Source organism: Carya illinoinensis, chromosome 16 (genome assembly GCF_018687715.1).
Source record: "Carya illinoinensis cultivar Pawnee chromosome 16, C.illinoinensisPawnee_v1, whole genome shotgun sequence".
NCBI classification, from domain to species: Eukaryota; Viridiplantae; Streptophyta; class Magnoliopsida; order Fagales; family Juglandaceae; genus Carya; species Carya illinoinensis.
In genome coordinates, this window is record NC_056767.1 from 24,804,960 (window position 1) to 24,949,138 (window position 144,179).

A 144,179-nucleotide genomic window follows, 5' to 3' on the forward strand; every position below is an offset into this window, starting at 1 on the left:
GGTGCTAAGTTAAAAAAAATTGTTAGTTTCATATGTAAAAAGGTTTTGAGTTGAGATAAGTTAAGTAATTTGAGAGTTATGTGTTTAAATATTAGATTAGGTTTAAAATTAGATTGAAATTTGAATTGAGTCCAAATTTCGAACATTGGCTAATTGTTGGAGTGAAGTGAACGATGACAAGCAGCCGCCTGTTCAATGCACAAATTGTGGAGTTTGTACTGGGCGTCTAGTCCATCCGGCTTTTGTTTAGCACTCTAAGGGCTAGTTTAGAAATCTATGAAAAAAGTGATTTGTGAATAAAAGTTAATAGTCTCAAATATTGTTAGACTTTAACTTTTTAATATTATCTTTATTTTAAAATTTAAAAAGTTTGAATTGTTTTTATATTTTATTTGAAATTATAAAGTGTTTGTGGTTAAATGATATTTAGATATTGAGATGAAACGTGGTGAGCTTTTTTCATCTCATCAAGGCCTAAACCGTTTTGCTTGCCTGGAAAAAGAAAGAATCTGAAATTGTAAAGAATCTGAAATTGTGCTGATAGTTTGTCAAATTGTAAGACATTTTCATTTGTTTGCACCTGTGGTAGTATTCTTTCTGGAAAAATTTTATTTATCATCTTCGCATAATAAATTATATATGATTTTTTAATTTTTTTTTCTTATCAAATACGTGGTATTGAATAATTAGTAGAAGAATTTAATTAGTTTAAGAAAAATAAAATAAAAAAATTAGTGAAATTAGAAAAAAAAAAATTCATCTTTTCGAGTCTGAAGTTGATTTATCTTTATCACAAGGGAAGTCGTCAAAACCAAAGTCGTCTATTCACATAAAAAGGGTAATATCGATTTGATATAAAATATGTGATTATTTTTATCATTTCACATTTCTTATAAAGAAATTATAATTTTTTTACATGCAACGGCGGATATTTTTATGGGGTTATTTTCTCCGTTCGTCAGACAGTAAGATCCTCAAGAATTTCTTAAAAGCAAAAATATAAAACCAGTCTTTTCTTATGATTGGTCTCGACTGCAGGAGGCAACACCTCTTTGGTTTTTTTCTTTTTCAATCTAACTTTTTGGCTATCTCTCTGCCAATTCAACTTTCTTTCTACCGTTGGAGGCCTCTCTCTTTTAATTGATAAATGTTTAGTTCTTTCAAAAATTATATGCAGTTACTTTTATGAATTTTTTTGTACACTCCAATGATGTGATTAGTTGTGTATTAAAAAAAATTAATCCAACCAATCATATCAGTGGAGTGCACGAAAAATACGTAAAAATAACTGTACGTAGCATTACTTGTAGAGAGATAAATAAATTTTACTTTATGACCGAAGAATACCATAATTACAGCACCCCACCTTTGTGGGTACCACAAAACATCCAAGAGCAATGTGCAAAAAAGTCCTCTTACCACACTAAAGACCATGGTAAATGTACAAAAATGATTTACATCTCAAAAATCTGCAATCTGGTTGGACTCACTCACTAAAAACGTGCCTAATCTGAACATTGACATGTAATCTGTTTCCTAACTTCCCCAAAACGTCAAAGAATTACCATGAAAAAAGGTTAACCTGTAAGATTATCAACTCCATCTGCATCCTACTCTATAGAAAAAAACACGTGTAAAGAAAAATAAATAAATAAATGGGGATAAAGACAGGCACCTGATCATCTCACGCGTCACATTTTTTTTAGAGCCCTACGTTTGAAAGGATTCAATGCATACCACTGAAGTTGGGAGTAAGAATATGTTACATTTCAAGAAAAAATGTAAGTACTACTTATTCTAAGGGAACTCGCAAGATGTTATCACGGCAATTCAAAATGCGCCCTTAACATTAATAGATGGGAAAATTGTTCTAATTTTTAAGAATATTCTCTAAACTCTTTGCAATTCTAAAGGTATAGGAAGTTGAGAAAATTCAAGAAGTGTGAATTTTGTTGCGCACATCGCCAAATGGGCAGCCTCCAATAGAATTACCGAAGCATTCTCATCTTCTTCATCTCCGATCATTGTAATTTCTTTTTTTTTTTAAAAAAGAAGAAAATATGAAAATGATTATGAATCAATTTATTTCACTATGGTCTTATACTAATGGGGGTTGTTACAAAATAGCCATTTGATAAAGAATATACTTAAAAAAAATATTTATTTATAATTTATATTAAACAAAATATTGATGTGAAAGTCTGCCGCATCAACTACCATAAAAAATATTTATGTTTAATTTTATTTTTCTTATAATTGTATGGATCCCGCATTAAGCGATGTATATTTACATATCGATGTAATTACATACCTTAAGATTGAAAAACTACATGAGATGATGGAGCTATTTCATGTAAAGGAAAATGCTAGTATGTCTCGTGAGTTTGTTTTCTTATTTTGACCGCTCATGTATTTAATTTTTTTTATCTTTTTTATTTAATAATTAAATAATTGACTTTTAATATATTGGTTTTTTTTTTTAATTTTTTTAAATATTTAAATATGTAAAAAAAATATGAAAAGAAAAAAAAAACAAGCACCTTTGTGCCCCAAAAGTCATTGTGGGCGGCAGCTTAGCACTACTCTTCATTCAAAATGCTAACCCAAAAAACTCATAAGCATATGAATGCCAATGAGATTATTCTCACAAAGATGATCATATCATCTTGATACCTGCAATAAGACACTGCAAAATAATTAAGTTTATCACCAACAACAAAATTAGAAGGTCCTAATTAGGGTCGATCCGGCATTGGTAACAAAGGAAATTAGAGTTTCGCCACACATAAATCGGTCAACTAACATGATAGGGATAAGCAACATTCATGTCGGTTGCAAAAATAATAACCTTTTTAAGGATGCAACATCGTATGCACAATAAATAGTTAATTAGCAATTAATTTCTTGATTAGTCGCTAATAGTGGTTTAATTTATAATTAAGGTAACAATTTAACATATGAGGAATCCTACACATCATCTTATACCACACACTTTATATATTAAAATATTTTTTTTATTTTTTATTTTTTATTTTATTTTATTCTTATTAAAATAATTGAATTATTTTATTTATCATCCACACACTATATATTTATTATAGAAAAAATAAAAAAAATTAAAATAAATATAATGTGTAAAGTATGAGAATGACAAGAAAAGTTTTCCTTTAACATATAAATACCTACGCATCGGATGCAATTGACATTCGATGATCATCCCAATCATAATCCAAGTTTCATTGAATTAAAAATACAATCTTGATGTTTGAAGGAAAGGCAAAGATTCAAATTTTATTGCTGGTCATACTACGTACGTTACATCACACGACTTTCGATGCTAACATGTAATATTTAAGTAATTAATAAATTATATAGTTGAGATAGAATATTATGTTCTTTGGTATAGCTATCATTGACTTCCTGAATTTTGGTTTTGAATATTAAATGTGATTAATTTTCTTTTATATATATATAAGATATATATCTTCTTCTTCCTTTGTTTTTTCATGTTTAATATAATATCTAATTGAGTAATGCTTAATGGAAAATGTTACTTAGCCGGTAGCCCAAGTTATTGCTAGAGTATTTTAATTTTTTTATTTAATTATTAAGAAAGTAATTATTAATGAAATTATATATATTTTTAATTTTTTAATAATTTAAAAGATTAAAAAAATACTTAAAAAAATAATAAAAATATCAATAAATTTATACTAGCGGTATGCGATAAAAGTTAGGCAGCCCGCTAGCACTACACATGTTGAATACAAGTTTTAGGTATGTAAATTTCGTATAATTTTTCCATAAAAGGATGGATCCCACAAAAAACGTGATTTTTTTTTAAGTTTTTATAATGGGCCATTTACAAAAATTCTATGCACGACTTGTATATTTGGTATTTGTATAAATTATTATTTTTTTAATAGAGTATCTTAATAATTGAGGAACTAATATAGAGAGAGAGAGAGAGAGAGAGAGAGAGAGAGAGAGAGAGAGAGAGAGAGAGCACAAAAGTACTGGCTATTTCAGATACAAGGTGTTTGATGCCAAATTTTGGACCTGACAGTCACCAATTCTTGATGATCTGAATACAGTGACAACGAAGGAGACTATCAGTGGTGAAAATGATTCTATAAAGAAAAGTGATAGAAAATAAATGAAACGTACGGGTCTATATAGTTCAAAATATAAAAACAAACGTGCAATAAATGCAAGTAAATAACAAAATGAAAAATTCTATACACTACACTATTATCTATTTTTATTTTAATACAATGAGGTGACATAGTCTATCGATTTTTAGATTTTTCTTTTGAAAAAAATATATAATCTAAAAATTATATAACCGTTATATTTTACATAGTGGGATAACAATGTGATATGTAATAGGAGTTTTATTACGTATAAGTAAAGTTACATGCTAATCTGTGTACTAATACTTATTCCTTACGTTCAAAATTTAAATTAATACTATGTTCAATAAAATCTACTTTTTGACCAATTATATTATATTAGTGCACATATTAATGTTCAGTTATGCTTGCAACTAGATTTTTTCTATGTGATTTTACTCCACCAAAAATAAATACATGTGCTTCTAAAATCAACACAAGATCCAAGTGATAAGCATAGTTTACCTTCGATAGAACGTCTCAAGTCTCAACTCTCAATTCACATCAAGAGGCATGCCAAAGATTTTGTTATCAACTTGCTTTCATAATTCATGGGATTTGTTTTGTACTACACGTGAATACATATAACTCCCCACTTGTAGAGACACAATATACATGAATGAGAATCGCTCCTCTCCATTTCTTGTCTTTTCTTTTAGTTAGGAGGATAAATTCTCTTTAAATGTTCAAATTACAAGCTCTTATGCTCATTCGGAGACTTGGATTATTTCATAATTACGCGAATAATAATAAAATTATTTGAATTTGGATATTTTATTAGATTTTGAGAAATGAGAGAGAAAAAATTAAACAAAATATTACAAAATTAAAAAAATTTTGAATATAATTTCGTGTTTGAGCTATGTTTAAGAAGAAAATACATGAAAATAGTTGTGAACATGACTTGTGTTCCCAAACATCCCCGTAATCTTCGTGTTTCTCTTCGATACAATGCAAGTAAAGATGAAGAAAACTAAGTCCAATCTCCAACTAGCCCTCTAAAGACGCATGTTTATATTAGAAGCTCTACTGATCAAATCACTTCTTTTTTCTTTGTACTAATCTCCAAACTTTGTCAGCATATATAGGGCAGGGGCAAGCTTGTGTTGGGGTGTCTCTGCTACCAGAAGCAATTACCTTAAAGTGGGATCCCCAGCAAATATTCCCCACACAAACTACAAAGTATATTTTCTCAAAAGAAAAAATATGCCTTTGCCACTACTAGGTACAATTAAGCACAAGTACCATAGCTTAGATTAATACAAACTGCATTAGCCATTAAACAAAATCCTCATTAAAATTTTACCAAAGAGTATTGTGGCCAAATATTTATCCATTTGTTCACGACACTGCATGTTTTATAAATAAATAACTTTACAATCTAACATATAACATCAAGACATGTCAGTTTATAAGTTTTATCTCTTTATAATTAAAACATTTCTCTATTTTCTGTAAACGTATCAAACCGAAAAGAAAAATTCTTTATACTACACTACCATCATACTTTCATCCCATTATATAAAATGTGACATATTTATTACCATTAGAAGATTATTTATTAGATATGATAAATATGTCACATCTTACATAATAGAATGAAAATAATATAAAAATGTAGTGTATAGCATTACTCAACTGAAAAAAGTTTACATCCGGGATGATGAAATTGTGATTTAAGCTGTTTTCCAACTTTCATATTTCGTGAACTTAACTCGAGTTTAAGAAACTTGTCCTGATCTCCGCCAGTTAGGTTGCAATCTTTCCTCCACTTTGATTGGTTGGATAGATACACCTTCCATGTATCCCACTTCATGTGTTTCCCTTTTTCTTTTCTAACCACTTCGTCTCTTGTTTCAATAAAGGAAAATGAAAAGTTCTCTTCTTATCTTTTTAAGTTTTCAGTTCTCCTTTTCCCTTTCTATTCATCCCATTCCTAGCATGTCACAAGCAAAGTCACACGTTGCTTATTCTTTCTAATTAAGTTCTTTTCTATCATACTTGGCTATTCTTTGAGTTTATTTCCTTTTAAGTAGTGTTACTCATTATTTTAATTCTCATCATTTTATTATATGATATTAAATGATTAGAGACTATTTATTATATTTCACTTATGAACTTATCATCTAATGTTATATCATGAGATGATGAGAGGACAATGAAAAAATAAATGATGAATAAGTTTTTTCTTTTCTTTTATCACATTTATTGGCTTACCATTTTTATATTTTCAATAGGGATTGAGATTATGCTATATTTATTGGTTCACTATGATTATATTTTCGATATGTTGTAAGTCTCATATTTAGTATCTCAATAGGAGTAAGGTTTACCTCTATTTCCTTTTGGAACTATAGTTTCATCTCACTATAGTTTCAATTTTGCACAACTATTTACCATTTTAGTACCATATATATATATATATATATATATATATTTATTTTAACATGGACAAAAGTTAGATTCAATTCTTGTGAAATAATTAGATCCGGGAGATGAAAGACACATATTTCATCTAAGAGTTATTCTATTCTCAATTCACATAACTTAAATGATAATATTTGATTTGTAATATTCAAATTTTAAAATTTATCTTATAAATTAAATTATGTTACGTAAACAGTATGTGGTGAAACCATAGAATAGCGTAATATTTTATCTAATGGGTCTAATTCATCATTTTTATAGGATTTTTTTTCTCTTTGTAAGAATAGAAAAGTAAGACCCGATTTGGTTGGCCAGTATAGATGTTTTCATCTGATCTGGAGTTGTATGTACAATAGTTTTGTCTATTTAAACGTAATATTTCATCTCTTAAGTTTTGAAAACGTTAACTTAAATAAACAGTAAAAAATAGTAAAAAAATGTGAGTGGACAGTACATAAATAGTGAATAGTATAAATATCATGGGACCTACACATTTTTTAAATTCTAAAAAGTAAAAATTATCTCATCTTATCTCATTATCTAAACATATATTTTTTTATAAATTATTTTATCTCATCTTAACTAAAAATTTTTATTATTATTAAAAATATCTCATCTCATCTAATTCAAATTGCGTAATTAAAGTTTGAAACGAGGCCTTAAGAGAAGATTATTGAAGTTGAATTTTTTATTTTTTCAAAAAAATACTATAAATTCAAAGACTTTTAAAAAAGAAAAACATTCAAGAGGAGAAACAATAGTGTGGGCCATTGGTTCACTTGGCCACGCGCTTCCTCACGGTCCAATGAAAATCTGAGGAATTCCACTTGTACGCCCATTTTGGTTGGATAAAGGATCACGTTGGTGCCCCAAGACCTAACCCAAAAAGTTACTAACTGCAGATACACGCGCCTTGGCCACGCTCCAATCACGTACTCGTGACATTTAATGAGGAGTCCCTGATTGGAGGATACGAAGCGCGTGGGGGGATGACATTAATTCCCCAACCAAACTGTTGAAAAAGGAAAGAAGTGAGTAGCCACGCTTTTCGAGCAATAAAACATTTTACTTTTTGCCATAAAAGCTTGAGGACAAAGCAAAGCCGCCCTTGCAGTATCACCACTCGGACTCCAACTAACTTCCTACCTTGTCGTTTTCCCTTTACATTTTTTTAAATATTTTTTTATTAATTTACTTTCTATTTTATACACAAATATTTATTATATAATTTAAGAATAGATTTTATAAAAATAAATTTATAAAATATGTGATTTTTTATAATATATTATAAGTAAATTTATATTATGAGATTTTTTTATAGTATAAAATAATTTATTTATAAATTTATAAAAAATATTCATAAATAATGTTACGTACAGTCTTAAAATATGTAAGCGTCGTGTAATTATTTTGAAAAAATTTGTAATCTATTATTAAAAAAATTAGTTTTTGTATTATGTGGATTTCGTATTTATTTATTTTTTTCAAAGAGATTACGTGGTGTTTGTGCATTCCACGATAGCAAATATTAATTTTTTTTTATCTTTTTTTGTAAACCTAAAATTTCTTTTCTAGTTATTAAACATATAAAAATACAAAATAAATCTATTTTGAAGTTTCTGAAAAAGAAACTAAATTGAAAAGGGAGATATGAAATTTCATTTTCGGTCTAGTCTACCTGTTTGTGCTCTGATTTTGAAATCCTTATGTTGTTGGTAATTTAAAGAGCAGCACTCATGCCATTAGTGTTGGTGGCATTTGTCACATTTGAAAGGCCATTCAATTTGACTTCGAGCTCCATTGTTCATCTATATATGTTTTCATTGAAGTTCTTCTAGCTTTTGCCTTGTGTTTATCGCCCTTTAATTTTGGTATGACAATTCAAGAAGTTTTAAATGATGGTTGGTGAAGATTTTCATGAGGAAAAAATTTACTAATGGTAACGATCTTATCTCGTTATAATGAAGTGCCATTGCTCTCGATCTTTAAATTTATTCTTTGAAAAATAAAAGGTATATGATGCATCAGTGATAGATTTTACATCGTGGGATACGAATATGATTCATAAATTTCGATCTTACGAGTACTAGAATGATTCATAAATTTATTTTTTTAATTTTTTCATTGAATTAAAGAGTTATGATACATATAGTCACTTTTGTGTACTTTTTATACACTCCGTTGATGTGATTGATCAAAACAAATATTTTATAATATTGAAAAAAGTGATCGATATAGCCAATCAGATTAATGGAGTGCACAAAAAACACGTAAAAGTGACTGTATATAAAATTTTTATTATTTGAATTATTGATAAAATGGTTGGCATAATATATATATATAGTATATTTATGACATTTATTTCACCTTTTTTTTTTTAATTTCTGCGTGATTATAGAATATGTACGTAACTTCGCGTCTGCATGTGCCATTTTTTTTCTATTGTACGTACTTTATTCATCGATCGCCATATGGAGAATGGGTGCTTTATCCTTCAATAATGTGATGCAAGGTTGACTTTTTTGTTTTGCTTGAGAACTTATCCAAAATCAATGCTTTTGTATTTATTTATTTGATTTACTACATAACCAAGCTTGAAATTAATACTCTCATCTCGTTTTCTTCTAGGTCAAAACAAGCTAAAATAAGTAATTTTCATGTCTAGGGATGATGGTTGGAGATTTATCAAGAAAATCAGAATGATGGAGTCGGAGTTGTCAACTCTGTCGGCCGACGAGAGTGGCCTACTTATATATATTTCTCTCCTTTGATTCTTAAGAAATTTGCTAAAATGGCATTTCATGCACAAGGAACTCCACAATTTAGGCCAAGATTGAAGAAAGAAAAGATGATCATCACATCCAATCTATTGGTAATAATAAAGAAATTGGCCAGGGTTTGGTGCGATTGAATATATAGTTAAATATCAAATATTGTGGTTGGCAAGATCATCAAACATAGTCAATGATTGATTACTAATCAATCAATTTCTTATTCGTTGAAATTTCTCGGATGTTAAAGAATCAACCAATGATGTTAAAGAAACGTTAACATCATCTTAGAATAAGCTTATAATTTCTCGGAATTATTATTAATTAATCAAGCCACAAAAGAAAAAAGAAACACAAAAGAAGAAGAAAGGCACATGCCCTATGATGTCAATAATGTTGGTAGGAGAGATAAATTAAGGAAGAGAGAAACGTCATATAATATATCTTTACACACCACACTTATTTTAATCTTATTTTAATTTTTTTTTTGTTTTATTTTTCCTCAACTAATGGAATTTTCTACGTATCATCTATATACCACACATTTAATAAGAGAAAAAATAAAAAATAAAAAAATTATGTGTAGTGTGTGGTTTGAGGATAATGACTCAATGAGTAGAATTTATATATGAGTAATGCTACATACAGTCGTGGAAAGTACATACGCCGCGCAATCGCTTTGAAAAAGAGTGGGGTCCACGATTAAAAAGTTAGTTTTTTTTTTCATGTAGATCTTGTATTAATTCACTTTTTTTAAAGAGACTTTACACCGCTTGCACAATCACGACTGCAAATATCATTTTTCTTTATATATATATGTGTGTGTGTGTGTGTAATTTTAGTGGAGCCCATCGATCAGTAGGTTGCACATCCATGGGATCTAAGGGCTAGTTTGGGTATTAGAGTATTTTGAGAATACTCTATTACTATTTATTATTTTATTATTACTTTTTACGTACTTTTCATTAATTTTTACTAATATTCACTACTATTCAATATTTAATCATTACTTTTTCATTATTCTTTCACTATTATTCACAGAATATTTAAGATCACCTCATTACTCAAACGCAACCAAGACTCTCCCTTTAATTTCTATTTTTTGCAAGTTCCCAAAAGCATGCTTGCATGCATATAATTACTGTTTTGCTTACAAATATATATATATATATTTATATATATATATAAGTGTAGATGCTTGCTTCCCTTTTGATGTGAATATTGAAAGCAAACTAATTAATTAGGGTTAGTAGGAATGTAAGAAGAATAATTATATATATTTGTAAGTCAGTGTGAAAGCACAGTTTACCTGCCAATACTCTTATAGTACCCTTGAAAGAAAGCTACATTTTGTGGTGTGTAATTAACTAACATAAATCAACTCATTATTCAGCTTGTTTCCAAATAATTTGAGTGACTAATAAACTAAATTGACTTTGAAGTGAGAAAAATGATAAAAACTTTCAATGATGAGAAAAAAAAAAAAAAAAAAAAACTTGAAAGAAAGAAGAAAGTGATAGATAGTGAAGCATCAACAAGGCAAAATTAATTGATAGTTGTTAATTTCAAAATATTCACACAAATAAACTGATAGACATCAGATAGAAACCTATTTTGAATAAGATTTGGTTTGGTTATACAAAAATAAACTATTTTATTTTATTTAATCGTTATAATTTTTTCAAATTTTCACATAAAATGTAATAAACAATTCAGCTTTTTCAAATTCAAAAATAAAATAATATTAAAATAACTTTCAACAAAATATCTCATATTATCTCATATGAACTGTGTAACCAAACGAGGCAAGGGGTCAAATCAAACCCTTCCTACCAATTAAAAAAGAAATTAAATAAATCTAATGGCACAGAAGAAAAAAGAAAAGAAACAGAAAAAAAGAAAAAGAAAAAATGGGTGGTAGAAAATATGAGACATGTTTATTTTTCTTGTTAGTGATTAAAGAAGCACACAAATATAGAATAAAAAATAAAAAAAAATTATATTTTTCCAAAATATTATTGGAAATTGATCAATAGTCCACATAACATCCATATGTGACGTCTATTAATAAATGAAAAAATAATTAATAAGCTACGTTATATAATCTTGACGATCAAATCTTAAATACCGAAAAATAAAAAATAAAATAAAATTTTTTGAGGTATACAAATTTTCTACCATCACTTTCAATTTGGAAAGCACAAAAGTATTGTGATTATAAAACGAAGTAGCTTCGAGAGGTAGGCCGGAAAGCTCCTTGTGACCCCAATTAATTAGGGCAACATCATAATATATATATATATATATATATATATATATATATATATATATATATAGGACCAAAGAAAAAAATATGTTTTCCTTTTATTATCCTAATTTGGATAAACATTAGACATCCACCTAATTAACCTATTTAAAATGGTTTTAAGGATTCAATAATGGATGAAAATATACTCAAAGTAATCATTTTAAGTTGAATTAAAACAAGTAAGGCTTTGAAAAAGTGTATCTTGTGTCATTTTCAGTTTGATGAAAAGGGCTTAAAAAAAAGAAATGTCCTTGTCATTCATTTGGAAGGATTCATGTTTCCTGATAGAAACTTGCTTCGTGCAATAAATCCACCCAATTGCCAACAATAAAATAGCATTAATTATAACTTGTTTTTATCTAATCATAATTCTTCACAAATTTATTATATATTTCTTCCCAACGATATTCTATTAAAATAAATATATAAATTAACGTGGTTTGATGTACTACGTTAGATTATAAAACTAGTATTATATGAAGCTATGACAGCTTATGAATTTATATTTATGAGATCTCATTTTAGTTGTAGCACTTCTTGTATATACTTTTTTTTTTTTGTTTTTTAAAATTCGTGGATGTTCGGGCCAACTTGCGCACACCTCGACTAATCTCACGAAACTCTGAAGTTAATGTTCAGGTAAATCTCTAATGATCCTGAAGGGATTTGAACTGGTAACTATTGGGGAGCAAATCCAAAACATGATTAACTGAACTACCCCTCAGGATTAGCACTTCTTGTATATACATAATAAGTAGACCTTACTTCTTTAAATTATAGAAAGCATAATACTTAAAATTTGACCTATAACTTGGATTCCTACTACATACGGCTCAATATCGATGAAAGAATGTAAAGTTCAAGAGTATATATGCACCTTGGCCTTGCTATTTGCAAAGATTCTATTGGGTTCTTACTTCTTATTAAACTCAGCATTTCAAACTTGGTCATAGTATTTGAATTCTCTGAACTTTTTCCTATGACATATATACTCTATGCTTTTTTATGGAATTAAGAAAATCGTAGTTCTTTGAACTCCTTTGAAAACCAAGTTCCATCTTTTGGTGTAAGAGACATTTTAATTGTGAAATTGAATATTTGCTTTCTTTTTTAAGTGAAATGATTATAAACAAAAAGGAAAGAGGAAACTTCATTTTATACTCATGTCTCGTTTTGATGTTGAGATTAGATGAGATGAGAAATTTGTGAATAATAATAAAATAATTTGTGAATAGTTGTAAAATAGTTTAAGTTAAAATTTTTATGGGATTTTGAAAAAGGAAAAAGAAAAAATTAAATAAAAATATTATAAAGTTAAAATATTATTAGACTATAACTTTTTAATATCATTTCTTTTTATTTTATTTTATATTTTATCCGAAAATTTGAAAAAGTTGTAATACTAGATAATAATTAGATAAAAAAGTTAATATTTGAAATTGAAAAGTATGTGTTAAGTGATATTTCATCTCAACATCTAAAAGGGACCTCACTTACCACCATTTATTAAATTTTCCATTAAATTATCAAATTTTATAAGTGACTTTTAAAATTTTGATAATCTTAACACAGATAATGCCAGATACAGTTTTGGAATGTACAATTCTCGCTTATCTTTTTTTTTTTAAAAAAAAGTAAAATCTATTATAAAAATGGGGTTTTTTTTTTATACAATTAAGACTGATCTAATTTTTTTTTAAAAAAAAAATATGTGAGATTTATACACTTAAAATTATATTGATCAATTCACTTTTCACCCTTGATTAAAAGAACCACTAAGATTGTGAAAAAATAAAAGCAATTGGTAGTAATTTGAGAAATTAGCAATAATTTCTCTGAAAACAAGAGAGGTTTTGCCGTGTAGATGTTTGGACAAAGTCAGCTAAGACAGATTTTCATCTCCTAAAAAATATATTTTATTTAACAATTTATATTAGTTTACGTCATTTTAAATTAACACAATTTTACATTAACAAGAGGAGGGTGCATGCTACGGGGACATTTTGTTCATTTCTCTTTGTTTATTTTATTTTTTATTTTTTTTAAATAATAAAAAAGAAAATGGAGAGAAATGCACATCGGTATATTTTATCGGGTCCTTACATTCGGTTTGATTAACATTTTCTTGGACAAAAACCTCTCACAAAAGTTCACTTTTACTTTACAAACTCCATCCACAACCTATCTAAACATTTTTTTTTTCTTTTTAAATCTAAAAGTTTTTGTTAGGAAGTCACCATCCTCACGAGATCTCACAAAAACATATATCTAAAGATTTTCCTAAAGATTTAGAAAATTTTGTGACATTTACCCTATATGACAAAATCCAAGGTTTGCTACTTTGCTCGAAATAGCAAAAGTTGATTTGCAAAGAATGATAATGCCCAAGCTGCTCTTTAGTCTTTAGTATTCCAATTTTGTGCAGATCACCCACCAAAGTTTCCAACTCTTGTCACCCACACTTTGGAGTTAGAGACAGAGAGTGCGAGGGAGAGAGAGAGAGAGAGCCAGTTGGTTGTGTTTGCCACCAATTTACCTTTTCATGGGACCGTGAAATCCATCGGCCTCGAAGCTCAAGTGGGTCATTCTTTTATACGAGGTCCTAGTCTCTCCCACTTGCTGGTCTTTGCTGTCTCAGCCTGTGTTACCTTACCTGCCCCCTTTTCAAACTTCTCCAAGGGACGCTTCTCTCTTTTCTATGTGCGCTTCTTTTCTATATCCGAGTAAGATGTAGTTTTCTCAATCTGGGTATTCTCCTTTTCTTATTGTTCCTGCTTCTCGCGGGTCATGATACATCAAAGTTCTGATTTTGGTGTAGGTCGTGTCCTCTTCGTTCTTTGCTTTATACTTGTTTATTCTCTGTCTTTAAGACGCGTTCTCTCCCGTTCTTCGAGAAGGAGGGTGTTAGCTTTCAATTCAAGCATCTGGGATTGTGCAAGCTTTTCTGGATATTGCCTATGATCTTTGTTTCGGATTTTGGATTTGAGAGTTTGGTTTGGGGTCACTTGTGGAGTGTAGGGGATGTCGGACAAAAGAGGCCTTTTGGATTAGTTTGAACTCTACTTTTGCGGTAGAATAGTGACTATCATTTCATGCTTTCCCCAAGACAATGGAGAGGTTTATGGCCAGATTTCACTTCTTTAGCAAATAAAATCTTAGCTTTGTGAAATAATATGAAGAATCTTCTTAAGAAGCTTCATATCGTGTCCAATCAATCGGAAGATGCAGAAGGGTCTACTTCATCGAAGGTGAATACGTCTAATGAAGGGTCGTCCCCTGATAGGATTGTGCACTCTCGGTTCCATCATAATTCTGAGAATAGACCCATTTTGGGGCTCTCGGGTTGGTTGAATTCAGTTGCTAATAGAGGTAGCCCCAGTCATCCGTCTTCTTCGAATGTGACTGGGGAAGAAAAAACGGAACCCTCTGATTTGGCGGGTATTGGTAATTTAGATGGTATGGATGCAGCTAGGCGTGATTCAGTTTCTAGCAACTCGAGGGATCCTGATATAGAGGAGGAGTATCAGATACAACTGGCTTTGGAGTTGAGTGCCAGGGAGGATCCCGAGGCAGTTCAGATCGAGGCTGTAAAGCAGATCAGTTTGGGCTCTTGTGCTCTTGATAATACTCCGGCTGAAGTTGTTGCCTATCGATACTGGGTAAGTTTCGCCCTTTCTTTTGCTTCCTGATTTCAGTTTCGTTGACTTGCTACTGTTAGTTATATTTTTTACGATCACAATCGTTATAAGAACTCGTAGTCCGCTTGTAGTGTATAAACTGGTATGTTACCAAAACTATTTATGGCTAAAGCAAGTTTAATTCTGCTCCTGTTCATATATGCAGATGATGCTTCTATTAAGTTGAAAAATGCTTTTTGATGAACTGGATGGTTTAAGCATGCGATTTAAAGAGCTGTGTAGGGAAATAGGGAAAAAATTTGGGAAAGCGTCATTGTCACTCTCGTAGCTCCTGTGATCCTTGTCCTTTAATCCTATTAATGTAATGAAAGCGACACTTCAACTGGATTAATGTTAGTCGCATTCCCATATGTAAGCAATGTTGTTGAGAGTCACCGTCAAAGCTGCTTTGCAGTGATAGTGTGTTAGCGAAGGCACTTCAAGGCAGGACCAGCAGAACTAGTTATCTCCAATTTTGAGTAGTTCTACTAATTATTTAGCTGTATGTATAGGATGTTCTTGTCCTTCTCGGTAAAGTTTTAAGAATTTAAGACCTAATATCTGTGGCATAGTCTTGTTTACAAGTTTATCTTCTTTTCTAGTTCACTTTTTTTTTTTTTTTTTCAGTTCTTTTGTTTTGTAATTCTAGCTTCACATTTTTGTTCCAAGGTTTCTCTCATGCCAATGCAATGCATATGACAACAAATTAATCAGGAAATCTATGTCACACTCCTATTTCTTTAATAAATGATCCATTGTTACTGGAGATCAACAAGATAGTAGTCCTGCATCTTGCTTTTGTTGTAAAGTTGAAAAAAAAAAAAGATTGTTTTGTTGAGGGTTTACCAATTTGTGTTGGTCATATCTCAGCATAAAAGGGGAAGTAAATCTCTTGAAATCTATTTTTATTTGATTTGATAAGTTACTATTATATTTCCTGAGTGCTTGATTTATCTATTTGTGGATAAACTGGAAACTAAATAACTATACAGGATTATTCTTTTCTTATATCTGTAAAAACCTTCATTTTCTCATATCTGAACGTGTATATTCTTTTCTAACCTATCTCATATCGTAGATTTATTCATGCTTCACAGAATTACAATTCTCTTAGCTATGATGACAAGATCTCAGATGGCTTCTATGACCTGTATGGAGTTATGACTGAGTCAACTTCAGAAAGAATGCCTTCCCTTGTTGATCTACAGGGAACACCAGTGTCAGACAGAGTCACCTGGGAAGCAGTTTTGGTCAATAGGGCTGCTGACGCTAATTTGTTGAAACTTGAGCAGAAAGCTCTAGAGCTAGCTGTTAAATCAAGGTCCAATTCTCTCGTTTTCGTAGGTAGTAATTTGGTGCGAACGCTTGCTATTTTAGTTGCTGACTATATGGGTGGACCAGTTGGGGATCCTGACAACATGTTGAGGGCATGGCGAAGTCTCAGTTACAGTTTGAAAGCAACCCTTGGTAGCATGGTTTTGCCACTGGGTTCTTTGACAATTGGATTGGCTCGTCACCGTGCATTGTTGTTTAAGGTGCCTGCCTGGCTTTTTTTAACCCTAATGTTCATTCAGCATAATTCTAAGATCTTGACAACTATATGTGCTTGCTTCTTAGAATTATTTTATTTTTCTGAGATTATTTTAAGCTATTTGAATATGCATTCAGCATACTATGGGATATGTCTTGCTTTTCTAAAATTTGATGCTTGTGTACTCAGGCTATGCCTCTTCATTAATAAAATTTACTTTTACCTATCAAAAAAAAATTATACCACCTTAATACAACTTAAGGAATATCTTATCTGAGTTATTGATGCATTTAATAGCTCACTCTTCTGCCTCCTGTTCTTATAACAAGTTATTAGCTATCCTGGACTATGATTAACTTCTTGCTCCATGTTGTAAACACTCTTCTTGAGCTAGCTTCTGCAGCAGACTTAAGAGAACTTTGAATGACTATATTAACGGGTCGACAAGTTTGGGGGCTGCTTTTGCGAAGTCAACTTATGTTGACAAATGTAGATCAGATCAAACTTGTTGCCCAGATGACTAACACAAGAGGGGGGGTGAATTGAGTTGTATTAAAAAAAATAACAATTATAAATCAAATATATAATATAAAATATAAACAAAATATGAAATAACAATAAATATAAAGAGTAAGGGTAAGAGAGAAGCAAACTCAGTATGTTAACGAGGTTCGGCCCCACTGCCTACGTCCTCGCCTCAAGCTACCCCTTGAGGATTCCCAAATTCACTATTCAACCTCCTTCAGGTGGAGATAGAAACCTATTACACCTTTGAACAACACCGCTACAAAGGATCCGTGTAGAACACCCTCTACACTTGCAATCACCTTACACGTGGTGATTCAACTATTCCCTGTGTAGAATACTTTCTACACACACAAGGGTTATACACACCCTTTTTCTGATACAAAAGCTGATAGTGGGTAGGTTATCAGAAAACACTCCTCAACGAGTGAAATAAGAACAATACAGCGCAAGCTATATCTCTCAAAATGAACAAGGATTAAGGCTCAATGTTTAGAGAAGAGAGAATGAAAGCTTTGAATGAATGTTGTATGCTCTTGGTGTTGTGAATGTGAAGCTCTCAAATGATCTATTTATAGGCATATGAGACTTCATATTCAAATTTAAAAAGATTCACATGTCAAAGACAACATCATTCACTTTTTCAAAAAATTCAAATAAAAGGTTCTTCTTTTTCAATTGTCAAAGACAACATCATTCACTTTTTCAAAGAATTCAAATAAAAGGTTCTTCTTTCTCAATTGTCAAAGACAACATCATTCACTTTTTCAAAAAAATCAAACCTAATCTTTTACTTTTGGCATATGACAAAATGAGCACACTTTCATTTTCAAAAAATTCAAACCTAATCTTTTACTTTTTGTATAAGTCTAAAAAAGCATCAATCACTTTTGAAAATATTCAAATAAAACATGCACATGTGAAAGATGACAATCAATCATCTTTAATATTTTCAAAGTTCAACCCTTTAATCAAGGCATGCACATGCAAAAGATGACAATCAATCATCTTTCAAAATTTTCAAATTTAATTTTCAAAAATATTCATGCACATGTGGAAAATGTATTTTAATGCTTTATGATAAAATATTAATTTTGAGCATTAATCCTAATTTCGAATTTTGAAGAGATTTACAACATTACTCTATAATTTTAATGTGAACTTGTTCCCTTCTTGCTCATGCTTGTTTCCTTGATGTGCTTGACTCCATTGTGTAGACAACTTGAGCTTGAGACTTCTTTATTCTTTGAATTCATTTGTTATCATCAAAATCCATGTGTAGATTTATAATCACATGAAACTTGAAATCTTGAGTTCAACAATCTCCCCCTTTTTGATGATGACAAATATTTGATAGAACTTGAAACCTATATTAATACTTAAGCTCCCCCTGAAAATATGCGTTAGTTTTTCAAGCAAAAGTATAAATATAATTCCAAGCATATATAACAAGTTTAGCAATTTAAACAATGTTAATGTTCTAGTCTAACACTTCTCCCCCTTTTGGCATCATTAAAAAGGATCCGCAACAAGAAAATGGACTGAAGAAAACGATGCGTTTAATAGTCACTGTAGATAGTTGAAAAATGGAGCCGTCCGTGACCCGACAAGTGCTGCAAAGCCTCGAGGCCTAACTCTATGAATTTAATACGGCTGAAGATTTAAACAATCGCCTGATGTTGTTGACAAACGGGATTGAAGGCTCCGAGTTTCTATAAAAAAATGATCATTTTCATCTATCGGATGCCAAAAAAATAATCACTTCTTGACCTGAGTTCTGTTTTTCCACAACGATAGAATGGCTGAGTAATTCTCTTCCACTAATGTTCCAGACTTGAATCAGGAACCCTTGACGCATCAATCATCAATCTTCTCTCCTGAGGCCGTCAATACCATGATAGGAGCAGTGAACCGTTTTTCTAGTAAGGCTGATTCTGAGATTATTGCAGAATCAAGAATGCTCAGTAATCAATATGCCGCCTCTGTTACGATCATGTCTCGAAGGTTAATGGCGAGGGTGAGTGAGATTGATCATCTTAACATGCAAATATCTGAGTTACGACAGAAGCTTGCTAATAAGGATAGTGAGAATAAAAGGCTAAAGCAAGAAAACCAAGAGTTGAAAAAATTTGCAGATTGGTATGCTCATGATCTGCAACCACGAATAGAAGAGCTGTAACGAGAAAGGGTTCAGATACAAGGTCAATATCGGCAGATAACAGCAGAGGTTCATCGTTTACTAGAAAAATAGGGACAATCTACTGTTAATCTCGCTGGCTTAGTAAGAAAACTTTTGACAATGTGTGTCCAGCATATCTTGTATTTCTTTTGACTAAATAAGATTTGAAGAGAAAATAGTTTGTCTTATTCTTTATGCTATCTCTATAAAATCAGTCCTGAAGTTCATCTAATCCGCATCAAGTTTTCATCTCATCTCTATAACTCATTTGCATTCCTTCAGCATTCTCGTTTTAAGCCTTCTATTCTTTTCTCAATGGCTCATTCTTCTAACATTTCTCTAGATCCATCCATGAGGCATTCTGCATCTCAACCTCCTGTTCTTTCTGCAGCTACCATTGGTGCCATGTTGCAGCAAGAAAATAATAATCTGACTAATAAGTCAGATTCTGATGCTATTTATGACTTGGTGAGTCTTGGGACTCGCTACTCTTCCTCTATTGTGGCTTTTTCTCAGCGGCTACAAGCCAAAAATCACGAAGTTGAAAAGCTCAAAGAACAAATTGTTGTACTTCAACAAATTGTTCAAGAGTCTCACACAAGGGAAGGAATCATTCGGCAGAAGAATAAACAGTTGAAATCTTTATTAGATTCTTCATTCCGCTTGCCGGTTCCCATGAATAAGAATGACATGATATTGTATGAAGAGAATGAGCGTCTCAAACATGAGGCTAAGAATCTCAAATTTATGTAAAAGTATTAAAAAAAATCTATCTCTATTTTTATTGACTCTGGTCTATCTTTTAAGAGATATTCATAGCATGCATCATACCTATTTCTCTTCTGATCATACATAATCTATCTTCTGGTAAAGGTTTTGTGAAAATATCTGCTAACTGATCGTGTGTGTTTGTGAACTCTAACATTATATCACCTTTTTGCACATGATCTCGAAGAAAATGATACCTTATTTCAATATGCTTAGTTCTAGAATGTTGTATTGGGTTCTTTGAAAGATTTATAGCACTTGTATTATCACATTTGATTGGAATGTGATTATACATGAGTTTAAAATCTTCAAGTTGTTGCTTCATGTAGAGAACTTGAGCACAACAACTACCCGCAGCAACATATTCTGCCTCAGCAGTAGATAGTGCAACAGAATTTTGTTTTTTACTAAACCAGGAAACTAATGCATGACCTAAGAAATGGCATGCTCCACTAGTGCTTTTTCGATCTATTTTACAGCCAGCATAATCTGCATCTGTGTAGCTGATTAGATCGAAAGATGTGTGCTTAGGGTACCATAACCCTAGGTTAATTGTACCACTAAGATATCTAAGAATGCGCTTAACTGCAATTAAATGTGATTCTTTTGGAGATGATTGAAAACGTGCACATAAGCACACACTAAACATAATATCTGGTCTACTGGCTGTTAAATATAATAAGCTACCAATCATACCTCGATATATCTTCGAGTCAACTGGCTTACCGGATTCATCTTTATCAAGTTTAGTTGATGGGCTCATTGGTGTTCCAATTTCCTTAGCATTTTCCATCCCAAACTTCTTCAGTAATTCCTTAATATATTTTGATTGATTGATGAATGTCCCACTTTTTGCTTGCTTAATTTGCAATCCGAGAAAGAATGTAAGTTCACCCATCATGCTCATCTCAAATTCTTCCTGCATAGTCTTAGCAAAAACTTGACACATATTTTCATTAGTAGCACCGAATATTATATCATCAACATAAATCTGAATCAAAAGAATATCATCATTTTCATATTTAATGAAAAGAGTTGTGTCGATTTTTCCTCTTGAAAAACCTTTTTCAATCAAGAAACCACTGAGTCTCTCGTACCAAGCTCTAGGAGCTTGTTTAAGTCCATATAGTGCTTTTGTGAGTTTGAAAACATGATTTGGGAAAATATGATTTTCAAAACCTGGAGGTTGCTCAACATATATCTCTTCATTTATAAAACCATTTAAGAAAGCACTTTTAACATCCATTTGAAAAAGTTTGAAATCTTTATAACAAGCATATGCAAGTAGCATTCGAATAGCTTCTAATCTTGCGACAGGTGCATATGTCTCATCATAATCGATTCCTTCTTCTTGATTAAAACCTTGGGCTACAAGTCGAGCCTTATTTCTAGTAATGACTCCAGACTCATCTTTCTTGTTTCTAAAAACCCATTTTGTTCCAATAATAGTATAATTTTTGGGTCTAGGAACAAGTGTCCAAACATCATTTCTTTCAAATTGATTCAACTCTTCTTGCATAGCTAGAATCCAAGATTCATCAAGAAGTGCGTCATCAATATTTTTGGGTTCAATTTGAGATAGAAAAGCAGTATGATTACAAATATTTCTAAGAGATGATCGAGTACTTACACCTTGTGAAGGTTCTCCCAAAATTTGTTCCACTGGATGATCTTTCACAAATTTCCACTGTTTGGTTGCATCTTGTATTAAATTTTGATGATCTTTCCTGATGGCTCCATGTTGAACTTCCTCTATTGCTTTCTCTTTGTTGAGATTGAGACTTTCTGTGTTATTTATACCTTCTATTTCTTCATCAATAGATTTCTTGGAGAGTGGAGAATTAGATTCATCAAATACTACATGCATAGATTCTTGTACAGTTAAAGTCTTTTTGTTGAATACTCTATAAGCTTTACTATTAGTAGAATACCCGAGAAAAATACCTTCATCAGATTTTGCATCAAACTTGCCTAAATTATCTCTGTCATTCAAAATAAAACATTTGCATCCAAATACATGAAAGTAACCAATGTTGGGCTTTTTCTCATTCCAAAGCTCATAGGGGGTTTTATCTAATTTAGACCTTAACATAACTCTATTTATAACATAACATGCAGTACTTACCGCTTCGGCCCAAAAATAACTAGGCAAGTTGTTCTCATTGAGCATTGTTCTTGCCATCTCTTGAAGAGATCTATTTTTCCTCTCTACTACCCCATTTTGTTGAGGAGTTCGAGGAGCAGAAAAATTATGAATAAAACCGTTTTCATCACAAAATGTTTCAATATTTTTATTAACAAATTCTTTTCCCCTATCACTTCGGATACTTGAAATAGTATAGCCCTTTTCATTTTGAATTCTCTTGCATAACTTGGTAAAGGCATTATGTGCCTCATCTTTATGAGCAAGAAAGATGACCCAAGTATATCTAGAGAAATCATCAACAATAACAAATGCATAATATTTTCCTCCTAGACTTGCAACTCTATTTGGTCCAAAAAGATCCATGTGTATCAGTTGCAATGGTCTAGTAGTGGAAATATGTTTCTTAGTTTTAAAAGAAGTTTTTGTTTGTTTACCAAATTGACATGCATCACAAATTTTGTCTTTAAGAAAATATGTTTTTGGTAAACCTCTCACAAGATCATTTTTTGAAAGTTTGGAAATAAGTTCCATGTTGGCATGACCTAATCTTCTATGCCATAACCAACTAGTTTCATTTTGAGCTGACAAGCAAATAGCATCTTGTGAGGTAATTTCTTCAAAATCAATTGTATAAACATTATTGTTTCTAAAAGCAATAAAACAAATATTACAATCATGATCATTCAAAATAATGCATTTATCCATTTTAAAAGTAACTGTAAATCCTTTATCACATAATTGACTTATGCTCAAAAGATTATGTTTTAAACCTTCAACAAGTAGAACATCTTCAATTATGAGAGAAGATTCATTACCAATTTTACCTATTCCCACGATCTTCCCTTTCGAGTTGTCTCCAAATGTCACGTGTCCTTCTTCTTTAGATCTAAGATCAAAGAACTTAGTCTTGTCTCCCGTCATGTGTCTTGAACATCCACTATCTAAAAACCACTTATTTTTGCTTGTGGATGACTTCATGCATACCTATAAAAACAATTAAAATGATTTTTCTTGGTACCCAAGTTCTTTGGGTCCTTTATTTATTAGTATTAGAAGAAACAAGATTTTTAGGTACCCATATGGCCCTAATAGTCATTGTATGATTTCTTCTAATAGGACAAGTATGATAATTATGACCATTTCTATTACAAAAATTACAAATAGCATGTGACATATATGAAAAACTTGAATGATTATAATAATATCCTTTTTTGACAAAATTATTTTTATGAAAAGAATTTTGAATATTAGTCTTTGAGGTAGAATGATTATCAAAGAAATTTTTATAAGGTTTGTATTTTTGTTTTGGCATATATCCCAAACCTGCCTTGTCAAAAACACATCTTTGACTACCAAGAAGTTTTTCAAAATTTCTTTTTCCATTCGTAAAGTTTTCAACAATATTTTCTAAATCGGTTTTCTTCTTATTCAATTCAAGATTTTCATCTTTCAAAATGATACTTTCTTTTCTTAAAATTTCAATTTCGTTTGTTAAAGAAGAATTTTTCTTTTTCAAAGCAGTATACTTTATACCCAATTTTTCAAATTCCTCATAAATCTCTTCTAAAACATTTTGCAATTCTTCATATGAAGGATTTTCAATATTATCAAGATTTGTTACCTCAATGTCATCTTTAGCCATAAGACAAAGATTTGCTGATTCTTCATTGCTTGCTTCACTATCTGAGCTACTTGAATCATCATCCCATGTAGCTTTCATTGCTTTCTTGCCCTTGTTTCGATCTTTCTTTAGCAGAGGACAATCTGGCTTGATATGACCAGGTTTATTGCATTTATAACAAATTAAAGTGTCGTTTTTACCTGAATCTTTCTTGGAAAACTTTTTGAAAGATTTCCTCGGAGGAGTTCTATTTTTCTTCAAGAACCTCTGAATTCTTCTTGTTATCATCGCAACTTCTTCATCTTTATCGTCATTTTCCTCATCTTCATCACTTTCACTTTCATGAGGAACAGCTTTAAGTGCTAAGCTCTTCTTTGGCTTTCCTTCTTCTTCTCCTCTTTTCAATGTGTACTCATGGGTGATAAGTGACCCGATGAGTTCATTGACTTCGAGCTTCTTGAGGTCTCTAGCTTCAAGAATCGCTGTAACTTTTGATTCCCAACGTTTGGTTAAAGAGTTGAGAATTTTTCTTACTATCTCCACCTTGGAATAAACTTTGCCAAGAGCTGTCAAGCTGTTTATGATGTTAGTAAAACGAGTGTGCATACTAGAAATAGATTCATCATCATTCATCTTAAACATTTCATATTCATGTGTAAGAATATAAATTTTTGATTCCTTGACTTGCGAAGTTCCTTCATAAGTTACTTCCAAGTTATCCCAAATTTCCTTTGCCGTAGCGCAATTCATTATTCTATTAAACTCATTTCCATTAAGAGCATTATATAATAAATTCATAGCAGTTAAATTTAAAGTATAAAGTCTATCGTCTTCACGATCAAACTCTTCTTCTTCCTTTTTGACCTTTACTCCACCAACCACTTTTGTTGGAATATAAGGTCCATTTACAATACATTTCCATATTTCTCTACCTTGAGCTTGAAGAAATATTCTCATTCTAACTTTCCAGAATGAGTAATTATCTCCACAAAAGAGTGGAGGCCGACTACTAGATTGACCTTCACCAAATGAAGCTGCAATGTTAGCCATAAGATCTTAACTCAAAAGATAGTTAATCTTATAATAGAGCTCTTAGCTCTGATACCAATTGTTGCCCAGATGACTAACACAAGAGGGGGGGTGAATTGAGTTGTATTAAAAAAAATAACAATTATAAATCAAATATATAATATAAAATATAAACAAAATATGAAATAACAATAAATATAAAGAGTAAGGGTAAGAGAGAAGCAAACTCAGTATGTTAACGAGGTTCGGCCCCACTGTCTACGTCCTCGCCTCAAGCTACCCCTTGAGGATTCCCAAATTCACTATTCAACCTCCTTCAGGTGGAGATAGAAACCTATTACACCTTTGAACAACACCGCTACAAAGGATCCGTGTAGAACACCCTCTACACTTGCAATCACCTTACACGTGGTGATTCAACTATTCCCTGTGTAGAATACTTTCTACACACACAAGGGTTATACACACCCTTTTTCTGATACAAAAGCTGATAGTGGGTAGGTTATCAGAAAACACTCCTCAACGAGTGAAATAAGAACAATACAGCGCAAGCTATATCTCTCAAAATGAACAAGGATTAAGGCTCAATGTTTAGAGAAGAGAGAATGAAAGCTTTGAATGAATGTTGTATGCTCTTGGTGTTGTGAATGTGAAGCTCTCAAATGATCTATTTATAGGCATATGAGACTTCATATTCAAATTTAAAAAGATTCACATGTCAAAGACAACATCATTCACTTTTTCAAAAAATTCAAATAAAAGGTTCTTCTTTTTCAATTGTCAAAGACAACATCATTCACTTTTTCAAAGAATTCAAATAAAAGGTTCTTCTTTTTCAATTGTCAAAGACAACATCATTCACTTTTTCAAAGAATTCAAATAAAAGGTTCTTCTTTCTCAATTGTCAAAGACAACATCATTCACTTTTTCAAAAAAATCAGACCTAATCTTTTACTTTTGGCATATGACAAAATGAGCACACTTTCATTTTCAAAAAATTCAAACCTAATCTTTTACTTTTTGTATAAGTCTAAAAAAGCATCAATCACTTTTGAAAATATTCAAATAAAACATGCACATGTGAAAGATGACAATCAATCATCTTTAATATTTTCAAAGTTCAACCCTTTAATCAAGGCATGCACATGCAAAAGATGACAATCAATCATCTTTCAAAATTTTCAAATTTAATTTTCAAAAATATTCATGCACATGTGGAAAATGTATTTTAATGCTTTATGATAAAATATTAATTTTGAGCATTAATCCTAATTTCGAATTTTGAAGAGATTTACAACATTACTCTATAATTTTAATGTGAACTTGTTCCCTTCTTGCTCATGCTTGTTTCCTTGATGTGCTTGACTCCATTGTGTAGACAACTTGAGCTTGAGACTTCTTTATTCTTTGAATTCATTTGTTATCATCAAAATCCATGTGTAGATTTATAATCACATGAAACTTGAAATCTTGAGTTCAACAAAACTCGTCCTCCAATAAACACCTTGTTCTAAGAATTGTACATGAACTCATCTTATAGGATGTCAGTCTGTCCTCCAAAGTTGGTGCAGGATGGGGACCATGATCTTTAGCTCCAAATATTCAGAATGTTCAAGTGTGTCCATTGCGAGTGTATTTTCTGTTTGCGTCCTTTGGTTGAATTCGTATGAAATCTTAATTTCTTTGACTGTGCTTGCCTAGTTTATGTATTGAAGAGCCTTAATCAAAATCTCAGTCAGTTGTTTAGGTGGTCATGAGAAAAGCAATATCGTTCAATGTATTTCGGTCTGTTTTCTAGATAATTTGTTATTCTTGTTTTAATCTTCTTTTTAAATGAGGCAAGATCAGTAGAAAGGTAGCCTAGCTTAAGTCCTCTTTATGTCTGTGGAGATAATAGGGTACATTCTGTGCTGATTCCAGGGTGAGATTCATGAAGGCTCCCACTAACATTTGGACCTTTTCCATACAAAATATTATTTATAGCTCTCAGCCCCCCTACCTGGTTTGTCATTTCTATGCCGGATGCATGGAAGGCAGAAAAATTGTCTTGGGTGGTTTTCTTTCTCAGTTCTAGTTGAAATTTAAAATCACTTCTACTAGAGGGTAAGGTATATACTTTGATGGCAGAATTAGGATTAGTGCCCTTTTATGATTTTTGATATGTTAGAGCTTGTTTGGCCAAATATTTGTTACCATGATGTTGAAGGGTAGTTCCTCTTTGCACTAACAGTTATCAACAACTGCATTATGACAAGTACTGTGATTATCCTGCTATCAAGGCATCCGTATATTTGTTAGAAGCTGTTCTTTCTCCTGTGAGTCAGCTGTCTTCGTTAGATTTTATTTCCTTTTATATTGTTTGATAGCTTTATAGATAAAAAATTGTCATTTTCCTTGGGTCATCTGACCTCATGTTATATGTCTCTGTCATTCACTAACTCTTAGTTTCCTTTGTTGTACGGAATCATGGTCATCCACTAGTAGCTCTCATCTTCAGACTTTTCTGTGGTTATGTAGGTTTTGGCTGATAGTGTGGGCTTCCCATGCCGGTTGGTGAAAGGACAGCAATACACGGGTTCTGACAATGTGGCAATGAACTTCGTGAAGATTGATGATGGAAGGTAACTGTTGTTGTTAGTTTATTTTTGTGGTGGACTCAAGTCAGTTGGATTATTCAGGATTTTGTTATCTATTTTCTGTTCGCTGAAACATGATTTTGCTATGCATATTAGTTGCTTTATTTTTCTTTCTCACTCATGGTATTAGTACGGCATTGATGATTTTATATAATAGTTAGAAGATAATTCTGTGCCCATAAATTGGTGTTTTAAGATGTCATTTACGTCTGTTTATTTGCAATTTTTTTTCTTTAAATGTCAGTTGCTGCTGCAAATGATATCAGAGCAGAAATTCCCTCATTTAGTTCTATGCGTTTTTTCCTTACATTTGGATTTGCAAAGCCATTAACGTTTCTGAGATGTTGATAATGTGAAATACAGGGAGTATATTGTTGATCTAATGTCAGATCCTGGTACACTTATTCCATCTGATGCAGCCGGGTCGCATATAGAATATGATGAATCTTTTTATTCTGCAAGTCCCTTGTCTAGAGATGTTGACTCCTCTTATGTGGCCTCTTCAAGCAGTGGGGTTGGAAGTTCATTTGAGGAACACTCAGACTTTGGGACATTGGACAAGAGGTCTAGGCTCAGCAATTCAGTTGCTTTAGGAAAAGAATCTGATGACAAAGGTGATTTCACTACTTCTGCAAGCATAATCAGGCTAACCAAAAGTGAGGAAGAGCACAGGTCATCCTCAGATGATTTTGGATCTCCCTCCAATGTAGAGAAGGTGCCAGTGCAGGAGAATCCTGGCAGACCTGGTCATCCTTACATGCATGCAAGATCTCCTTCTTGGACTGAAGGGGTTAGCTCCCCTGCCTTCCGTAGAATGAAAGTTAAAGATGTTTCAAAATACATGATTGATGCTGCCAAAGAGAATCCACAATTAGCTCAGAAACTTCATGATGTGCTGCTTGAGAGTGGTGTTGTTGCTCCACCAAACTTGTTCACTGAAATTTATCCTGAGCAGTTGGATGTGTTGGTGGTTGAGGCAAAGCCCCCAACTGAATATAAGGATGAAAATAAGCAGGCGATTGAAACACAAGAGCTCAAAGGTCAAGATGATCATGGCCCTGCTCGCTTTTTGCCACCTTTACCTCCCCAGAGAGTGCAATCTAAAGAAAATGTTTCCTCTAGTCAACTGGAGCATCTTAAAGGTGTTGAGGATGATAGAGGGGAAGGAACTGGACAGCTTATCTCATCACAACCTGAAGTATTGAATCCCGTGAAATTTACTAAGAGAGTGCCTGTTGCTGCTGCAGCAGCAGCAGCAGCAGCTGTTGTTGCATCTTCAATGGTTGTCGCTGCAGCAAAGTCGAGCACTGAATCTAATCTTGAACTTCCTGTAGCAGCTGCTGCCACTGCTACTGCTGCAGCTGTGGTAGCAACATCTGCTGCTGTCAGTAAGCAGTATGAACAGGGTGCAAGAAGTGATGGAGATGCAGATGTAGCTTGTTATGATCCATGTGGTTGGGGTGACCAACATCATGATGCTTCTGGAGCCATCATTTCAGAAGGCGAGAGAATATCAGATAGATCGGCAGGTAATGAAAGCACAAAATCTGATGGCGCACTTGATGAAGTTGCCGAATGTGAGATCCCATGGGAGGAAATCACCTTGGGCGAGCGTATCGGACTTGGTACTTACCTGTGCATTATGCCATCAAGTTCTTGTACTTTGTTCTAAAGAATAATAATATCATATGGTTTTCCATGTGTCTAATTTCATCTTTTTGGGTTAATCCTTTGTTCTGCAGGATCATATGGGGAGGTATATCGTGGAGACTGGCATGGAACTGTGAGTTTTCCATCCTGACCCTGAATGAATCTGGTGCATCTTTTATAATACTGGTGTAATACTGGTGTCTACTATGGGTCTAATCCTTTCCTTTCGCCTTGGTTTCAGACATGTTGAGCATTTTGTACTGTAATTGTCTGTGTGTGTGGGTTATAAAGCTTCATTATGGCATGCATAGTTACCTTTTAAATATATGGAATTACCAACATGCAAAATGTGGCCAAAAAGGCACCCTGAAAAGAATACTGTCACAGCACGTGATCAGAGAAAACAGTACTGTATACAATGTGAATGATGGAGACTTTCTGTTGATTTAGTGTTTAGCGTTCTATACAATCAACATAGGTGGGCTAAAGCCTCTACCTACTAAACTTGGCATTAAAGAACCGGATATAAAAATTGATGGCAGTACAGCTTAAATTCCATGAGTATTTATTTTTCGAAGTTAATAAACTAACCAAAACAGATTATTGCTGAAGATTGTAAATACATTCTTAGATGTTTATCAAAGAATAAGGGTCATTGTTTCTTTCAGATGTTAAGTAAAGCCTACAATAAAAGGCATGGTTTTGTATGAGGAGATGAAAAGTTCCACAGGTTATTGAATGATATGCCCATATAGGTCAAGTTTCAGTGTATATGATACACTGAGCTTTTCTTATTTTATTTTCTTCCATTGTGTTTATTCATCTGAATTAAGTCTTTGGAAGGTCTGTCTGTGATTTATTCATTTGAGGAGTTCTTCCACCCTTTGTATGTATTTGAAGTCCAAAGCATCATCACCATCTTCCTATTCCAGAGTGCATATTGTTTTTGAAAAGATAAGTTTTATTGATGATCAAGAAATAGGAACAAGGCAATATTGATGTACATGGGGAGTATATATCAGACAACTAATGAGAGAGAAAAAATACATCGGAAAATCCTGGAAGCTAAAGCTAGAAAATCATAGTTGGGTTGCCATTCAATGACAAAGTGTATTGAAAAAGAAAACCTTGGGGTTTTCTGCAGTCCTTGTACTATCTTCAAAGCTTTGGTCATTGACTCATTTATTTCCCTTTATATGTACCACATCAACAAATCAGTATCATTTTCCACGAGGTGTCACTGTGAAGACCATCAAACTGCTCTTCCATAGCTACATATTATAACCTTATTATCTGCTTTATTTTGGGATGTTACTTCAGTTGTATAGGTTGGAATAGAAACATCAATTGTCCAGCCCTATGTCACTATCTTCTGTTTGTTTCAGATTTCTTGCTTGCATTTGCGCCAAATTCATGTTCTGGGAAACTCAATGTTTGGATCCTATTGTCAATGTTTGGTTTTGTAGGAAGTGGCTGTGAAGAGGTTCCTAGACCAGGATATTTATGGCCAATCACTTGAGGAATTCAAAAGCGAGGTACAATCTGCTTTTCCCTTTTAAATATTTCTTTGCATTTACAGTTGTTTGGGTTCTTAGCTCCTGTTTCACAAGAAAATAAGACAGTTTCATTTTTTTTAAATGCTTTGTGTTTGCACCTTAATTGATATGATTTTTCCGCTTAGTATTGCTAGAAAGATGTCACTTTCAAGAAATTGATCTCCTGGTTTACATCTGATTTACTGCCATTCTTGACCCTCACATTGAATTTGGAGAATATATTATTCATTGCTGATTGACACATAGGAGATGAAGTTATAGCGCAATACATAATTGGAGTTATTTCTGTGGTCTCTTCAGTTAAAAGCCTGCTTGTGCTGTCAAAACTTTCCATGCCCTCATTGCCTTATTTTAATTGAGCGTATTATCGACACATAACAATAAGGGATGAGATGCCTGGACACATTTGTCTGGATTTTGATCAGGATTTTGGAAAGTGTACCTGTGGTTTCTTCCTCTCAACTTAAGACTTTTGCTAGCTGTCATTGTTATCTCTAAGTCTCTGGAGATTTTTGTTGAAACCATTTGTTCTACTTGTGGTTTGAATTTCAAGGTGCTGTTAATGAAAAGACTCAGGCATCCCAATGTTGTGCTCTTCATGGGAGCTGTAACACGTCCCCCAAATCTATCAATTGTCACTGAATTTCTTCCCAGGTATTCAAAGGCTCTTGTTCTGACCATATTTATGGAAGGCAATGTGTTCCATATTTAAACTTATGAACAAAAGCCCTTATTAGTAACGTGACTTGTCAGTATGCTCTAGCTGCATAGTAGACGAATATTCCTTTTTCTTATCAGACATTGATTTATTTGAAAGTGACACAGCACACGCTATTACACTCGTGCGTACATGGACATGGACACAACCAATGAAATGGCTTCAAAAGAGGCTCTTGAATGGAAATTAGAAGAAAATACTTTCATGAAAACAGATCTAAGAAAGTTCAGTTTCTATTAATGGAAAATTTTCCTGAGAAGTACATTCATGTTGCTGTTTTACGTTTGCTTTATCACAGTAGACAAATAAACAATCATCTATATTTTGTAAAAAGAAGTATACTCATGGTTTTTTTTTTTTTTCCCCTCAAAAATATAGACTTAAGCATGCAGTGGTATCTTCAACCCTTGGGAACTCTAGAAAATCAACATGGCTTACCAAATTAATCAATAACTTCTAAAAAACTTGCTCTGCCAGTATGATACTATTTGATTAGGACTTGACAAGTTAATTCTTGTAACTTATTATTTATGCCAATTGGTATGCTAAAGAACTAGTTTTTTACTCTCTTTTATTTTTATTTGCTTTTTAATTTTTAATTTTTTTTTTTGGGCAGAGGTAGTTTGTATAGGTTGATTCACCGGCCTAACAATCAATTAGATGAAAGAAGGCGCTTGAGGATGGCCCTTGATGCTGTATGATTCTGTCATTCTTGCTCTTTATTCCAGTTCCAGTCATCTATTTGCTGTAATTTGTAACTTTGCTGGAAATAATGTCTGTTTTGTTTGATTGAACTTTCAGGCCCGTGGAATGAATTATTTGCACAACTGCTCTCCCATAATAGTGCACCGTGATTTGAAGTCCCCAAATTTACTAGTTGATAAGAATTGGGTTGTGAAGGTGGTGTCTCATCTCTTTACTGAGCTTGCTCTATGTATTTCATGTATCTTCCATGCCTAATCCTGCATGATGTGAACTTCTCTGCATGTTTAGGTGTGCGATTTTGGCTTATCACGGATAAAGAATAGCACATTTCTTTCTTCAAGGTCAACTGCAGGGACAGTAAGCCATTTACAATTTTCATCCTTTTTTACTCATGCTGAACCAGCCTTTTTTTTTTTTTTTCTCATTCTGTTTTTTTGGTTAATGCATCACATTCATGTCTCGGTGCTGGATATATTCTTTTGACTACATGTAGTTTCTACGCACCTTCGATACTCTTGGTGGATGCATTTGGTGTTACTTGAGACAACCATATAATTTATATAATAATGTTAAAAGGTATTTTTTTTTCCCTAAGAAATGTTAATAGGGAAGGTACTGCAATAGGTGGTTGGTGATATTGCTCTGGAACTCGTGGTTTATCTCCATTAAATGAACTGACTTATCTGGGAAAATTGAAATATTGTGCTCCTGTCATGCCCGTTGTGTATTCATGCATCTTGCAATATGCTTTACTTCCTTGATAATTGACTTGTTGCTATGTGTCTCGGATTGCAAGTATGCAACCCTTGGAACTGGTATTGATAAGTTAATGCTTGTATTGCACTCCTTCAGGCTGAGTGGATGGCCCCAGAAGTGCTAAGAAATGAACCTGCAAATGAAAAGTAAGCCTTTTTCGATGCAGTATCTTGTTTCTCACCCTGGATGGATGCTTTTTATTACATCATGTAATACAATATGCAGGTGTGACATTTATAGCTTTGGGGTCATACTGTGGGAACTCTCTACATTGCAACAACCATGGGGGGGAATGAATCCAATGCAAGTTGTTGGTGCAGTTGGATTTCAACATCGGCGTCTTGACATTCCAGATGATATGGATCCTGCCATTGCAGATATTATTGAAAAGTGCTGGCAGACGTAAGTATTGTTTTGGTTATTCTCTTCCATCCACTCATTAATTGTTTATATATTGTTATGCTGATTCGAGAAGTCCAATGCACAAACGCTTTTGTTGTCTTACCTTACATAACCATAGCTATTAATACATGCTTGCTCCAGTAACACGTTGGCTGGAGTGCAGCCCAGGTTGTGTCACTTGAACCCTGTCAAAACCCTGGGCAACCCACCTCTCTCTCTCTCTCTCTCTCTAGAGCGAGCCATGTCAAGGCCATATACAAATTCTTCTAATGCTAACATAATCAAGGTCATACAAATTCTTCAGAACACACTACCTTTTATGTTGCATGGCAAATGAATGAATTTCAACTGTTATTCCCATGTTTACACTACAGTAACTACTACCACTTCTCGCTGTATGGAGGAGCCCTACACACCTTGAACATTGCCAATGTGATTCCATTTAAGCCCTACCACTTCTTGCTACCAATTAGTTAATGCTTAACTTCTTATCTTCTTTTCTACAAAAGAACTATCTTGTCCAATTCATTCCTACTCAGGATGGACTGGATTTCCTTTGCATGACATGATCTCTCTGCTCTCTTTAAAAGAACCAACTATAAACTGTTGCCCAAGCAGATAATGATGATGCCATTGAGAAAGATCATAAAAGGTTCACTTCTCTTATGAATCGGAATTATATTTTTGTGTTTATCATTGTTGTTACAGTTTATTGAGTATACTCAAAATTCATTTCTGCATTCCTGACAAACGATCCAATTTAACATTTTAGAGACCCAAAATTGAGACCCACGTTTGCTGAGATAATGGCTGATTTGAAGCCGTTGCAGAAGCCAATAACCAGTTCTCAAGTTCCCAGGCCAAGCACATCCGCAGGTAGTGGCCATCAGAAGCCTCTGCCATCACAAATTGCAGAAGAAGCAGGCTAGAAGAGCAAACTATACCATCATACTCTGTGTCATTGGACTGCAAAAATCTGGGGTGAAGTTCTAGATTGCCTTGGACTAGTCTGAGAAAGTGACGGGTTGATTTCCCTACATTCAATCCAATTTGAGATTGTGATTCTTTTTTCTCAAATCCCCCTTTTCCCCATCACAGTGCAGCTATCCTCAAGGTTGTATATTTGTTTATACAAATCCATTGAAATTGTTGTAATCAATGTTTTGAAATTTTTTCTTTTTGTGGAGTTCTATCAAATGGTTGGGAAAGCTTTAAGATCTTGGGAGTAGTGGCCATAGAAGGATGAAAACTGACATGTACAGGGTGATACTGGTTGGGCAAACAACATGATTCCAAAAAATCTGTGTACATTTTCTAAGGAGCTCCAGATTAAGATTAAATCACGATCCTTTTGCCATCAATCTGACCATGTTGCACATGATTAACCCGGAGTCACCCTTAACTCCATTACTTTACGTACAGTGCTTGGCCTTTTTGATACACAGTTTTTCACTTTTTCTTCCCAAATTACGATCTAAATAAATGATTACAAGTTATAGAAATTGAGACGATTGTAACTCAATTCAGTTAATATTTATTAAATTTTTTGAAGTAGCATTTCCCATATTAGTATTTTTATTATATTTAAAAATCAATAATACGACTCATGATCAATAGCTTTTAGATATGATAATCTTCATCTGAGATTTTGTCACACTCTGATATCACTCATTTTAAGAGGCCGGTATAAACTTTCCAATTACAAAAGAATTGCATTAATTTGAAGCTTTCAGTTGGTCTTGATGGTAATTCCATACAATGACTGGGCTGCAATTCGTAAAGGAAAATAATATTATCTCGCTTGAGTTTGTCCTCTCAAGTTGATCGCTCATGTATTTTATTTTTTAAACTTAATGATTAAAGAAGTGACTACCATTAATTAGATAAGATGAGATGAGATTAGTTAAGATGGTTTATATAACCAAACGATGCTAGCTTACGCTTGGATAGAATACTTTATATTTAGATTTGAATTTTAGGTTTCGATTTTGAAAAGTTTAAATTCTTCTTTAGTTTTAATTGAGATCCAAATCCAAATTTTAATACATGGCATAGACAAGAACTTCGATTTTACAGACCCAAATCCAAATCCTACTGGATCCCCAAATAACCATCTAAATGCACCATTGGAGTTTTTGTATAAGAACATGACTCCATCTCGTCTATTTACTAGTTTTGGGTTTTGATACTTTCCTTCAATGGTGTGAAAAAGCACATGATACTTTCCTCCCCTATCGTCTAGACGACATGATACTTTCCTTTCATGGCGTGCATAGAATTAAGCATATGATACTTTCCTTCCATGGTGTGCACTGTGCAGAGAATTACACACATGATACTTTCCTTCGGCCATGACTTGTAGATCAGAAGCACATAATACTTTTCTTCCATGCATGGCGTATAGATCCAGAACATATAGATTTTCATATATTTAACATCAAATTAATAAAGACTCAAGACTTTTTCAAGTGTAATTTTTGTTTTATAATTCTTAAAATATCGGTTGATTCTAACTCTAAGATAAAAAAAGAAGCAGAATCATCACAGAAAGAAATAAAGCACACGATGATACTTTCGTCCCCTATCGTCTAGAAGAATATGATACTTTCCTTTCATGGTGGGCAGATAATTAAGCACATGATACTTTCCTTCCATGGCTTGTAGATCAGAAGCACATTATACTTTTATTCCATGGCGTCTATAAGAGCACATGAGAAAGAAGACATCAAGTTTGTGAGACTGCTCTTGGCTTTTTGGCAGAAGAAACCAGAGACTTCTTTCTTCTGAACGTACATTTTGCTGATCTTTGCATACTTTCTCCGACGAAAACAATGGCAGAGCTCATTCTTTCTGCATTCCTTGATGTGTTGTTTGACCGACTGGCGTCTCCCGAGTTGCTGAAATTTGCTCGCCTAAAGGGACTTCGCAAACAGCTGGACAAGTGGGGCAAAACGTTGACAAGAATTCGAGACGTGCTTGATGATGCAGAGGAGAAGCAACAGACTCAAAAGACAGTGAAAGCTTGGCTTGATGATCTCAGAGACTTGGCCTATGACGTGGAAGATATACTGGATGAGTTCGCCACAAAAGCTTTGCAACGCAAGTTGATGGCCGGTGAAAGTCAGGCTAGCGCTAGTAAGGTACGAAATCTCGTCCCTGCTTGTTGTACTAGTTTTACTCCAAGTGCTGTTAAGACCAAGTTTAGGCTGGGGCCAAAGATAGAGGAAATAAATACTAGATTTAATGATCTCGTGACCCAAAAAGATCAACTTAATTTGAAGGAAAATTCTAGTCCGAGGCCAAGCAAAAGAAAGATACCTCCCTCAACTTCTGTGGTGACCGAAGATTACATATACGGTAGGGAGGAAGTCAAAGAGGCTGTACTTCAATTATTGATAAGTGATAAACATAGTGATGCCTTTACTAAAGTGAATGTGATTCCTATAGTTGGTATGGGGGGTATTGGAAAGACAACCCTCGCCCAGCTTGTTTACAATGATAAAAAAGTGGAGAGCTTTTTCGATCTGAAAGCATGGGCTTGTGTGTCAGAAGATTTTGATGTTGCTGCAGTTACCAAAACAATTTTACAGTCTTCGACCTCGGTAAACTGTGAGGGCAAAGATCTAAATTGGTTGCAAGAAAAATTGAAGGAGCAACTACGTGGGAAAAAGTTTCTAGTAATTCTTGATGATGTTTGGAACGAGAACTACAATGATTGGACTCGCCTACGTGCCCCTTTTGAAGTTGGGGCTCCTGGAAGTAGTATTATCGTCACAACTCGTATTCAAGAAGTATCATCATTGATGGGAACCATTAAAGTTGAGCCTTTTCAGTTGCAGGAGTTGTCGAATGAAGCTTGTTTGTCCATATTTACCCAACATGCATTGGATGCAAGAGACTTCAGTGCGCATCCAAACCTTAAAGATATTGGTGAGGAAATTGTTCGTAGGTGTAAAGGCTTGCCATTGACAGTAAAAACTGTTGGAGGTGTCTTGCGCGGTACACAAGACCACAATGAGTGGGACAAAGTTTTGAAAAGTAAGATATGGGATATACCGGAAGAGAGAAGTGGAATTGTTCCCGCTCTTATGTTAAGTTATTATCATCTACCTTCACATTTGAAGAGGTGCTTTGCTTACTGTTCAGTACTACCAAAGGATTATGAATTTGAGGAGAAGGAGTTGGTTCTACTATGGATGGCAGAAGGTCTGATTCAACCCCTACAAGATGAAGAGGGAATGGAAGATTTGGGTTTGGAGTATTTTCACAATTTGTTGTCAAGGTCATTTTTCCAAAAGTCACGTAAAGATGAATCACAATTTGTGATGCATGACCTCATCAATGATTTGGCTCAGTTGGTTGCAGGCAATACGTGCTTTAGAATGGAAGATAGAGTTGGGGGTACTCAGAATGGGGATATTCCAAAGAAGGCACGCCACTCATCTTATTTGGGAAGCAAATATGATGCAACTAAAAAGTTTGAGATTTTTTCTAAACTCACAAGTTTACGTACATTCTTACCTCTCATGCTACCAGATCCAGGTGATTGCTATTTGGCTCATCATGTTCCTTTTGAAACTGTTCCAACATTACGTTGTTTAAGGGTATTATCTTTCAATGGATACTGCATAACGGAGCTACCGGATTCTATTGGTGATTTGAAGCATCTACGGTACCTTGACCTTTCAAAAACTTTAATTAAACTCCTGCCAGAATCAATAACTAGGCTCTATAACTTACAAACATTGTTGTTGAAGTATTGTGCTCGTCTAAAGAAGTTACCTTCAATGTTTCAAAACTTGGTTAACTTGTGCCACCTCAACATTAAAGGGGCAACTAGTTTGGAAGGAATGCCTATGCAGATAGGTAAATTAACTAGTCTTCGAACACTGTCTAATCTAGTTTTGGGAAAAGACAGTTGCTTTGGAATAAAGGAGCTTGGACATTTGAAGCATCTTAGAGGGACACTCTGCATTTCAAGATTAGAGAATGTGATTGAACCGAATGATGCAAAGGATGCTGAATTAATTAAAAAGACGAAAATTAGTGCGTTGCGTTTGAAATGGAGTAGGGACATTGATGAGTCAAAAGACACGACAAGTGAACTAGAGGTACTAAATGGGCTACGGCCTCACGACGCTTTGATGATGCTCAATATAATTAACTATGGTGGTACAAAATTTCCTAATTGGTTAACATCTGCTTCATTTCCTTATATGGTGTCCTTGAAATTAAAAAATTGTTACAAGTGCACATCATTACCTCCATTGGGGCAGTATTTGCCATCCTTAGAGACTTTGCATTTCTATGACATGGAGGAGTGGGAGAATTGGAGTCCTTGCGAAGAATTCCCAAATTTGCGTGAGCTTACCCTTAGTAACTGTCCGAAACTATTAGGGGAGTTGCCAAACAAGCTTCCTTTACTAAATGAAGTTGAGATAATTGATTGTGAGCAGTTGGTGGTTTCACTTTCATGCTTTCCAGATAAATGCAAATTTAACATCGAGGGATCCGTAGGACTTGTTCATATGGAAGGGGTGGTGTGTGGAAGCAAGGTTGCATTCAAATCAATGACATTCTCCGGATCACTTTCACCAATTTTTGATGGAGGGCTTGATATGGAAGGGCTGGCAGATATGGAAGGGCTGGCAAAGTTAGAAGAGGTGACTATTGAAGACCATGAGGAGCTGACAAATTTATGGTCAGACAACATGGGATCACTGCAACATCTCCCATTTCTGCGCAGTCTTGAAATTGATAATTGTCCCAAACTAGTCTCTTTGGTGGCGGAAGAAGTTGATCAAGAGCGTCTCCAACTCAGAATCACATCTCTTAGTATTAGCAATTGCATAGCCTTGGAATCATTACCCATTGCATTGATGTACAACAACACGTGTCTTCAATCTATTGAAATTGTACGCTGTGATTCACTAACGCATTTTGCTGGAAGCCATCTGCCTCCAACTTTAAAGAAGCTATATATAGAAAACTGCAAGAGTATGAGGAATTTGGTGGAGGAGGATGATAATGATACAAACAACAACAGTACTTGCAGTAGTGGCATCACATCTCTTCTTGTGGTCTTGGAAGTTAGGGATTGTCCATCCCTTGAATCCTTAACATCAAGCGGAGAATTACCTGCCACGCTTCAATACCTCTGTATTACCAATTGTCCAAAGCTGGAGTCAGTAGCCAAGAGTTTTCATCATAACTCGTTTCTTACAGAGATCGACATCTCCTATTGTGAAAATCTTCAATTGTTGAATGGTGGAGAGTTGCTCCTCCCTTCCAACCTGAGAGCGCTTTCTATATTTAATTGTGAGAGAATGCAGGGACTGCAGAATGGCATATACAACCTCACCTCTCTTCAACATTTGGAAATACGGAATTGTCCGAGCATTTTATCATTTCCCAAAGAAGGTTTTCCCACAAACCTAACAACACTAAAGATCCATGATATTAAAATCACTCAAGCCTTGTTCGATTGGGGGCTGGACAAATTCACTTACCTAAATCATCTTGCAATTGGTGGATGTCAGAAGCTGGTGTCCTTTCCAGAGATGACGTTGCCTGCCTCTCTAACAAGCCTCCGCATCTCAGAATTCTCGAATCTGGAATGCCTGTCTTCCGAGGGCTTAAGAAAACTTACCTCTCTTAAAACACTCCAGATTTATTACTGCAGGAAGCTCACGTGTTTTCCGGAGGATGGCCTGCCTCCCGCACTCCTAAATCTTGGTATCTCTAATTGCCAAAAGTTGATGTCCTTTCCAAAGAATGGCCTACCTCCCTCACTCCTAGAGCTTGATATCTCTAATTGCCAAAAGTTGATGTCCTTGCCAAAGAATGGCCTACCTCCCTCACTCCTAAAGCTTGATATCTCTAATTGCCAAAAGTTGATGTCCTTGCCAAAGAATGGCCTACCTCCCTCACTACAGAAACTTGCAATCGAGGGATGTCCTCTGCTGGAAGAACGCTGCAAGAAAGATCAGAGAGGAGAGTGGCGCAAGATAGCTGACATCCCTTATGTTCAAATTAATGGCAAATACCTTTATGACACAGAAACGGAGGAATAAATCCAAAGATAAGTTTGTCTTCGCTCTGAACCAAAGGTGCTTTGAATGTTGAATGGTGGCATTGGAGAGATCCCGTCACTCCTATTGCATACTGTGATTCTGGTTGGTATGCTAATTATCTAACTATTCTTCCTGTGGTTTTTTGGTTCTCGTTGGGTTTGCATAACCACATAACAAGTCCTTTTTAAGATTTCTAAATCTTCAAGCAAAGAGAGAAGGTCTTCGAACATGCAATTTTTTATTTTCAAATTGAAAAATTCCTGAAGTTGAGAAGTGATCAGGCTCCAAAACAGCTACATAACTAGATATTGTTCCTCTGATTTTGTTAAGATTAGCAGGATGACAATTGCTAAGGAAAAATTGCATCTTCCAAGGCCTTGTCTCAATGCCAATTAGAAATATGCCTATAATTAGGAATAGCTCGAATCATAATAATACTTTTATGTTTAGTTTTTAAATTCCATATGTTGGTATATCTTGTTCCTTTCTCGTGTTTGTTTTTTCCATTTATGGATTTATTTATATTTTCATTTATGGATTTGCTTCTTGTCAGATCGTCGATTGCATGACATGGGTAAAGATGAAGAAGTGGAAGGATGCTTTTACATCCATATAAATACAGAAATCGGTATAGAAGAATAAAATCCTCTGTTTTACTGATTGAGAATATGAATATATATACTTATATAGCCATATAGGCTGATGAATATTTATTTGTTCAAAGCTTGCAGATGATTCAAAAGACTGATGCAAGTTGTTGCAACTTCTGACTGCTATCTGAAAAATGGATGTGCAAGTAATATTGCTTTTCTCTTGCAATTGTTTACTGCCTTTTAAATGTAGCAAACCACTTTCAAGTTAATATAAGGGATTGATGCGTGGAAGAAATATTGGAATTTTAGTGAATTCCTTGTCACTGAATTTCTTCCCAGGTATGCAAACTCTCTTGCTCTGACCATAGTCGTTTATGGTCTTATCACAGATTTATGGAAGACAACGTGTTCCATCTTTAAACTTACGAACAAAAGCCCTTAGTAGTAACCTGACTTGTCAATCAGTATGCTATAGCTACATAGTAGGCGATTATTCCTTTTTCGTATCAGGCATTGATTTACTTGAAGTAACACAGCACACGCTTGTACACACGTGCGCACACACGCACAGGCACACGGACACACACAACCAATGAAATGGCTTCAAAAGAGGCTCTTGAATGGTAGGGCTTTTGGAAACTAGAAGAAAATACTTTCATGAAAACAGATCTAAGAAAGTTCAGTTTCTATTAATGGAAAATTTTCCTGAGAAGTATATTCATGTTGCTGTTTCAAGTTTGCTTTATCACAGTAGACAAATAAACAATAATCATGTTTTGGAGAAAGAAATATTGATGAACAGAAATGCCTACACAGAATGTGGCAGGAAAATCCCATAAAGAATACTTCTTATGGCAGAAAGAACACTCCCAACTCATGGCTTTTTTTTTTTTTTTTTTAATCCCAGAAATAAAGACTTAAGCACACAGTGGTATCCTCCACCCTTAGGAACTCTAGAAAATCAACACGGCTTGCCAAATAAGTCAATAACTTCTAAAATCGAATTAGAGCTAAGTAGTTGCTCTGCCCGTATGATACTATTTGATTATGACTTGACAAGTTAATTCATGTATCTTAGTATTTATGCCAATTACTATGCTAAAGAACTAGTTTTTTTCTCTCTTTTATTTTTATTTTCTTTTTAATTTTATATTTTGCAGAGGTAGTTTGTATAGGTTGCTTCACCGGCTTAACGATCAATTAGATGAAAGTAGGTGCTTGAGGATGGCCCTTTATGCTGTATGATTCTGTCATTCCTGCTCTTTATTCCAGTTCCAGTCAGCTGTTTGCTATAGTTTGTAACTTTGCTGGAAATAATGTCTGTTTTGGATGATTGAACTTTCAGGCCTGTGTAATGAATTATTTGCACTACTGCTCTCCCATAATAGTGCACCGTGATTTGAAGTCTCCAAATTTACTAGTTGATAAGCATTGGGTTGTGAAGGTGGTGTCTTGTCTCTTTACTGAGCTTGCCCAATGTATTTCATGTATCTTCCATGCCTAATCCAGCTTGATGTGAACTTTCCTGCGTGTTTAGGTGTGCGATTTTGGCTTATCACGGATAAAGAATAGCACATTTTTTTCTTCAAGGTCAACTGCAGGGACAGTAAGTCATTTACAATTTTCATCCTTCATTTCTCATACTGAACCAGCCTTTTTTTTTTTCGTTCTTTTTTTTTTTTGGGTAATGCATCACATTCATGTCTCAGTGCTGGATATATTCTTTTTGACTACATCTAGTTTCTACACACCTTCGATATGTTTCCAGCAATGGTGAAACACTGTTTTGTACTATACTTCATATTACATCATTTCTTGCATTTATTGTGAACTATCTATCCTTTTTGCTGCCATACAGAGAAACCTGGTAGATCTTGTGGTGATTAAGAAAGAACAAAAGAAAGAATTAAAATCTCTTTTTTTGATGTGGCGAATGCTCCGAACTAATATTGATCAATGCATTACAGCAAAGTCACATGTTCTCTCAACTTTCCCAAATCCCTACAAGAGAACTCTACCAAGTGGACTTACTGTTTACAAAAAATTATATTCACGAGTAAAATGAAAAGGTTTATTCGCTTCTCACCAAAGGTTTGAACAGCATATATACTCTTGGTGGCTGCATTTGGTGGTACTTGAGACAACCATATAATTTATATGATAATGTTAAGAAGGTATTTTTTCCCTAAGAAATGTTAAAAGGGTGGGTACTGCAATAGGTGGTTGGTGATATTGCTCTGGAACTTGTGGTTTATATCCATTAAATGAACTGACTTATCTGGGAAAATCGAAATATTGTGGTCTTCTGTCATGCCCGTTGTGTATTCATGCATCTTGCAATATGCTTTGCTTCCTTGATAATTGACTTGTTTCTGTGTCTTGGATTGCAAGTATGCAACCCTTGAAACTGGTATTGATAAGTTAATGCTTGTATTGCACTCCTTCAGGCTGAGTGGATGGCCCCAGAAGTGCTAAGAAATGAACCTGCAAATGAAAAGTAAGCCTTTTTCGAGGCAGTATCTTGTTTCTCACCCTGGACAGACGCTTTTAATTACAATTACATCATGTAATACAATATGCAGGTGTGACATTTATAGCTTTGGGGTCATACTGTGGAAACTCTCTTCGTTGCAACAACCATGGGGGGGAATGAATCCAATGCAAGTTGTTGGTGCAGTTGGATTTCAACATCGGCATCTTGACATTCCATATGATACGGATCCTGCCATTGCAGATATTATTCAAAAGTGCTGGCAGACGCAAAGTAATGTTTTGATTATTTTCTTCCATCCATCCATTAATTGTTTTGTTGTCTTACCTTCTTACATAACCATAGCTATTAAGACATGCTTGCTCCAGTAACACGTTGACTGGAGTGCAGCCCAGGTTGTCACTTGAACCCTGTCAAAACCCTGGGAAACCCACCTATCTGTTTCTCTTTCTCTCTCTAGAGAGCGAGCCATGCCAAGGCCATATACAAATTCTTCCAAAAAACATGTACACAGATTCAAGTTCAAAAAACATCCACTCTCTCAAGTGCTCTACGGCGTAACAACCGTCTCCACTAGGATGCTAACACGTACATAGGAAATAACAACTAGAGACTGTAAATAAAAAGCCAAATACAAGCTGAACTTAATGCATATTAAACTGAACCGTGCGCTTCAAGTGTTTCCCCAAACGGTGCGCTGCACTTTATTCCTTTACTCCAAACGTGCGTTTTGAGCATCCCCTTCATTTCTTCAACCAGTTCGCAGAACCTCCAGCGAAGATAAGTCTTCTTCCTTCCGACAGTCACTTCTTCCCTGTCTACCCTTCCACCAACAGAGGTCATAACAGCTCAGCCGTGCCAGCGTCCTCCTCCGCATTCTCTCTAAACCTCCGAAGAAAGCTTCATCGCCGCCAACGAGTTGTTCTTTTTTACAGATTGAAAATGCATCTATAGCCCACAAGGTATTGTCCAAAATTTGCTTTTGTTAGCTTTTGCTTTCAAAATCTTTTTTTTTCTTCTTTCGTATGATGCCTTAGCTTTCTGAATGGAAATGTTTCAGATTTTTCTTTTTTTGTTTCTAAAGAAAACTCATTGTTCTAGCCTGCATTTCAGTGCGAAGTTGTGGCCATTTTTTTTTTGTTAGACGTTCGGACCGAGCAATTAGTGTCGGCGATACTTTTATGTGACTTCGTTTGTGTAGGTAGAGATAAGAGTCGGAGGTTTTGAGAGTGGAATGAGAGAGAGAAATTTCAAGCAGGCTCACATACAAAGCTCTTTTAATTGGTCTAAGAAGAAAGCTTATTTAAATGAGAGGAGAAGTTGCAAAGAATGCTGAATTATCATCAATATCAAGAAAGGAAACTGAGCCACAACAGAACCAACTACGTTTTGTGTGGCCCTAAAGGAGGAGAGAAGCTAGTTTCAGATGGGGAATTGTGGGGGTTCGACAGCTGATAACCCAACTCCGAGCACCACTGCCCATCTCAATTCAGGTAAAAAAAAAAACTGTGCTTTCTTCTTGTATGTTCACCCCTTCCATCAAATTCTCAAATATCTCATATGGGTTGGTTCTTTTTGTCCCATAATTTTTGTTTTTAAAGAAAACTCATTTTTATGTTAGCCAGTTGCCACAAGCCAATGGAATCTTTCGGGTAAATGATTTACAAGAAAACCCAGTGAAATTTCCTAACTTGAGTTGCCCAAGGTGATACGACTTTTTGTTGCATTTTACCGCATGGAACCATGCTATTTTACCTCTATACTTTGTTATTAACGTATGCTGCGAATTTGTTCCTACAGCTATATTACAGTTTCTAGCAGTGCATAAAGAGAAGCCTCTAAGATCTGTAATGTTAACTGAAAAAATTGCAATGTTATGATTCATTGCCATGTTATTACAGTTTGGTCTGCAATGTTTAACTGCAGTTAAACATTGCAGTAAAGCCTTAGCATGAATTCACTTGTTAGTTAACATTGCAGTTAAAATTTGCCTAAAGAGAAGCCTCTAAGTATATTGCAGTTTCTAGCAGTGAGTTCTTTCTTCTTTGGTATATCCCTCTTCAACTTTACTCTTTCTTTTGTCAATTCAATTAAAGATCAGAAAATACAAGATTTTCTCTCTTTATTTCTTTCCTTTCTTCTTTCTTGCAGGATCAAAAAAATACAAGATTCTCACTTTCTTGATTTTTTTTTTTTGATAAATAAACAATTTTATTGATCAAAGAAAGGCAAAGCCTGAATTACAACTCTACTGCCCCACTTAGGTAGGCACACTAGAGGCAAGAAATTCTTGAAGGGCCATGCCATTAAAATCTACAGCTATGGCCCATCTACAAAGAGTTCTAAAAAATAAGAGTTTAAGCTCCTCCAGCGATCTTTCCTGGTCTTCGAAGGTCCGATCATTTCTCTCCCGCCACAAACACCACATGATGCAAATAGGGATCATCTTCCACAAAGCTTTAATCTGTTGTCTGCCTCTTCTTTCTTCTTTCTCCTTCAACTCTGTTAAGACATTTGCTTTCCGGTTCAAGGCATTTTCTGCCAGTTTAGCATTTTTCCAGCTTTGTTCTGGTGTGTTCAAATGATTTCCAGCATAGTTCTGAAGAAATTAAAAAAAAAAAAAACCAATGTATACTCAAGCTGTAGTACTAGGCGATTTATTATTGCAGATAAAAGTTGGGGAAGGAGATCACAAACTCCACATAAAAATCTCACTTTAAAGGCTTGACAATGTTTGTGGATCTTTTGGGCTGTGAAACCATAATGGAGATATGTTGGCCCCACATGCAGCTAGTGTAATGGGGCGTTGGTTTGCATTATACCACACAGCTAAATAGAGGTTCCTCCACTATTGCAGCATGAATTTATATATTGCATAAACCCTAGCTAGGCTAGGAGAATGCATGCTTTGGGCATTCTCGAGACACAATTCTGATTATTATTATACATACATCTATCTAATTACTTTTACGATAATTGGTTGGCTTTGCAGACATGCAAATTTGGTAAATCTTCCCGAGTCTCCCTTTCCAAACTTTCTTCTTTAGATCAAATAAAGGATTTTTTATTTTTTTTTATTTATCAAAATGGGTTCTTCACTTGTCTTAATCCACGATGCATTTGCCTAACAGTCCAGCAGGAGCATTAGTTCAGACCCTGCCTTTGCTAAAAAAATAAAGAGATCATGAAATGCCCATGATTATAAACAGAGCAGTAGCTATAGCTAACAGGCTCGTGTGGAGAGAGCTAATATGATGATCTCAACTCTCAAGAAAGGAAATATATTAATCAAGTATCTATGACTTTTGACCACTGATGATGCCATAATACTAGACTCACTACTCCACATTTTTTGATGGGTTGTTTGACTTTTGAGAAGAAGCAGTATGTACTTCGCAAACACATTACACGTCTTTTTTATGAGGTTATTGCTAAAATAGCTTGTTTTTGTTTTTAGATGAGTACTGTTGCTAAAATGGTTCTTGGCATCATTCTAGGTATCGATAAACAATCCTACTGGTATGGAAATCTTACCTTCTTACAATTAAGAGATCTTGAATTTGTGTATGTGTATTCTTAGTTGTAACAGATTGATGGGTGAAGAGGAAGATGATAGGCCAGCCAGGTATTCTACATTGATTTCATCGACCCAAGTATGATACACATTGGTCATTTGGATATCTCGGAGTGTCCGATATTTCTATTTAGTTAACATATTTTTTATTGTTGTATTATAGGGCTATCATAGTCCCGTAAATCCATACTACCCGACATTTATGATGACACTAAATACATATTCAAATCCATATATGTACCATTGGAGTAGCTAGGTAGATGCCCTCTTTTAAATATATATATATATATTTTTTAAAATTGTGTATCTGCATTTGAGGCTTTTTAACACAAGACCTAATTGCAGCATCCATCAATGCCACCTGTTGGACCGACTATGCCATACCCTTGGTTTGAGTAGTTGAGAAGATTTCAAGAGACTAGCCAGGTAGATCTCCTTTCTAATCTTTTTTAAAAAATTTTTGTATGTGCATTTGAGTCGTTCTAACACAGTGCATAAATGCAGCATCCATATATGCCACCTATTGGACCGATTATGCCATACCCTTTGCTGAATAATCCGGAGGAGTTGAGAGGATTTCAAGAGAATGGCCAGGTAGATGTCATTTTTATTTTTTAAATTTCTCGTATGTGCATTTGAGGCTTTCTAACAATGTGCCTAATGCCAGCATCCCTCGATGCCACTTGTTGGACTGACTATGCCAAACCCTCCATCGAGTAATCTGGAAGAGTTGAGATGATTTCAAGAGACTGGCCAGGTAGATGCCTTTTATTTTATTTTTTAAAATATTCTGTTTTAGTGTTTCTAACACTATGCCTAATTGAAGCATTCGACTGAAAAGACCCCCCAATGCACAAGTGAGTCATCAACTATGCTTAATAGCGTTGACGTTGAAAGGACTAATGGTATGAAATTTTGAACTTGATGCGTTAACATCCTGTGTGTATTATATAAATGCTAAGCCAAACCATACTTTTATAATGCTCTCAGAACTTTCATCCGAGTTAATTAAAGAGATGGAGGCTGAGGATACTAAGGATGTCTCGGATGACGATGAACGAGGATAGTGTGCTGGTCAACTATTAGTGTACAATGTTATTGACTAGACTATGCCCATGTTTCTTGGCAGCACCATGTGACTAGACAGGCGACAGCTGATTTTTTGGCAGCATTGTGTGACTCGACTTGTAAAAAATTTTTTGTGGATATAAATATTGGCAGCTTGTGAATATTTATCTCCTTTTCCTTAGATAATTTATCTCCTTGTAATGTAAATTTGCTTTCAATGGATCATTTTGTGGCTGGAGTCCAAACATTTGTTTTTTAAAGTTTAGTGAGGCCAAAAAGTAGTCATATTGAAGCTTAGTTTGACATTATGTTCATAGTGGATTCCCCTTAAGCTAATTCTTCCACCAAATCATGGCAATTCACAAAGCTCCCCCTCCTCTGATCACCTACAAAAGGGTGATCTTACTTTAAAAACTTGTAAAACTTGCAGGTTTCTGAATTTTTTTTTTTTTTTTTTAATGGCGCAAGGTCTATTACAAACATTTTGAATATTTATATTGTGACAATCATCTTTACTCTCTGGTGTACTACTGCCTCTAAGATCTAACAATTAAGATAGACACAAAAATAAGTGATGTGATACACCGATACCATAACGTTTTTATAAAATCAAAGCAGAAACATTAAAAAAGAAGCACATTTTAATGAACAATTTTTTCTTATATTACAAAATTATACACCATTAGTAGACATTCATCCCGTTAAAGGTGACTACAATGCCGACATCTACCACAGAATTGTTACAAATTACAAATGTAACTCCTCGTTGGGGGCTGAAAGCTATCCTTGTTAATAAGTCAAGAGAGTTCTGAGTTTGCCTTCAGGATAACTTCAAACCCAGCTTCCTTAAACCTTTAACAACTCCATCGCATAGCTACGAGGTAAAGCATTAAAGGCATGTCAGAAACAAGGAATATCTAGCTTGCTAAATCTCGGAGTTGGAAGAAGCAAAGATCAAACTCACGGTTTGGCAATCTCAGTAATATCAAATCGAGGGTCAAGGCCCTTTCCAATGCCATCCAAAACTGGTCTGAGGTTCATGCAGCACTTACAATTCATAACAATCAAGCCGGCAATCTCTTATCATATTACCTGAAAATGCTCTAACAACAAATGTGAATGTAGCGGGAAATCGAAAGGGTTGATCTGCTGCAATAGCTAATAGATCTTCCCCTGTTAGGAGAATGCAACAGTTAGAATCTCATGTTCATGGGGAACATGTGAAAACCCTACCACTTGCTTTTGTTATCCGAAGTAGAACATTCACACGACTAACTGATCTGACGGTAGAAAGTTGAAAGATAAGATAGAGCTATCTGTTTACTTTATTATATTTCTACATATGCAGATATGCACACAACATGTTACTGTACAAGCATGGATACATTACAGAGTCTTCGTTATTCAGTTAGCCATGAATAATTTAAATAACTTCTAAAATCTCGAGCTTTAATGGGGCAGAATACAGTTTCATGTGCATGCTTCAAACAAGCAGAGGGTTTTCTTATTTGGTTCAGTCACATGGTAATCAAAAATTTTATGTGCAGTCATTTTTGTGGACTTCTTTGTACACTCCAGTAATATGATTGGTTGTATATTTAAAAAAATTAATCCAACCAATCATATTAGTGGAGTGCGCAGGGAGTACACAAAAGTGACTGTATGTAGCATTACTCGTATAAACATGAGAAAGAAGCCAACAAGTTAGGTCCCACCCACGTTCCTGTAACAACCAAAAAAATTGGAACTTTGGGAGCCAAGTGGTCACAAATGCCATCAAATGCCCTTCAAATTCTTTCGATTGGTTTATTTTCAATATCCTCACAGATATCACAATTTTACTAAAATCCTTCCCAAGTTGGACGGTTAGAAAATTAATCGGCACAAGAACCGATTGGGGTATCAATTGGCGCAATGCGCCATAACAAACAATACTTTTGACTGCATTCTCCTTATCAAATTACCTCAATTATTACGAGACTTTCACAGTGAAAAAGACACTCAACACTAGCCTAGCTTTTATGTTATCCTATTATAATCTATTATTGCTTTGCCTAGAGAAAAAAAAAAAATACAACTTTGTGAGACTGCTCTTGGCCTTTTTTCAGAAGAAATCACTGGTTTTACTCATACATCTCTGCATACTTTTTTGATTCACTCCTTAATTTCTCATACGAAAATAATGGCCGCAGTGGGAGAGCTAGCTCTTTATTGGACGTTTCAAGATTTAACCAGCTAATGTCGCATATTCGTTAAAGTCTTTGAAAATCTTCCAATTTTATCTTTGAATTGTGCCATAAGAATGTGAACTGGTTATTCTCCAAGGATTTTTTTGAATTATCATCCCATGGATTCCACCGATGTGATTGCATAAGAGGAATGAATCAAAGAAAAAACAGTGTGGAAAAAGACTTTAAAAAGAAGATCACTTGAACTCAAGTCTTTGGAGTTTGGTATAACTACAAAATAAATTAATGCATAACCAGTAAAACTTTCTGCTATATTGAAGAGTTGCAAGCCATATTTAGGTTATACAAAGCTTTTTACAAATTAATTACTGCTATGTTGAATTTCTTTAAAGTTATTTTGTGTATTTGAATTTAAAAAAATATGCTTGAATCTTAAGGACCAAGGAGCCTCATTTATTGGATTTGGTATGTTAGAAGTTGATTTAGTCAGTAATGAAATATTCTATTATCAAAGAAAAAAGTTTTGTTTACTGTCTTTGCCTAAACTTACCATAAACACTTTTGATCCTGAAATGGACATCTATTCGCCAATATTTCCTGCCACTAAGCATTACTGTCTTTCATATTCATATGTTAGGAGGAAACGCTAGTTGACAGTATTCCTTGCCACCAAGCACTACTGTTTCTATTGGTTCCTCAGCAACTAAAGGATGTATTAATGTACAACAGATCAATACTCAACACTTTTCTAGTAAGTTGGGATTGGTGAATTGCCCTTTGTTGAGTGGTCTAGCAAAGATTCTTTCAATTTAAGAGATTGTTAGATGGAAATTGCAGGCCACGTCTTGTTTCTTAGAGTTGGTGATGGTGGGCATTTTAGACATTTTAACCAATTAAGTTCTATCGAGCTCTTGAATTTTTGAGGAAGTTGGAAACACCTGGGTAATCAAAGTCCTCCGTTTGTGAAAAGTCATTGAGCGCATGCATGTGCTGCACTGTTTTGACTTTTGTCCTTAAGATTCCTAGTCTCGTGTCTCATTTTGTCTGTTCATCTATATTGCCCAAAACTCATTACTATCTTTTCATTTTACTTCTCTGTTTTTCCTTTAGAAGAAGACTTCACGATAGGTGGTATTTATTTTGGTTAGGGCTGTAAAATAAATAAAATAAAAGAACTGGTTAATTGACTCAAATAATAAAAGAAGGTCAAGTTTTATAAAATTGAATTTATTTTTAATTAAATTACATAATTACGATAATTGATTAAATTTATTTTCTTTTTAAATTATGCATAAAGGTCATGTTCTAAAATTTTTAATCCAAATTCAACAAATAAAAAAAAAATATATTTCAATAATAAAGGAAGTATAAAAGTATTACCCTCGAAATTAAATAAAAAATATAAGAAGAGAGTAAACATACCATCCACTTGATGAATTAAAGAAAATGGAAACCATATTTAATTTTGTTTAAAAAAAAGAAGACTAAAAGCAGGAACTGGTTTAAATAGCTCTTTTTACATCCTCTAATGAAGAACCGACGCATCAATTTGTTATTATGGCCCGTTTGGAACTTGGATTGAATTAAGATAAATTCAGTTAAGTTTAATTTTAAGTTGAGTTTAACATTCCATCACTCAATTATCAAATCACTAAATTTATATCAACTCAAAATCTCTTTACATGTGAAACTTACCACATTTTTCAACTTAATACATTTTTATACGCGGGACTCACAACATTTTTTCAACTTCTCATAAATACATCTAAACTTATCTTAATATTTAAACTCATCTTAGGTGCGCCTCACAAAACTCACTTCATCATCTCAACGCATTATTATTAATAAAGAACTTAACTCAGTTTAATATCCAAACGGGAACTAAATGCTACAATAAGTTCACCTACACCATATTAAGAATTTAAATAGTAATGTTGAATACAATCAAGAGTTGTGCAAGTATTGTGCACTCATTTTGAAAAAAAGTGAAATTTACTAATAAAAAATTAATTTTTTAATATATATTCCATATTTATTTACTATTTTCAAAGAAGTGAGCGGTGTGCATATTTTATAATTACAAATATCATTTCTCTAAAATAAACGTGGATGCCCTAATCACCATGGCATAGTGAGAACAGAAATAAATCCATACATTTATGCTTTATCCATTGCCATTTTTTGTTTTCATAATTCTTAAAATATCAGTTGATTGAAATTGTGGTCGATCGGTCCACTCCCCACAATGTGACAGAGCCAAATAAAAGACGATCAAAAAGAAAAAGAGGAAGACTCATCACTGAAAGATGGTAAAAGTGACAATATCAATGTGACATTAATACAAGATTAAGATCAATTGTGATGGCGACCAAATTATACAGAGCAAAGCTGGTTCACTTTTTGGATCTTGCGTCCTCAAATTAAAGAAGTACATAAGGGGCATGACCCCTTGCCTCTTTTTTTTTTTTTTTTTTTTTTTAAAATAATAAAAAAGAGCTTTATTCTTCTGTTCATCCTTAATTGCACCCATGCAATTAATCCACTCATAATAATAATAATAATAATAATAATAATAAAATTTATAATAATAAATTTGAATTTGGCTCGATTTGTTTATTAAATGGCGTTTGTGAACACGAGATTATGATCAATTATAAAATTATACAACTCCTATTGGTCCAATTCGTACAAAACTTGTATATATGAGATCCTATACACCACGTACCTTTATCTTTATTATATGGAATATCACATAAGCTCATAATATTAAACATGTTACTTGATTTCGTATTATACATAATAATCATTGATATACGTATATATACAATGTATAAAAATATCAGCAAAAGTCAAAATTCGTTAATCAAAATTTGTTGATAAATTTATAATATTAACATAAATAATTTATTTTATCTAAATAAAGAAATTCGTGAACAAGCTCAAACTCGCCTTGAACTAGTGTTCAAATAAAAGTTAAACAAACAAGATTTGACTATTCAATGCTCGCTCGAACTTGACTCATTTACACCATTAGTAGAGATAAACTCAACGCTTCATTTAATTTCGGTGCGGCAATATTACATTTCAATATCTAGTTTCAACACCACTAAACAGAATCACAAACTTATAGACAAAGATTACACCTCCCGGTGGAATTCCAATGGGCTGTGCCGTTGAGCAAATACAGAGACAAGAAAGACATGAATTAATTCAGAATTATTAATACCATTTAATACCATGTAACCAAGCCCTAACATTGTTCTCTATTATTGACTTGTCAAGAAAGTTAGATCTCCATCTCCTCGTAAAAATTGAAATATGTTGTGCCGATAGAAGGAGGAAGCTGGGCGGATGGAGTTGTAAATACTTTGAATTTGTTGGATTTTTATGTAGTCATATTTTGAAAGTACTTGATCATGAGATGATCCAAAATAAAGATATTTTGACAAAGAATGCAAGAACTGGGATTATTGTGGATAGATCTTCATGGGTATGCATGAGTACAGAGTGATCCTGAGCTAGAAGTGAGAGCCCATTGAAGAGGTGATTTCCTTGCAAGCCAGTCTTGCTAATGAGTTGTGTAAAAGTGGAAGAATGTCTAAAGGTGCAATCCATGGGCCTTGATGAAACACTCATAAAGCCAGGGGTTGTATTGAATGCAACTGGTAATTGGTGTGAGCACAATGTGTGGTAGAAAACGGTATCAAAGTTGTCTTGAAAATCCCACATGATCATGTGGGTAATAAAGTCAGGTTTCAGTCTACACATTCTCACTAAAATAAGACTAATGCTTAAATTTTTGGAAAAAGAAGCAGATAAAGACTATAAAAAAGATAGAAGGGAAATCAACAAAGGTGCCTTGTGGGACTAGTGCTCTTTACCTTTTGATGCCTTTGGCTTTTTTTCAAAAGAGTGATGAGCAAGTTCTCGTGTTTAACGCTGAGAATTTCTTAGAAAATGTTGCACGCGTAGAAAAAAAGATAATTATTGAGTGGCCGATCGAAATATAAAATTGTTTCATCTCATCACATTTAATTATCTAAACTGAACCTAAAACAGACAATTGCTGGATTATTAAAGGCATGGCTGCATGAATACCTATTGAAAAGGCACTAAGGACAAGTTTGGCAAGTGGGATGAGACATGACTTTGATCAAAGGCATGGCTGCATGAATTTGTATTGAAAAGGCTCTAAATGCTCTTTTATTATGGAAAAATCTGATATAAGCAATTCTATACATAAATACACGCACTCATCCAACGTGATTGGTCAAAAATTCAAACTTCAATAAAAATAATATCAATTTAAATTTTGAATATTGTTATAGATAGATAATGGGACATGATATTGTGATGGATTAGTGACTCCCACCATGTCATTGGATTAGATAAAGGCGATCAAAGAAGTAGGTCGCAAAACAGGAAAATAATATATTTAATTAATATGATGATCGATGGGGTCAATTAATTAACTAATTAGTGGGAGCATAATGATCAAGACAAGAAAGAATAATAAAAACGCATGCGCATGAGAAAGAAGCTGCTAGCCAGCTACTTCCCCCACAATTAATTACAGAAAACTTGGGTGCAGTGTATAGACCAGCTCGTGGCTCGACAAAAGTACCCAATGGGCTGTGCCGCTGAGCAAAAACAGAGACAAGAAAGACATGAATTATTATTAATGCATAGAACTGTCAAGAAAAATAAAAAGTGAACACCCTTAGCGAACTATTTCAAAAATTAATACCATGTAACCAAGCAAGATAGTTTTATCAAATATAAATATACATAGCCTAACATGGGTATGCATTACAGAGTGATTCTGAGCTAGAAGTGAAAGCCCGTTGCAGAGGTGATTTCCTTGCAAGCCAGTCTTGCTAATGAGTTGTGTAAAGAGTAATGCTATAAATGTGTAAAATGTGACACATTTATCACCATCTTATTATAAATTAATGTGTCACGTCTTATATAATAAGATGAAAATAAAATGACAGTATGGTGTATAAAATTTTCTGAATGCGTATGGTAATTGGGGTGAGCACAATGTGGTAGAAAATGGTATCAAAGTTAGTTGTCTTGAAAATCCCACATGATCGTGTGGGTAATAAAGTCAGGTTTCAGTCTACACATGATTCTCACTAAAATAAGAGTACTGAAATTTTTGGAAAAAGAAGCAGACAAAGACTATCAAAAAGATAAAAAGGGCAAATAATAAAGGTGCCTTTGGCTTTTTTTCAAAAGAGTGGGGAGCAAGTTCTCGTGTTTTAACGCTAAGAATTTCTTTGAAACTGTTGCACGCGTAGGAAAAAAAAAAAAGATAATTATTGAGCGGCAGATGAAAAAATATTTCATCTCATCTCAATTCACTATCCAAACTTCCCTTAAAATAAATAACAATTGCTGGATTCTCGCTATAGCAATAACACCCTTGTGAGCCAAGTGGTCACAAATGCCATCAAATGCCCTTCAAATTCTTCCAATTGGTCTTTTTTCAATATCCTATATCACAACTTTACTAAAGTCCTCTCAAAGTTGCTTAGAAAATTCATCGGCACCAGGATCGATGGGCGCTTCAATTGAGGCAGTGGGTCACAACAAACAATACTTTTGACTGCATACTCCTTATCAAATTACCTCAATGTTTACTAGACTTTTACAGGGAAAAAGACACCTAGCACTAGCCTGGCTCTGTAAATTTCGGTTTGTAATAGCACTATATGTTATCCTTTTATAATCTATTAATGCTTTCCAAGAAAAAAAAAAAAAACAAAAATACAACTTTATGAGACTGCTCTTGGCCTTTTTTCATAAGAAAGAGAAACCATTGGTTTTACTCATATATCTCTGCATACTTTCTCAATTCATTCCTTAATTTCTCAGACGAAAATAATTGTAGCGTAGTGGGAGAGCTAGCACTTTATCGGACGTTTCAAGATTGAACCCAGACATGCATCATATAGCTAGCTAATTATAGTGGGAGTTGGGTATTGCTTGTTATAAAGTCACGAACACGGCCATTATTCGTCTTGTGGCGAAGGAGGTTAGAGTGTGCAAATAGTCCATAGGAAAATCATGGTGCATACCTTAATTAAATGGTGATTTTTCAAAAGAAAAAGTGATTTTGAGTGCGTGGTATTTTTCTGTGAAGTTTGGGAAGGTATTGGTCATTTATAATAATGGTAGATGTTAGTCTTATGAAATTACCATTTTCCTAACTTTATATTTTTCCACAGTTGAATAAGAGGAATCAAAGAAAAAATAGAGTGGAAAAAGACTTAAAAGAAAAAGGAGACTTGAACACAAGTCTTTGGAGTTTGGCATAACTACAAAATCAAATAATGCATAGCCAGAAAAGCTTTATGCTATATTGAAGAGTTGCAAGCCATATTTAGGTTATACAAAGCTTTTTACAAATTAATTTTGCCATATTGAATTTCTTTAAAGTTTTCCAAAAAATCTATTTATAAAGTCGCAAGTTATTTGTTTATTTGATATTTAAAAAATATGCTTGAATCTTAAGAAACCTCATTTATTGGATTTAGTATGTTATAAGTTGAATGGATGCTTCTATTTGCAAGCTGATATATAGAACGCATTATTATATTATTTACATGACAAAATTTTGATTTGTGATATTCAAATGTAATTTTTTTTTAAAATAAACTCATGCCATGTAAGCATTTCGTTAAATGTGTTGTCCACATCGTCGGCTTGCAAATATATTTTTTTCTTGTTGAATAATGTGGCCAACTCATGTGGTGGAGAAATCCATTCCATGTAATTGAATTAAATGAATCAAAGAAAAAGTAAAAAGACTTGAATGAAAGGTTTTTTTCAAAAAAGAAAAAAAAAAGAAAAAAAAAAGGACTTGAAGGGAAGTAGACTTTGGCTAAATAATTAAGCCGTAAAAACTAAGCCATCTACCCATTAAAGTAATTTCCACGTACGAAATTTACACGAATGAATGCAGGCAGGCAGTCGGAAGATCACGATGATGTAGATAGATCATGGAGAAGATGTCCGGAGGGAGCTTTGGATTTCTTCATCATGTCATGAAATTCTCTTTAATTTGCATAGTTCAAATTAAGCTACATAATTCTTCTTTCACTTAGGGATGCCAGCTTCAACCTTAATTCAAATTGGAATACTTATCATAGGTTATATATATATACTAACTGTGAAAATCTAATTTCTTTTTTCTTCAAGTTGACATAAAATAACTTCTAGAGGATCTCAAACGAGAGATTGGTAGATATACAAAGTGGACTCTACAAAATTTATTGCTTATATAATGTTGCAAAAAATATTTGTACAAGCACCAATATTAAATGTTGTAAGGTCTATTTTATGTGTGAACGTATCTCTCTCCCACTTAAGACTCTCAAGATTAAGACGAATTTGATCCAAACAATACTACATCTTCTTCATCTGTAGTGTGTATAAATATTATAACAATTTTTTTTAAAACAAAAATAGAAAGAATCTATGTGTTGAGAAAAAAATTAAAACATAAGATTTGTTATATCGCATGGAAAATGCTCCTTTGACGAATTCACAAGTCGAGCTTAGTTTGAGTTTAGTTGAGCGAGTACCAGGTGAGCAATCGTACGGATTGGTCCATTTATACCCCCACTCTCAGCTGTACTAGTCGAAAAGAATCCTCCCTACTTTTTAATGCTGTTAAACCTGCTTGTAATATTTGCTCTACTAACTTTAGCCTATATAAAAAATATAAATGAAGAAGAAGGAGAAGAAGATTCTGAGTTGCTATAGGACATAGATTGAGTTACAAGCCAAGCCATATTTAAGTTATGCAGAGGCTGGTTTGGTCTCCAAATTGGTTGTAGTGAGTCGAGTCTATGGCGACTGAGCATACGTGGTTGTTTTTTTTTTTTTTTTGAAGAGTTATTCTAAAATCTCTTCACTTTGTTTCTAAAATCGTGTTATGTGTCTATTTATTGCTTTTATATATAATGTTTCACTTTGTTATGTTTCTAAAATCATGGATTGTGATTGGTTGAAAATTTTCTCTGGAGAACTTTGAAATTGGCCATGAATGGTTATTATTGTGATTGCTTTTATTTTTATTTTTATTTTTAGTTGAATTAATGTGGCCAACTGTGATGGAGTATTCCATACCATGTGATAAATTAAATGAATCAAAGAAAAAGCGTAGTACTGGAAAAAGATTTGAATGAAAGGATCGGAAACTTTGGCTGAATAATTAATGCCATAAAAACAGAGCCATCTATTAGCGTAATTTCCACGAATTAGGATCCAACATTAGTTAAGCAGCTCGATCAGATTGATAATGATAATGGCGGGCCCTAACCGAAAACAAAAATGCCATGCACTTGGAAAATAATTAAGTCTTTCTTCCTTCTTTTCTCTCTCACCAAAACTAAAACAAAGAGGCCTAAAACAGTCTATCTTAATTTGCATACTTTCTCCTTGATTCGATTCCTTTCTCCGACGAAAACAATGGCAGAGTTCCTTCGTTCTAAATGCCTTGACGTGTTGTTTGACCGACTGCTGTCTTCTAACTTGCTGAAATTTGCTCGCCGAGAGGGACTTCGAGAAGAGCTGGAAAAGTGGCGTTTAACCATGGAAAGAATTCGAGAGGTGCTGGATGATGCAGAGGAGAAGCAGCAGACTAAAAAGACAGTGAAAGCTTGGCTTGATGATCTCAGAGACTTGGCCTACGACATGGAAGATTTACTAGATGAGTTCACCACAGAAACTTTGCATGAAAGCAAGTTGATGGCCGGTCAAGCTAGCACTAGTATGGTACGAAATCTCATCCCTTCTTGGTTTACTGCTTTGACTCCAAGTGATGTTACGTTCAAGATTAGGCTGGGGTTAAAGATAACGGAAATCAATACTAGATTTAATGATCTTGTGACACAAAAAGATAAACTGAATTTGAAGGAAAATTCTAGTCCGAGGCCAAACAAAAGAAGAGAGAGACCTCCCTCAACTTCCTTGGTGACCGAAGATCACATATACGGTAGGGAGGAAGTCAAAGAGGCTGTACTTCAATTGTTGGTCTGTGGTAAACTTAATGATGCTTTGAATAAAGTACCCAACGTGATTCCTATACTTGGCATGGGTGGTATCGGAAAGACAACACTCGCACAGCTCGTTTACAATGATAAAGAAGTGGAGAGCTTTTTCAATCTGAAAGCATGGGCTTGTGTTTCAGAAGATTTTGATGTTGCTGCAGTTACAAAAACAATTTTACAATCTTTGACCTCGGAAAACTGTGAGGGCAAAGATCTAAATTGGTTGCAAGTCGAATTGAAGCAAAAGCTACGTGGGAAAAAGTTCCTAGTCATTCTAGATGATGTTTGGAACGAGAACTACAATGAATGGACTCGCCTACGTGCCCCTTTTGAAGTTGGGGCTCCTGGAAGTAGTATTATTGTCACAACTCGTAACCACAGAGTCTCATCACTAATGCGAAACAAGGACGTTGAGCCTTTTCAGTTGGAGTTGTTGTCAAATGAAGCTTGTTTGTCCATATTTACCCAACATGCATTGGATGCAAGAGACTTCAGTGCGCATCCGGACCTTAAATATATTGGTGAGGAACTCGTTAGCAGGTGTAAAGGCTTGCCATTGGCAGTAAAAACTATTGCAGGAGTCTTACGCAGTGAAGATGAAGACCGCAATGAGTGGGAAAAAGTTTTGAAGAATAAGATATGGGATATTCCAGTTGAAGCAAATGGAATTCCTTCCTCTCTTTTGGTGAGCTATGACAATCTATCTTCACATTTGAAGAGGTGCTTTGCTTACTGTTCAATACTACCAAAGGACTATGAATTTATGGAGGAGGAGGTGGTTCTATTATGGATGGCAGAAGGTTTGATTCAATCCCTACAAGATGAAGAGGAAATGGAAGATTTGGGTTCTAAGTATTTTCGCAATCTGTTGTCAAGGTCATTTTTCCAAAAGTCACGCAATATTAATGAATCACGATTTGTGATGCATGACCTCATCAATGATTTGGCTCAGTCGGTTGCAGGCGATACTTGCTTTAGAATGGAAGATAGAGTTGGGGGTACTCAGAATGGGGATATTCCAAAGAAGGCACGCCACTCATCTTATTTGGGAAGCCGATATGATGTAACTAAAAAGTTTGAGGTTTTTTCTAAACACACAAGTTTACGTACATTCTTACCTCTCATGCTACCAAGTTATGGTAAATGCTATTTGGCTCATCATGTTCCTTTTGAATTGGTTCCAATGTTACGTTGTTTAAGGGTGTTATCTTTTAACGGATACTGCATAACGGAGCTACCGGATTCTATTGGTGATTTGAAGCATCTGCGGTACCTTGACCTTTCAGAAACTCGAATTAAACTCCTGCTAGAATCAATAACTAGTCTCTACAACTTGCAAACATTGTTGTTGGAAGATTGTACTCGTCTAAAGAAATTACCTTCAATGTTTCGAAACTTGGTCAACCTACGCCACCTCAACATTGAAAATGCAAGAAGTTTGGAAGGAATGCCTATGCAAATAGGTAAATTAACATGTCTTCAAACACTGTCTAATCTCGTTCTAGGAAAAGACAGTTGCTCTGGAATAAAGGAGCTTGGACCTTTGAAGCATCTTGGAGGGACATTCTGCATTTCAAGATTAGAGAACGTGATAGAAGCTGGAGATGCAAAGGATGTTGAATTAATTAAAAAGACAAAAATTAGTGCGTTGTGGTTGGAATGGAGTGGTCACATTGATGATTCGAAAGACACGACAAGTGAACTAGAGGTACTAAATGGGCTACAGCCTCACGGCGCTTTGAAGGAGCTCCGTATAACTAACTACGGTGGTACAAAATTTCCTAATTGGTTAACACCTCCTTCATTTCCTCATATGGTGTCCTTGAGATTAGAAAATTGTTACAAGTGCACATCATTACCTCCATTGGGGAAATATTTGCCATCACTCAAAAATCTTTGGATCGAGGACATGGAGGAGTGGGAGCACTGGAGTCCTTGTGAAGAATTCCCAAACCTACGTGAGCTTTGCCTTCGTAAGTGTCCGAAGCTATTAGGGAAGTTACCAAACAACCTTCCTTTACTAAACAAAGTTGAGATAATTGATTGTGCGCAGTTGGTGGTCTCAATTTCATGCTTTCCAGATAAATGCAAATTTAACATTGAGAATTCCAGAGGGGTGGTGTGTGGAAGCAAGGTTACATTCGAATCAATAGAATTCAACAGATCACTTTCACCAATTTCTTATATGGAAGGGTTGGCAGAGTTGAAAAATTTATATATTCGTAACTGTGAGGAGCTGACGAATTTGTGGTCAGACAACATGGGATCACTGCCACATGATCTCCCATTTCTGCATTTTCTCGTCATTGTTAATTGTCCCAAACTAGTCTCTTTGGTGGCGGAAGAAGTTGATCAAGAGCGTCTCCAACTCAGAATCGAATCTATATCTACAATTGCATAGCCTTGGAATCATTACCCAAGGCATTGATGTACAACAACACGTGTCTTCAGGGTATTTATATCGGCAATTGTTATTCGCTTACGCATTTTGCAAGAAGCCATCTGCCTCCAACTTTAAAGCGGCTAACTATATGGGACTGCAAGAGTATGAGGAATTTGGTGGAGGATGATGATAATGATACAAACAACAACAGTACTTGCAGTAGTGGCATCACATCTCTTCTTGAGGAATTGAATGTTAGGAATTGTCCATCCCTTGAATCCTTAACATTAAGTGGAGAATTACCTGCAACACTTCGAGTCCTCCAAATTGACTACTGTCCGAAGCTGGAGTTAGTAGCTAAGAGTTTTCATCATAACTCGTTTCTTACAAATAACACCATCTCCAATTGTGAAAATCTTCAATTGTTGAATGGTGGAGATCAGTTGCTCCTCCTCACCTCTCTTCAACATTTGGAAATACGGAATTGTCCGAGCATTTTATCATTTCCCAAAGAAGGTTTTCCCACAAACCTAACAACACTTGAGATTGCTGATATTAAAATCACTCAAGCCTTGTTCGATTGGGGGCTGGACAAATTCACTTCCCTAAATCGACTTGAAATCGGTGGATGTCAGAATCTGGTGTCCTTTCCAGAGATGACGTTGCCTGCCTCTCTAACAAGCCTCCGCATCTCAAAATTCTCGAATCTGGAATGCCTGTCTTCCGAGGGCTTAAGAAAACTCACATCTCTTAAAGATTTGTCGATCTTTGACTGCCAGAAGCTCACGTGTTTTCTAGAGGATGGCCTTCCTCCCTCACTCCTAGAGCTTAATATCACTTATTGCCAGAAGTTGATGTCCTTACCAAAGAATGGCCTGCCTCCCTCACTACAGAAACTTGTAATCCTTGTATGCCATTTGCTGGAAGAGCGCTGCAAGAAAGATCAGAGAGGAGAGTGGCGCAAGATAGCTGACATTCCTTGTGTTCGAATTAATAACAAAAACATTTATGAGATAGAAACAGAGGAGTAAATCCAAAGGTAAGCTTGTTCTGGCTCTGATCCAAATTTCCTTTGAATGTTGAATGGTGGCATTGGAGAGATCCCGTCACTCCTATTGTATGCTGAATGTCTAACTATTCTTCTTGTGGTTTTTTTGTTCTCGTTGGGTTTGCATAACCATATAACAAGTCCTTGTTAAGATTTTTAAATCTTCAAGCAAAAAGAGAAGGTCTTTGAACTTGCAATTTTTTATTTTCAAATTGGAAAATTGCTTAACTTGACAAATGATTGGGCTCCAAAACAGCTACCTAACTAGATATTGTTCCTCTGATTTTGTCAAGATCAACAGTATTTCAACTGCTAAGGAAAAATTGCATGTTACAAGGCCTCGTCTTTATGCCAATTAGCAATAAGCCTATAAGTTGGAATAGATCGAATCATAATATTACTTTTATGTTTAGTTTTTTTTTTCCCATTTAAATACAGAAATCGGTATAGAAAATAAAAATAAAAAAAATCCTCTGTTTTACTGATTAAGAATATGATAGTTAAGGCTTATCTTCTTATCTTCTTTTCTCCAAAAGAACTCTTCCTTGTCCAATTCATTCCCACCGAGAATGGACAAGGAATGATCTTTGTGCTTTCTTTAAAAAAATTGAGTATAATGATAATGCCATTGAGAAAGATCATAAAAGGTTAAATTCTCTTATGAATTAGTAGTTTTGGATCTGAATTCTATTTTTGTGTTTAACGTTGTTGTAACAGTTTATCGAGTACCTCAAAATTCATTTACGCATTCCTAACAAAAGATCCAATTTCACATTTTAGAGTCCCAAAATTGAGACCCACGTTTGCTGAGATCATGGATGCTTTGAAGCCGTTGTAGAAGCCAATAACCAGTTCTCAAGTTCCCAGGCCAAGCACATCCACAGGCAGTGGCCATCAGAAGGCTCTGCCATCAATTGCAGAAGAAGCAGGCTAGAAGAGCAAACTATACCATCATACTCTCTGTCATTGGACTGTAAAAATATGGGGTGAAGTTAGATTGCCTTGGACAAGTCTGAGAAAGTGATGTGTTGATTTCCCTACATTCAATCCAAATTGAGATTGTGATTCTTTTTTCTCAATTCCCTTTTTTCCCCATCACAGTGCAACTATCCTCAAGGTTGTATATTTGTTTGTAGAAATCCATTGAAATTGTTGTAATCAATGTTTTGAAAAATTTTCTTTTTGTGGAGTTCTTTCATTTTGATTTTGTAACTAAATTGATACAAAGATAGAATACAATCTGCATCATTTGCTAGTACAAGGATAAGCAAAGAACAGCATTCCCTTTATGTTCTACAACTATTTAACAGAACGGTCCATTTTACAGCCGACCAAGGTGATTGCCATTCCATCAAAAATACTAAAATTTTTTGTTGATTTAAGTTTTACATTTTTTGTTGCCAAGGTGAAATATTCTCGTTCAAAGCTTTACTTGTGGCTGTTCCATTTGTTTTGGCTTCCAAAGTTTTCTGGCTTGAGATTTCGTGGATTTTCATGGTCTTATGCAAGAATGCTTCCTCCACATTCAGATTCTTTTGTACTGCAAATGTTTCCGTGAATTTACCAAATCAGCTTTCTCTCGGCTTCTAGGTCCCTTTGGAGTTCGATTAATTTATCTTTCTCTTCTTAAATATGATTACAACATAGGGGAAAATATCAATGGAGAAAGTCCTCTAGCTGAGTTTAAACTGGACCCACCCTTACAAGCAACTTTAGCTGAGTTTTTGCAATATTATAAAAAAAGAAAATCCCACAGCTTAGCTGTTTTATAATTCCTATATCTGTTTCAGGATTTATTAATTTGTCTTTCATAATCTATATATTTGGAACCAATCTATTTAGAAGAAGTTTGATTAATAGTAGAAGTTTGATAAAAGAAATAAAAAAACACAGATAAAGAAAGGATTGCAATTTTATAGTCTGGTAAGCAAATTCCCCAATGGTGGGCTTGGAATCTTACCGGAATTCATCATTTGCAACCTTCAGATAAGATTTGATTTCCCAACCCCAGAGTCTTCAGCCATTTATTTTGTATTTCTTTTGCTCTGAATCTCTCTGATCAAGAAAGACAAAAGGAAAAGAAAAAAAATTTGAGAAGAAAATGAAGGATATAAGAAGAGGGAAATATCTATATGTATATCAGTGTTTATATGTATGTATTTCAAACAAAGTACTTTTAGCAGTTCCGTTGGCATTGGTTTTTGGAGGGTACAGAGTATTTACATGTGAAAACATTGAGGAAAAGACAGTTTTATGTCAGCAAAAGAAAAAATCTCTTAAACTTCATGTCTAGTGAAGACCAATTTGGTTAAACTTACCAAAATAAAAAGATTAACTATTACAATTCCAATTTTCGAAGATTATGAATAGTAGTGAGTTGAGATGGTACATATTTTGGATAGGGATGTCTGGTCTTAGTGCTCAAGGATGCTGCAAAAGGGCAAAATTATCAACTAGACTTTCAAGGACACTGTGACTTTTATGCTACATAGTTTGGACAGTGGAGAATTAATAGAGTTTGCAGTGGTGACATGGAGTTTTTGGAAGAGGAGGAGCGATTTCATCTTCCAAAAAAGGTTTCTTACTCCTAATAGACTGCTTAAACAGATCTCTCAAAGACTGCAGGTGTGATGACCCGCTTTTACGTATATTTTCACTGAAGGGTTGTTTTTAATTTAATTAATATATTAATTTATTTATTTTAAATTAATGTATTTAATTGGTTTTTATTTATTTGATGCGGTGTTTAATTTAATTAGTCGTTTTACGATTTTTCTTGTCGTTTTCGGCGGATTTGTTTTGCTTTCCAGAATGAGGATTGGACCTCATTTCTTTCCTACATCTTTTCTTTTTCCTTTTTCCATTTTCACTTTTTCTCTTTTCTTTCTTTTTCTTTTTTTTCTTCTTTCTTTTTTCTCCCTTTTTTGTTTCTCCCCCGAGCCTCCCGTGCGTCGACCCTCTCTCTCTCCTCTCCTTCACGCCGTTCGACGATCAGCCCTGACGCATTGCTGTCCGGCCACCGTGGTCGACACCACCCCCGCCGGTCGACTCCCCTCCAGTCGGCGCACCACCCCACCGAATCCCAGCCTCAGCCGTGCCGCCGTTTAGCCGGAAATAGCCCTTTAAGCCCAACGGATTTTACTCCGATCCTCCGCCGTCGCTCCACCTCCTACCACCATTTCTTCACCACTTCATCACCGACTCCTTGCCGTCCTAACCCACCCATTTCCGGCCTCTAACAGCCACCCGAACAGCTCCCACGAGCTAGTTTCCGTTTTGGGAAATCTGGCCTTCCTCTGCCGTTTCCGCCGCCATCCACGGCCAAACTTCACTTCCATTAGCTTCATAAACATCCTTAGACCCTTCCCTATCAATCCCGAGCCTTGGTTTGTCCCCGTTCAAAAGTGGGTATTTTACAACCCACGGCCACAGTGAAATTTCACTGTTACGTTGGTTTCCTTCCGCCGTTTGTAACGCCGCGTGTTTTCTAAAAATACCATATACCGTTGTAAGTATTTTCCACACCCTACTTTTAGATTTAAATATATTTTGCTCATTCAATAATTATTGTTGTTGGTTGGCTGATTCCGGACTGAGTCCGAGGAGTTCGGGGGTCGGATGGATCGAGGACGGAGTGCTTGGTTTTGCTTGTTTGTGTTCGCTTGATTATTTGAGCCATGAGGCGTGAGTTGCATATTGTGTTTATGTGCATTTTGTTTTAATCGAGAAAATCCCATTTTTTTGGCGTAAATGGTTTTTGGGTGGAGAGCCCAAGCCGGGATGGGTTATTATCTCGGTGGAGCTCCTCTGGTCACTCGGGAGTGGATAATACTGAGTGACATCCCCTGGGTTGTCGCAGGGCAACGACCGGATCGCACGATACTGTAACGCTGTCGTGTCGACTCCGTGGTCCCTAGAGTGGAGGGGACTAGAGGATGGCCTGGCCAGGTACGCGCAGGGCGCGAGTCTGGGCATTGCTCGTTTAGGTGTCACATGCGTAGTCGTTACCTACGGTGTGGCACAGAGCCAGGGTATGCGGATGATCCCTAGGGGAGATCATGGTGCATGCATAACCGGTTTGTTTTTATGGTTTTCGGATGTGCGCCATTTTCTGGGAAAATAATGATGTTTGGTTTTCGAGGCTTTTGATCAATTTTCTGGGAAAATGGTGGTTTGGGCCATTATCTGGGATAATGGCGAGGCTTGGTTTTAAGGATATGTTTTTTTGTGGGCCAAATAGGTTTTTGGCATGCGTGGAAAAATTATGGTTTGATGGCGCATGTCCATTGGTTTTTCTTTCACGCATATTGTTTGAGTTTTATATGTTTTTATCTAGTGGTGTTTGGAGTTTACTTACCTGCGGCACCATTTTTGGTACCGTAGATTTTGGTGCAGAGATCGAGGATGAGGAGGAGGAGGCTGAGCCCGAGGATGCGGCTCCGCCGGGATGCTGATGTTATGTTTTGTATTTGAGTTAAAATTATATTTGTGTCTTGTAGTATTTATTTATATATATGTTTTGAATAGCTTTGTATTAAACAAGAAAAATTCTGGTACTTAGTTATTGACTTTCTTTTCGCTGCGTATTTCTCGTGCACATTCGTCGCTTATACACACACGTGGCACACGTCAATAGGGTGATGACCCATGATGTCATCATCCAAACGTCTTGATTTCCCCATGTTCATGCGTGGGGAGTTGAGGGCGTCACAGGTGGTATCAGAGCGGTTTGGCTGTGGGTAAAACCACATGTCCCGTAGGTAGTACCGGAATGTTTTTTTAAGGTTGTGTTTTAAAAATTATGTTAAGTAAAGTTGTTATTTGTTTTGTTTATTTGTTTTATTTGTTTGAGCTAGTTTGCTTGTGTTTGTTTATTTATTTAGTTATGTTTTTGCAAGCTGGTTTCTTTTGTTTCTTGTGATGTGGTGTTGGTCTTTGGTTTTGTTTTTGTTTGTTGTTGGTTTTATTTGTTTTTGTTTTCTTAAAGGGGGTCAAAGGTTGTGGTGGCAGGAAAAATGGTGAGACCAAGGAAATCTACTTAGGAGCCACGGGACAATACATCAAGAGATGACTCCATAGCCCAAGCAATACAGCAGATGACTGAGTTTATGCAGCAAAATTTAAGGCCATAGCAGACAGGGTCTTGGCCACAACCAGGAGGACCTTGGCCACAACAAGGGGGTCCTGGCCGCCACAAGGAGGGCCTTGTCCGCAACAAGAAGGACTTTGGCCGCAACCAGGAGGTCCTTGGCCACATCAGGGAGGGCCTTGGCTTTACCCGGGAGGATCTAGTAGCATGGTGTAAGCTGGATGCACCTATGAGCGCTTTCTGGCGCATAGGACCCAACACTTCACTGGAGAAGAGGATCCGCTTCAAGCTGGAAAGTGGATCAAAGACCTGGAAAGAACTTTTGAGGTGTGTTGTGATGACCCGCTTTTGCGTGTATTTTCATTGAAGGGTTGTTTTTAATTTAATTAATATATTAGTTTATTTATTTTAAATTAATGTGTTTTAAATTGGTTTTTAATTTATTTGATGTTGTGTTTATTTTATTTAGTCGTTTTACGGTTTTTAAAATTATTTTCGGCTGATCAGTTTTGGTTTCCGGAGTGAGGACTGGACCTCATTTCTTTTCCCTCATCTTTTCTTTTTCTTTTCTCTTTTTCCTTTTTCTTTTTCCTTTTCCTTCTTTTTCTTTCTTTTTCTTTCTTTTCTTCTTCTTTCTTCTTCCTCCTCTCCCGCGTACGCTCATCAGCCCCTTTTCTCTCCTTTCGTCGCCGCCCCTTTGACCGGCCGGTTCTCCGCCGTCCGGCCACCGTTTGGTGCACCGTCACCACCGTTCTCTTCCCCTTCCACCATAGATCATCCCCACCAATTTTCAGAGCCATCGGACCAGCCGTTAGCTTTCGAGAGCCGCCGGAAGTCGCTGCACCTGCTCTGTTTTTGCCCCTGTCGCCGGAATCTTCTTCAGCCTAGACCGCTTCCGTCCGGCCACCGTTTGGCTCGCCGCCAGTCTCGTTCAAACCCCCTCCCTCCGGCGCACCTTCCCACCAAATATCTCCCCCATCCGGCCGGCCGTTTGGCCGGAAAAGCCATTTGAAGCCCCACGGTTTTTGGCTCGATCCGCCGCCGTCGCTCCACCTCCGGCCACCATTTCTTCACCACTTCATCACCGGTCCCTTGCCGTCCTAACCCACCCATTTCCGGCCTCCAACGACCACCGGAACAGCTCCTACGAGCTTGCTTTCCGATTTGAGTTTTCCGGCCTATTTCCGGCGTTTTCGCCGCCACCCACGGCCAACCACCACTTCCAATAGCTTCATAATCATCCTTAGGCCATTCCCTATCAATCCTAAGCCCTGGTTTGTCCCCGTTCAAAAATGGGTAATTTATTACCCACGGACACAGTGTAAATTACACTGTTACGTTGCTTTTCTTCCGCCGTTTGCAACGCCGCGAGCTTTCTAAAAATACCGTATAGCGCTGTAAGTATTTTTCAAACCCTATTTTCAGATTTTAATATATATTGCTCATTCAATTATTTATTGTTGTTGGTTGTTGATTCCGGACTGAGTCCGAGGAGTTTCGGGGGTCGGATGGATGGAGGACGGAGTTGCTTGTTTATTTGATTTATGATTGTTGGATTATTTTATTATGCATTGTTATGGCATTACATGGTGCATGCACGTGTGTTTGTGGATTTATGTGAAAAGCCTGTGTATTGGCGTAAGTGTATTGCGGGTGCGTGTGTATCACGAGCCCAAGCCAGGATGAGTTATTATCTCGGTGGAGCTCCTCTGGTCACTCGGGAGCGGAATAAACTGAGTGATGTCCCCTGAGTTGTCGAGAGCGATGACGGGAGCGGGGCTAGGGGATGCTTGGCTACGAACGCGCCGGGCGAGGAACCGGGCATCGCCCTACTCACCGACTCCGTGGCCCTTCGCTGGCGAGGGCTAGAGGATGCTTGGCTACGAACGCGCGGGGCGCGGAACTGGGCATCGCTCGTTAGGTGTCACATGCGTGGTGGTACTCTACGGTGTGACACTGGAGCCAGGGTGTGCGGATGACCCCTAGGGGAGGTCATGGTGCATACGGTTAAAATTGGATAATGGTTTGTGAGGCCAAATGGGACTTTTGGCGTGGGCCAGATGGACTTCTTGCGAGATATTGGGCCAGATGGACTTCTGGCGAGATATTGGGCCAAATGGACTTTTGGCGGCCAAATGTGACTTTTGGCGTGTTTTTCGGAAAGGATATGTTTTTGGGCCAAATGGGATTTTTGGCATGTGTGGAAAAAATTATGTTTTATGGGCTTTGTGCATTGGGCATGTTTCATGCATATTATTTGAGTCCTATGTGTTTTTATCTGGTAGCGTTTGGGTTTACTTACCTACGGAACCATTTGTAGTTCCGTAGCCTTTGGTGCAGGTGATGAGGATGAGGAGGAGGAGGCTGAGCCTGAGGATACGGCTCCGCCGAGTTGCTGATGTTATGCTTTTCTTTATGGTTTTAAATCTATATTTGGGTTTTTGTAATATTTTATTTACGTATGTTTTAAACAGCTTGTATTACATTAAGAAAAAAATTCTGGTACTTAGTTATATCACTTTCGTTATCCGCTGCGTTTTTCTTGTGCACACTTGTTGCCTTTGCACACACTTGGCACCCGTCGATGGGATGGTGACCCGGGTTGTCACCATCCGGACGTCTCGATTTCCCCGTGTTCGGGCGTGGGGAATTGGGGGCGTCACATGTGTGGTTGCACCGAGGCGCAACAAGTACTCTACACCAGCTATCTGTTGCAAGGCACCGCTTCTGATTGGTGGGGATACCAAGAGGGTGATGCTGGAATCAGAATTGGGATCCTTCGCCGCTGTGACCTGGCAGCGCTTCAAGAAAGAATTTAACGACCGCTTCTTTCCCGCATCGGTAAGGAAGCAAAAGGCAAGAGAGTTCTCAAATTTGGTCCAAGGAGGCATGACAGTGGAACAGTACGCCTGAAGGTTTATAGAACTTGGGCGATTTGCTCCCCACCTTATCGCGACAAAGGAGATGCGAGCTGAGCATTTTCAGGAGGGACTACGCCCTGATATACGTCGTATGGTGGTCAGCCACCGAATATCCACTTTTCAGGACTTAGTGGATGTGGCCACCCTTGTGGAGCGAGAGAATAATCTGAGTATGGGCTCCCCTCCGGATCATAAGAGGCAGAGTTTTTCTGGTGAAGGAAGCAGCTCGGGTTCGCCTCAGAAATTTGTTCAGCGGACCGGAACTCGACCACAAGCATCCTCAGGTGTCTGCATGGGAGGACGTGTGCCTGTTTGCGGAGTTTGTAATAGAGCTCATGTGGGTGAGTGCCCTTCTGGTGAGGCTCGATGTTATAATTGTAGCCAGCAGGGTCACTTTGCCCGAGAGTGTCCAAAACCAGTTCAAGGAAGCCGTGGAGGTAGACGCGGTGGAAGAACAAATCCAAGGCAAGCAGTGCAAGCCTGGGTTTATGCTGTCACACCCGGAGATGTGGATGATGAGGCACCAGCGACCCATGATGCTGGAGTAATTACAGGTATAGATTAATTTAATTTAATTTTATGTTGGATTTAATTTTTGGTGTATTTGGTTTCTCTATTTTTTTTTTTCGATTTCATGGGTTATGTGTTTGGTTTAGGGAGAGTTTGTTTGTATGAGTTTTATGCTTGCACTTTGTTTGATTCCGGTGCTTCACAGTCATTTGTATCTTCCACGTTTGCGCGGATGTGTAATTTGGTCACGGAACCTTTACCAAAGTCATTGGTAGTGGCTTTACCCGATGGTGAAATGATGTGGTGTTCCAAGGTTGCTTTGGGATGCCCATTAAATTTTGATGGAAGGTTCTTGGATGTTGATTTGGTGGTGTTTAAGCTGTTGGGTTTTGATATCATCCTCGGGATGGATTGGTTATACCGTTATTCTACGAGTATTAATTGCAAAAGTCGGGTAATTACCTTTCAGCTTCCAGATGGTGATTGTCTGGAATTTGCGGGGCGTAAGTTAAAAGAAAAGCCGGTAATTATATCGGCAATTCAAGCAAGAAGAGAGATTGCATGGGGAGCGGATGCATTCTTAGTTCAGATGGTGTCTGCGCCGTCTAAGAAGAAGTCTTTGGTAGACATTCCAGTTGTGGAAGAATTTCCCGATGTGTTTGTGGATGACTTGCCCGGACTACCCCCTGTTCGGGAAATGGAGTTTTTTATAGACTTGGAACCTGGAGCGGCTCCGGTACATAAAGCTCCTTATCGCATGGCACCGGTTAAATTAAAAGAGTTGAAGACTCAGTTGTAAGAGCTGGTAGATAAGAGATTTATTCAACCTAGTACGTCGCTGTGGGGTGCGCTAGTTTTGTTTGTTAAAAAGAAAGATGAAATCCTCCGTATGTGCATCGATTATCGGGAATTAAATAAGGTGACCATCAAAAATAAATATCCTCTCCCACGAATCGACGATTTATTTGATCAGCTTCAAGGAGCAGCTGTGTTCTCTAAAATCGATTTGAGGTCGAGATACTACCAGCTGAGGATCAGAGACAAGGATGTGCCTAAATCTGCTTTCAGGTCGAGGTATGGGCATTATGAATTTAAGGTGATGCCGTTTGGGCTAGCTAATGCTTCTGCTGCTTTTATGGATTTAATGAATCGAATATTTCGACCTTATCTGGATTCCTTTGTGGTAGTATTCATTGATGATATTTTGATTTATTTCCGAGATGTTGAAGAGCATGTGTATCATCTTCGTCTGGTACTTGGGAAATTGAGAGAACACCAGTTATATGCCAAGCTCAGCAAGTGTGAATTCTGGTTGGAGGAAGTTAGATTTCTTGGGCATGTGATTTCCCAAGACGGAGTGGCCGTTGATTCTAGTAAGGTGGAAGCCATTTTGTCATGGCAGCGTTCGACTACAGTGCGCGAGATTAGGAGTTTCTTGGGACTTGCCGAATATTACCGAAGATTTGTGGAGGGATTTGCTCGCCTATCCGGACCTCTCACAGCTTTGACTCGGAAGAATGCAGAATTTGTTTGGTCAGATAAGTGTGAGAGAAGCTTCCAAGAATTAAAGAATATGTTGATGACGGCACCAGTGTTAGCGCTTCCAGAACCGCATAAGCCATTCGTAGTCTTCAGTGATGCGTCTAAGTTTGGTTTGGGTTGTGTCCTTATGCAGGAAGGACAGGTTGTTGCCTATGCATCTCGTCAGCTAAAGGACCATGAGAAGAATTATCCGACACACGATTTGGAATTGGCTGCGATTGTTTTTGCTCTCAAGATTTGGCGGCACTTTTTGTATGGGGAAACATGTGAAGTATACACCGATCACAAGAGCCTGAAGCACTTGTTTTCCCAGAAAAATTTGAATATGAGGCAGAGGTGATGGCTAGAGCTAATCAGTGACTACCAGTGTGAGATCAAGTATCATCCGGGGAAGGCTAATATAGTTGCTGATGCTTTGAGCCGAAAATCACACTTGGAAGATGAAGCCGAGCCGTCGGAATTGGATTCTTTGCTTTGTGGGATGAGAAGGCTCCTTATTGAAAGTTCACAGCAAGAAGAGATTCTATCTTCAGTTCTTGACATTCGGGTAACTGATTTTGAGGAATTGAAGACTCTTCAAAGGAAGGATCCGAAGCTGCTGAATATCAGAAAAAGAGTCAGAAAATCTCAAGGGCCTTTGCATTATAGCATGGATAAAGATGGAATACTTCGGTTCCGAGATTGCAGAGTGGTCCCCAAAGATTCAGAATTCAAGTAGCGGATCATGGCAGAAGCTCATGCGACCCTTTACTCAGTTCATCCCTGCAGTATGAAGATGTACCGGGACTTGAAGAAAAATTATTGGTGGGATGGAATGAAGAGGGATATTGCCTTATATGTTGAGAAATGCCACACATGCTATCAAGTGAAGGCCGAGCATCAAAGACCCGCAGGTATGCTCCAACCCCTCCCTATTCCTGAGTGGAAATGGGATGACATCACGATGGACTTTGTAGTGGGCTTGCCGAGAATGCCTAGTGGGAAAAATTTTGCTTGGGTGATTGTTGACCGGTTAACAAAAAGTGCTCATTTCTTGCCTGTTAATAACACCGATTCCTTGGGTAGGTTGACCCGCTTGTATGTCAAGGAAATAGTGCGGCTGCACGGCATACCGAAGAGTATAGTGTCGGATTGAGACCCAAGGTTCACGTCGCAGTTCTGGAAGAGTTTGCAGGCAGCTTTGGGTACTAAGTTGAAGTTCAGTACTACTTACCACCCACAGACAGACGGCCAATCAGAGCGCACCATTCAAACCCTTGAAGACCTGTTGCGAGCGTGTGTCATGGAATTTCAAGGGAGTTGGGAAAACCATTTGCCGCTCATAGAGTTTGCATATAATAACAGCTTCCATGCGACCATTCAGATGGCTCCCTATGAAGCTCTTTACGGGAGGAAGTGCAGATCGCCCTTGTGTTGGGATGAAGTCAGGGAGAGTAGGATAATTGGACCCGAAATAATTCTAGAGATGCAAAGCCAAGTTCGGATCATCAGGGATAAAATGGCGGCAGCTCAGAGTCGCCAGAAAAGCTACGCTGATACCAGGAGGAGAGAGTTATCTTTCGAAGAAGGTGATTGGGTTTATCTCAAAGTCTCTCCCATGAGAGGTGTTAAGCGTTTTGGTAAGAAAAGGAAACTGGATTCGAGGTATGTCGGCCCTTTTCAGATTTTGGAGAGGGTAGGGTCTGTCGCCTATAGAGTTGCTTTGCCAGAGTATTTTGGGGATATTCATGATGTCTTCCACGTATCGTCCTTGAAGAAGAGCTTTGGACAACAAGAGCCACGCTTTGTCAACCCAGAGAGTATTCAGTTGCAACCGGATCTCACTTATGAAGTTGTTCCGTCGCAGATCATGGATTGGAAGGAGCAACAGTTGAGGTCCAAGACGATACCTTTGGTTAAGGTGGCATGGGGAGATCTGTTAGCTCAAGAATCTGTTAGCTCAAGACTTCTCTTGGGAGCGAGTAGCGGACATGAGGGAACAATACCCATACTTGTTTGAGTAATGAAGGTACGTATCTTAATCTTGGTCACAGTTGGTTTATGTGATTTGATGTGGCTTGTTTTAAGTTGGTGGTTGATCTTGCAAATTTCGAGGACGAAATTTGTTTTTAAGGGGAGAGGATGTGATGACCCGCTTTTACGTGTATTTTCACTGAAGGATTGTTTTTAATTTAATTAATATATTAGTTTATTTATTTTAAATTAATGTATTTTAATTGATTTTTATTTATTTGATGCGGTGTTTAATTTAATTAGTCGTTTTACGGTTTTTCTTGTCGTTTTCAGCGGATTTGTTTTACTTTCCGGAGTGAGGATTGGACCTCATTTCTTTCCTACATCTTTTCTTTTTCCTTTTTCTTTTTTCTCTTTTTCTCTTTTCTTTCTTTTTCTTTTTTTTTCTTCTTTCTTTTTTCTCCCTTTTTTCTTTCTCCCCTGAGCGTCCCGTGCGTCGACCCTCTCTCTCTCCTCTCCTTCACGCCGTTCGACCATCAGCCCTGACCCATTGCCGTCCGGCCACCGTGGTCGACACCACCCCCGCAGGTCGACTCCCCTCCAGCCGGCACACCACCCCACCGAATCCCAGCCCCAGCTGTGCCGCCGTTTAGCCTGAAATAACCCTTTAAGCCCCACGGATTTTGCTCCGATTCGCCGCTGTCGCTTCACCTCCGGCCACCATCTCTTCACCACTTCATCACCGACTCCTTGCCGTCCTAACCCACCCATTTCCGGCCTCTAACAGCCACCGGAACAACTCCCACGAGCTAGTTTCCGTTTTGGGAAATCCGGCCTTCCTCCGCCGTTTCCGCCACCACCCACGGCCAAACTTCACTTCCATTAGCTTCATAAACATCCTTAGACCCTTCCCTATCAATCCCAAGTCTTGGTTTGTCCCCGTTCAAAAGTGGGTATTTTACAACCCACGGCCACAGTGAAATTTCACTGTTACGTTGCTTTCCTTCCACCGTTTGCAACGCCGCGTGTTTTCTAAAAATACCATATAGCGCTGTAAGTATTTTCCACACCCTACTTTTAGATTTAAATATATTTTTCTCATGCAATAATTATTGTTGTTGGTTGGCTGATTCCGGACTGAGTCCGAGGAGTTCGGGGGTCGGATGGATCGAGGACGGAGTGTTTGGTTTTGCTTGTTTGTGTTCGCTTGATTATTTGAGCCATGAGGCGTGAGTTGCATATTGTGTTTATGTGCATTTTGTTTTAATCGAGAAAATCCCGTTTTATTAGCGTAAATGATTTTTGGGTGCGTGTGTCTCACGAGCCCAAGCCGGGATGGGTTATTATCTCGGTGGAGCTCCTCTGGTTACTCGGGAGTGGATAATACTGAGTGACATCCCCTGGGTTGTCGCAGGGCGACGACCGGATCGCACGATACTGTAACGCTGTCGTGTCGACTCCGTGGTCCCTAGAGTGGCGGGGACTAGAGGATGGCCTGGCCAGGTATGTGCGGGGCGCTGGGTTTGGGCATCGCTCGTTTAGGTGTCACATGCGTAGTCGTTACTTGCGGTGTGGCACAGAGCCAGGGTATGCGGATGATCCCTAGGGGAGATCATGGTGCATGCATAACCGGTTTGTTTTTATGGTTTTCGGATGTGCGCCATTTTCTGGGAAAATGGCGATGTTTGGTTTTCGAGGCTTTTGATCCATTTTCTGGGAAAATGGTGGTTTGGGCCATTATCTGGGATAATGGCGAGGCTTGGTTTTAAGGATATGTTTTTTTGTGGGCCAAATGGGTTTTTGGCGTGCGTGGAAAAATTATGGTTTTATGGCGCATGTGCATTGGTTTTTCTTTCACGCATATTGTTTGAGTTTTATATGTTTTTATCTAGTGGTGTTTGGAGTTTACTTACCTGCGGCACCATTTTTGGTACCGTAGATTTTGGTGCAGAGATCGAGGATGAGGAGGAGGAGGCTGAGCCCGAGGATGCGGCTCCGCCGGGATGCTGATGTTATGTTTTGTATTTGATTTAAAATTATATTTGTGTCTTGTAATATTTATTTATATATGTTTTGAATAGCTTTGTATTAAACAAGAAAAATTTTGGTACTTAGTTATTGACTTGGTTTTAACTGCGTATTTCGCTTGCACATTCGTCGCTTATACACACACTTGGCACACGTCGATAGGATGATGACCCGTGATGTTATCATCCGGACGTCTCGATTTCCCCGTGTCCGTGCATGGGGATTTGGGGGTGTCACAGCAGGACCTCAAAGCTATTAATCTGGTTTTTCCAATTCAACAGACCCTTACCCCAGTGGATAGATGTGTATGGGTTGCTCCTCCAAAGGATATCATCAAGATCAATTGGGATGTTGCAATTGACAAGAAAACTTGTAAAATTGGCGTGGGCGCTGCTGCAAGGGACTAGGAAGGACATGTACTGGCCACTATGAGGTTGAACATATCCCTTTTTCCAGATCCATTGTTAGCAGAAACATAGGCTGCCCTTCATGCAACTATTCTGAGGATTGAGCTGAGTTTCGAGAGGATCATACTAGAAGGGGATGCTCTTCTTGTTAACAAGGCTATTGAAAGCACATAAACAACTTTGGACAGTAAAGGCCTGGTCATTTGTGATGTTAAAAAAATGCTTTCTCAGTATGATAGCTAGGCTGTTAAACATGTAAGGAGAGAAGCAAGTGTTGTTGCTCATGCTCTAGGACAAATGCGTTATCTATCTCTGATGTCATCATTTACATAGAGGAAGTTCCATTTTGTATTCAATTTCTTTTATAGAGTTTTTTATCAATAAAAGATTTTCTTCCCCTTAAAAAAAAAAAAAAAAAGAATACGAGGTGTTTGTAACTTCTTGGGGTCTATATTCATGATATATATTGAAATTCTAGCCATTTTTATTTTACCGTCTAAAAATATGTTTAACTTGCACAGATTAGTTCTCACAGATGCCACATCATCGGCTAGTTGTTGGGTTTTTTGTGGGATTGGAATTAGGCTATTAGCTATTATTTTGGTTTCTACAATGAATATCTTTCGGATGATGCTTTTAGTACTTGCTGAATGACAAAAGAAGCTGCGCTACAAGTGGAAATATATGGGCTCCAGACATGCCTACCCTGGGTTCCATTTTAAGGGCTGCTTTTGAAATATAGATGATTATACAAGAATTGTGGAAATCCTGCGCTAAAGGTTCAGGGTATTTTGTTTATGTCTTTCTTTTCCTTGTATTTTGCCAATTTGATATTGAAGAATAATGAAACGTTGCTCGAGCAATTGGTGTTTCCTCAATTGTTGGACTTTGCAAGTCAAGGGGGACTTATAGAAAATCTAAACAAGTGGAGGAAAACGTTTACAAGAATTCGGGCAGTGCTTGATGATGCAGAGGAGAAGCAGCATACTCTCAGAGTAGTGAAGATGTGGCTGGATGATGTCAGAGATCTTGCTTACAACCTGGAAGATATATTGGATGAGTTTATAATCGAAGCATTGATGAATGAAAACCAAGCTAGCTCAAGTAAGGTACGAAAACTCATACGTGGTTGTGTTACTCGTTTTATTATCAACACTAGGCTCAAGTCAAGAATTAAGGAAATCACTGAACGATTCAACGATCTTATGGCAAGAGAAGGTGAACTGAATTTTAGACAAAATGTTGATAGGAGGTCACATAGAATAAGAGGGACACTAGTCCTAACTTCTTTAGTGAATGAAGCTTATGTTTATAAGATAAACAGGCTATACTTGATTTACTGATGAGTGTAGAAACTGAAAGTGTTGAACTCTCTGTGATTCCTATACTTGGCATGGGAGGTATTGGGAAGAGAACTCTTGCTCAACTTGTATACAATGATGAAAAGATTCAAAGCTTTTTTGACCTGAAAGCGTGGGCTTATGTTTCTGAATAATTTGATACTAATAAGGTGACAAAAACGATTTCAAAATCTGTCACCTCTACAAACTGTGATGATAATGATCTCAATTTATTGCAAAGTCAAACTAAATGGGAAGAAGTTTCTAGTCATTCTGGATGATATTTGGATTGAGAACTACCGCGACTAGAGTATCCTACGTGCTCCTTTCGAAGTAGGGTCTCCGGGAAGTAGAATTGTCATTACAACTTGTAACCGAGGAGTTTCATCAATGATGGGTACCATTCAAGCTTATTGTTTGCATGTGTTATCAAATGATGCTTGTTTATCTATATTTACCCGACATGCATTTGGGGCAAGAGACTTCATTACACATCCAAATCTTAAAGATATTGGTGAGAAAATTGTGATAAGGTGTAAAGGCTTGCCTTTGGCAGCAAAATCTTTTAGAGGCCTTTTACGCTTCAAGGAGAATCCTGATGAGTGGAAAGAAGTATTGAATAAAAATATATGGGATATACCAAAGGAGAGAAGTGGAATTGTTCCAACTCTTATGTTCAGCTACTACCATCTCCCTGCACATTTGAAGAGATGCTTTGCCTACTGTTCAATATTTCCGAAGGACTATGAAATTAAGGAGCAACAGTTGGTTCTGCATCCATACAGAGGCTTTAATTCAGCCACAAGAAGGGGAAAAGCAAATGGAAGATTTAGGTAAAGAGTATTTTCGCAATCTATTGTCAAGTTCATTTTTCCAACAATCAAACTATGATGACTCAATATTTTTAATGCACGCCTTCATCAACGATTTGGCTCAATTAGTTGCAGGAGATATATTCTTTAGAATGAAGGAAAGATTTGGGAGTAGTAAGCAAATGAAAATTTATAAAATGGCTCAACATTCATCTCAACAAGGTGGTGGCACTAAACATTTTGAGGCATTTTCAGAACTTACATGTTTACGTACATTCATAGCATTTAAGCTTCCACAAAGTCCTGGTTTTTTGGCTCCTGAGGATCGTCTTCAACTGTTGTCAAAATTACAATGCCTAAGGGTGATCTCTTTAAGTGGGTACGGCATCTATAAGCTTCCAAATTCAATTGGCGATCTAAGACATCTACGATATCTTGACCTCTCTGACACTCCAATCACAAGCATGCCTGAATCAATAACCACTCTATACAACTTACAAACATAGATATTGGAGCAATGCCCTTATCTAAAGAAACTACCTTCAACTTTTGAGAACCTTGTCAACTTGCGCCACCTCAGTATTCTAAATACATTCTCATTGGGAGGAATGCCTCCACAAATCAGTAAATTGACATGTCTGCGAACACTGTCTCATCTAATTGTGGGAGAAGCAAGTTGCTCTGGAGTAAAGGAGTTGGGGCCTTTATTTCATCTTCAAGGGACACTCTGTATTTCAAGATTGGAGAATGTGATTGAACCTAGGGATGCAAAGGACGCTAAGTTAATTGAAAAGTTTGGCCTTGATGGCTTGTTATTGGAATGGAGTGACAACTTGAACGAGTCAAAAGACAAAACAAGTGAATTAGATATACTGAGCATGCTACACCCGGGAGGCACTTTGAAAGAGCTCATTATCAGGCGTTATGGTGGTGTAAGATTTCCATCTTTGCTACGATATTCCTCATTTCCTAATATGGTGCTTTTAAGGATTGAAAATTGTAAAAAATGCACATCATTGCCACCAATTGGGCAATTACCATCACTCAAAGACCTTTGGATCGAAGGCATGGATAGCATGAAGAATATAGATGCAGAGTTTTATGGGAAAAATTGCCAACAAACTTTTAGATCCTTGGTGACACTGTATTTCAAGGGGATGGGAGGATGGGAGAACTGGATTTCTTATGGAGAATTCCCACACCTGCAAAATCTTTTTATAGGAGATTGTCCCAAGCTTTTGGGAAAGTTACCTAACCACCTTCCCTTACTAGAGAAAGTTGTGATATATGGATGTTGGCAGTGGTAGTTTCGATTTCAAGTTTTCCTGAGCTCTGCCAAGTTGAGATTGAGAGATCCAAAGGAGTGGTGTGTGGAGGTAAGGTTAACTTCAACTCATTAAATTTCATATCTCTTTCTAGAATTTCATAATTCACTTTTCGAATAAAAGGGTCTGATATGGATGGGTGACAAAGGCAGAGGATTTAGCCACTTTCAAGTGCAAGGAGTTGGCACATTTGTGGACAGATGATGTGGGATCACTGCCACAGCTCCCATGTCTTCGTGTTTTGAAGATTGAGGGTTGTACCAAACTAGCTTCTTTGGTGGCAGAAGAAGTAGAAGAGCAGCTGCAACTTGGAATGCCATCAATGGTCAGAGAAATCAAGATCCAGAATTGCATTGTCCTAGAATCCTTACCCAAGGCAATGATGTACAACAACACATGTCTGGAGTACATTCAAATTGTAAAATGCAATTCCCTACTTTACTTTGCAAAAGTCCAGCTACCACCAACTCTAAAGCGGCTAGAGATAGTACATTGCAAGAATATGCTGGTTTTGCTTAATGGGGATAACACTAGCTGCAGCAGCTCTGGCAGCAGCAGCAACAACACTTCTCTTCTCGAGTACTTGTATATTGAAAATTGTCCATCCCTTAAATCCTTGACCTCAAGCGGAGAATTACCTGTAACACTACCTCGTTTGTTTTCAGAGATGAGATAAGATGAGCTAAAATCTTTTGAGATATATTGAGATGAGATGAGAAAAGATGAGATTAGATAAAATATGTGTTTGTTTTTAGAGATGAGATGAGATTAGTTTGACTTTGTTATAGTTAGTAATATGATGGGACCCACAAGTACTTGTAGTACTTTTTATAATATTTTATTTATTTATTTATTTACCAATGCTGCAATGTTTTTTATTTTTTTGCTTCCTTTTTTTTTGTTTCTTTTTTTTGCTGCTGCCTTTTTTTATTTATTTACCAATGGTGTATTTTATTTTCGTTGATTCCTTTTTTTTTTTGATTGAGAGAAACCATTTGGTCAAATTTTTTTTTTTTTGTTTTTGTTTTTGTTGCTTCCTTTGTTTATTTATTTACCAATGATGCATTTTTTTTTGCTACTTCCTTTTTTTTAACCATTTGGACTTTTTTTTTTGCTGTTTCCTTTGTTTATTTATTTACCAATGGTGATTTTTTTTTCTGCTTCCTTTTTTTTTTAAAACCATTTGGTCTTTTTTTTTTGGCTATTTCCTTTATTTATTTATTTAGCAATGGTGTAATTTTTTTTAGATGAAACCTTGAGAAGAAAATTGAGATCTTTTGAGATGAAAATTGATAGATCAAAATATGTTTTTGTTTTTGTAAAACTTCTGACAGTACAAAAACTTTGAAAAGTTTTCAAAGTTTTGGTTTTTAGTCGCGAAAACAAACGAGAATGCTATTGTCAAAAGTTGGAGACAATTGCAAAGAGGTTCGATCACAACTCATTTCTTGAAATCATTAGAATCTCAAGTTGTGAAAGCCTCGTATCATTACCGACAGGAATACTCAGCCTCTTCCATTTAGATGAGATTGATATTTTTAATTGTGCACTCTTGTTTGCTTTCCAGAGGAAGAGTTGCTCACTGCCAACCTGAGATTGCTTCAAATTTCTAGCTGTGAGAAAATGCAGGCCTTACTCAATTGCATACACCGCCTCACCTCTCTTCAAGAATTGCAAATAAAGGCATGTCCAGGAATTCTGTTCTTTCCCGAAGAAGGATTTCCCATCAACCTAAGATCACTTGTGATATCTGATCTCAACATCACTGAGGCCTTGTTTGAGTGGGGGTTGCATCGGCTTACATCTCTTAGCCGACTTGTCATTAGTGGTGGATGTCAGCACCTGACGTCCTTTCCAGAGAAGAAACTGCCAGCTGACTCTCTAACCAACCTCACTATTGAACGCTTCCCGAACTTGGAAACCCTGTCTTCCGAAGGTTTTCGAAGCCTCACCTCTCTTGAGTAGCTACGTATTGAAGAGTGAAGAAAGCTCACATCAATTCCTGAGGATGGCCTGCCCTTCTCACTCTTGAAACTTATTATCTATAAGTGCGAGAAGCTCACGTCCTTCCCCGAGAATGGACTGCCTCCCTCACTCCAGCAACTTTCTATCAACACATGTCCAGTGCTAACTCTGCAAGGAAGAAATACCTTTGATGAAAACTGAATATGCTTATTTGCTCATGAGTTCTTTTGGTTGTGACCTGAATGCTGGTGTTGGAATGGTTCTGCTGCTCCCGTTTCTTGCTGTTATTCTTGACGGTTTGCTGAATGCTCCGACTATTCTTGTTGGGGTATGCCATTCTTGGGGTATTTACCTTAAGGGCATGAGAAAGAATGGCATATATTGCTGATCACCACATATTTGGCATATCATTGGGAGCTGAAAAGGTACATAATTACGGTTTATACCTTATTCATACTTTGTATTTGTATTGTTATTTGCAATGTTTAATTAGAAGGTCCTTTCCAGCAATACGGAGGTTGGCTGAGGGCAAGCTCCAAGTTTTCTGCAACCATGCAAGCAGAGGTTAGTCCACCGTCCTCTTTTAGTGGGTCATCAGAGAAGCTCCGACGTGCAGAATCCAGGGGAACTCAGAGTCAGTCACCTAATAATGGCAAGGCATCCTTCGAGGCAGAAATCATGGAAGGTGTTAAAGATCTTAATTCAAAGGAGGAAGGTGAGAAAATTTCGGATGACTGTCTTGGACAAGTTGAAGGATTTTCCAGGGATCAGAAGGTTGACTCACGTAGCTTTGATTTACGAGGAGTGATTCATGCAGAAAAGTTAAATGGGGTTACCGTTTCTTCCTCGAAGGAAACCCTTTCCAAGAAAACGGCTGAAGATCCTGTCTTATCAGCTTTTCTTTCCAAAAATACTGATCAGGGCCCACGTGGACAAGTTACTAGCAGCATGTCAAAAAAGGGAGGAAATAATGGTGAGAGGCAGCCGAAAACTTGGAAAAAAAGAGCACGCAAAGGCCCATCTGTTTCTGGGCCTCAATTTTCAGAGGCAGTTACTGATATGAAGCCCACCAAGGTACTGAAACGAAAACAAGCTCCAGCTTGTGATGCTGCAAGTGTTAAGAAAGCTAAGCATACAGAAGAGCTACTGTTGGGGGAGGTTAATGAAATGGCAGAGGCTGCTTTGCAGCCCTGCCAATTGCCATGAAACTCTTGGCATGGAACTGTCGAGGGCTTGGGAACCCTCGTACAGTTCGAGAACTTCACCTTCTGGTGAAAGAAAAGGTCCCACAGGTTGTGTTTATCTCTGAGACTAAGTGCAACCGTGAGAAAGTAGAAAAGATTAGGAACAGATTGGGGTTAGCAAACAGTTTTGTGGTGGAAAGTAGAGGGAGGAGTGGGGGTCTGGCAATGATGTGGAGTGAGAAAACTTATGCTTCTTTGTTTTCTTATTCGATACACCATATTTCTTTAGAGGCATGTAATGAGGAGGGAGGCAGCAAGTACCATGTAACTGGCTTTTATGGGGATCCCGTCGTGATGAAAAGGAGAGCTTGTTGGGATTTGTTGAGGTTGTTGAGACCAGAAAGTAACTGCCCTTGGTTATGCATGGGTGATTTTAATGAGTTGCTGTCAAATGAGGAGAAGTATGGGGCTGCTGAAAGACCTTTTTCCCAAATGGAAAGCTTCAGAGAGGCTTTGGATGAGTGTGAGCTTAGTGATTTGGGTTTTTTTGGATCAAGGTTCACGTGGTGTAATAAAAGAGAGGGAAGGGCATTTATCAAGGAAAGATTAGACAGGGCTTTTGGCAATTCCAGTTGGCCTAATCTGTTTGAATCCTCAATTGTTCAAGTGTTACCTGTTTTAACTTCAGACCATGCACCATTGTTGATTCACTGTTTTAATTCACAGGAGGAACGGTTAGAACACAAGAAATTAAGCAGGTATGAAGCTTTCTGGTCTAAGAAACAGGAATGTAGGGATATTATACAAAGGACATGGCTATCTTTTAGGGGCAGAAATAGTAACTTGAAGAATGTTCAACATGCTCTTGAAAGTTCTATGGTTCAACTGCAAGCATGGGTAAGAAGAACAAGAGATCACCAAAGGCAGAAAGTGAAACAGAAGACAGATATGATAATGCAAATGCAAAATCAGAACGAAGGTGAGCTTAATGCTGAAATAAAAGCCCTTCAAGATGAAGTGGAAGTCTTTATGGAAGATGAGGAACTGATATGGAAACAGAGAGCTAAACAACAGTGGCTCAAAGATGGCGACAGAAATTCCAAATTTTTTCACAAATGTGCATCTCATAGAAGAAAAGTAAATGTGATCAAAAGTATTACTGATGAAAGGGGGAACAGGGCCACCAACCGAGCAGAGGTCAGCACAGCTTTTTAGTCTTATTATGAAAACCTGTTCTCTTCATCTCATCCAACTGGCTGTGGGGAAGCTCTGGAGGTTGTGAATAGGTTGATAACACATGACATGAACCAACAACTAATGAGGAAAAGTTCAGTAGAGGAAGTGAAGGCTGCAGTTTTTGACATGAACCCTTTTGGGTCTCCTGGCCCAGATGGTTTTTCTGCAGGCTTTTTTCAAGATAACTAGCACATTGTTGGAGGGGACGTGGCTGCTGCAGTGCAGGAAATACTGGAAACTAGAAGAGGTGTGGCTGAAATCAATGAGACTTATATTGCTTTGATTCCTAAGAAGAAACTTCCAACTATTGTCTCGGAGTACAGACCCATTAGTTTATGTAATGTCATCTACAAGGTGGTCTCTAAAGTCCTGGCAAACAGATTGAAGCTTTTCCTTCCTTCCATTATTTCACCCTCACAAAGTGCTTTTGTTCCCGGGAGATTAATTTCTGATAATATCATAGTGGCATATGAAACTATGCACTCAATGAAACATAGAATGAGAGGTAAGAGGGAAGGATACATGGCATTGAAGTTAGACATGAGTAAGGCATATGACAGAATTGAATGGCCTTTTTTAGAAGCTGTTTTGCTCAAGATGGGATTCAGTAAAGAGTGGACTGAACTGGTTATGTCATGTGTGAGCTCTGTCAAGTATTCTATTCTGATAAATGGCACTCCACAGCAAAAGTTCTGTCCAAAGAGAGGATTGAGACAAGGAGACCCTCTTTCTCCTTATCTTTTCATCTTATGCTCTGAGGTTCTTGGCCTATTGCTGGATCAAGCTGAACAGAAGGGTTTCATATCAGGTTTTCCATTTGCTAGAGGGAGGCTTTTGGTTAACCATCTCTTTTTTGCAGATGACAGTTTGCTTTTCTGCAAGGCAAATGCACTGGAGTGGAGCAGGCTCTTTGGCATCCTCAAAATGTATGAATATGCATCTGGTCAGAGGCTAAATATGGATAAAACAGCAGTGTATTTCAGTAGCAATACAAGAGCTGAGGCAAAAGAGGTTATACTTGCAGCAGCAGGACTGGAGGAGGCCAAATCTTATGAAAAATATTTGGGGCTGCCAGCCTACGTGGGGAAACAGAAGTTAAATGCTTTCAAACCTGTCTTGGATAACATAAGGGCAAGAATGCATAGTTGGTCAGTCAGATTTCTATCTCAGGCAGGAAAGGAAGTGTTGTTAAAATCTGTCATACAGGCCATTCCTACTTATTGTATGAGTATTTTCAAACTTCCTAAAGCTATTTTGAACTCCATTAATTCCTTAATGCAAAGGTTCTGGTGGGGAATGAAAGGTGATAGATCAAAAATTAAATGGCTCTCTTGGAAGACCTTAGGAATATCAAAGGAAGAGGGAGGTCTTGGCTATAGAGATTTTGAGAACTTCAATGTTGCTCTCTTAGCCAAGCAAGGTTGGCGGCTTCTCAAACAACCAGATTCTTTACCTGCAAGGATTCTTAAAGCAAAGTATTTTCACAAGTCAGACTTCATACAGGCCAAGTTGGGCAGCAATCCTTCATTTCTATGGAGGAGTTTCACTGCAGGGAGGGAGGTTCTAAGGGAAGGGATGCTTTGGTGTATTGGTAATGGAAATTCTGTAAGGATTTGGAAAGACAAATGGATTCCCAGGCCTACCTCTTATAAAGTTCAATCAACTGTAAGGGTGCTAGATGAGTCTTCGAAGGTGAGCTGTTTGATTGATCAGCATAGGGTTGAGTGGAATAAAGCCTTGTTACAGGATGTTTTCGATCCTGAGGAGATAGAGGTCATTAGCAGAATTCCTATAAGCATAACAAATGCTAATGACAAACTGACATGGAGGTGTACAAAAGATGGTTCCTTTTCAGTAAAGAGTGCCTATCACTTGCTATGTATGATGGAGGCAAACAACCAGGGGCAGTCTTCTTCTGTAGTTCCAAATAACAAGAGTTGGTCTATGATCTGGAAACTGGGGATTCCTAATGCAAACAGGATGCTAATATGGAGGGCCTGTCATGAGTCCTTGCCAACAAAGCTTAATTTATTTAAGAAAAGGATAGTGGAGTCACCTTTCTGTCCAGTGTGTCAATTGGAGCAGGAATCAGTTATGCATGCACTCTGGTCTTATGCTTCAGTCCAAGATGTGTGGAGCCTGAGTTCATGAAAGCTGCAAAAAGGAGTGGTTAGAGATCATTATTTCAAAGATTTGTGGAGTCACCTGACATCTGTACTGGATAATAAGGACCTTGATGTATTTGCAGCCACAGTTTATCAAATTTGGAAGAGAAGGAACCACTTTATTTTTGAGCAAAAGTTTTGGGAGCCAGGGAAGGTAGTTGATGCTGCTTCTCAGGTTGTTACTGATTATAGTGTGGCAAATAACAAGGATGTAGCGGTTCAAGTTAGTTCAAGACAAAGTGTTTCTAATTGGAGAGCACCCCCTCTCAATGTATTCAAAGTGAACTGGGATGCTGCGGTTGATAAAAGTAAGTGCAAAATTGGTGCAGGAATTGTCATTAGGAACTGGGAAGGCAGTGTAGTGGCTTCTTTAAGATCACCTAAAGATTCTTTCCCTGATGCTCTCTTAGCAGAGTCTTATGGAGTCTTGAAAGCAATTCTTTTCAGTCAACAGTTGGGACTAACTCATGTGATATTTGAGGGAGACGCACAGCAAGTTGTCTTGGCACTCAACAAACCAAGCCAGGATGAGTTCCCAGCTGGGGTGTTTTTATCTGATGCAAAACTTCTATTAGGCTCATTCGTAAGGTGGTCTGTAGAACATGTTTCTCGTGATTGTAATTCCGTGGCTCATGTTTTAGCCAAGGATGCTCTTAAACTCTCTGAGGAGAGCATACCATTGGGGGAAATTCCCTCGTGTATTCATCCGTTGGGATTATTGAGTTGAATATGATTATTCCTTTCAAAAAAAAAAAATTAGAAGGTCCTTTGTTCGTTTGACAGAGAAGAAGAAACCTGCAACTTGATTAGTTCAACACTCCCGGTCCACACAACAAACCAGGAGGCAGGAGCATTTTTAACTTCTTTTTCCTATAATTCTTCATCACACCCTCAAAGTTTGTTTTTCTTCCATGGTTTTCCTATAATTTTTCCTGTAACGGAAGGATCAGCAATATAGGCTAGTCTCTGATGGTTTTGTGACGTTCTCTCCATAAATATGCCAAATATATAATAACATCTTATTATGTTACTGCCAGAAAATAAAATGGCGAGGCATGGAAGTTATTTGCATTTTGATTGTCCACATGCACACTTGCCATAGTGAGAATTTGCATCACTGGATGAAAATTCCAAATGTTAAAGATTGACAGCATGGGAAAATGAGTTAAGAAATGCATCAACCTTCTCATAAATATGTAACATGCCAAGTATTAAGTAATCAAAAGTCAGGGAGATGATTTTGGTTCAGTAAAACATGAAGCAGTTTGTAGTTTCAGTACTGATCCTAAATTACCGATACAATCTCAGTTCATTGACTAGAAAAACTAAAGAATGTTTCTTGAAGACTGCAAAAAACCTTATACAGAACTGATGGGTAATTTAGGCAAAACATCTGAAATAAATCTGAACTGGAATAAAGGCAAAAAAATCTGAACTTGGCATATGAAACAAATCTGAATTGGATTTAAGTGTACACTGTTGCTCATTTCTTTAGTTTTTTGCCTCTGAAACAGACCATGTATTCCCTCAATTCTTCCCAAACAGACCATGTGTTATTTTTTTTACATCATTTTATATTGCAAGATTTGATATGTAAAATTCAAATTTTAAAATTTCTCTTACAAATCAAATGATGTCATATAAACCCTTAATTTCCTAAGTGTGTTTCTATAATGGCTTATAAATAAAAACTTTCTTAGTTATTAATTATTCGTCATTTTTAAAAAAATATTTATATAAGATCTATGACGCCCCCAAATCCCCACGCCCGAACACGGGGAAATCGAGACGTCCGGATGATGACATCACGGGTCACCACCCTAACGACGTGTGCCGAGTGTGTGCAAAGGCAACATATGTGCACGGAAGAACACGCAGCGGATAATGAAAGTCATAACTAAGTACCAGAATTTTCTTAACGTAATACAAGCTGTTTAAAACGTACATAGATAAAATATTACAAAAAACACAAATACAGTTGTAAACCAAATTTAAAGCAAAGCATCAGCAACCCGGCGGAGCCGCATCCTCGGGCTCAGCCTCCTCCTCCTCCTCCTCGAACTCTGCACCAAAAGCTACGGAACCAAAAATGGTACCGCAGGTAAGTAAAATCCAAACACCACCAGATAAAAACACATAGAACTCAAACAACATGGATGCAAGAAAAACGAATGCACATGCCCCGTAAAACCATATTTTTGCACGCACGCCAAAAACCCATTGGCCCAATAAAAACATATTTTTAAAAAACCACGCCTCGCCATTATCCCAGATAATGGCCCAAACCACCATTTTCCCAGAAAATGGACCGAAAGCCTCAAAACCAAAACTCGCCATTTTCCCAGAAAATGGCCCGCATCCGAAAACCATAAAAACAAACCGGTTATGCATGCACCATGATCTCCCCTAGGGATCATCCGCACACCCTGGCTTCGTGCCACACCGCAGGTAACGACTACGCATGTGACACCTAAACGAGCGATGCCCAGACTCGCGCCCTGCGCGTACCTGGCCAGGCCATCCTCTAGCCCTCGCCAGCAAAGGGCCACGGAGTCGGTGAGTAGAGCGATGCCCAGACTCGCGCCCTGCGTGTACCTGGCCGGGTCATCCCCTAGCCCCGCTCCCGTCGTCGCCCAGCGATGACTCAGGGGACGTCACTCAGTATTATCCACTCCCGAGTGACCAGAGGAGCTCCACCGAGATAATAACCCATCCCGGCTTGGGCTCGTGAGACACACGCACCCGAAAATCCAATCACGCCAGCAAAACAGGGTTTCTCAAATAAAATAAACTACACATGCATGCGCCATGCAAATGCAATTATCAATGCACAAAACAAATAACCAATCATAAACCAATAAATCAAACAACTCCGTCCTCCATCCATCCGACCCCCGAACTCCTCGGACTCAGTCCGGAATCAACCAACCAGCAGATTAATTAATTGAAAGAGCAATATATATTTAAATCTGAAAATAGGGTTTGGAAAATACTTACAGCGCTATATGGCAATTTTAGAAAATACGCGGCGTTGCAAACGGCGCCGGAAAAGCAACGTCACAGTGAAAATTCACTGTGGCCGTGGGTTGTGAAAAACCCACTTTTGAATGGGGACAAACTAGGGCTTGGGATTGATAGGGAATGGTCTAGGGATGGTTGTGAAGCTATTGGAAGTGGTGGTTGGCCGTGGGTGGCGGCGGAATCGCCGGAAAGAGGCCGGATTTCCCAAAAAGGAAAGCTAGCTCGTGAGAGCTGTTCCAGTGGTCGTTGGAGGCCGGAAATGGGTGGGTTAGGACGGCAAGGGACCGGTGATGAAGTGGTGAAGAAATGGTGGCCGGAGGTGGAGCGACGGCGGCGGATCTGGGCAAAAGCCGTGCGGCTTTGTTGGGCGTTTTCCGGTGGGGTGGTGCGCCGGAGGGAGACGAACCGAACGGTGGGGGTGGTGTCGCCCACGGTGGCCGGACGGCGATGGGTCGACGGTGAGAAGCTTCCGGCGTGAGGGAGAGAGAAGAGAGAGAGGCCGGGGGGGGGCTCGAGCGGGAGAGGAGAGAGGGAAAAAGAAAGAAAGAAAAAAAAGAAAAAGAAAGGAAAAAGGAAGAAGGAAAAAGAGAGAAAAAAGGAAAAAGAAAAGGAAAAAGGAAAAGAGATGTAGGGAAAAAGATGAGGTCTAATCCTCGGTCCGGGAAAACAACACTAAACTGCCAAAAAGAGATTAAAAACCATAAAACGACTAAAGGCAATAAAACACAACATCAAATAAATTAAAAACCAATTTTTAAAACGCAAATAAATTAAAATAAATAACTAAAATATTAATTAAAATAAAAATAATTATTTCAGCGAAAATACACTCAAAAGCGGGTCATCACATCCTCCCCTCCTTAAAAACAATTTCGTCCTCGAAATTGCAGATCAACCACCAACTTAAAGCAAGCCACAAGTAAGCACATAAACCAACTGTGATCAAGATTAAGATACATACCTCCTCTATTCGAACAAGTACGGGTACTGTTCCCTCATGTCCGCTGCTCGCTCCCAAGAGAAGTCTTGAGCTAACGGATCTCCCCAAGCCACTTTAACCAAAGGTATTGTCTTGGACCTCAACTGTTGCTCCTTCCAATCCAAAATCTGCGACGGAACAACTTCATAAGTGAGATCCGGTTGCAACTGAATACCCGCTGGGTCGACGAAGCGTGGTTCTTGCTGTCCAAAGCTCTTCTTTAGGGATGATACGTGGAAGACATCATGAACATCCCCAAAATAATCTGGCAAAGCAACTCTATAGGCGACGGACCCTACTCTCTCCAGAATCTGAAAAGGGCCGACGTACCTCGGATCTAGCTTCCTCTTCTTACCAAAACGCTTAACACCTCTCATGGGAGAGACTTTAAGGTAAACCCAATCACCAACTTCAAACGACAACTCTCTCCTCCTGGTATCAGCGTAACTCTTCTGACGACTCTGAGCTGCCGCCATTTTATCTCTAATGATCCGGACTTGGCTTTGCATCTCTTGAATTATTTCGGGTCCAATTACCCTACTCTCCCCAACTTCATCCCAACACAAGAGCGACCTGCACTTTCTCCCATAAAGAGTTTCATAGGGAGCCATTTGAATGGTCGCATGGAAGCTGTTATTGTATGCAAACTTGATGAGCGGCAAATGGTTTTCCCAACTTCCTTGGAATTCCATGACACATGCTCGCAGCATGTCTTCCAGGGTCTGAATGGTGCGCTCTGACTGGCCGTCTGTCTGCGGGTGATAAGCAGTACTGAACTTCAACTTAGTACCCAAAGCTGCCTGCAAACTCTTCTAGAACTGCGATGTGAACCTCGGGTCTCGATCTAACACTATACTCTTTGGTACGCCGTGTAGCCGTACTATCTCTTTGACATACAAACGGGTTAACTTACCTAAAGAGTCGGTGTTATTAACAGGCAGAAAATGAGCACTCTTCGTTAACCGGTCCACAATCACCCAAACAGAATTCTTCCCACTAGGAGTTCTCGGCAAACCCACTACGAAGTCCATCGTGATGTCATCCCACTTCCACTCAGGAATAGGGAGGGGTTGGAGCATACCTGCAGGTCTCTGATGCTCGGCCTTCACCTGACGGCATGTGTGGCATTTCTCAACATATAAGGCAACGTCCTTCTTCATCCATCCCACCAGTAATTTTTCTTCAAGTCCCGATACATCTTTGTACTGCCGGGATGAACTGAATACGGGGCCGCATGAGCTTCCGCCATGATCCGTTCTTTGAAATCTGAGTCCTTAGGGACCACTCTGCGATCTCGGAATCGAAGTATCCCATCACTATCCATGCTATAGTGCAACGGCCCTCGAGATTTTCTGACTCTCTTCCTGATGTTCAGCAGCTTCGGATCCTTTCTTTGGAGAGTTTTCAATTCTTCAAAATCAGTTACCCGAATATCGAGAACTGAAGACAAAATCTCCACTTGCTGCGAACTCTCTATAAGAAGCCTTCTCATCCCACAAAGCAACGATTCCAATTCTGACGGCTTGGCTTCATCTTCCAAGTGTGACTTCCGGCTCAAAGCATCAGCAACTATATTAGCCTTCCCCGGATGGTACTTGATCTCACACTGATAGTCACTGATTAGCTCCAGCCATCGCCTCTGCCTCATATTCAGATTTTTCTGGGAAAACAAATGCTTCAAACTCTTGTGATCAGTAAATAACTCGCAAGCTTCCCCATACAAGAAGTGCCGCTAGATCTTAAGGGCAAAAACAATCGCAGCCAATTCTAGATCGTGCGTCGGATAATTCTTCTCATGGTCCTTTAGCTGACGAGATGCATAGGCTACAACCCGTCCTTCCTGCATAAGGACACAACCCAAACCAAACTTAGACGCATCACTGAAGACTACGAATGGCTTATGCGGTTCTGGGAGTGCTAACACTGGTGCCGTCGTCAACCTGTTCTTTAATTCCTGGAAGCTTCTCTCACATTTCTCTGACCAAACAAATTTTGTATTCTTCCGAGTCAAAGCTGTGAGAGGTCCGGATAGGCGAGCAAAACCCTCTACAAATCTTCGGTAGTAACCGGCGAGTCCCAAGAAACTCCGAATCTCGCGCACTGTAGTCGGGCGCTGCCATGACAAAATGGCTTCTACCTTACTAGGATCAACAGCCACTCCGCCCTGGGAAATTACGTGCCCAAGAAATTTGACTTCTTCCAACCAGAATTCACACTTGCTGAGCTTGGCGTATAGCTGGTGTTCTCTCAACCTCTCAAGTACCAGACTAAGGTGATACACATGCTCTTCAACATCTCGGGAATAAATCAGTATATCATCAATAAATACTACCACAAAGGAATCCAGATAAGGTCGAAACACTCGATTCATCAAATCCATGAAAGCTGCAGGGGCATTAGCTAACCCAAACGGCATCACCTTAAATTCATAATGTCCATACCTCGACCTGAAAGCAGTTTTAGGCACATCCTGGTCTCTGATTCTCAGCTGGTAGTATCCCGACCTCAGATCAATCTTAGAGAACACGGCTGCTCCTTGAAGCTGGTCAAACAAATCATCAATCCGCGGGAGAGGGTATTTATTTTTGATGGACACCTTGTTCAATTCCCGATAATCAATGCACATACGGAGGGTTCCATCTTTCTTTTTAACAAATAAAACTGGTGCACCCCACGGTGACGTACTAGGCTGAGTAAATCCCTTCTCTACCAACTCTTGCAACTGAGTCTTCAACTCTTTTAATTCAGCCGGTGCCATGCGATAAGGAGCTTTATGCACAGGAGCCGCTCCAGGTTCCAATTCTATAACAAACTCCATCTCCCGAACAGGGGGTAGTCCGGGCAAGTCATCCACAAACACATCGGGGAATTCTTCCACAACTGGAATGTCTGCCAAAGACTTCTTCTCAGACGGCGTGGACACCATCTGCACCAAGAATGCATCCGCTCCCCATGCAATCTCTCTCCTTGCCTGAATCGCCGATATAATCATCGGCTTTTCTTTTAATCTACTCCTCGCAAATTCCAGACAATCACCATCTGGAAGCTGAAAGCTAATTATCCGACTTCTGCAATTAATACTCGCAGAATATCGGTATAGCCAATCCATCCCGAGGATGATATCAAAACCTAACAGCTTGAACACCACCAAATCAGCATCCAGGAATCTTCCCTCAAAATTTAACGGGCATCCCAAAGCAACCTTGGAACACCACACCATCTCACCATCGGGTAGAGCCACTACCATAGCCTTCGGCAACGGTTCCGTGACCAAATCACACACCCGTGCAAACGTGGAAGACACAAACGATTGCGAAGCACCGGAATCAAACAAAGTACAAGCATAAAACTCATACAAACGAACTCTTCCTGAACCAAACACACAACCCATGAAATCCAAAAAGTAAAGAATAAACCAAAAACACCAAAAGAAATAAATCCAACTTAAAATTATATTAATCCATACCTGTGATTACTCCAGCATCATGGGTCGCTGGTGCCTCATCATCCACCTCTCCGGGTGTGACAGCATAAACCCGGGCTTGCACTGTTTGTCTCGGGTTTGTTCTTCCACCGCGTCTACCTCCACGGCTTCCTTGAGCTACTCTTGGACATTCTCGGGCAAAGTGACCCTGCTGGCCACAATTATAACATCGAGCCCCACCAGAAGGGCACTCACCCACATGGGCTCTATTACAAACTCCGCATACAGGCACACGTCCTCCCATGCGAACACTTGAGGATGCTTGCGGTCGAGTCCCGGTCCGCTGAACAAATTTCTGAGGCGAACCCGAGCTGCTTCCTTCACCAAAAAAACTCCGCCTCTTATGCCCTGAATGGGAGCCCATACTCAGATTGTTTTCTCGTTCCACCAGGGTGGCCACATCCACTAATTCCTGAAAAGTGGATATCCGATGGCTGACCATCATACGGCGTATATTAGGGCGCAGTCCCTCCTGAAAACGATCAGCTCGCATCTCCTTTGTGGCGATAAGGTGAGGAGCAAATCGCTCAAGTTCGATGAACCTCCGAGCGTATTGTTCCACTGTCGCGCCCCCTTGGACCAGATTGGAGAACTCTCTTGCCTTTTGCTTCCTTACCGTTGCGGGAAAGAAGCGGTCATTGAACTCCTTCTTGAAACGCTGCCAGGTCACCGCAGCGAAAGATCCCAGTTCAGATTCCAACAACACCCTCTTGGTATCCCACCAATCAGAAGCGGTACCTTGCAAGAGATAGCTGGCGTAGAGTACTTGTTGCGCCTCAGTGCATCCACACACCTCAAAGGTTTTCTCCAGATCTTTGATCCATTTTCCAGCCTGAAGTGGATCCTCATTTCCAGTGAAGTGTGGAGTCCTATGCGCCAGGAAGCGCTCATAGGTGCATCCGGCTTGCACCATGCTACTGGACCCTCCTGGATACATCCAAGGCCCTCCCTGATATGGCCAAGGACCTCCTGGTTGTGGCCAAAACCCTCCTTGTTGCAGACAAGGCTCTCCTGACGGTGGATAAGGTCCTCCTGATGGTGGCCAAGGACCCCCTTGTTGTGGCCAAGGTCCTTGTTGTGGCCAAGGCCCTGTCTGTTGAGACCTCGCACTCTGCTGCATAAATTCCGTCATCTGCCGTATTGCTTCGGCTAGGGAGTCATCCCTGGAGGTATTGTCTCGTGGTTCCTGGGTAGATTTCCTTGGTCTCCCCATCTTCCTGCCACCACAACCTTTGACCCCTTTTCAGAAAAACAAAAACAAATAAAACCAACCAACAAAACAGAACCAAAAACCAACACATCACACCAAAACAAAAGAAACAACTTGTAAAAACATAACTAAACAAATAAAAACAAATAAACAAACTCAAACAAATAAAACAATTGTACTTAACATAATTTTCAAAACACAACTTTAAAAAGCATTCTGGTACAACCTACGGGACATGTGGTTTTACCCAGAGCCAAACTGCTCTGATACCACCTGTGACGCCCCCAAATTCCCACGCCCGAACACGGAAAAATCGAGACGTCCGGATGATGACATCACGGGTCACCACCCTAACGACGTGTGCCGAGTGTGTGCAAAGGCAACATATGTGCACGGAAGAACACGCAGCGGATAATGAAAGTCATAACTAAGTACCAGAATTTTCTTAACGTAATACAAGCTGTTTAAAACGTACATAGATAAAATATTACAAAAAACACAAATACAGTTGTAAACCAAATTTAAAGCAAAGCATCAGCAACCCGGCGGAGCCGCATCCTCGGGCTCAGCCTCCTCCTCCTCCTCCTCGAACTCTGCACCAAAAGCTACGGAACCAAAAATGGTACCGCAGGTAAGTAAAATCCAAACACCACCAGATAAAAACACATAGAACTCAAACAACATGGATGCAAGAAAAACGAATGCACATGCCCCGTAAAACCATATTTTTGCACGCACGCCAAAAACCCATTGGCCCAATAAAAACATATTTTTAAAAAACCACGCCTCGCCATTATCCCAGATAATGGCCCAAACCACCATTTTCCCAGAAAATGGATCGAAAGCCTCAAAACCAAAACTCGCCATTTTCCCAGAAAATGGCCCGCATCCGAAAACCATAAAAACAAACCGGTTATGCATGCACCATGATCTCCCCTAGGGATCATCCGCACACCCTGGCTCCGTGCCACACCGCAGGTAACGACTACGCATGTGACACCTAAACGAGCGATGCCCAGACTCGCGCCCTGCGCGTACCTGGCCAGGCCATCCTCTAGCCCTCGCCAGCAAAGGGCCACGGAGTCGGTGAGTAGAGCGATGCCCAGACTCGCGCCCTGCGTGTACCTGGCCGGGTCATCCCCTAGCCCCGCTCCCGTCGTCACCCAGCGATGACTCAGGGGACGTCACTCAGTATTATCCACTCCCGAGTGACCAGAGGAGCTCCACCGAGATAATAACCCATCCCGGCTTGGGCTCGTGAGACACACGCACCCGAAAATCCAATCACGCCAGCAAAACAGGGTTTCTCAAATAAAATAAACTACACATGCATGCGCCATGCAAATGCAATTATCAATGCACAAAACAAATAACCAATCATAAACCAATAAATCAAACAACTCCGTCCTCCATCTATCCGACCCCCGAACTCCTCGGACTCAGTCCGGAATCAACCAACCAGCAGATTAATTAATTGAAAGAGCAATATATATTTAAATCTGAAAATAGGGTTTGGAAAATACTTACAGCGCTATATGGCAATTTTAGAAAACACGCAGTGTTGCAAACGGCGCCGGAAAAGCAACGTCACAGTGAAAATTCACTGTGGCCGTGGGTTGTGAAAAACCCACTTTTGAACGGGGACAAACTAGGGCTTGGGATTGATAGGGAATGGTCTAGGGATGGTTGTGAAGCTATTGGAAGTGGTGGTTGGCCGTGGGTGGCGGCGAAATCGCCGGAAAGAGGCCGGATTTCCCAAAAAGGAAAGCTAGCTTGTGAGAGCTGTTCCGGTGGTCGTTGGAGGCCGGAAATGGGTGGGTTAGGAAGGCAAGGGACCGGTGATGAAGTGGTGAAGAAATGGTGGTCGGAGGTGGAGCGACGGCGGCGGATCGGGGCAAAAGCCGTGCGGCTTTGTTGGGCATTTTTCGACCAAACGGTCGGCCGGATGGGGCTGAGGTTCGGTGGGGTGGTGCACTGGAGGGAGACGAACCGAACGGTGGGGGTGGTGTCGCCCACGGTGGCCGGACGGCGATGGGTCGACAGTGAGAAGCTTCCGGCGTGAGGGAGAGAGAAGAGAGAGAGGCCGGGGGGGGGGAGCTCGAGCTGGAGAGGAGAGAGGGAAAAAGAAAGAAAGAAAAAAAAGAAAAAGAAAGGAAAAAGGAAGAAGGAAAAAGAGAGAAAAAAGGAAAAAGAAAAGGAAAAAGGAAAAGAGATGTAGGGAAAAAGATGAGGTCTAAACCTCGGTCAGGGAAAACAACACTAAACCGCCAAAAAGAGATTAAAAACCATAAAACAACTAAAGGCAATAAAACACAACATCAAATAAATTAAAAACTAATTTTTAAAACGCAAATAAATTAAAATAAATAACTAAAATATTAATTAAAATAAAAACAATTATTTCAGCGAAAATACACTCAAAAGCGGGTCATCACAAGATCTTTTTTAAAAATGATAAACAGTTGAATGCTAGATTAAGCATTTGGCTTTATGTTTAATTGAGTTTGGAGAAGAGAATGTCCGTCTTATTCGAGTCAAGCTCAAACAATATTAATTGGAAAAGACTCGACTTGAGTTTGAGTCAAGCTTGAGCCCAATCTCAAACAATATTGGAAAAGAAAAAAAAAAAAAAATTCGAAGAACTATCTATTACAATTCCAATAATGTCTTAATAGGCCACGGTCAATTTTTTTAATATCTTAAATAAAGCTAGATATAGGTGTAGAATGTAAAACTACCATACAAACCTTTAAAAAGAAAACATATCAATTATTAAAAAAAAAAAAAAGAATTTTCAAACCAGTCCTACTTTTTTCAAACTAATAAACTAATGGCAGGTTTGCGGAATGAGATGAGATCATGAGAATTTTGTAAATAATAGTAAGATAGTTTGTGAATAGTAGTGGAATGATTTGAGTTGAGTATTTTTTGGAGTTTTAGAAAATGAGAGAGAAAAAATTGAATAAAAAATATTACAAAGTTAAAATATTGTAAGAATATAGTTTTATAATATTATTTTTGTTTGAAGATTTGAAAATGTTTTTTTTTTTTTTAAAGTTGGGAAAAATTGTAATAATTAATTTGAAAAAATTGTAATAATTAGTTTAAAAATTTATATTTAAATTATGTTCGAGAAGGATATGAGATGATATTAGATAAGACTTTTTTGTCTCATCCCATGCTCAAAACTTGCTCTAATTAAAAAGACTAGTTGTTGCATTCAGAATTTTGTGTTTTTTATATTTTTAAAGTACAATAATAGTTTTCTAAAATATTTAAGTAAATTTTAAACCTTTATCACATCTAGGTTAACGTATAAACTATTTGGCAGTATTTAACATGATAATTTTGGATGACCAGTTATTTAGATTTATTGAAGGTCAATGATTTAAAGAGTTTATGGCCACAATTGAATTTAGATTTCCAATCCCTTCTCACATTCTGGATGGGCTGCTATTATGCGAGATTTTTGAAGTTATACATGTTAGAAAATTATAACATGTTTGAAGAGATATGTTCATGACATCTAGTTATAAGATTTTCATCACCATTGATGTATGTACATTGACTCAAAATCTTAATTATATGTGCATAATAGCTCATTTTATTGATAATAATTAGAATTTTATGCAAGTTTATGATCATAAATGGGTGACAATAGGACAACAAATCGAGTCATCCGTATTTCAATGGGGATTTAAAGAAGATATTTACCATCATTGTCGAAAATTCATCTTCCAATAAAACGACCATTGATTATTTGAGGAAAATGGTCATAGTTGAAAATTGTATGATAATAGATAATGAGTTTGTGCACATATTTTAAATCTCCTTGTTAATGAAGGCTTGAAATAAATTGATGAATTGATTGTGAAGATTAGAAATGCAATGTAAAGTCTTCCCTTACAAGACTCGGTAAATTCAAGTTATGTGCAAACAAACAAAATATCTTGGGTGGTGGGCCACTTTCTCTTTATGTTCCAATTAGATGGAACTCCACATGAGAAATCCTACAAACCGGTCGGGCTTATTTTACTGAAATAACAGCCCACCAATAATATAGTGACACTTAGGCATTTTACCACAATAATTTTGTGCATGCACTACATCAGATTGGAAATCACATTCCCGATTCCCATTTTAGACCTTACTCTGGTTTTTCTCTCGCAGACTCTGCACGGAATCCCCTTCTTGCAGTTTCGCACGGCTTCATCTCGAGTTGACCCTCTCACAACAGTCACCCACTCCATCTCCAAAAACCTTTCTCTGTCTTGTGAACTAAAATTTGAAGGCTGCAATCTCAGTTTTTTCATACCCATAAAAACAACAATCATCGATTACCCTTTTACATGCAAATTACTAGAAGAAAAAAAAGGTGGAAAGAAAGTAGAAAGAGGAAAAGAAACCTTAGAGAAAAGAGGAGAGTCATCGATTTGCTGCATGCTTTGAAATAAAAATTAATATGAGCATATGAATTTGAACTGTACTCCAACTTCCTTCGGTAAGTGTTTTATGAATTTGGTTTTTCTTTTGAGATTAAATGCTTTCTAGTTTTGGATTATGATATAAGCTCGCGTCCGAAGTGGGAGAATGAGATTCAGACTCGAATTTGGGGATTTCAACTTCAATATGAATAAGTGAATGTAGATTTGGGTTTCAACGAGTAGAGCAGGTAGATCTGGAAGTAGATTTGGGTGATGGTCTGCGGATCATTCTCTCAGTGCACAGGGGGCTCCTTTGGGGGGGGGGGGAGGGAAGATGAGATTCTGTGTGGTGAAGTCTATTGAGATTATTGTGTATTTACTGATGTGGCAAAAGGTGAAAGGAGGGCTGTTATTCTTCAATTAATAGCCGGACCGTTCGGAAGCGCTTCTCACTCCACATATCTTATGTTGAGTGTGGCTCTACAGTATCGTGTGGCGTTTGACCTGATGCAAGACAAAGAAAATCAATTTGTACCACATCAGAGAAGTTGGAAATTACAATGTCAGAAGATACTAATGAAATATAATAAATATTGGGGGAATATTAAGAAAGTGAACAAAATCTTGTACGTTTATTGCAGCTATGTGTGACCCACTCTCCAAGTTGGAAGTTTTGGAGTTTTGGTTTATTGATTTGCTTGGCCCCGAGTGAGACTCCGAGCTTGTTGCACGACTAAGTGGAATCATTGACCGGTTATGTAAGAAATATTCAAGTAGGGGCCAATTAAGTGCTAATGAGATCCAAAGCAACACTTTTCATGATAATGAGGACAATCTCTAAGTAGATATCACCAATATCAAGCATTAAAAGGTGTTGTAGAGTCCACATTAGAATTGGGATAAGTATTTCATGGGAAACCTTGAAGAATTGATACCTGACTTTGATCTAATGTGGTGAAAGGTGAACTGAAGCAAATCTCTAATCCTTGCCAATATAGCATGGGATGTCTTGGCTATTCCCATCTATGATGTTCTTTGAGTCGGCATTCAGCATTGGGGGTGGTGTGTAAGATTCATTTTGAAGCTCCTTAACTCCAAAAAAAGTTGAAGTGCTTATTTACAAGTAAAATTAGTTAAAAGCTCCCTCCATTAGTTAATTATGACTCCCAAGACTCAATAGAAGATGCTAAAATTTATAAGCTTGAAAATGGTAAGATTTATTTTGAAATATCATATATTTTCATACGGTAAGGTTTAGGGTGTTTTGTTTATGTCTTTTTTTCCCTTGTATTTTGCCAATTTGATATTGAAGAACGATGATGTATGTATTGGTGATTTTACATTTGAGCATCAGATTCTTGAAATTTGAAAGAAAGAATTTAAGGTTCTATAGAATTCCCTAGCTGTACTTTAGTGCTTGTCAACCCCTGGACCAGATCAGAGTGTGTAGGAGATCAATTTCAAAGTGATAAAGATGCTATATATTAATGAGATGGAAAGTTTTCACCATATATTCCTTTTCCATTGTGAAAAAGCAGTGGTTCTACACGACACTACACCTAGAGGGGGGGTGAATAGGTGTAATCTAATTTTTATGGCCTTTTGAAAATTAGTCAAACAAGCAGTTAGTAAATGAATCAAATAACACAAATAATCAACACATGATTTTGATCAAGGAGTGGAAACTCATTTGAAGAACATCTTCAAAATCTAAAACCACTCCGGGTGTAAGACACCACCTCAAATCTACTATAGAAATTTTAGTTCATTACAACCAATTTAGAGACACTCACAAAACCTTTATAGTAGCTAAACTTGGCTTGCAACACCACGAGTGACCCACTCGATCTCTACACGCATGTAGTGTTGAAACTCTGACCTTTCTATAGCTTCCCACGAGAACCTCTCGATCTCTGCATCAACAGTAGCTCTGGACTCTTTCTGGCAACAAATATGTCCACTTCAATGGACTCACGTAAGAGTTGATTTTGAGTATGTTGTGGTGGAGAAGTGTTTATCCAAGAGAGAATCAACCAAATGGGGGAGAGGTTGCTCTAAGAAGTTCTTGGAGGCCCTTAGGGTTTTTGCTCTGATTCTCCACACCAAGAACAGAAGTTAAGCTGTTTTATTTATAGTTCCAATCAAAAGAGGCGCTTCAAACCCTAAATTGTAAGTGATCTGGAACATTGGCTCGAGCGAAATATCGAGCGCGGATTGAGTGGCACAATCTACCTGAGTTCGCTCGAGCTCAGTGTCGAGCGAGTATCGAGCAGCACACTCTGCCTGAGTTCACTCGAGCTCAGTGTCGAGCGGCACACTCTGCCTGATTTCGCTTGAGCTTCATGTTGAGAGAGGGTCGAGTGGTGCAATCTGCCTGAGTTCGCTCGAGCGCTATGTTGAGCGAGGGTCGAGCGAAGTCATCTGTTTTGACCAATAACGAGCACACTTCAAGTACACTTCAAGCCTTTCCGCAACAACACTTGTTACAACACTATTTTACACAGGTTTTCATAAGAATATGCCAATACACTCTTTTTTCCCTCAACAATCTCCCCCTTTGGAATTTCTGTGACAAAACCTCTAACCTATACATATGACTTAATCCTAGCACACCCATCACTAGATCCATATTCTTGAATATGTTGAAATATTTCTGCACACACTTAGTAAACCGTTAAACATACCCATACACATGCACTGCAATTCACAAATCATAATTCATGAATAGTCATGTCAAGTACAGATTTTAGAAAAGAAATATTTCATTAAGCAACAAATCAGAGATTGAGTTCAAGAACCATTAGTCAAACAACAGCAGCTAACATGAGATATAAATCAAAAGACACAACCAAAAGCTGTTGTTCCCAAAAAAAAAAAAAAAATGTGTTAGTAACACTATGATACTAAACAACTAACACTCCCCCTGAGTTGGTACAAATAATACTCAACACTCCCCCGAGTTAGTACTGTACTACTCCCCCTTTTTGTCACAACAGGCAAAGGGTCTCAATCATCACCATCTGCATCCTCATCATCCTCATTAAGCTGCCCTTCGATGTCGTTGAAACTTTGGGTCACAAACTGCTGCAGATTATCAATTTTAACATCGAGGCTGTGAACTATCGCATCTATAGTATCGAATTGTGTGTCAAGATGGGCTAGATACTCAAGAACCTACTGAAGGCTGGGCTCAGTCGAATCAGGGGCTGAAGTGGATGGTGCCGAGGTAGACGGCTGAGAACTGAATGGCCGAGAGCTCAAAGGCTGAGAGGAGGGAGCGAGAGGGTGCTCAACACGGAGAGGGCGCGGGGTTGTGTGAGCACGACTAAGCTGGACAGTCCTACGACCAATAGGAGCCTTAAGTGCAATTCTAGGCTCTTGAGGAAGTAAAACGACTGACTGGGAGAGGGCCAATTGGGTGATTAGACAAGCTAAGGCCAACCCAGTCCATGTTTTGGAGGACCGATACGCCTCAATAATAACCCGACACAGAAGACTTCCTAGATCAATGGAGACAACATTGATCAAGGCATACAACAGAGTGGCACAGTCAAGACCCACATCACTATTATGACCAGTAGGATCTAAATTAGTGAGAACAATCCTATTGAGAATGAGGTGATCAGGTGTAAAACGAGCAGTCGAAATAGGGGTCGTCCCTTCCCAATTACTAGGCCGACCACAAAGACATCCAGCAATGACTTGTGGACTAGGAGGAGATGTCTGTGTATAGGGAAACACAGGATGAGACACGAGGGGCATTTAGCAGATCCGCTATCATGGGCGGAGTTACTCGGAAAACAATGTTCCGGAGACTGACCTCAAACGAGTCATCAACAGACACGTCATGAATGTTGGAGTAAAACTCCCTAACCAACTCCACAGAAGGAGTGGGATGACCAGTGGTCAAGGCCTGCCATTCGCAAGACTCAAATATGCGACGAATGATAGTCTCGGTAAGCTCACCTAGAGACACTTCACGCTTGACTATAGGAGTATGATGAGAGAAGTTCTGAGAATACAACTCCTGGGCTCGTGCATTATGGAAGTGGGCTTGAGTGGGTGCAGAGGGGTTGTGGCGAGGACGAACACGTCGAGACATGGTTTTGGCTGTAGACATAGTCAATGACGTTAGACAAGGCTAAGGCAATGTGAAGACCTGATGAATGCATGCCAATCATGCTGACACAACAATGCCAACCGACAATGCAAGCCTCAGTGCATGCCCATGTCTCACTCTTCATTTTTCAAATCAATGATATATGCCTAGTCCAAAATGTCCCATATGCATGCCAATGCCAACCTATGTGCATGACCCACATCCATGCTAATGCCAACCCATATGCATGACTCATGCCTCTTCTAAAATAAAACACCTTCAAACACAATGCAATCTTTGTCAAACGATGTCCCAAACCTAGGATAGAGATGAAATAGGTATGGGAACAATGCTATGCCAATGTATGATGAAAAAGAGAAAACAAACATCATTGAGGCATTTTACCAAACACTTGGAGTGCATCCAAGTGAGAAACTTGGGCAAAAACCCATGGGAGTTTCAAAAGCCTCCTAAATACAACCAAATAAGTAGCCAACACTCCAAAGGAGTTTCAATAAACCAAATAAATGGAAAAATTTCAAGAAAAACAATCAAAGACCCCAAACCGAAATCCATATGCACAACACATGGAAATATCCCCAAAATAAAAAGCACCAAATCATGAAAAAACAAAAGAGAAGGGGCTTTACCTTGATTTGGAGGTGATTTAGGAAGAAAAAAACACAGGGAAACCAATTGATTTAGAGAGAAGAAGAAGCAACACATGGGAGAAAGCAAAACAGAGAAATAGTGCTCTGTGGCTCGAGCGGCACTGGGTTTTTATAACAGGCGTTCGCTCGAGCTAACTTAAAGCCCTCGAGCGACTATCGAGCTGTTTTAACTCGAGTGGTGTCGAGCGAGGGTCAAGCGAGACCACCAGAAATGCATATTTTGCCCAGTTTTGAATCACACAACACTCACATGACTTGGACAAATACTGGGAATGTCAATTTTCACACCAAGAGTACATATCAAATGTAGAGGAGCATCATATTCTCATAAGACACGCAGGTAAAAACAAAGTATCACAAGTGATGCAGACATGCATGTTTAAAATGGTCCTTACTTAATCAAGAAATTTCAACCGTAAGGCGTGAGCGGGGTTGGGCTGAACATGAAACCATAAGTGCTTGGGAAGCTCTTTCAAGACACAGAAAGTCAAACCTAATGCTGCTAGGACCTGAATCTTTCTGTTTAAATACTTGTTTTAGTATGTTCAAGAAAACAGAAAACTTATTCTGTTTTTCACCCCCCCCCTTTTTTTTTATTTATAACAACATCACTTTTTCTTTTCCTTTTGAGATACCATATTTTTGCACAAGCGAACCATGATGAGGTCATCTAGCCCGTGGTCAATTCTGTATGTAGGTAGAGCTTCCTACCACCTTTGATTGCCTCCCCAATAAACTCACAAGTGGTGAAATGTCAATTGACTGAGTTTGGAGTGAAGTGTGTGATGCCAGTCACAGATTACAAGAGGTACTCATGTTTCAAACCTTTGTAAAACATAGGTATATGATACAAATCCCAAAAGACACATGCACCTAGATTTTAGAATTAACAACCCCACTATTATATAGCGCAATCATGGAGTGCATGTACGAGCAGCAAACAACGACTAAGAAACTAGACAAAAAAAAATCAACAACAAAATAAAACAAAAATGCATGTAATGCATACCTGTCAATCTACAACACCAAAACCATGTGTGGCTTGCATCTTTCCCTTTTGGATGATCGACCTTGGTACCCCTTTTCTTGAGTAGGGCTTTTCAATTCTCTTGGTGAGCCTCCTAAGCTCAAAACAGTTTGGTTGGATGTGACCAATCTTACCACAATGATGACACACGGGGCTTGCTTTGCGAACTCTTTGTCTCAAGAAGGTTGAGACATTCTTAGGGCCATTCATGTAATTCTTACCCCTTCGAGAAGGATAAGCAGTTCTACTTTTAACGAATGTAGGAGCATGCACAAAGTGACTCATTAATTTAAAATAGTCTGGTCTAATATGGCCTATCTTTCCACAGTGATGACATATGGGGCTCATGTTGCGAGCTCCTTGTCTTTTGGGAGGAGGAACTGACTTTTGCACTTGCAAAGGCTTCTTACCCTTTTCAGATGGATGAGCCTTCCTTTTCTCAGTCATTTCAGGAACAAACACTGTGGTTCTCACATTTTTACAGAAGGCTTTTGAGCTTGAAGGAGTATCAGGATTCTCTTCAAAATAGCCTAAACCACTCTTATCACTAGAGGACTTTCCTAAACTTAGGAGTTTGTCAAGCTGGTTTGTCCCAATGGAGAATTTCTGCAACTTAGTATTTAACAAAGTTAGCTCACTTTCATGAGTTGTCACTTTATCTTCCAAAGTCACATTCCTCTTTTGTAACTCATCTGTTAGACCAATGGATTCTCTTAGTTTGCCTTGGAGTCCTACATTTTCTCTTTTGCATAAATCTATTTCCTCAATATGCGCTTTATTGAGTTTCCTCAATTTCACACATTCCTTATACACCTTCTCATAGATTTCCTGCAAGTCATCTTCTTCCCGGATTCATTTTCAGAAACACTCTCAATTTTAACGACAGATTCACTGCTATGACTTTTCCCTACGATAAAGGAAGTGAAGGCCATGTAGTTGAGATTTTTCTTCATGGGAGAACTCTCTTGTGAGTCACTTGACTCAGACTCACTACCAGTCAAGGAAGCAGCATTAGCTTTCTCTTTGGCCTTTTTTGTAATTTGCACACTCAAATCAAATGTGACCAAAGCCATGACATTCATGGCACTGAATATTGTCCTTGACAGCTCTAGTGTCTCGCTTATAGCTCCTTTCTCGGTTTTCTGAACTTGAACCCCCATTGAAACCTTTGAACCTTCTCTTCTTCTGTCCTGGGTTTTTCTGGGCAAACATCTTCCTGAATTTTTTAGCATAAAAAGCTATCTCCTTGTCACTCATGGCAAGTTCATCAGAAGATTCACCAGACTCTTCTCTAATAGCATTAAGGGCTATGAACTTGCTTTTCTTATCCATAGGAAGAGTATGTTCATAGGTTTGTAAGGAAACCACCAACTCTTCCATCCTCATGTTGTCCAAGTCTTTGCTTTCTTCTATCGCAGTGACTTTGGGACGAAACCTCTCAGGAAGGGATCTAAGGACTTTGCTCACAATTCTGTTCTCAGGAATTCTATCCCCTAAATTAAAACGAGAATTGACAATATCATTAAGTTTGCCATAGAAGCCATCAAAAGTTTCATCATCCTTCATCCTAAGTTCTTCAAAGTTGGTGGTCATCATTTGAAGTTTAGAATTCTTTACAGGCTTGGTACCTTCATGGGTAACCTCAAGAATGTCCCATGCCTCTTTGCAATTTTCACACATGGAGATTCTCTTGAGCTCATTCTGGGACACGGCCATGAACATTGCATTCAAGCCTTTGCTATTCCAACTACACTCGTTGACTTCATCCCTAGAGTAATTTTCCACACTCTTGGGGGTTTGGACTCCCTCAATGACTACAACTGGTTGTTTCCATTCCTTTGTTACGGAAGCCCACACTCGTTCATCTACAAACTTAAGGAAAGCTCTCATTCGAACTTTCCAATACGCATAATTGTTTCCATCAAAAAACGGTGGAGATGTGAGTGATTGAGACCTATCCATTTAGACCACTATAGCAGGATCACACTCAGGAACTAAATCCTAGCGGAGTGAACCTGATCTGATACCAATTGAAAAGGCAGTGGTTCTACATGACACTGCACCTAGAGGGGGGGTGAATAGGTGTAATCCAATTTTTATGGCCTTTTGAAAATTAGTCAAACAAGTAGTTAGTAAATGAACCAAATAACACAAATAATCAACACATGATTTTGATCATGGAGTGGAAACTCATTTGAAGAACATCTTCAAAATCTAAAATCACTCCGGGTGTAAGACACCACCTCAAATCCACTATAGAAATTTTAGTTCGTTACAACCAATTTAGAGACACTCGCAAAACCTTTTTAGTAGCTAAACTTGGCTTGCAACACCACGAGTGACCCACTCGATCTCTACACGCATGTAGTGTCGGAACTCCGACCTTTCTATAACTTCCCACGAGAACCTCTCGATCTCTGCATCAACAGTAGCTCCGGACTCTTCCGGCCAACAAATATGTCCACTTCAATGGACTCATGTAAGAGTTGATTTTGAGTATGTTGTGGTGGAGAAGTGTTTATCCAAGAGAGAATCAACCAAATGGGGGAGAGGTTGCTCTAAGAAGTTCTTGGAGGCCCTTAGGGTTTTTTCTCTGATTCTCCACACCAAGAACAGAAGTTAAGATGTTCTATTTATAGTTCCAATCAAAAGAGGCGCTTCAAACCCTAAATTATAAGTGATCTGGAACATTGGCTCGAGCGAAGTATCGAGCGCGGATCAAGCGGCACAATCTGCCTGAGTTTGCTCGAGCTCAGTGTCGAGCGAGTATCGAGTGGCACACTTTGCCTGAGTTCGCTCGAGCTCAGTGTCGAGCGAGTGTCGAGCGGCACACTCTGCTTGATTTCGCTCGAGCTTCATGTTGAGCGAGGGTCGAGCGGTGCAATCTGCCTGAGTTCGCTCGAGCGCTATGTTGAGCGAGGGTTGAGTGAAGTCATCTGTTTTGACCAATAACGAGCACACTTCAAGCACACTTTAAGTCTTTCCGCAACAACACTTGTTACAACACTATTTTACAAAGTTTTTCACAAGAATATGCCAATACACTCATTTTTCCCTCAACACATTGATTTCCTCAATTTGTTGAAGTGCATACTTTTTTTTTTTTTAATACGGGGATAGGGGTTCAAATCTAGGTTTTCCATTTAGAGAACCAGGCTATATATAATTAGGCTATCAGGCTCTTAGCGGCTGAAGTGCTTACTTGGGAACCCTTTATTCATTGCATATGCTTTTCCACCTCCCTTAATACTCTTCTTTTTTATTTTCCTTCCCTACAAATGTGTTTCGATCTTGTTAAAGCCGTATCAATAAAAGGTGGTTATGGTAACTTTCCTGACTACCCATCAAAATAATATTGATTTGGGAGATTAATTGAATTAGTTACTAGATATATTAGGTGTTTAGCTATGGTTGTTTTTTCTACCTACAATATAAATATGTGTTTTGGACGTGTTTCGCAGTCTTGGCCACGTGCAACCTACAACAAGAAGGGGCGAAGAGGCTCAAAGGTGTAGGGACACCTCCAATGCTTAAGTTAGGAGAATTGCTTGGTATCAAGCATAGAACAGAAAAAGCAATATTTGCGTACCTCTTAGAGTGCTAGTTGATGGATATATATAGAGTGGCATTGGGTGCCCACTTTGGGCCTTGTAACTGCCTTATCCTTTATTTGAAATCATATTGGGGCCTCATTATTTAAATTTCCCTCATGTTACTTGTAATTCATCTAATCTATCGAGAGTTATCTAGATCTCTTGGTCGTTACGAGTTTGTTTGATTCTCATCTTGTTTGTCGTGGGGGCTGTGGTTGTGGCTTATAGCCCACGCAATATGTTCACTCGAGGCCCAGCAATCTGGGCTTGGCCCCTAGGTGTTGTAGTGGGCCCATTGGGCTTAATACGAAAACTTGTCTTCTCTAGTTATCCCATGAAGTCCTAGCACGTGCAGTCTTAATAGCGTTCTGATTAAAAAAAATACTATATTAGAGCTGTCTATAGTTAAAATTTTATAAGAGAAATACTATTATTTATATACCATCTTCAATTTAAAACTAATATATGCTATAATTATATTTTATCCTTAATGACACGTTGGTTAGTGCCAACAAGTGTTTTATCTTATTTCATCTCATCATTATAATTTTTTCAAATTTTCATATAAAATATAATAATAAATTTAACTTTTTCAAATTTCAAAACAATAATAATATTAAAAAATAATCCATTTCCCACAATATTATTTCCCATTTTGATCGCACAAGGACCATCAAATTTATAAGGACCCAACTAAATTTCGAAAAACATATTAGATCCACATGATGTATATTGGACTTTTCTTCGGCCTATTTCAAAAACAATAGATTGGGTTTGGATTCCATCCTGATTGAAATTGTGGTAGACTCCACACCATCATGTGTCTGAACCACATAAAGACGATCTATCAGAATGAGAAAGAAGAATCATTACATGAAAATTACAAGGAAAAAAAAAAAGAAAAAAGAAAAAGGCACACAAATCATGAGAAAGTTCACAAAATTACGTCCCACGTACGTTCCTTGAGAGTACTATTTGGCCGGGATCTTTCAAAGTTGCAATAAAAATAAGAACTTTGTACTGTCTTTCTCTGACGAAAATAAAAATAACAATTTTGGGATCTTGCAACTTGCAAACGTTGTCGTTGGAGGAATGTTTTCTTCTAAAGAAATTACCTTCAATGTTATGCGCGCAACTTGGTCAACCTGAACCACCTCAACATTGACGGTGCCAAAAGTTTGAAAGGAAAGCCTATGCAAATAGGTAAACTAACTTATCTTCAATCATTGTCTAATCTAGTTCTGGGAAAAGACAATTACTCTAGAATAAAGGAGCTTGGACCTTTGAAGCATCTTCGAGGGACACTCTGCATTTCAGGATTAGAGAACGTGATGTTGGGAATTTGGATCTCCCAAATTCACCCGCCCTAAGATCTACCCTTTGCAGGAGTAACAAGGAAAATTAGAGAAATAATAACAACACAAGAAATTTATGTGGAAACTCCAAAACAGGAGAAAAACCACCAGACCCAGAGAAGAAAATTCACTATGTGAAAAATTGTTACAATCACATAATTTTTCTCCTCACCACACCCACAAAGCTATCCCACTAGTAAATCTTTAACTCTACACCTCTTCCCCTTTTATAAAAGGTTAATAGAGGAATTTAACTAAAGTCAAAAGTTACTAGATAAGCTTTCAACTGGTGCACTTAAACTAAGAGGCTAAGCCCCTTATTTATAACTTTAAGTTTTGCCCCTCATTTAATAACCCATCGGTGTGGGACTAAAAAGAAGCAAAACTCAACAATCTCCACCTTGCGACTTTGACTGGTCCCACAGCCAAGCTCCACCTCAATGAAGATCTTCATAGCTTCCGCTATCATGCTTCACCATAAAAGCATACCCACTTAGAATAAACCAATTCCAAGCATTTCACTTCGGCCCATATCGAAAAACAACCTTGCTAAAAATTATGGTGTAACTTCCACATTTGGCTCTCCTGGAAGTTCATCAGCCATCAACATGAATTTTCACCACACACCCTGCATCAATGCCAAACCAATGCCTGTGTGCAAACTTGTGGACCCGCTAATATTAACACATCCTCTATCAAGGCAACTTTGGGACTCTTTTTTAAAGATCAAAATCTTCCATGGAGAGAGACACAATATTAGCATCAATATCAGTATCTCCATTTACTGACTTGGAGCCACTTGCCGAACCTGCTCTAGCTCTTGGACAATTTTTCTTGACGTGCCCAGATTATCCACACTCCCACCAGACTACTTTCCTCTTAATGGAGTTCTTCATCTTCCCATTTCCAGCTGCTACCATCGCTAAGTTCTCAAGTGGAACATTACTCCACTACTTAGTCTTCTCTCTTCAGAAAATATTTTACTGGTAACTTCTGAAAAAATTATTTTCTCCTTCCCATGTATCAAAATAGGTTTCGTGTGCTCATAGGAAGATGGAAGAGACCAGATCCTCATCATCAATTTTAACTCCAATAGCTTCTAGCTCAGCGACAATGCCATTGAGAACACTTAAATGATCTGAAATAGTTGTACCTTCACTCATCCGCAGTGTATGAAACTGCTCCTTCAGGTACACACGATTTGAGACGCCCTTTGTCTGATACAACTCTTCAAGTTTTTCCCAGAGTTCCTTTGCCGTAGATATTCCATGCACATTTGCAAGAACATTTTTAGCCAGGCACAGACGTATTGCACTTGCTGTTCTCAAATCTAGATCCTCCCAATCTTCATCGCTCATTTTAGATCTGCTCCTTTCACCAGTCACACTAGTACCAGTGCTGACTTCAAGTGTTGGTCTGCCCTTCAATGCCTTGTGTAATCCTGATTGAATCAAGACATCCTTGACTTGTACTTGCCACAAGCTAAAATTGATTCTCCCATTAAATTTCTCCATCTCAAATTTGACAAGATTTGAAGGCATACTTACTAATATTGCTTTGATGAATTTACTGTAGAAATGAATAGTACCTCACTAAGTCAGTTTCCAGGAAAGATTGGAGGGTCACAATGGACATACTTAAAATTTCCAATCTCCTAGATAGAACCTCCTTAGACTGTACGTATCCACACTACCATACCAAAGCTCCACCCCACAAAAAGAACCTAGTGGCTTTGATACCAATTGTTGGAAATTTGGACCTCCCAAATTCACCCGCCCTAGGATTTACCCTTTGCAGGAGTAACAAGGAAAATTAGAGAAATAATAACAACACAAGAAATTTATGTGGAAACTCCAAACCAGGAGAAAAACCACCAGACCCAGAGAAGAAAATTCACTATGTGAAAAATTGTTACAATCACACAATTTTTCTCCTCACCACACTCACAAAGCTATCCCACTAGTAAATCTTTAACTCTACACCTCTTCCCCTTTTATAAAAGGTTAATAGAGGAATTTAACTAAAGTCAAAAGTTACTAGATAAGCTTTCAACTGGTGCACTTAAACTAAGAGGCTAAGCCCCTTATTTATAACCTTAAGTTTTGCCCCTCATTTAATAACCCACCGGTGTGCGACTAAAAAGAAGCAAAACTCAACATGTGATGGAAGCTAGAGATGCAAAGAATACCGATTTAATTAGAAAGCTCAAAGTTAGTGTGTTGTGGTTGGAATGGAGTGAATACATCGAGGAGTCGAAAGACACGACAAGTGAACTAGAGATACTAATTGGGCTATGGCCTCACGACGCTTTGACGAAGCTAAGAATAAGTAACTATGGTGGATCAAGGGCATGGTTAACGTGAAGAGTGTTGGTTCTGAATTTTGTGGCAGTAATTGTTTCGCACAATGTTTTAGATCCTTAGAGACTTTGCATTTCTATGACAAGGAGGAGTGGAAGAATTGGAGTCCTAATGCATTTTGCAATACGGGATTGTACAATAATTTTTTCATTTCCCAAATAAGGTTTTCCCACAAACCTAACAAGACTTGAAATCACTAAAGCCTTGTACGATTGGGGGTTGCACAACTTCACTTACCTAAATCGACTTGACATTGGTGGATGTCAGAATCTGGTGTCCTTTCCAGAGATGAACTTGCCTGCCTCTCTAACAAGCCTCCGCATCTTAGAATTCTCGAATCTGGAATGCCTGTCCTCCGTGGGCTTAAGAAAACTCACCTCTCTTAAAACACTCGAGATTTCTTTATGCGAGAAGCTCACGTGTTTTCCAGAGGATGGCCTACATCCCTCACTCCTAGAGCTTGATATCTCTTCTTTCCAAAAATTGATGTCCTTACCTGAGAATGGCCTACCTCCCTCACTACAGAAACTTGCAATCCGTGGATGTCCTCTGTTGGAAGAACGCTGCAAAAAATATCAGAGCGGAGAGCGGCGCATGATAGCTGACATCCCTTTTGTTCAAATTATGTGACAGAAACAGAGGAATAAATCCAAAGTTAAGTTTGTACTAGCTCTGATCCAAATTTCCTTTGAATGTTGAAAGGTGGCATTGGAGAGATCCCGTCACTCCTATTGCATGCTGCGACTCTGGTTGGTATGCTGAATGTCTAACTATTCTTCTTATGGGTTTTTTGTTCTCGTTAGGTTTGCATAACCACATAACAAGTCCTTGCTAAGATTTCTAAATCTCCAAGCAAAGAGAGAAGGTCTTCGAACATGCAATTTTTTATTTTCAAATTGTAAAATTGCTGAACTTGACAAATGATCGGGCTTCAAAACAGCTACATAACTAGATATTGTTCCTTTGATTTTGTCAAGATCAGCAGTTTGGCAACTACTAAGGAAAAATTGCACGTTCCAAGGCCTTGTCTCTATGCCTATTAGCAATATGCCTAGAAGTAGAAGTAGATCGAATCATAATATTACTTTTATATTTAGGTTTGTTCCCATCTCGTGTTGTTTTTTCCATGTATGGATTTATTTATTTTTTCATTTATGGATTTGCTTCTTGTCAGATCGTCGATTGCATGACATGGGTAAAGATGAAGAAGGATGTTTTTACATCCATATAAATACAGAAATCGGTATAGAAAAATAAAATACTCTGTTTTACTTATTGAGAATATGAATATATATATTTATATATAGCCATATAGGCTGATAAATATTTATTTATTCAAAGCTTGCAGATGATTCAAAAGACTGATGCAAGTTGTTGCAACTTCCGACTGCTATCTGAAAAATGGATGTGCAAGTAATATTGCTTTTCTCTTGCTATTGTTTTGCTTACTGCCTTTACCTAAATGTAGCAAACCACTTTCAAGTTAATATAAGAGATTGATGCGTGGAAGAACTGTTGGAATTTTAGTGAATTCCATAAGCCAACATCACACCTCACATCATTGTAAAAAAAATTGATTTTGGCAATTATGCAATGTATGATTTATGAGTTTTGTGAGTATGCCAATAGAAAAGAACCGCTACTGTTGTTCTCAGGTTGAAAGGGGAGAAGAAGTTGTAAACCAAGCAGCAATGGATGCCATTTCTCATAGCAAATAATTTGCTCTAATTCTCAGTGAGGTGGGCCGAGCGCACAAACATTAGATTGCGCTAATCTTCAAACCCAATATATTTGCTGTCCTCACAATGGCTGGATCAGGGAATCTTCTCTGCCTCAACATACTCTTCTAAAATTGCAGCAGCAAGTTGTTGGCATGCCATGTCTTTCTTCGTGTTTTTGCTATTCGTATCCACCTAATCAATGTCTGGCTACAAGCGAACCTATCTCGTGGTATTGTTTTCGAGTCCCAATGTTTATAAGAGCTGTCAAGATGGTGCTGGTAAGTTTGTAATGAATCAAAGTAATCCCATTTTTATGATTCAAACACTAAGAAAGTGAACAAAATCTTGTTTATGGCAGCTATGCTTGACCCGCATCACTACAAGAAAAAGTGCATTTTTCAGCGTCCAATTCTGTATCAAAAAGTGCCTGAAATGCCGCATTTGAGTATTTTTGTGACTTTTAATTCGCTGCCTGTTGGTTGAAATTATTTGTTCACTTTTGTGAAAAAACAACAAAAGTCGTCACACAAAATGATTATTTCCAGCTATTCCCCCCCCTCCTCCCGCGGCAATAACACAAAATTTCGCTGCAAATGGACATCCCAGATTCCTCAAACTATCGTTGGGAGAACTTAATTCTAGCATATAATTTTCGTCGCAAATGATAAGTAAATCGCTGCAAATGATCCGAATCCTTTTGTATCGATTGTATTTAATTGCCGCAATTGTTCTATTAGCGGCGATTTTATTATCGTCGCAAAAGACTATTTCCGGCTACTTCTTGTTGCAGGAAAAAAATGATTTCCGGCGACTATTGTCTTTGATTAAAAAAGAAAGGTACTCAAACATTCTATATAAAAAATACAAGTTCACGTTATATAATCACAGCCACCTCTGTTTTGTATCCAGTCATGGCTCACGATTATTGAAAGATAATGCTACTAACAGTTACACTTCGGAAGCCTTGGTGTCATACCAAACAAGTAACAGCACAAGCTAACCGCACAAGTAACAGCACAAGCCTTGTTGTCATACCAAGCAAGCAACAGCACAAGCTTTCTTCAAGAGTTCATTTCTCCGCTTGCAGAAGGTGACTTGACAATTAGTAGTACGTTCTCGATCATCTTGATCTTAATCTTTCCTCTACCCATCTTGCAGCAGCACTTCGTGACATAACAGCACTATCCAATCAAAGCGAGGATCAGGGAAGGTGTCACAAATTAAACCCATGACATATCCATGAGCAGCTAGCTCAAGACTAGAATATGTAAAATCAACTCAGATTAGCTAAAGAAAACTTAATCAGACCCAAGAGATCATATGTAGTTTCTAATAAAGTTTTTTTAAAGAAAAAAGATACCTATATGCTTTATAGTTATCAAAATTCTCACAATCACTCAGTTTTTGATATGATATTATAAGGTCTAACTCCACTAACTCAAGCTTTTGAATTAGTGCTGTATAAAAATGTTTTGTCAAGCCCCAAAAATAAGGCCCACAAGTGTTAGCACCCTCACTAATCCAAATGTCCCAATAATTTCAAATTTCTGGTAGCCACATTGCATTTCATGACTTCCAGACCAGCAAATATGGTACTTTTATTGACCACAAAATTTAAAGAAATAGTTTCAGAATAAATAAGGGGGGGAGTGCAGATTTCATGTCCAATATTTCATTTCAACTGCCTAATAGCAAGCAGAAAATCCACTAATGTGAATATGGTTAGGCAGCCATGCATTTTGTTAAACAACTCAAATATTTCCAGAATCTACTTGCAGGAACCAAAATTATCTATTGCTGCAAACAACACCATTAACTCAATAATTGTTCTTTAAATAAGCCATAAAGGAGCTGGTTTCATTCAAGTATGATTTACTAATTGAAGCTGTAAGGCTTCAAACCAAAAGAGGCGGAGGGAAGGGAAAAAAAAGAAGTTATAGTAGAGTATTATGTGATTGAAACACATTTACTTTGCATCCATATTCCACATGAATCTTAAACTACCTAAAAGGTAAGCTAATCACCTTAGATTTCTCAAATTTGAGAATAAAAACTCACGTTTTGAGAAAATCCAGAAGCAAATCACCCATCATGTACAATAATTTGCAAAAATCTGAACCACTTGAGACAAAAATCAAATTGAAAAAGCATCCGCATATAAAGATAGAGAAACCGAATTGAAGATGAACAAAGAAGTAAACCAGAAAAAAGAAAAATAAGGCAACCAAACAAAGTCATTCAAAATCAACTATAGAAAAGATATCCCACGCATTAGATTTGCATTTTTTGGCCTGAAATTGCATGATAGATACAGGAGGATTATACTATAGGTTAGCAAGAATGCATAGGTGCATCTGTTCCAAACTATGACATTTTATTGTTGAAACATGCATCAACAAAACAAGTCTGTATTGAATTAGATACTGAAGAATAGAACCTATACTTCATTGAAATGCAGTAAAAGCATTAAAAATGGATGAAATATGATTTGAACTTTTATATGAGATCGGTACACACCTTGAGTCTCTGTTTACTGTCCTTGTCCCAGAAATTAAAAGCACCATCTTACCCCACAGTTGGAAAAGTGTGATGCACCTAAAACAGCAAAGGAAGTTAAGATCTTAAGCGGCAAGAGATTTATAGATAGAAATAACCAAACGGTTCAAAATGAGTTCAAGGAATTGTGAAGATGCGAGTTTTCAGTAAAACCAAATGCAATGAAATAAATAACTTACAAAGAGATCAAATGGCAATACAGAATCTTGCAGGATGAAAATTTAGAGAATTGATAGAGTATATCTCATTGTCGTCCCAGCTTTGTCAATTTTCTGTTTACAATTTTCTTTGAGTACTCAACCAGGCTGCTTACAATTTTCTGTTCTTCCTATACAAACAATTTTCTTTTGGATCAAACGTTCAGATCAGTGGGTCATATAAATTGGATACACACACTCTGTACCGCAGTAAAATTTTCATCTCAAGTAAAGGAGGCAATATCTCGTCAGTAACCCCTCTTCTTGATAATTGTTTTTATAAGCATCTCCCTTCTTCATAAATTAAATGGACAAGTATCTTGTTACAAAAATCGATCATCCTACATAAATAAAAGCATGCAAAAAAAGGTCATGCAAAAAAAATAGAATGAAAGAAGAGCAATCAAACCATTGCAAAGATCATAAGATGCTTTCAGAACTCCAAGAATAGGTCATGGTAACAATATGCTTCCATGATTGATCAAATAAATTTCAGTTTGTCATCTAAAGATGCAAAACATGAAGCATACCGCAAGTAATTTGTACAAGATTGATTCAAGATCTTCTCTAAAATAACCTGCCTGCAATATTAAAACAAAAGGAAATTAAAACATTATTTGCCTCCTTCACTTGAATGTAATGACCATAAATAAACAAATACATCCCAGAAGAATGTAGGCAAACAAAATCATTAAAGTTATATCCGAGCAAGCCGACTTTTACCTTTCCAAAATGAAGTTCGCTTGCAATTGCGTAGGTAGTAATAGATAACAATCAAGCTAAAAATTCACTAAAGTGATGCTGGTTTTTCCACGTTCAGTAGGCTAACACTCCATGTTTGCATATTTTTTGATAATTTCAGTAGATATATCAATGAGAAACAGGCATACCTGTGTCAAACTGGTTGCATCAGCGATGACAAAGGGCACATTCACAAATTGAGCTAGTGTTTTTGCAAGCAGTGCCTTCCCTGATTCACAACATGTAGGTCAGATTGGCAGCTTGATCTTACAATTTCAGAGATGACATGACAAGAAAACCATAGGACAAAAAAAATTCAAAATAAACTGAAGAAAGAATAGGAAGCATGTACAAAAAATATTACCTGAAGCTCATTCAAGTAGTTGATGCTCGGACATTGTTCCACGAAACTTCAAATAGGATAAAGCCATACAGTGTCCTATGCAACTCGTTGCTAACAAGAGAAGACTCACAAAGTTGTTTAACAGGTAGCAGAACCCTCTTATGTGACAACGTTACCGCGTCAATCAACGAGAACCATTTCTTGAGCTTGTCTGATTTACTAGTGTTTGGTCTACAACAAGAATCCTGTTCTTCCTTTCTGTCCCTTCGTGCTTTAGTGTTGGCAAAAGGAGATAACCTTGACTGAATTGTATAAAACACTTCATTCTCTAAGTAAAGTAAAAGCAATATAATTCAAACACAAAAAGGTACTCTTAACCACCTTGGTAACCATCAATTGCCATAGCTGAGCTCGTCTTGAGCCCAGATCTCTCAACCATGGCTGATTGTCCACCAGGCTATACGGTTTCTTACTTTCACAAGCCAGAAAAAAGGCTAAGATCTGAAAGATAAGACTTCAAGTCTCTGCAATCACATATACAGAATACATTATATCACCAACCATACCAAAAAAGGAAAAAAAAAAAAAAAAAAACTAAAAATTACCCCTTTAAAGTCAACGCCATCACCACATTAGTGTTAATTGGCCAATGAACAAAATTTGCACACGTATTTTACTAATTTGTCCATACCCTAGCATCACACAAATACTCTACATATATATTTTTTTTAAATGAGTGATGTTTGCAAAAGGTCAAACCCATTCCAAAAAATCTTATGTCTCCATGGCTCACTTGATTTTGCGTGACCCCAATCAAAATTTCTTACAACTCAATATTAACCAACTTCAGTGGATGCATACTTGTTATAAAAGGTGACAACCGGTTAGAACTCTACACATGTCAAGTGAAGAAAAGAAAGCAGCCAAGACTCGAGTGCTGAGGTGGAGGGCTGCAGTTTTCTGTTATAGTTGTAACTGTTGAAGGGTCCTCCCATGTGTGCCGTCCACTCCATGTGGTGCCCATGCATTGCCCATGTGCTCATGTGCCCATGTGTTGCCCATGTGGTGATGTTTCTCACATGTGCCTCCAGATGAATTAAGCTGGTGTCCAGCGATGTAATATGGAGATAGATGAGTTCAGCCTCTCCTATAAATAGGAGAGGTCATCTGAAGGGAAAACTATCCCATTGAGAGAGTGAAGAAAAGAGAAGTGTGTGTAGTGCCATTTGAGATAGAGTTGTTTTGAATATGGTGTTTCCGCTCAATGGATGTAGGCAAATTGCCGAACCACTTAAATATTGTCTCTATCTATTTTGTGTTTATTTTCAGGGCAGCTCAAGGCACAACAATTGGCATCAGAGCTTCGGTTCGTGCTACCCAGAAAATTGCAGTTGATCGAAATCAACTTTTGATCACATCACAACGTTCATCTCGTCAAGACGGATCCGTTGCCGCAAACGGCATCGAAAACGAACACCGGAGGAGCCCGCACGCGCCTTTAGAAGTTGGAGATTGTGATTCACGCGCCTCAGTCGCAGCCAGAGGAAGAAGATGACTGAGACACACGCGCCCACTCGCCCCCGCGCGCATCGGAGGTTGAAGACGCGTGAGATACACGTCCCCACGCGCATCGGAGGTTGAAGACGCGTGAGATACACGTCCCCACGCGCATCGGAGGTTGAAGACGCGTGAGATACACGTCCCCACGCGCCGACCAGACGCCCTACACAGCGCGTGCATCTCACGCGCCAGACGATCAGGAACGTCCATTTTCCAGATCCATTTTGGGCTTGATCTAAGCCATTTGGAGTTCGATTTCGACGATCAAATAATGCTTTCCGACTATTTGGATCATTCCGGACTCATCCGTACGGTTAAAATTTTGAAATTTTGTGTCTAAATTTTCTAAAATCAAATGGAAAGATCTGGAAGAGATAGGAGCTCTGAAAATGCCAGTAGCTCTAGATGTCGGTCCACCGTGTCAAATGCCAAGTTTGAAGTTGAGAAGTTCAATGGAACAAACAACTTCGGCATGTGGCAGTGTGAAGTCATGGACGTTTTGATCCAACAAGAGTTGGATATTACGTTGGAAGGAAAGCCAGATGATATGATTGATCAGGGTTGGAAGAAGCTTAATACTCAAGCTTGTAGTACAATCCGATTATGCCTTACCAAAGAACAAAAGTATTTTGTCATGAGAGAGACAGATGCTAGGGTACTTTGGCAGAAATTGGAGGATAAGTTCATGAAGAAGAGCATTGAGAGCCGTTTGCACTTGAAGAAGAAGCTCTTCAGACTCCAATTTCGTGAAGGTATTTTAATGTCTGAACATCTGAATAGTTACAACCAAATTCTTGCTGATTTGTTAAATTTAGATGTTAAAATCGAAGATGAAGATAAAGCTTTACTTTTGCTAAATTCCTTGCCTGATACATATGAGCATTTGATTACTACTCTATTGTATGGGAAGGAAAAGATTATTTTTGTATCTAGCTCTTTAATTAGCAATGAGTACCGGAGAAAAGATAAACAGATACAAGAAGATACATCAAGTGAAGCTCTAACAGCAAGAGGGAGACCCCAGTCAAGGTATCCCAGAAAGAAGAAAGGTTTTCAATCGAAAACCCGAGCCACATCACGTGGTCCATCAGTCGGAAGAAAGCTCGCCAGAGACGAGTGTTTCTTTTGTCACAACAAAGGACACTGGAAGAAGGATTGTCCCAAGTTGAAGGGACAACAGCAGAATCAACCCACCACAGCCAATGTCGTGGACAGAGATGATGATTCAGATTTTTCCTTGATAAGTTCATCATCCATTTGTCATTTCGATGAATGGATTATGGATTCCGGATGTACCTATCACATGTGTCCCAATCGAGACTGGTTTACTGACTTCACAAAGATTGAAGGTGGAGCAGTACTTATGGGCAATGACAGTGCCTGTAAGACTCAGGGAATAGGTAGCATTCAGTTAAAGCTGCACGATGGCTATGAAGGGTTTGAGGCGAGGAAACTTGTACTTATTGCAAGGAAGTACTGTTGATGGAAGAGCTTCCACAGGCTGTGAGAAGCTAGATGAGACTGATGTCGACACCTCCAGTCTGTGGCATATTCGTATGGGACATGCAGGAGAAAAAGTTTTGCAAACATTGGTGAAGCAAGGCTTTCTCAAAGGTGCCAAGACTGGTAAACTGTCTTTCTGTGAGCACTGTGTATTGGGGAAGCAGAGGCGGATCAAGTTTGGAACCGCTGTACACAATACACAGGGAATACTTGACTATGTACACTCTGATGTTTGGGGACCTACCCAAAATGCATCTTTGGGAGGTAAACATTGGTTTGTAACTTTTGTAGATGATTATTCTCGTCGCGTGTAGGTATATACAATGAAGAATAAAGATGAAGTGCTGCAAATCTTCCTTGTTTGGAAGAAAATGGTTAAGACTCAGACCGGCAGAAAGATCAAGCGGCTCAGATTTGATAATGGAGGTGAATACACTTCAGATCCCTTCATGGAAGTATGCCGGAGAGAGAAAATTGTCAGACACTTCACAGTACGAGGTACGCCGCAACAAAATGGTGTGGCAGAACGAATGAATCGTACTTTACTAGAGAAAGTGCGATGTATGTTGCTGGATGCTGAATTCAGTAAACAATTTTGGGCTGAAGCTGTGACATATGCCTGCCATCTCATCAATCGACTACCCGCATCTGCCAATGACGGGAAGACACCCACTGAAATGTGGAGAGGTACACATGCTACTGATTATAACTCTTTACACGTTTTTGGATGTCCTGCTTACTATCATGCTAAAGAAAGTAAGCTTGATCCTAGAGCCAAGAAAGCAAAATTCTTGGGCTTTAGTACTGGTGTAAAAGGGTATAGACTCTGGTGCATAGAGTCTAAAAAGGTGATCATCAGTAGAGATGTTACCTTCAACGAATCTGAGATGCTTAAGTCACATAAGCATAGAGATTCCAGTGAAAGCAGCCATGATAGCGAAACACCTGGTGATTCGCAAAAGGTGGAGTTTTCCACTCAAAAGGATTCAGGAGAAACAAATGGAGAGCACGGGCAAGATGAGGTTGATAGTCCAGTCATAGTACCTCCAATACAACCTGAATCAATAGTAACTAATAGACCGAGAAGAGAGAAACGTGTACCGACACGTTATGCAGACTATGTGACATATGCATTACCAGCTGAAGGGGGTGAGATCCCAACCACTTACAGAGAAGCCATACAGTCCAGTGAACAGGTTGAATGGACAAAGGCAATGAATGAAGAGATGCAGTCTCTTCACCAGAACCAGACTTGGGAGCTTGTGCCGCTTCCAAAAGGAAAGAAGACAATTGGCTGTAAGTGGATCTTCAATCAGAAAGATGATCAAGCTGCTAAAAATGGATTGCGATACAAAGCTAGGTTGGTAGCCAAGGGCTACGCTCAAACAGAGGGAATTGACTACAGTGAAGTATTCTCTCCTGTTGTGAAGCATTCATCCATTCGGATATTGCTAGCTTTGGTTGCACAATATGACCTTGAGTTAGCACAGCTTGATGTAAAGACAGCTTTCTTACATGGTGATCTGGAAGAGGAGATTTATCTGTCTCAACCAGAAGGATTCAAAGAAGCTGGTAAAGAAAATTGGGTATGCAGTCTGAAGAAGTCTCTCTATGGCTTGAAGCAGTCACCTCGGCAATGGTATAAGCGGTTTGACCATTTTATGATGGATCTGAAATACACTCGTTGCCAATACGATCATTGTGTATATTTCAGAAAACTTGCAGATGGATCTTTCATTTATTTGCTTTTATATGTAGATGATATGTTAATTGCATGTAAAAGCAAGGGGGAGATAGATCGCTTAAAAACTCAGTTAAGTCATGAGTTTGACATGAAAGATCTGGGAGAAGCTCGAAGAATACTGGGGATGGAGATCAACAAAGATAGGGTGAAAGGTATAGTTCACCTTACTCAGAAGCAGTATCTGAAGAGAATACTGCAACGCTTCAACATCGACTCAAAGACGAAGCCGGTGAGTACTCCTATGGCCCCATATTTCAAGATTAGTGCATTGCAGTCTCCTAAAACTGATGAAGAGCGGGACTACATGAGAAATGTCCCATATGCAAGTGTTGTTGGAAGCTTAATGTATGCCATGGTGTGTACACGACCTGATATCTCCCAGGCCGTTAGCTTAATTAGCCGCTATATGCATAATCCTGGAAAGACTCATTGGCATGCGGCTAAGTGGATTCTACGGTATATTTTAGGAACCGTAGATATTGGTTTGAAGTTCGAGAAGAGTGGAGATAGTCTAGTGACTGGGTATGTTGACTCAGACTATGCAGGTGATCTTGACAAATGCCGATCGACAACTGGATATGTATTCACTATGGCTGGAGGACCAGTTAGTTGGCGATCAACTTTGCAGTCGACAATTGCACTATCATCAATTGAGGCTGAATATATGGCTGTAACAGAAGCCGTGAAAGAAGCCATTTGGTTACAGGGATTGGTAACAGACTTGGGCTTTAAGCAGCAAGAGGTTACCGTTTACTGTGACAGTCAAAGTACAATTCATCTGGCCAAGAATCAAGTATATCACTCTCGAACAAAACATATAGATGTCCGTTTCCACTTCGTACGTGAGATATTGGAAGAAGGGGACATTCTACTTCAGAAGATTGGCACTGAAGATAATCCAGCAGATATGTTGACGAAAGTCATCACCGGGATCAAGTTCCAACATTGTTTGGACTTGATTAATATCTCATACTGCTGAGCACCTATGGGTGCATTGGCGCCTTAGGGCGCATTTGATAGCGGAGATCTCTCATGGCAAACGAACATTTCGATAGAGGGGTGCAATCATTGGAAGGATACAATATGTAGTATCCTAGTATGGCACACTTGGGTGGAGGGGGTGATTGTTGAAGGGTCCCCCCATGTGTGCCGTCCACTCCATGTGGTGCCCATGCATTGCCCATGTGCTCATGTGCCCATGTGTTGCCCATGTGGTGATGTTTCTCACATGTGCCTCCAGATGAATTAAGCTGGTGTCCAGCGATGTAATATGGAGATAGATGAGTTCAGCCTCTCCTATAAATAGGAGAGGTCATCTGAAGGGAAAACTATCCCATTGAGAGAGTGAAGAAAAGAGAAGTGTGTGTAGTGCCATTTGAGATAGAGTTGTTTTGAATATAGTGTTTCCGCTCAGTGGATGTAGGCAAATTGTCGAACTACTTAAATATTGTCTCTATCTATTTTGTGTTTATTTTCAGGGCAGCTCAAGGCACAACAGTAACCTCTATAAAATAGATCTCTGTGATTCATTTTATAGTGTAATATTGAAGTAAGAGAGAAATACAGGAGAGCACGAGTGGAAAGAACTCGAGAGGGAGATACTTTCTCATTGAGAGAGGAATTAATCTGTGAGAGTTTATAGTCTTGTAACACAAACTGTATTGTTCAACTTCATCAATAAACAAAGAAGGCTTCAAGCTGTTCCTGCCGTGGATGTAGATTATTAGGATTGAACCACATAAAGATTTTGTGTTCTTTATGATTTTCTTTACTGCTTGTGTATGATTTGTGAGTTTCTTGGCAAGTCTTGGTAGAACAATTATGTTCTGTCATCAATACAGATTGGATAGAATTGTAACAATACTCAACTGTATTCAACTCATTAACTAAAGCCAGAATCAAATTAGACACTATGAATCTGCTATGAAAAAGAAGCTGACTAATTAGCTAGAGAAGAAACATTAGAAATCACCATATATATTGGTGTGTCTGTGTGTGTGTGTAAAAAAATTCTACTCCTTCCCCGTTCTTATAAATCAACCTTCGTACTCAAATAACCTAAAAATATCGAATGAAATTAAAAAAAGACCACACAGAACATGCATTAAGCATCGGAAAAATTTAACCTACAAACAAATGCGTTTTTAATCATGCAACTGTAAAAAAGAAATAAAAACGAAAAACCCCGATTTGCAAACTTGTGAGAGGGAAACACCGGTCACCACGTTAACACATTTACAAAAACCCAAACGCAAACACTGGTTGCTGGGCTTGCGACGGCGCGCGACGACACATGAAGGGGAGAAAACAGAGAAATAGACAGGGAGTAGGGTTGGGGCGCAACGGTGAATGGAGAGAAAAGAGGGGGTAGTCAGCCACTGAGGTATGGTGGCTCGCTCGTGGTGTGGCTTCGTTGTGGCCATTCACAGCAGCTAACGGCTTAGCACAGGGGAGGGTGAGAGAGACGGAGAGGGAGATGCTGAGAGAAGGAGAGAGAGGATCTGAAAGTGAGGCCGAGAGGGAGGAGGCATTCGGTGACGGTGTCGTGGTACTATCGACGGTGGCAGCGCGGGCTGGCTGGGAGGCATGCTGGGGGATCACGGGAGGGGACGACACAGGTGAGGGGGAGGGGCGGGGAGGAATATTTTGGTGCGTTTTGGCGCCGAGCTACAATCGAACCGAATAGAATCGAATTCGAACATGCGTCAAGAGCTCGTTTAGCATATATATTCGCTTGAATCAAGTTCGAGCTTGAAAAATATTAGAAATTTATGATTGAACTCAACTCTTCTAACATAAATGATGATGGAACTCGAGTATAAAAAATATACGAGTTGATACAAGCTCGAGTAGTTTGACTCAAGCTCGATTTAAATCTGATCCACAATTTTGTTTTGTTAGCTGAAGCACAAATGAGATTTTTTTTTTTTTTTTTATAAATAAATGAGATTATTTTTCTTAATCAATTTTAAGTTGATATGAGCCATATTCACTTACTAAAATATAAGCCTATCAAATATCAATACAACATTGATTCATTGTCACTTTTCAATACATATGGCATCAAGAATGCCTAATACATTAAATTCATTTAAAAAATTACATAATAAAGCTATTAATTTAATATTAAAGTATTCAATTATCTTTGATATAATATTAAATATGACCAAATAATCAAAATAAGATTAGTTAAGAAAGTATCGCAATCTATCAGAGTTGTTTAATTTTATAAACATTTTATATTTGACTCAATAATTCTTTTATGAACTTAATAAATTATTATTGTAAAATAATAAAACGTGTTACTTATGCATAAACTTAAAATAACAACATATATTACTTATACAAAGTATCAAAAATAATATATATAGCATATAAAATATATATAATAAAAGAATATATGTAAGTATATATGTAAATATATATATATATGTATGTATAAATATATATATATATATATATATATATATATATATAAATATTACGAGTATTGTGACAAGCTCAAAACGAGTCGAATTGAGTTTATACAAATATTGGTTACGAGCCTAAACCGAATCGACTCGAGATTATACGAGTTTTGTTTGTTTAATATTCGAACCAATATTAGTATTCACAACCAACTCATTTATTAAATGAACCGAATCCGAGTCAAATTTATATGAGTCGAACTCAAATTGTTCATGAGCGACTCTGTTTGTTTGCAGCCCTAGGCCGCACTGAGTAAAAATTGACAAGTTTTTAAATTCTACGATGAATTTTTTGTTGCTAAAAGGTTAAAAAAAATCATTGAAAAATCCCAGTTTTGCAATTCCATTAGACCACTTTCGTCCAACAAGTATTTAAATATTGTGACCAATTTTTCTGTTAAAAAAAATGAAAAAATCGCTGCAAAATGTCAATTTCGTAATTCCATCATACCCCTACCATCACAACAAGTTTTTTTTAATATTGCGGTGAATCTATCGCAAAAAGTGAAAAAATTGCTGCAAAAGACCAGTTTCGAAACTTCATGTTAAAAGTCTGCAGCGATATCAAAATTGCTGGAATTAAAGGTGATTTTATTTCCGTCAAACACAAAATCACTACAAAATGACATTTTTCTTGTAGTGGAAGTTTTGGAGTTTTGGTTTATTGATTTTCTTGGCCCCAAGCGAGGTTTGAACTTGTTGCACGATTAAGGGAATCATTAATTGGTTATATATGGAATGTTCAAATAGGGGCCTATGTTAATGAGACCCAAAACAACACTTATTATAATGATGAGGACGATCTCTACTAGTAGGCATCGACAATATCAAGCATTAAAAGATATTGTAGAGTCCAAATCAAAATTGGATAAGTATTTTGTGGGAAGCCTAGAAGGACTGACACCTAAATTTGATATTTTAATGTGGTGGAAGGTGAACTTAAACAAATTTTTAATCCTTGCTAATGTAGCACAAGATTTCTTGGCTATTCCCGTCTCTGTTGTTACTTCTGAGTCGGCATTCACATTGAAGTTGTGTGTTAGATTCATTTCGAAACTTTTTAGTCTCAAAAACAAATGATCAAGCTCTTATTTGGAACAAAATTTATTAAAAGCTCCCTCTATTAATTATGATTGCCAAAACTTTATGAAAGATACCAAAAACTATAAAGATATTGAAGAATAATGATGGACATATTGACATTTGTGCATCAGATTCTCCAAAATTTGAAAGAAAGAATTGGAGGGTGATAAACAAGTATGGACCAAAGAAAAGTGTAGCAGGAGATCAATTTAAAAGTGATAAAGATGATATATATTAGTGAACTGGAAAGGTTTCACCATATATTCCTTTTCCACTGATTTCCTCGATTTATATGCTGAAGTGCATACTTGGGAACTTTATTCATTGCGTATGATTTTCCCTTAATTATATTCTTCTTTTCGATTCCCTCCTTACAAATGTGTTTTCGATCTAGTTAAAGCTGTATCATTTAAAGGTGGTTATAGTAACTTTCCTTAGTCGGAATTCAAATCCGAACTCCGACTCTAATGTCTACTTGTGTAGGCTCTGATCCGATTCCGATTTTGGGCTTTCAGTTTTGGTTTTGATTTTTTGATTTTTAGCTTCATATTCTATACTTGATTATGAATAGTAGTAATACTATGATGTTTACATATACTAAACTATATATCATTAATCTATTTATATTATAGTATAAATCTATTATCTTATAATAATTAGCTCATACTAAGATATTATTGAATTTACCTATATAATTCTAGTTATATAACTATACTAGTATATATGATAAATATATAGATAAATACATATTTTTATAATATATGCACACTATCGGAGTTAGATTCAGAGGAGTCGGAATTGGAGTCGGAGCTTGTGTAGGCTCTGGTTCAACTCTGACTCTGACTCGGATTTGGGCTTTCGGTTTTGAGTTCTTTTTTTTTTCTTTTTTTTTCGTATTTAGTCCATTTTAAAAATGAATTTTTTGTGGTCTTTCAAATTTAAAATTTTTCAAAAAATTTAAAAATCAAACTAAATCACTCACTGCTAATTTACTTATATACTAATATCTAACAGATTTTTATACTAGACTTATACTATAGTGTCTAATTACATGTTATGATACTATAATATTACATATTATTTTTAGTGTCTAATTACATGTTATTATATATTAATATTACATGTTATTATTACTAATGTCTAATTTATTTCTAGCTTAATTATATACTAGACTTTCTAACATCTAATTAGTAATTACATGTTATTATATACTTTAATAAATTAGTATATGTGTTCCTTATCCTTTATTATACATATCTTATTGAATTTTTTGAAGTAGAATTTACAATATTTGTATTTTTATGATATTTAAAAGTATATATCTCTCAATTTAAGAGGCCTATATATATATATATATTCTTAGTCACGAAATTAACGAATATAGTTTCCAAGTAAGAAAGAGTTGCATTTCATGAAGCTCTGAGTTAGTCATGTCCTTTTTCACACCATCATATTCTCCATGCTATAATATAAATATAAAGAGTAATGTTAGATACAATCATAGATTGTGCAAGCGTTGTGTACTCCTTAATTTGAAGAAGAGTGAATTATATAAAAGAATATATACACATGAACCAAATAAAAGAAGAAGAACCATCACATTAAGAGAAAAATCATATACACATGAGAAAAAAGCCAGCAAGTTAGGTCCCTACCATATGCACCTTCCTATTACAACAAAAAAAAAAAAAAAGGGATTCTTTCTATATCACTCTTGCTTTCTTCTGTTCTCTCATGAAAACAAAATCTTAAAATGTTAGTCTGTCGCCAAACAAAAGAAGAGAGAGACCTCCCTCAACTTCTTTGGTGACCGAAGATCACATATACGGTAGGGAGGAAGTCAAAGAGGCTGTACTTCAATTATTGGTCAGTGAAAAACACAGTGATGCTTCAAATAAAGTACCCAATGTGATTCCTATAGTTGGTATGGGGGTATCGGAAAGACAACACTGGCCCAGCTGGTATACAATGATAAAAAAGTGGAAAGCCTTTTCGATCTGAAAGCATGGGCTTATGTTTCTGAAGATTTTGATGTTGCTGCAGTTACAAAAACGATTTTACAATCTATGAGCAAGGAATTAGACTGTGCTGACAAAGATCTAAATTGGTTGCAAGTCGAATTGAATAAAATACTACTTGGGAAAAAGTTTCTAGTAATTCTTGATGATGTTTGGAACGAAAACTACAATGATTGGACTCTTCTGCGTGCTCCTTTTGAAGCAGGGGCTCAGGGAAGTAGTATTATAATCACAACTCGTAATCAGGGAGTCTCATCACTAATGAGAACCATTAAAGTACCACCTTTTCAATTGGAATTGTTAACAAATGATGCTTGCTTGTCCATATTTTCCCAACATGCATTGGATGCAAGAGACTTAAGTGCTCATCCAGACCTTAAAGATATTGGTGAGGAACTTGTTAGAAGGTGTAAAGGCTTGCCACTGGCAGTAAAAACTATTGCAGGAGTCTTACGCAGTAAACATGAAGACCACAATGAGTGGGAAAAAGTTTTGAATAGTAAGATATGGGATATACCTGAGGAGAGAAGTGGAATTGCTCCTGCGCTTATGTTAAGCTATCACAAACTCCCTTCACATTTGAAGAGGTGCTTTGCTTATTGTTCTATACTCTCGAAAGATTATGAATTTGAGGAGAAGCAAGTGTTGGAAATTTGGACCTCCAAATTCACCCCCCTTAAGATCTACCATTTGCAGGAATAACAAGAAAAATAGAGAAATAATAACAACACAAGAAATTTACGTGAAAACTCCAAAACAGGAGAAAAACCACCAGACCCAGAGAAGAAAATTCACTATGTGAAAAATTGTTACAATCACACAATTTTTCTCCTCACCACACCTACAAAACTACCCCACTAGTAAAACTTTAACTTTACACCTCTTCCCCTTTTACAAAAGGCTAATAGAGGAATTTAACTAAAGTCAAAAATTACTAGATAAGCTTTCAACTGGTGCACTTAAACTAAGAGGCTTAGCCTCTTATTTATAACCTAGCCTAATGCATATTTGTTTACATCCCACCGGTGTGGGACTAGAAAGTTGCAATTAGTCAACAGCAAGTGGTGCTATTATGGATGGCAGAAGGTTTGATTCAACCACGACAAGATGACGAGGAAATGGAAGATTTGGGTAGCGTGTATTTTCGCAGTTTGTTGTCAAGGTCATTTTTCCAACAATCACGCATTAATAAATCACAATTTCTGATGCATGACCTCATCCATGATTTAGCTCAAACAGTTGCAAGCGATATATGCTTTAGAATGGAAGAGCGATCTGGGGGTAGTAAGCAAGAGAATATTCCCATAAAGGCACGCCACTCATCTTATTTGGCAAGTAGATACGATGTTACTAAAAGATTTGAGGTTTTTTCTAAACTCACAAGTTTACGCACATTCTTACCTCTCATGCCACCAAATTCAGGTAAATGCTATTTGGCTCATCGTGTTCATCTTGAATTGGTTCCAACATTACGATGTTTGAGGGTGCTATCTTTCCATGGGTACTATATAACCAAGCTATCAGATTCTATCGGTGATCAGTTGAAGCATCTGTGGTATCTTGACCTTTCCAAAACTTGAATTAGAGGCCTGCCAGAATCAATAACTACTCTCTACAACATACAAACATTGTTGTTGGAGGAATGTACTTGTCTAGAGAAATTACCTTCAATGTTTCAAAAGTTGGTCAACTTGCGCCACCTCAATATTGAAGGTGCATATCGTTTGGAAGGAATGCCAGTGCAAATAGGTAAATTAACTTGTCTCCAAACACTGTCTAATCTATTTGTGGGAAAAGACAATTGCTCTGGGTTAAAGGAGCTTGGACCTTTGAAGCATCTTCAAGGGACACTCCGCATTTCAAGATTAGAGAACGTGATGGAAGCTGATGATGCAAAAGATGCTGAATTAATTAAAAAGACCAAAATCAGTGCGTTGTTTTTGGAATGGAGTAGGGACAATATTGATGAGTCAAAAGACAGTACAAGTGAACTAGAGGTACTAAACGGGCTACGACCTCAGAATGATTTGGTGGAGCTTGTTTTAAGGTACTATGGTGGTACAACCCTTCCTAATTGGTTAACACCCCCTTCATTTCCTCGTATGGTGTCCTTGACATTAGAAAATTGTTACAAGTGCACATCATTACCTCCAATGGGGCAATATTTGCCATCACTCAAAAATCTTAGGATCGGGGGCATGGCTAACGTGGAGAGCGTTGGTTCTGAATTGTGTGGCGGTAATTTAGAGACTTTGGATTTCTATGACATGGAGGAGTGGGAGAATTGGAGTCCTTGTGAAGAATTGCCAAATCTGCGTGAGCTTTCCCTTATTGGATGTCCAAAGCTTTTAGGGAAGTTACCAAACAACCTTCCTTTACTAAACAAAGCTATGATATATAATTGTGAGCTGTTGGCGTGTGGCGGAAAGGTTACTTTCAAAGAGGGTGTGTGTGTAAGAAAGTTTACATTCGAAGGGGGGGTGATGCGTGTAAGAAAGGTTATATTCATATCCTTTCCACTAATTTCATATCAACTCACTCGTCGAGTAGATCAAGGGCTTAAAATGGAAGGGTTGGTAGAGTCGGAAAAGTTAACTATTAATAGGTGTGAGGAGCTGACGAATTTGTGGTCAGACAACGAGGGATCACTGCCACAGCTCCCATTTCTGAAAGCTCTCTGCATTTATAATTGTTCCAAACTAGTCTCTTTGTTGGCGGAAGAAGTTGATAAAAAGCATCTCCAACTGGGTATTCCATCCAGGATCATGTCTATTCGTATCCACAATTGCATAGCCTTGGAATCATTACCCAAGGCAATGATGTAAAACAACACGTGTCTCGAGTATATTGAAATAAGACAATGTGATTCGCTAACGCATTTTGCAAGAAGCCAGCTGCCTCCAACTTTAAAGCAGCTACATATTAGTAAATGCAAGAGTATGCGGAATTTGGTGGAGGATGATGATGATATAAGAAACAGTACTACTTGTAGCAGTGGCATCACGTCTCTTCTTGAGGTCTTGGTCATTGCCGAGTGTCCAACCCTTGAATCCTTGACATCAAGTGGGGAATTACCTGCCACACTTCAACGCCTCTGTATTCACAACTGTCCAAAGTTGGAGTCAGTAGCCAAGAGTTTTCATCATAACTCGTTTCTTACAACTATCTGGATCTCCAAATGTGAGAATCTTCAATTCTTGAATGGTGTAGAGACGTTGCTTCTCCCTTCCAACCTGAGCGAGCTTTCTATATCTGATTGTGAGAAAATGCAGGGACTGCAAAACGGCATATACAACCTCCTCACTCTTTGAGATTTGGAAATAGGTAAATGTCCGAGCATTTTATCATTTCCCAAAGAAGGTTTTCCTACAAACCTAACAAGACTTCGTATCTACGGTCTGAAAATCACTGATGCCTTGTTCGAGTCGGGGCTGGACAACCTCACTTTTCTTAAAGAACTTGGGATTGGTGGATATCAGCATCTGGTGTCATTTCCAGAGATGACGTTGCCAGCCTCTCTAACAAGCCTCAGCATCTCAGGCCTCTCGAAACTGGAATGCCTGTCTTCCAAGAGATTAAGAAAACTCACATCTCTTAGAGAATTGGACATCTCTAATTGTGAAGAGCTCAAGTCCTTTTCAGAGGATGGCCTACCCCCCTCGCTAAGGAAACTTAGAATTTCTATGTGCCCGAAGATCACGAATTTTCCAAAGGACGGCCTGCCTCCGTTACTTGGAGAACTATATATCTCTCAATGTCCTTTGTTGAAAGAACGCTGCAAGAAATATCGAGGAGAAGAGTGGTTGAAGATAGTTGATATCCCTTGTGTCCACATTGATTTCAATATCATTATTCGTGACTCGGAAGAGAAGGAAACTTTGTTTTCTTTGTGATATTGATCCAAAGGTCCCTTGAGTGGTGGCATTGGAGTTCAGACCCAGTCACTTATCTCCTGTTGGTGCTAGATCTTGCTGGTATGCTGAGTACTTTCTACCTTCTATATATTGATCTTCTTGTGCCTGTGTGCATGTCTTTCTTTTCTTTCATTATAATCTTGTATTGGCAAGCAGACTTGTAGAAACACAAACCATGGAGTGAAATGAAGTAGATTCCCAACCTATATATCCAAGGAAAGGAAAATTATTTTTTATTTCCAAAAAAAATTAATTAACTATATGTATATTTGACATGGGAAAAGTTGAAATTCTAAATCAATTTATTCTCAAGCTTAAGCGGAAACACTAGTAAATGATTCCCAATAGCGTAAACATGATAAACAAGATCAAATGTTAACTCGAATATTATGCATAAATCATGAGTTTATCTATATATGTTGCACCAAATCTACTAACTTTCCCTTTTCCTTTACTGGTTTTCATTTAAAATACTCCAAGGAACATGTGATTTATTTATTTTTGTCTTTCTTCTGTCCTCGTAAATAACATTTATAAATTGCTCATAGTTATTGTAGAACATTTATATATATATATATATATATAAATTCACTCCCTCTTAAGTGTATTTTCGGGTCAGGTTTATGATTTTCAGAAGATCACATACTTAATTGTTAACAGGAATATCACATACTTAAATTCTTTAAAAATAAAATGCTTATTTGGTAGAATTAGCATCCCAGAGGTTTAATGTCCATGATCGAGTGTGACTCACGTGCTGGCTTGTCATGTTTTGGAATATTTTTACATATCTACTGGAATTCTTAATCGCAGCAACATCAAGATGAACTGCGACTGATCTCCACAATTATAGCCTCATCAATTGATTGTGATTGGACATATCAAGTTTAATCAACACTTTCTGTATGTTTAGTTTTTAAAGTCCATATGTTGGTATATCTTGTTCCTTATGCTTTTGCTTAACCACTTAGGTTACTCAGATCATCCATTGGGGTTATGAATATAAATACAGAAATTGGTATGGAAAAAAAAAAAAAAATCCTCTGTTTTACTGATTGAGAATATGAATATATATATATATAGGCTGATAAATTTTTATCTGTTCAATGCTTGCAGATGGTTCAAAAGACTGATGCAACCTGTTGCAACTTCCAACTGCTATCTGAAAAATGGATGTGCAAGTAATATTGCTTTTCTCCTGCTCTGATATTTCTCTTACCATGGAGCAAACCACTTTCAAGTTAATATAAGAGATTGATGCATTGAACAACTGTTGGGATTTTAGTGAATTCCATAAGCCAAGAGCTTTTTAGGTATACTAACAGAAAATTAATAGAAAAGAACTGCTACTCTTGTTCTCAGGTTGAAGGAGTACAAGAAGTTCTAAAGCAAGCAGGGATGGATGGCATTTCTCATTGCAAATAATTGGCTCTAATTCTCAGAGAGGTGGGCCAAGCTCACAAACATTAGATTGCGCTCTTCAAACCCCATATATTTGCTGTTTTCACAATGGCTGGATCATGGATTCCTTCTCTGCCTCAACATACTCTTCTAAAATTGCAGCACCTAGTTGTTGTTGGCATGCCAAGTCTTTCTTCATGTTTAGGATGCCAATGCTTATAAGAGCTGTCAAGAAGGTGCTTAAAAATAGGTCGGTTCACGTGGAGTCTAGGGTCCCGAGCATACGAGAGATTTTTTTAAATATTGGAAGACTCCCCGTTATACTTTGAGTGAGAGTATCATTACTTTTTGCAAGAAGCCAGCTTCCTCCATAAACTCTAATGCAGCTATACATACTTAGCTGTCAGAACATGAGGAAATTGGTTTAGGAGAAGGATGATAATACCAACAACAGTTGCAGCAACACCTCATCTCTTCTTGAGCAATTGTACATCCAAGATTGTCCATCCCTTGAATCCTTAACATCAAGAAGAGAATTATCTGTAACACTTTGAAACCTCCGTATTTTCAGTTGTCGAAAGTTGGAGTCAGTAGCGAAGAGTTTTCATCATAACTCTTATATAGTTAGATAATATGATATATGGCTAGTTTTGATTCTTATAAGCATCGGAGTAGTTCTAGTACGAACTCTCTCCCTAAGCATTAAACACTACTGTTTATATTGGTTCCTCAGCAAGTAAAGGGTGTATTATTAATGTACAACAGAATACTCAACACTTTTCTGGTAAGTTGGGATTGGGGAATTGCTCTTTGTTGAGTGGTCTTGCAATGATTCTTTTACCTAAATATTCTAGTAAAAAAAGGCTTGCTCTTAACTTCAAGAGATTGATGCTTGGGATGACAACTACCTGAGATACAGCAGGGTGATAACATCACCCATCTCCTCTCTTTCATCTAATACCCTTGAATTTTTGAGCTGTTGAATTTTTGAGGAAGCTGGAACCAACTGGGTAATCAAAAGTCCTTTGTTGGTTTGACTTTTGTTCTTTCGATTCATTTTGTCGACTAATAATGGAGCTTTAGATTTGAAAGAACACATATGTTAAATGGAAGATACATAAACAATCACTTGTTCCAACATTTATTGTAGCTATATGTGCACAAAAACTCACTGTCTTTTCATTTTACTTCTCTGTTTTTCCTTCAGAAGACTTCGAGGTAGGTGGTATTCATTTACTTCTCTGTTTTATCTCTTTCTCTTATATCATTATTATTATTTTTTTGAATAATTCTATTTAAAAGCCCTTACACCCAACATTATCTATGTTGCATATTATAATTTAGATAGGACTCAGATGATTACCTAGGGGATTGAAATCTACTAACGAGACAAGTTTGACCAGCAAGTTCTCCAAAAAGTTCATGAGACTTTATTCCAAGATAGACTCAAGCCATGCATGGAGCAAAAAGTTCGTGAGCTTTCCCATTTAATATATACTCGAAATACTTGTAAGACATGACTCAAGCAACTTCTGTGAATTTTAATATCATAATTCTAATTTGAATTGAGGATTTATAGAGATTATAATTGAAGATTTCTATTATTTAAGGGAGAGAGAGATTCAGAGAACCTTAATGCTTCTTGTGCCTAAGAGCTTATTGTATGTTTGTGTTATCCATATGACCAATGCATTCTTAGGTAGTTATATTATAAAAAGAGTTGCAAGCCATAAAAATTAGTTTCTGCTATATTGATTTTGATAGGTGCTTCATGCATTAAAAAAAATAAAATAAAATAAAATAAAAATTCTTATAAAAGTAAACTTACTAACTGACATGATTTTATATGATATATTAGATTTACATTATAATAAAAGTAACATTTCTCTTTAGGCTAAAACATTTCTCTTTGTCGATTGTGATTGAAAAACTAATCCTTGGAGGTATACGATCATTTATTGCATGGAATCCATACCATGTGATCAAATTAAGCTGGATAATAAAATCATCTCAACTTATCTCATCTAATCATTACAACTTATTCAAACTTCTAAACAAATTGAAGGAAATTGTGAAAAATGCACATCATTACCCTTACCTGGGAAACTGCCAATACTCAAATTTTTTCTGATCCAGGGCATGGCTAGCGTCAAGAGCACTGGACACGGTTCCATAGAATGTTTTAGATCCTTGAGGAGTTTGAGTTTCATGAATATGAAGGAGTGAGAGAACTGGAGTCCTTGCGAAATGTTTCCAATGCTGCATCACTTTTCCCTTATTAGGTGTTCGAAGCTATTGGGAAAGTTACCAAAGAGCCTTCCTTTACTAAAAAGTGTTGAGATAAATGACTGTGTGCAGTTGGTGGTTTCAGTTTCAAATCTCCAAGCAGAGAGAGAAATTTGTATAGAAAAAAAAAAGTCCCCTGTTTTACTGATTGAGAATACTAATATAAAATTTCTAACAAGAGCCGCTACGTTTGTTCTCAGGTTGAAGGAGGACAAGAAGTTATAAACCAAGCAGCAATGGCTCTAATTCTCAATGTGGTTGGCCATTAGACTGCACTGATCTCCATATATTTGCTGTCTTCACAATGTCTGGATGGTGGATTCTTCTCTGCCTCAACATACTCGATCTTCTAAAATTGCAGCAGCAAAGTTGTTATTAATGCTGGCATGCCAAGTCTTTCTTTGTGGTTTTGCTATTCATATCCACATAATCAATGTTTGGCTATAAGCGACACCTTCTCCTGTTACACTCAACTAATTGATGTAATAGAAAAGGGCAGAATGAAATCAGAAAACTGTATTAATTCTATGAAAATGAGCTCTCTTCGAGGGGAGCACCTCCAAGTTCGTTAGAACAATATAAGAGAAAAGTTCCAGATCCTTCCCTCAGGAACGTACAGGCAATTTTATACTAACAATGAAAATACGAAAATACTAAACTGCCCCTTTACTACATGGGCTTCAGACAACAATTGTATTTTATTTAGTTAACTAATACTGGCCCATAGGCCTTGCAATTCCAGTCCACTGCATTACGGCCTTGTAAGCCCATCCTTAGCATATCTCTTTCTCCAGGCCTAAGTCCTCTCTCAATCTGCCGACAGCTTCTAGTTCGAGAGTCTTCCAGTTCGAAACAACTCCAAGCACTTAGCCATTCATCTTCTCATGTTACCAGGCTCCCGTATGCAGTGTATAACAACTACCCCCCTCTATAGAACACCTTGCCCACAAGGTGAGGATATGCGGCACAAAGTGAATGGTAGGGTTCCCACGAGGCATCCTCTGGAGGTTGTCCCTGCCAGCGCACCAAGAGTTCAACCAAGGGGCGATTTTTTTCCTTCCGCATCCTTCTGGTTAGTATCTCCTCCGGTTCTGGTTTAAAAATGCCATTTTTATCCACTGGTGGTAGGCTAGGAGTTAGTGTCCGATTCTGACCCAGTTTCGGTTTCAATTGCGAGACGCGAAAGACGTCATGGATCTGAGCGGAATCCGGCAACTGGGTATGCCACTTCGCCCACCTTCTGAAGCACCCGAAAAGGACCATAGAACTGTGGTGAGAGCTTGAGGTTCTGTCGATGGTGCACGGATGACTGCCTATAGGGTTGTAATTTCAGGTAAACCCAATCTCCCTCATTGAATTTCTGCTCTTTCCTTCCTTTATCTGCATATTTTTTCATACGATCTTGAGCCCGCACTAAATTTTGTTTGAGAAGCACCCAAAGTTTATCACGGTTTAGTAAGTTGTCTTCTACCTCTTGGACCTTGGCTGTGCCCTTAGTGTAGCTCACCCACCTAGGAGGTTTATACCCATACAATGTCTCAAAAGGTGTGACCTTTGTGGAGGCGTGTACACTAGAATTGTAACACCATTCTGCGAGGGCCACCCACTGTGACCATTCCTTCGGTTTGTCCCCCACGTAGCTTCTCAAGTAATTCTCAACCCATTTATTTATAGCCTCTGTTTGTCCATCCGTTTGAGGATGGTAAGCAGTACTAAAGGCCAATTGTACCCCCTGTAACGTGAAAAGCTCCTTCCAAAACTTACTTTTGAAGGTTGGATCCCTATCTGAAATGATGGAGTGGGGTAGACCGTGAAGTTTGAAGATATGTTTGACAAAAAGCTGAGCAACAATTTTAGCTGTGTAGGGGTGGGATAAGGAAATGAAATGGGCGTATTTAGTGAATCTGTCTACAACAACCCACAAAGCATTAAACCCTCCTGAAGTTGGTAACCCATCAATGAAATCCATGGTAATATTAGACCACGGTAGAGAGGGTAAGGGTAGAGGCTGAAGGAGGCCACTAGGTAAGGTATTGTCCACCTTGACAGTTTGACAGATTTCACAATTTCTTAAAAATTCCTTGACATCAGATTTTTGCCCTGGCCAATAGAAATCCCTTCTCATTCGATGCATAGTTTTGTCAAATCCCATATGGCCTCCCATGGGGCTGCTGTGTACGAAGTCCCAGAGTTTCTGGAGGAGAGGTTTATGGGCAGGAATATAAAGCTTGTTCTTGTAAAACAGTGAGCCATCCCTCACTGAATAGGGTGCTGGTAATAGGCCTTCCTGGTGCTTCTTTAAAAGGTCTTGCACCTGCTGGTCAGCCTGATAATGGGATTTTATTTCATGCATTCAATCCCATGTGGGAAGAGATAGCATAGAGACCATAAGTTCCTTTGCCCCCCCTTGTCGGGAAAGAGCATCAGCCACCACATTCTCTTTGCCCTTCTTGTATTCCACTATAAAGTCGTAGCCCATTAGCTTAGAGATCCACTTTTGCTGCATGATTGTTCCCGCTCTCTGGTCTAGAAGGAATTTCAAGCTTTGATGGTCGGTTTTAACCACAAAAGGTTGCCCCATGAGGTAGTGCCTCCATTTTTGCACTGAGGAGACGAGTGCTAGCAATTCTTTCTCATAGGTAGAAAGTGCTATCGCCCTGCCTTTAAGTGCTTGACTAAAAAAGGCCAGGGGTCTGCCCCCTTGCATTAAAACTGCTCCAATGGCATTCCTTGAGGCGTCACATTCAATGACAAAGTGAGACTTAAAATCAGGAAGGGCTAGCACAGGTGGTTCTGTCATGGCCCGCTTTAAATTGTCAAAAGCTGCTTGGGCCTCCTCATCCCATTGAAAATTGTCCTTTTTGAGTAAACTGGTCAACTTAGCAGCAATAGAGCCATATCCTCTTATGAATCTTCGGTAGTAACCCGTGAGGCCTAGGAACCCCCTCAAAGCCTTTAGGTTCTTAGGAGCTGGCCAGTCAATCATGGCCTTGATCTTGGTTGGGTCGGCTCGCACCCCATTCCCTGAAATTAGATGGCCTAAGTAGGAAATTTCGATGCAGCCAAAACTGCACTTGCTCAACTTGGCAAAGAGTTGATTTTCTCGTAAAATTTCAAAAGTCAGGTGCAGATGCTCCACATGGTCAGCAGTGTTTTTGCTGTAAATCAAAATATCATCAAAGAAAAATAAAATAAATTTTCTGAGATAAGGTTTAAAAACCTGGTTCATGAGACTCTGGAATGTTGATGGTGCATTGGTTAAACCAAATGACATCACCAAGAATTCATAGTGGCCCTCATGTGTGCGAAAGGCCGTTTTAGAGATGTCTTTGGGCCGCACTCTAATTTGATGATATCCGGACCTTAGGTCCAGTTTTGAGAACACTTGAGCTCCATGTAATTCATCCATGAGCTCTTCCACCACAGGGATAGGAAATTTGTCCTTTATAGTAACATTGTTTAAGGCCCGATAGTCCACACACATCCGCCAAGAATCATCAGCTTTCCTTACCAGCAATACAGGTGAAGAGTAGGGGCTTTGACTGGGTCAAATGACCCCTGTTTCCAGCAACTCCTTAACTATTTTCTCGATCTCATCTTTCTGAAAATAGGGATATCGGTATGGTCGGACTGAGATAGGATTAGTGTTTGGTTGAAGGTTGATACTGTGGTCATGGGATCTTGTTGGGGGTAGGCTAGTTGGTGTAGCAAAAATGTCAAGGTAATTGTCGAGGAGTGATTGGATAATTGTAGGAATGGGTGGGTTCTTTGTAGCTGGAGTGTCTTCAATTAACTGTAAAAGGAGACCTTTCTGTTCCAAACTTTTAGATGAAGGCAACTTCCCTTCTTCAATTAACTTGGTACTGCTGAGCCCCTTTAAAGTCACTAGTGCTGACTTATGAGTGAACTGCATGGTAAGTTGTTGAAAATTCCACAGTATCGATCCAAGGCCTTGCAACCATTGAACACCAAGGACAATATCATATCCAGCCAATACCAACACATACAAGTCCATGGTAAAAAGATGCCCCTGCATATTAATATTAACTCCCACGGCCTTCCCTTCACTTTTGATTTGATCCCGATTAGCAGCCTTCACTTTCACCCTTTCTTCTTCATTAATAGCTAGGGATACTCGGGTTAAGAGTGCTGGGTCAAGGAAATTATGAGTACTACCCGAGTCTATCAAAATGGTCACTGCTTGATTACCAATTTGACCTCGGATCCGCATTGTTCTGGGGTTGAGTGACCCGAAGATGGCATGCAATGAAATTTCTGGACATTTGCCTTTATCTAGAATTTGTACCACTTCCCCCTGGTCGGATACTTGGCCCGTATCGTGTTCGATAAGAGGCTGGTTCTCATCTACTTCCTCAATTAAGTACAGTTTGGGGCTGTGACATCTATGGCCTGGATTCCATTTGGAATCACAATGATAACAAAGGCCCTTCTCTCTGCGTTCTTTTATTTGATTTTGAGAGATCTTTTGGACAGGGACAATTGCATTGGAAGAGGTAGTGTTTGTAGGTTTGGAAGGTGTTTGCGTCAGTTGTTGTGGTGTTTGGTATATTGGCTTAGATTTGAAGATGGCTGGTTCGGTGTAAGAGTTGGTGCTGGATCTTTGGTTGTGTTTCTTATACAACAAAACTTTCTCCTCTTGGATCTTAGCAAGCCCATAGGCTGCCATCAAACTAGTTGGATCAAACATTCGCACAGTTAGGCGTATTTCATCCTTAAGGCCACTAAGGAAGCAACTCAATTTAAAGGACTCAGATAAGCCCCTTAATCTGTTTGATAACTCCTCAAAATGTGATTTATACTCCTCCACCGTGCCCACTTGTCTCAATCTAGTAAGTTGCTCCACAGGATCATCATAGCTACTAGGGCCAAACCTTAATAATAAGGCTTTCACAAAGGCTTCCCAAGTAGATAAAACACCCGATTCATCTAAATCTTGGAACCACGTAAGGGTCTTGCCCTCCACATGGAATAAAACCAACCTTAAACGATGCTGTGGTAATGTGTTGTGGAAGGAAAAAAATTGATTGACCTTATAAAGCCAACCCTAGGGATTATCACCAGTAAAAATTGGAAAATCCAACCGTAATGTGCGTGGAAAAATCTCACCAGTATGAGGCGTGAGTTGATTTGCATTGCTGTTTTCCCCAATGTGATTTGCGCCAGCTGATATGATCTTATTCACATTGTGCAGATCTGCTGCAACACCCAAAAATTGCTGCATCATAGCCTCCATCTGCCTTCGCATGGCCAGCATCTCAACTTCAATGGTGGTAAACTGAGATTCAGAATGTTGAATATGAGATTCGGTGGATTGCTTAAATGCCATGAATCCCTCCTGTAAATCCTTTAAACGAGTTCCCTCAACCATTATTGCAGAATCGAGGGCTCTGGATACCACTTGTTACACTCAACTAATTGATGTAATAGAAAAGGGCGGAATGAAATTAGAAAATTGTATTAATTCTATGAAAATGAGCTCTCTTCGAGGGGAGCACCTCCAAGTTCGTTAGAACAATATAAGAGAAAAGTTCCAGATCCTTCCCTCAGGAACGTACAAGCAATTTTATACTAACAATGAAAATACGAAAATACTAAACTGCCCCTTTACTACATGGGCTTCAGACAACAATTGTATTTTATTTAGTTAACTAATACTGGCCCATAGGCCTTGCGATTCCAGTCCACTGCATTACGGCCTTGTAAGCCCATCCTTAGCATATCTCTTTCTCCATACCTAAGTCCTCTCTCAATCTGCCGACAGCTTCTAGTTCGAGAGTCTTCCAGTTCGAAACAACTCCAAGCACTTAGCCATTCATCTTCTCATGTTACCAGGCTCCCGTATGCGGTGTATAACATCTCCCCTGTT

General features: G+C 37.8%; 8 protein-coding genes and 4 long non-coding RNA genes across 31 annotated transcripts; 10 read left to right on the forward strand and 2 right to left on the reverse strand.

Moving 5' to 3' along the window:
* The first annotated feature begins 14,094 nt into the window (after window positions 1-14,094).
* On the forward strand, window positions 14,095-34,938 carry LOC122299117 (probable serine/threonine-protein kinase SIS8). 5 transcript variants are annotated; one of them, XM_043109083.1, is made up of 14 exons: window positions 14,095-14,401; window positions 14,497-15,337; window positions 16,453-16,890; window positions 27,672-27,775; window positions 28,154-29,415; window positions 29,533-29,573; window positions 30,907-30,975; window positions 31,550-31,650; window positions 32,331-32,409; window positions 32,516-32,614; window positions 32,708-32,776; window positions 33,272-33,321; window positions 33,401-33,577; window positions 33,719-34,108. In XM_043109083.1, the coding sequence occupies exons 2-14, from the start codon at window positions 14,852-14,854 to the stop codon at window positions 33,912-33,914; spliced, it is 3,171 nt and encodes a 1,056-aa protein (XP_042965017.1). In that variant the 5' UTR covers window positions 14,095-14,401; window positions 14,497-14,851; the 3' UTR covers window positions 33,915-34,108. The 5 variants fall into 5 exon arrangements, 4 of the variants coding, with proteins under 4 accessions (XP_042965017.1, XP_042965019.1, XP_042965018.1 ...); XR_006239594.1 differs by lacking the exon at window positions 33,719-34,108 and adding exons at window positions 34,117-34,229; window positions 34,350-34,492 and having other exon boundaries at window positions 14,097-15,337; XM_043109084.1 differs by lacking the exon at window positions 33,719-34,108 and adding an exon at window positions 34,350-34,938 and having other exon boundaries at window positions 14,100-15,337.
* A 1,215-nt stretch (window positions 34,939-36,153) lies between these two features.
* LOC122299116 (putative disease resistance protein RGA3) lies at window positions 36,154-64,316 on the forward strand. Of its 6 annotated transcripts, none has more exons than XR_006239593.1 (3): window positions 36,154-40,756; window positions 41,204-41,278; window positions 41,382-41,447. XR_006239593.1 is itself a non-coding variant. In XM_043109082.1 (3 exons), exons 1-2 carry the CDS (start codon window positions 36,409-36,411, stop codon window positions 40,648-40,650), a joined length of 4,164 nt encoding a protein of 1,387 aa, XP_042965016.1. In that variant the 5' UTR covers window positions 36,155-36,408; the 3' UTR covers window positions 40,651-40,658; window positions 63,839-64,316. The 6 variants fall into 6 exon arrangements, 2 of the variants coding, with proteins under 2 accessions (XP_042965016.1, XP_042965015.1); XR_006239592.1 differs by having other exon boundaries at window positions 41,375-41,446; XR_006239591.1 differs by having other exon boundaries at window positions 36,155-40,752.
* Window positions 41,468-44,637, forward strand: LOC122299118 (probable serine/threonine-protein kinase SIS8). The gene is made up of 5 exons (XM_043109087.1): window positions 41,468-42,482; window positions 42,589-42,687; window positions 42,781-42,849; window positions 43,691-43,740; window positions 43,826-44,637. Exons 1-5 carry the CDS (start codon window positions 42,468-42,470, stop codon window positions 44,103-44,105), a joined length of 513 nt encoding a protein of 170 aa, XP_042965021.1. The 5' UTR covers window positions 41,468-42,467; the 3' UTR covers window positions 44,106-44,637.
* On the reverse strand, window positions 48,906-49,698 carry LOC122299119. Its single transcript, XR_006239596.1, has 3 exons — window positions 49,469-49,698; window positions 49,341-49,401; window positions 48,906-49,250 (listed from the first exon to the last, which is right to left on the reverse strand). It is a non-coding gene; the product is annotated as an uncharacterized LOC122299119 (long non-coding RNA).
* Window positions 64,317-79,241: 14,925 nt separating the features above from the next.
* LOC122298942 (putative disease resistance RPP13-like protein 1) lies at window positions 79,242-79,685 on the forward strand. Its single transcript, XM_043108785.1, has one exon. It carries the CDS (start codon window positions 79,242-79,244, stop codon window positions 79,683-79,685), a length of 444 nt encoding a protein of 147 aa, XP_042964719.1.
* Window positions 79,686-80,268: 583 nt separating this feature from the next.
* Window positions 80,269-82,950, forward strand: LOC122298943 (putative disease resistance protein At3g14460). Its single transcript, XM_043108787.1, has 4 exons — window positions 80,269-80,940; window positions 81,134-81,625; window positions 82,320-82,413; window positions 82,553-82,950. Exons 1-4 carry the CDS (start codon window positions 80,269-80,271, stop codon window positions 82,948-82,950), a joined length of 1,656 nt encoding a protein of 551 aa, XP_042964721.1.
* Window positions 82,951-84,152: 1,202 nt separating this feature from the next.
* On the forward strand, window positions 84,153-88,262 carry LOC122298944. The gene is made up of 3 exons (XM_043108788.1): window positions 84,153-85,331; window positions 85,560-87,513; window positions 87,619-88,262. Exons 1-3 carry the CDS (start codon window positions 84,153-84,155, stop codon window positions 88,260-88,262), a joined length of 3,777 nt encoding a protein of 1,258 aa, XP_042964722.1.
* A 25,485-nt stretch (window positions 88,263-113,747) lies between these two features.
* On the forward strand, window positions 113,748-115,872 carry LOC122299339. Its single transcript, XR_006239669.1, has 4 exons — window positions 113,748-114,511; window positions 114,933-115,001; window positions 115,100-115,171; window positions 115,414-115,872. It is a non-coding gene; the product is annotated as an uncharacterized LOC122299339 (long non-coding RNA).
* Window positions 115,873-116,280: 408 nt separating this feature from the next.
* On the reverse strand, window positions 116,281-120,204 carry LOC122299336. Of its 11 annotated transcripts, none has more exons than XR_006239659.1 (7): window positions 119,698-120,204; window positions 119,338-119,618; window positions 119,123-119,202; window positions 118,763-118,813; window positions 118,215-118,573; window positions 117,997-118,074; window positions 116,281-116,660 (listed from the first exon to the last, which is right to left on the reverse strand). It is a non-coding gene; the product is annotated as an uncharacterized LOC122299336 (long non-coding RNA). The 11 variants fall into 11 exon arrangements; XR_006239665.1 differs by having other exon boundaries at window positions 116,281-116,642; window positions 118,215-118,363; window positions 119,698-120,137; XR_006239658.1 differs by having other exon boundaries at window positions 118,215-118,363; window positions 119,698-120,136.
* A 10,367-nt stretch (window positions 120,205-130,571) lies between these two features.
* On the forward strand, window positions 130,572-133,953 carry LOC122298945 (putative disease resistance RPP13-like protein 1; the record flags this gene model as incomplete). The annotated part of the gene is made up of 2 exons (XM_043108789.1): window positions 130,572-131,333; window positions 131,753-133,953. Coding segments are annotated over 2 exons (1,281 nt in total), but the record flags the coding sequence as incomplete, so codon positions are not given.
* LOC122298946 (putative disease resistance RPP13-like protein 1) lies at window positions 132,362-133,516 on the forward strand. The gene has a single exon (XM_043108790.1). It carries the CDS (start codon window positions 132,362-132,364, stop codon window positions 133,514-133,516), a length of 1,155 nt encoding a protein of 384 aa, XP_042964724.1.
* A 1,297-nt stretch (window positions 133,954-135,250) lies between the features above and the next one.
* LOC122299338 lies at window positions 135,251-137,241 on the forward strand. Its single transcript, XR_006239668.1, has 3 exons — window positions 135,251-135,508; window positions 135,722-135,786; window positions 135,968-137,241. It is a non-coding gene; the product is annotated as an uncharacterized LOC122299338 (long non-coding RNA).
* Window positions 137,242-144,179: the final 6,938 nt, after the last annotated feature.

Coding starts and splice junctions, on each gene's coding strand:
- LOC122299117 (XM_043109083.1), top strand. CDS start 14,852: ATGAAGAATCTTCTTAAGAAGCTTCATATCGTGTCCAATCAATCGGAA. Junction 15,338..16,452: donor TTGTTGCCTATCGATACTGG/GTAAGTTTCGCC, acceptor CATGCTTCACAG/AATTACAATTCTCTTAGCTA. Junction 27,776..28,153: donor GTGAAGATTGATGATGGAAG/GTAACTGTTGTT, acceptor TGTGAAATACAG/GGAGTATATTGTTGATCTAA.
- LOC122299116 (XM_043109081.1), top strand. CDS start 36,409: ATGGCAGAGCTCATTCTTTCTGCATTCCTTGATGTGTTGTTTGACCGA.
- LOC122299118 (XM_043109087.1), top strand. Junction 42,850..43,690: donor CAAGGTCAACTGCAGGGACA/GTAAGTCATTTA, acceptor GCACTCCTTCAG/GCTGAGTGGATGGCCCCAGA. Junction 43,741..43,825: donor AATGAACCTGCAAATGAAAA/GTAAGCCTTTTT, acceptor TACAATATGCAG/GTGTGACATTTATAGCTTTG.
- LOC122298942 (XM_043108785.1), top strand. CDS start 79,242: ATGGGTACCATTCAAGCTTATTGTTTGCATGTGTTATCAAATGATGCT.
- LOC122298943 (XM_043108787.1), top strand. CDS start 80,269: ATGCCTCCACAAATCAGTAAATTGACATGTCTGCGAACACTGTCTCAT. Junction 80,941..81,133: donor TTCCCTTACTAGAGAAAGTT/GTGATATATGGA, acceptor TGGGTGACAAAG/GCAGAGGATTTAGCCACTTT. Junction 81,626..82,319: donor CCTCAAGCGGAGAATTACCT/GTAACACTACCT, acceptor AACTTCTGACAG/TACAAAAACTTTGAAAAGTT.
- LOC122298944 (XM_043108788.1), top strand. CDS start 84,153: ATGAAACTCTTGGCATGGAACTGTCGAGGGCTTGGGAACCCTCGTACA. Junction 85,332..85,559: donor GGGCCACCAACCGAGCAGAG/GTCAGCACAGCT, acceptor CAAGATAACTAG/CACATTGTTGGAGGGGACGT. Junction 87,514..87,618: donor CCAAGATGTGTGGAGCCTGA/GTTCATGAAAGC, acceptor ATGTATTTGCAG/CCACAGTTTATCAAATTTGG.
- LOC122298946 (XM_043108790.1), top strand. CDS start 132,362: ATGTTTCAAAAGTTGGTCAACTTGCGCCACCTCAATATTGAAGGTGCA.